Raw genomic sequence first — 142490 nt, 5'->3', positions numbered from 1 at the left:
ACGCTTGTGTGTATGCAGGGTTGTTTTTGTGTTTTGTTTTGTTTTTCCTGCTCTTTTTCAGCCCTGATTCTGCAAATGCAAGTGGATAATTTAGGACTCACTTTTTAGAGCAGGTGACCATCTTGCACCACCGACTGCCACATACACCTGTGTTGCTCTCATATGTGAGTCCACAACTCAGTAAGTGGCCAGGAGAACGCTGGGGCTAGAGGCTAGATATACCTCTGGTTATGTCATCAATATTTAGATAGAATTTAAGGCAATGGTTGTCTAAGAAAAAATAGTCTGGGCCGGAGAGATAGCACAGCAGTAGGGCATTTGCCTTGCACGCGGCCAACCCAGGACCAACAGTGGTTCGATCCCCGGCATCCCATACGGTCTCTTCAGCCTTCCAGGGACAATTTCTAACAGCAGAGCCAGGAGTAACCCCTGAGCATCTCCAGATGTGATCCCAAAACCCAAACCCCCCCCCCAAAAAAAAAGAAAGAAAGAAAAGAAAAGATTATCTGTAGGGAAGGATGCCAAGTCCTAAGCCCCAAGACACTCCACATTTCAAGTTGAGCAGAAGGTGGGAGGCATATAAAAAAGACTGAAAAGGATCAGCCCAAGAAGTAGGAGAGAAACCTGAGGGGCTGCACATAGCTGAGTGTGATTGGGTGAAGAACAGAGGGCTATGTGGGACAAAGAAGGAGCAACTCATTTGGGGTGCCTGGGTTGCAAGGAGAATGGATGTCATCAAAGCATCTTCCAGGACCCTGGAAATGCCTCACAGGACAGATATCACAGACTGGGGCCTTCAACTTGAAGGATGAGAAGGGGCTCACTAAGAATATCCCAGCAGAAGACGCGATATCTTCACATGATGTGCAGGAATTGTACATAGATCATGTAGCAGCAGGTGGATCTGGGCAGGGAGTTTGGAGTGAATCAAATGGAAAATGGAATTGGAATCTGCAATGGCCTGATCTAGGGCATCTCTGAACAAATTTTTCATTCCGGGGTTCTATGCCAGTTACTGCTTCCTTTGTATCAGCTAGACTTCTAGCTTTCCTCGGTGAAATATGCAGTTTTATTTCACCAGGCTCACAGTCATTCCTCTGCTTGTGGGAGCTTTCTTTCAGTCTTTGGTTTTCTCAAGGTGTGGGGTGTGAATGAACTGCATTAATAGTTACTTGGGTTCCTGTTAGAAATGCTAATTTTATGGGGCTGGAGAGATAGCATGGAGGTAAGGCATTTGCCTTGCATGCAGAAGGTTGGTGGTTCCAATCCGTCATCCCATATGGTCCTCTGAGCCTGCCAGGAGCGATTTCTGAGCATAGAGGCAGGAGTAACCCCTGAGCTCTGCCAGGTGTGACCCAAAAACCAAAAAAAAAAAAAAAAAAAAAAAAAAAGCTAATTCTAGGGCTGGAGTGATAGTAGAGTGGTAGGGTGTTTGCCTTGCACGCAGCCAACACAGGATGGATCCCAGTTTGATCCCCAGCATCCCATGTGGTCCCCCAAGCCTGCCAGGAGCAATTTCTGAGTGAAGAAATATAGAAGTAACCCCTGAGTGCTGCTGGGTGTGCCCCCCAAAAAAAACTAATTCTTGAGCCTCAAAAACCAACTGAGATGGCATTCTGGGGGTAGGGTTCAGCAATCTGCATACTCGAAAACCCAGAGCTGTGGACACAAATGCCCAAATGAAAGCCCATTATTCAAGGGAGCCACTTCTTCCCAATCCTCAACCCATGTTCCTTGACATGTAAATGAATGTGACTAAAGGTAACTGTGGACTGTTCATCCACTGCACAGATAGTGCCCTGGTCCGTAAGAAACTAAGGAGAGAACTCTGTGGAAGGTATTGCTAAGAGCTTGTATACTGTTCAGAGGAGCTCTCCAATGCACATTCTAGTGATGGTTTCCTAGATAGCCATCAATCTACCATGGCTTGTATAATGGAACACTCCATTTGGGTGCATGGGCTAAAGAGGTGCCCACCACCTCATCCTATAAAAGTAGTTGTAGAATAGAGATAAAAAATCTTAGAGTGGTGGGGCTGGAGCAACAGCACAGAGAGTATTTGCCTTGCACACAGTTGACTTGGGTTTGATCTCTAGCATCCCATATGGTTCTCTGAGCCTGCCTAGAGTGATTTCTGAGAACAGAGCCAACAGTAACTTCTGAGTGCTGCTGAGTATGGCCTAAACACCAAAAACAAAATAAAAAACCCACCATCAACAACAACAAAAATCTTAGACTGGGGCTGGAGTGATTGATGGCCATAGGGGGCAGGGTGTTTGCCTTTCACATGGCCAACCAGGTTCAATTCCCAGCATTCTATATGGTTGGCCCCTGAGCCTGCCCCATTTTGCAAAGCCAGGAGTAACTCTGAGTGCCGATGGGTGTGTCCCCCCCCAAAAAAAAGAAAAAAACTTAGAAGTGGTGCCAGAGTGATGTACAAGGGTAGGGTGCTTGCCTTGCATACTGCCAACCCAGTTTTGTTCTCTGGCATTTCAGGTGGTCTCCCGAGCCCTTTCAGGAGTCATCATGATCTTTGAGCACAAAGCCAGAAGTAAAACTTGAGCACAGCGGAGTGTGGCCTAAAATCAACAAAAATCATAGGACCTTTTCTCTATTGAAATTACTAAACTTGGGGCCGAAGAGATAGCATGGAGGTAGAGCATTTGCCTTGCATGCAGAAGGACAATGTTTTGAATCCCGGCATCCCATATGGTCTCCCGAGCCTTCCAGGAGCAATTTCTGAGCGTAGAGCCAGGAGTAACCCCTGAGCACCGCTGGGTATGACTCAAAAACCAATAATAAAAAAAATTACTAAACTTGGTGAACTGCAGTCTAGAGCTGCTGAGAACAATGTCTGCCTCCAGAGAGTAGCCAGAGAGGCCACACAGCAATAGGGAAAAAAAGCAGTGGTGCCACAGAAAGATCATTCTTGGCTCCGAGTACTGGATCAAGCTGTTCTGTATTTGGGATATGCTAATAACTCTCCCTCCAAAAGCATGTTAGTTGGTTTTTGACACCCATCAAAAGAATGCTTTCTCACCTTTTCTTTTTGGCCACACCCAGCAGTGCTCAGGCACTACTGCTCAAAGGTTGCTCCTACAGTGGTAGGAGAGCAAATGGTGCCAGGGATGGAACCCATCACTCCCACAACCCCCCCCCCCCATCAAACATGTTCTTCAGCTAGTTGATCTCTCTCTCTCTCTCTCTCCTCTCTCTCTCTCTCTCTCTTCTCTCTCTCTCTCCTCTCTCTCTCCTCTCTCTCTCTCTCTCTCTCTCTCTCTCTCTCTCTCTCTCTCTCTCTCTCTCTCTCTCTCTCTCTCTCTCTCTCTCTCTCGGGGTGGCAAACAAGTTCGACACAAAGAGCCAAAAATTTAAACTGTGAGAGTCAGAGAGCCACACCATGCAGTGACTGCCAAAACAAACACTCACACAAAGTCATATAATTTTAACAATAATATATTAAACACATATTGCATTTTGCCATTTTGAGTGAGGGTCAAAATCCTGCAGTGATGGTGAGGGTGTGCTGCGTCCTCCACACTAAGAACTAATGGCAAGATGTGACCCAACATGTGCCACACGGATCCCCGCCCCTTCGCTGGCCGTACAGTTGTTTTCGAGGGATGGGAGACGGGGAAGACGCAGCCTGGGGGCAGGACTCCGCTATCGGAGATCTCTCCTCAGAGGTCCCTCCTCAGAAGCAGCAGAACAAAATCCAAACTAGGCAAAGAGCCACAGTATACAAAAGAATGAGAAGGCAAAGAGCGACATTCATTTTGGTCGGGAGCCCCGTGTTCGCCACCCCTGCTCTAGCCTAAAAGATGCTTATGAAAAGCAGGAGGCAAACTTTGGAAAAGATGTTTTATTAAGTTCGGAAAATTCTTAGATGTTGAAGCTGTGGGTTGTAGGTCTGCCAGGGAAAGTGGTGGTTTTCTGGAGCTGTCATGCGTTCTTAATGTGAACCATGACAAATTGGACACATTTTGTGAAAAGATTGTGAGAATATGCACTTGGAGTCTGCGTAGTGTACCTAAGTCTTAGTGACAGAGTTCTCTCCTTACGTTCTTATGACCAGTAGAGAAATGGGGGACTAGCTAAATGTGTGAGAAACTAACAGACATTAGTGACTTTAATTTACACGACAATTTTTATAGGGCCCCATATGGTACTGGGTGGGGTGCATGTGGTACTGGGGGTTGAACTCAGGGCCACTTATATTGGGCTTGTCCAGAACTTAAGCCATAACACCATTCCATTCCAAGGAACTTACCTAGTTCAGACAGCTCTGCCCAACATTCTACTCAAGAAGTGTGCTCTGGAGTAGGTGGGAGAATACACTACCACTAAGCTTGATTACCTTAGTATCTTGCCTCTATTATAATATACATTTCTTGGCTTGTTTGGAATCTAGCACACAAATAGGCTTTTTTTTTTTTTTGGTTTTTGGGTCACACCCGGCAGTGCTCAGGGGTTACTCCTGGCTCTTTGCTCAGAAATCGCTCCTGGTAGGCTCGGGGGACAATATGGGACACTGGGATTCCAACCACTGTCCTTCTGCATACAAGACAAACACCCTACCTCCATGCTATCTCTCCGGCCGCGACAAATAGGCATTTTTTCATATATCTCTATATTTATAAAGTTGACTATTTTAGGAGCTAAGTCAAAAGAAAGCAGATTGAATGTTTGTATATATAAAACAAATATGGGAAAGAAGGAGGCAGGGCAATGCATTAAAAGATTTCCATTTTACTTTCTTTAGAATCTGTAGCCAATCGCTTCTCAGCCTTTTGGCTAAGATCAAGTGTAGAATCTGTAGCCAAGTAGGCTTATAGCAATTAAGCAACTAAGTCTACTTGATTGGTTATTTTTCTAATCTGAAATGAATGTCTAGAGGTTCTATTTGATGATGACATAGATATCATAATTGATGCTTTTCAAAGTAGGACATATAACTACAGCATTGCTCAAAGATGAAGTCTTCAAAAGAACATGATAGACTGCAAAGTTGAGACAAAGGGAACACAGAATCTTTCAAGTATAGTCAGAGTTCTGCCTATAATAAAAACATTAACCCTGCAAGTACAGGATTGCAAGGTTGAACCCAACTGCATTTCATATCTATGGTGATTCTCTGTGATTGCTACGCAGACTCAGTCCTGAGTTCAGTACGGTGTATCCCTGGACAAGAATGCTGAGGGACTGTAGATTCAAGCTTTGAAGGAGCAGTGGGTTGGTTTTTTTTTTTTTCTTAGAAGAAAAAAGAGACTTTTATAAAGCCCAATACCTTGAAATAGTCAAAGGACACTTGCATAAAGGAGGGGTTAAATTTATTCAGAATTGTACCAGAGGCTGAAAAATAACCAATATATAGGAGAAGTCAGTGGGAGGAGGGCTTCTCCCAAAATGAGACTACTTTGGTGATTAGAACTGTTCAAATATGGGGGCCGGAATGTTAGCTCAGCAGTAGAGTGTTTGCTTTGCATGTGGCTAACCCAGGACCAACCCTAGTTTGATCCCTAGCATCCCATATGTTCGCCCAAACCTTCCAGGAGTGATTTCTGAGCTCAGAGCCAGGAGTAGCCCGACTGCCACTGGGTGGGGTGTGGGGGAGAGAGAGAGGAGAGGAGAGGAGAGGAGACCAGAGGAGGGAGGAGAGGAGGGGAGGGGAGGGAGGGGAGGGAAATGGAGAGGAGGGGGGATGAGAGGAAGAGGCAGAGGGAGGGAGGGAGAGAGAGAGAGAGAGAAAGAGAGAGAGAGAGAGAGCTGTCTAAATATGGAACATGGGCCTTTTGCAATCCTTAATGCTTTGCAGAAGGATGGTAAGGGGTGGGGTCTCTTTTATAAGACCTTTTCTACTGGATCTTTTCTGTCTGTCCAGACCTTAAGCTTACCTGCCTATCACTATTAAAGTCCCCTTTTGTGAGTTCCTTTGAAGTTCTTTGATCAAATTATTCATCATTCTGAATCAGTTTCTATTAGTTTTGCCTCCCCATATCCCCAATTGATTACAGCAATAAAATGTCTAAAGCCCAATCTTACTTTTTAAAGCCTTGTTAATAATAAGCACATGTATTTCAATGCATAATGTATACTGAACCTCAGTTTGCTTCTGTACAAGAAAATAATAGGGGCCCGGAGAGATAGCACAGCGGTGCTTGCCTTGCAAGCAGCCGATCCAGGACCAAAGGTGGTTGGTTTGAATCCCGGTGTCCCATATGGTCCCCCGTGCCTGCCAGGAGCTATTTCTGAGCAGAGAGCCAGGAGTAACCCCTGAGCAACACAGGGTGTGGCCCAAAAACCAAAAAAAAAAAAAAAAAAAAAAAAAGAAAATAATAGATCTTTTTTGCCTTTGCTGGGTTGTATAAATTTTGGGAATTTATAAATAGGCTTCAGAGACACCAACAGGTTGAGGAACCAAGGACAAAAGACAAAATTAGCCACCCCAGGCTGAAAAAAAATTTCAATCAGAAGTATTCCAACCTCCAATAAATAGAAGGCTTTCAAAGAACAGACAAGGAGGATGATGACTATGTGGTTAACAGAACCAATGTACTTACATTTTACTCAGATCTAAGAAACCTCTGTTATTTCACCTTGTGCTTGTTAGTTTTAAACAACAGCTTATCTCAGGAGACATGCAATTCAGAGGCCCTTGTGTTCATTTTACAAACTGGAAATCAACAGATTTGAATTTGGCAAAAATCTCCCAAGGTCCTTCCAGGGCAAGGCTTTTTTTTTTTTTTGCAAAGCACCAATTGGGGGCCGGCGAGTTGGCGCTAGAGGTAAGGTGTCTACCTTGCAAGCGCTAGCCAAGGAAGGACCAAGGTTTGATCCCCCGGCGTCCCATATGGTCCCCCCAAGCCAGGGGTGATTTCTGAGCCCTTAGCCAGGAGTAACCCCTGAGCATCAAATGGGTGTGGCTCAAAAAAACAAACAAACAAAAATGCAAAGCACCAATTGGTCAGGGCTGATGGGACTCTCCTTCTTTCAGCAGTGAGATGTTAAAACAACCAAGGAATGAATGTATGTATACCAGGAATGAATGGATCGATATGTGTGTGTGTGTGTGTGTGTGTGTGTGTGTGTGTAGGTATTTTGCATCCTGTGTATGGACAAGCTAGACAAGGCCCTGTTATCAGGAATGTGTGCTTTCTGGCAGAATCAAATGTCTGAGGAAGTGCATGTAAACTGAGATCTGAAAGACAGAATGGAACTAGGCATGTGGAGATCTGAGGAAGTGCAGGCAGCACAAAAGTGAAGGTCAGGAAGCCTGAGGAAGCTCATAATCGCACCACTGCTTCTTGCCATTGCAGAGACCAAAGGCATTTAATTTAGTCAAGAGGACAGATTTAAAATCAGATGCCAAAGGTAATTCCAGGCTGCGAGTGGCAGCAAATCCTTCTGCCTGAAGTGCTGCTAAAGCTGCTGAAAGAGGAGGCAGAAGAATTGGCAGGAAGGTGCGGACCTGGCCTCAGAGATCTGAAAAGCAGCATCAGGAGGAGGTCACCACACCCCCACTGTGCAGTCACGTGCCACTAAGAAAGAGAACAACCCCTGTGCCCTAACCAGTTTCTACCTTGCTTCCCCTAGTGGACTGACATGCTAGAATTTTTTTCGTATGTTTTGTGTAGGGTTTTGTTGGTCCTTTCCCAAGTATCAATCAGAACTCCATGCCAACCTCCACTCCTTGGAAAAAATTAAATGAAATGCCGTGCCTGTTGTTGTTGTTCTTTTTCAGCTTTAATGCCCTGTGATTTGCATTTGTTGAAGGAATTTAGATTAAGTCCAGAGGCGGAGCCATCTGAAATGATTTTTTTGCTCTTCTTCTGGTGTGGATGGTACACTATTGAGAAGTGCGAAAATGAACTAAATGCTCATTCTAGGACTTAATCCTTTAAGTAAGCTCCTCTTCTTTTAGGGAAGGGGGGGTTGTCACAGCCAATGGTGCTCAGGGGTCATGCCTGGCATTGCTGGAGAGGGACCATAAGGGATATCAGGAGTTCTAATCCGGGTTGGCTGTTTGCAAGGCAAACGCCCGACCCTCTGGGCTTACCACTCCGCCCCAAACGCCTCTTCTGATACAAATACATTCACTTTCTGTTCATGAATTCCAAGCGAAGGCTCTTTCCTAACAGAAGCCTACTTTATCAGCCAAAGTCTCTTTTCCTTGCCTTGCCTCAACCAATTTTTGGAGGGGGTTGGCCACACCCAGCGATGCTCAGGGGTTACTCCTGGAGGTGCTCAGATTAGATGGGATGCTGGGGGGGAATCAAACCCAGGTTGGCCCGTGCAAGGAGCCAAATGCCCCTACCCACACTGTGCAATCCAGTCCCCACCGCCCAGATTTTGGGGAACAAGTCTTCTGTGGCTTCCGAATACTCCAGAATCGAAATAAAAAAAAAGAAAATCCTTTTCCTCCTGGGGCGAGTGAGGGTTGATCTAAGGCAAATGGCTCCTGCTAGTTGGCAATCAAGTCACACAACTATTGGCTTCTGGACAGATGTGTCCCCGAGATTTCGCGGGCCACTCACTAAAAAACCCTTCTGCAGAGGGGTCCCCCCCCCCCGGAACAGCCCCAGAAGCCTGCGGGGGTGCGGAGGGGGGCTGGTTGCTATTGATGCGCCTTGCAAACAAACTCTGAGGCTGGAGGGCTGAGGGATGCGGTGTTCTCGGAGTGACAGCTGACAGACGGACAGACAGCTGGGGACCCAGGTGGGGAGCCAAGTGCGGAATCGCTCCCCGGGATCCGGAGTGTGTGTGTGTGTGTGTGTGTGTGTGTGTGTGTGTGTGTGTGTGTGTGTGTGTGTGTGTGTGTGTGGCCTCCTAGGAGGGAGCGAGCCAGGGACACGAGCTGGGGCGCGCTCCCTGACGAGAGCCCAGGCGACGCCTTAAAACAAGTCGGGCAGTTCCCTCGGCTCAAGAAGAGCGCCGGGACCCACCGTGAGGGCACTACAATCCTTCACTCCCGAGGTGAGGGTGCAGAACGCAAGAACGCGTCCAGCAAGACGCAAGACGCAAGACGCAAGACGCGCGTGGCCACCCCGTCCAGTCCAGCCTCCTCCCTCCACAGCAGGCCCGAGGGCCCGCCGACGACCCGGCGCGAGCGCGAGCGCATGCGCGGCGTGCACGCGCGCGCGGCTTCCATCCGGGTTCCTGGGGGCGGGGCGCGGAGGGGCGTGGCCTGCGCGTCGGCGTGGGAGGGAGGGAGGGAGGCAGAGAGAAAGGGGGAGTGGGCGCGGCGTGGGCGGGGCCTAGCGATCCTCTCGGCCAATGAGCGGCGTCCACATGCCGCGGCGGCGGCGAGAGGGCAGGCAGCGGCCGATAAATGCTATTCGAGCAGCCGCCGCCGAGCCGTCGCCGTCGCCGTCGCCGTCGCGCCTCCTCCTCCTCCTCCTCCTTCTCCTTCGCTTTCTCCTTCAGCCGTTCGCCGCAGTTCCCTCCGCCGCATCGAGGGGGGCTGCAGCAGCCGCTGAGGGACCCGGGCGAGGGCGAGGGCGAGCGCGCCACGCGCCACCCCGTCGCCTCGGCGTCAGCCTCAGCCTCAGCCTCGGCCCTGATCAGGCGGCCGCGTCCGGGCCCGGGGTCGGTCGGCCGGCCGAGCGCCCCTGTCCTCTCCCTCCGCTCCCCTCCCCTCTTGCCTGCCGACGTCGGGCGGGGCCCGGGAGGCGCGGGGAGGCGGCGGCGGCGGCGGCGGGCTGGGAGGCAGCGAGGCGGCTGAGCTGACGTCAGGGCGGGCCGCGGGTCTTGGGGGGCCCCGAGCGCGGCGGGAGCGCGAGGCGTGAGGAGCCCGCGAGGAGCCGCCGCCGCCGCGAGCCGAGGCGAGGCCACAGGCCAGGCCGGCCCCCCGCCGCCGCCATGGAGAACGCGCACACCAAGACGGTGGAGGAGGTGCTGGGCCACTTCGGCGTCAACGAGAGCACCGGGCTGAGCCTCGAGCAGGTCAAGAAGCTCAAGGAGCGCTGGGGCTCCAACGGTAGGTGGCCGCACGCTCGGCCCTCCGCGGCCCGGGCAGGCTGTCTGGGAGGAAGGAAGGAAGGAAGGAAGATGGCTGACCGGGCTCCACCTCGTGGGCTGCAGGCGGGAGCGAGCCGAGCCGAGCCGAGCCGCGCCGCCTCCTCCCGCGCCGCGAGCTTTGACCTTCCCCGGGCCGAGCGAGCGAGCGAGCGAGCGAGCCAGCCAGCCAGCCAGCTCCCCCCCCCGCCCCGCTCTTGCCCACCCGCACCCGAGCGTGTCCTGCGGGTTCCAACGCCCCGTGTCGGGGTCCCCACGCACCACCCCGGCTCGTGTCGGAGCGCCCCGCGAGTGTCGTCTACACGTCGGGCTGCATCTGGATCTGGATCTGGATCTGTGACAGGACACGAATCGAATCGAGTCCGAGTCGAGGCCCCGCTGTAGAGGGCGCTGGGATTTGTGCTGGCGTTCCCCCGGGGGAAAGAGACACACACACACACACACACACACACACACGCACACACACACACACACACTCTCGAGCTAGCCTGCCAGGGATCGAGTTTCGTGCATGCATGCGATCATACATACGTGCGTGCAGGGCTTCTTGGAGGTCCATTTTCTATTTTTATTAGCACGGTTGCAGCGGGGAAAATGGTTCATGGCCACCCGTCTTAGCTAGCCAGCCAGCCGCCCTTCTTTGCAGAGTCCCCCGAGGTCAGTCGTTTGAAGAATGCTTAGACGGCGTTAACATATATATATATATTTTTTTCTTTTTCTTTCTTTCTTCTTCTCCCTTCTATTCTTGTGACACGTTGCCCGGCGGATTCTACATGCTGCAGAGTTACCGGCTGAAGAAGGTGAGACATTTTTTTAAGTGTTCTCCCCATAAGCACACTCACACATTTTCTTTGTTGTTGTGTTGTTGTGGTTTGATTGACTCCCGTGTGTAAATGTTAAAGAGGACATTTACAACCAATGTGTTTCTGCCTTGTTTTTTTTTTTCCAACAGGGAAAACCTTGCTGGAACTTGTGATCGAGCAGTTTGAAGACTTACTAGTTAGAATTTTATTACTGGCCGCGTGTATATCTTTTGTAAGTACAGAGGAAATTTTTATTATTATTATATTTTTTTTTAGTAAAAATGTACAGGGTATTTATTGCACACGTGAAAACCCCTAAAATGAATGTCTCTGGGAAGAGTTAGATTATAGAGAAGTGAGCTGGGTCACCGTATTTTTTTTTGTTTTAATTTGAGTATCTTAAAATTTATGAGCAGAATAGTCTAAGTTATTCATAGAAAATAAATGGATGCCTAGCTTTCACGCAGTGGTTAGAAATTGTTTCTGAACATGGTAGGGTTTTAGAAATTCTCGGGCCCATATCATTATGAAAAATAATTCTATCTGGAAAGCTTTTTCCGTTACGTGTTCTTCTGTAAGACCATGCTAAGGTGATGATGTGCCCTTTGTAGTCTGTAAATAGAGCTTACAGAAAGAATATTCCAGTTACTCCTCCTGGTAATGGCAAGGTGACAGTTTCTGACAGTGACAAGAATGATGACGGCATTGATGGCACCACTGTTGACCAAATTTGGTCACTGACCTTTAGGGTGGTATATTATCTAGATTGGACCCCTGTCGTGATTATTCCTAGGTTGAGAGAACAAGGTACATTTCGTTCTAGATCTTAAATGGGAAAAAGAAGTATTTTCTCTTGTTCTGTATGTGCTCGCCTGCTGAGTCCTATATGGTTGCTAAGAAACTTGAAATGTGAAGTCACAGCAGAAGAAAGGTGCTGTTAATTAGGCTACTTCTAGGTTATTGACATGTATTTTGATTTGATAATTAATACTGCATTTCTTTTCTTGTGCAGTGGCTTCCATGACTATCAATAAGGTTGCAGTGTTTTTTGTTCTTATGAAAAGCATGAGGGTGAAGTGAAATTCACCCATGGCAATACTTTTTTAGGCTTTGCATATTGACATGATTTTAGTTTTATTATTTGTGTTGTATGGTCTGCAAACCCCTTTGAATACCATATCATGGAGAACTAAATAAATAAAGCAATGGACACTTTTAAAGTTTAATTCAGTGTCTATCCTTATGTTTTAATAGATTAGATTAGTCTTTGTATTGTTGAGCACACTGAAAAAGTCCCTCTCCCTTTGCTCACATAGCTATTTTACCTGTTAAGATTCAGAAGTGGTGGAACTGTTTGATTAACTTAATACATTTTCATAGGAAAATGATGTTTGATCTAGTATATCTAATTTAGCGACATAATTCTGAACTAATCACAGATTTCACTGTTACTACTGTCTGAAAAGGGCATCAGGGAGTTAAAATTAGCCAGTGTATATATACAAGCCTGAGATGAAATACCTTTTTATTGCATTATTTCATATATGTAACTTATGGCAGTGTTACAGCAACAATGGCATTTCTAAGTAAGCTCTTGGTTATTGGAATTGTATAACCCTTCAGTGGCCAGTTTAATGATTTCTATGTTGAATTTTATTATTTTTTCTTTTTGAAGCAAAAAGATTGTTTTTAGGCCTTTTTATTTATTTAATTTTGGCTTCGGGGCTACTCCTACAGTTCTAGTGTTCAGGACTTACTACTGGCTCTATTCTCCAATCACTCCTGGCAGGGCTCAGGAGACCATATGGGAGACCGGGGGTCGAACCCCAGGCTTGCTGGTAAAAGACTAGCGGTTTATCTACTATACTCAATGACCCCTCACCTTTTAAAGTGAGGTTTAAGAGGTTTTAATTTTATTTTTGCTGTAAGGTAGCTTGCTGAATTTTTTGTTTTGGTTTGCATTCATCATGTGTAAGCATTACTTGAGATCACTTCTGTACGCTCAGAGGATCATACAGTGATGTGGAGGTTGAACTCCAGTTGACCATTTGCAAGTTCTTTTTTTGTTTGGTTTTTGGTTTTTGGGATACATTCTGTGGCGCTCAGGGTTAACTCCTGGCTCTCTGCTCAGAAATTGCTCTTGGCAGGCACAGGGGATCGTATGGGATGCCAGGATTTGAACCACCGTCTGTTTGAATCAGCTGCATGCAAGGCAAACACCCTACTGCTGTGCTATATCACCAGCCCCCAAATTATTATGAACTTTAAAACAAAAGTTAATACTCTTGCTTTAGAAAGCTGCTTTACTTGATAAAGATGATCAAGAAAGTCTAGTTATTAAATTTGCTTCATTGATTTTCTTGTAATTTTGGTTCTATGGCTTCATTATGTTTAACTGTTTCATTCCTCTTGTCTTTGCAAAGAGGATGGTATCTTTTTTTGTTTTTAGTATATTCTTACCATTTAAGACAGAAGAACACTAAATGTTATTTCTTTGGAGGGGTGGAATGGCAGTTCTTACATAGATGTTAAAGATATATAAAATTCTGTTCAAGTTAAAAATGCTAGGTCTTGGCCAGAGTAATAGTACAGCAGATAGGACACTTGCTTTGCATCCTGTTCGTATATCGTATGGTTCCCCAGCACTGCCAGGCGTAGTGTCTGAACAGAGTCAAGAGTAGTAAGTTCCCAGTATTGCTACGTGTGATCCAAAAATGGAAAAAAAAAAAAAAGCCAAAAAGCTCAGGATCTAGAGAAATAATAGTTTGAGGCTAAGTGCTTGTCTTGCATGCAGGACACTGTCCCTGCCTGGTTTTGTTAGTAGCATTGCATCTATAGTCTTGATCCCTGCTAGGTGGGATTCCCATACCAAAACTGAAAAAATAACCCTAGGTTTTAGTGATTTATTTCAAATATCAAACTAAGTAGTAAATTGTTAACCATAGTTAATATTTTGCTATGGCAGAAAGTAGTAAACTACATTAATGTTACATACTTGTGACCTGTAGACATAGTTTAATTTACTTGTAATATTCAAAATAGTTTTTAATTTTTTATATCACTTGAATTTGAAAAAGAACTTTATTTCTCCCATTGCATATGAAGTAACATTAAGAATTCCATACTTGGCGGGGGGCCGGAGCGATAGCACAGCAGGTAGAGGACACTTGCTGACCTATACGGTGGATCCAAGTCCACTCTGCGGTCCTCCAAGCCTGGCAGGAGTGATTTCTGAGTGCAGAGCCAGGAATAACCTCTGTGCACTGGTATGGCTCCCAAAACAAAAATTTCATATGTGGATATTCAAGTCTTGTCTTTTAATTTTTGGCCACATGCATCAGTATTCAAGGGATACTCTGGTTCTGCTTTCAGGAGTTACTTCTGGCAGGGTTTGGGGCTATATGGGTTGCTAGTTATTGAATCCAGTTCACTGAAAGCAAGGCAAGCACCTTACTATCACCACTCCTATCTTGTATTTTGAATTTCCCCATTACTCTCATTCTCTTCCTAACCATTTTTTTGGATTTCCATTGTCCCCATATAATTCCCCTAGCCAGGAATAAGCCCCATACCTTCAGGGTATGGCCCCGACTCCCACCAAAACAAACACAAAAAAATGATTGATTGCATTGCTTTTGAATCTATTTTACAGTTAACTTATTTATTTTCTATGAAGGTTTTTGGGCCACACCCAGCGGTGCTCAGGGGTTATTCCTGGCTGTCTGCTCAGAAATAGCTCCTGGCAGGCACGGGGGACCATATGGGACACCGGGATTCGAACCAACCAACTTTGGTCCTGGATCGGCTGCTTGCAAGGCAAACGCCGCTGTGCTATCACTACGGGCCCATTCTCTATGGAGTTTTGGGAAACATTTTCTACCTGTCTTATGTAAACATTTTGTGTAATTTTTATGTAAATCGTAGTTAGAAATACATGTGCATCTTGTATTTTGATATATGCTCATCCCATTGACCTCTCCTTTCTCCTAACTGTCTGTCTTGGAGTCTGTCATTTGGAGCATTACCTTCCCACTTCCACAGAGTTTTCCTTTTTAGTAGGACAAAAGCATAAAGAAATGAGACCAGATCATAACTGAATATATTGTTTTCTTTTCTTTCTTTTTTTTTTTTTTTGGTTTTTGGTTTTTGGTTTTTGGGCCACACCCAGCGGTGCTCAGGGGTTACTCCTGGCTGTCTGCTCAGAAATAGCTCCTGGCAGGCACGGGGGTGGGGTGGGGTGGGGGAACGACACCCATATGGGACACCGGGATTCGAACCAACCACCTTTGGTCCTGGATCGGCTGCTTGCAAGGCAAATGCCGTTGTGCTATCTCTATTGTTTTCTTATTAATGAAATATGGTTGATCTTCATTTTGAGCTTTGTAGCATTTAAAATATTTTTGGGTCATTTGTGGAATTAAAATGAACTTTATAATATCCAGGAAATTGATGTGTGTTGTTCGGAGGTGGGTGTTCTGCGCTTCACCCAGCAATGCTCAGGTGTTAACAACTTCTGACTGTACACTCGGGAATTACTTCTGGTGGTTCTCAGGGAACCATATGTGATGCCAGGGATCAAATCCTATTGGCCGGCCACTTGCAAGGTTAATGCCCTAGCTTAGCTGCTGTACTATTGCTCTGTGGGTGTTGATTTAATAGGTTCAACATTATCTGTCCACTCCTAAACGATAATTTGTCCATGAGTTGTTTGTTTGTTTTGGTTTTGGGGTCACACGCTGCAGTGCTCAGGGGTCACTCCTGACTCCACGCTCAGAAATCATTCCTGGCAGGCTCAGAGGGGACCATATGGGATGCCGGGATGCCGGGATTCGAACTACCGTCCTTCTGCATGAAAGGCAAACGCCCTACTTCCATGCTATCTTTCTGGCCCTGTCCATAAGTTTTTAATTAAAATTTTATAGAAATAACATTGGCTTACAAGAATATAAATGTTTATGCTTTAGGAGTATAGTGTTCACTAGTTTTCCATCAAGCATAATTGGGATATGTGTAGAACATTCAAAGAACTGAATGCCTGTTTCTCTGTGTGTTTGTTTTGGGGCTATACTCTGCAGTGCTCAGTCCTTCATTCTTGCTTTTGCACTCAGGGATTGCTCCTTCAAGGCTTTGGGGGTAATGTAAGAGGTGCTAGGGATTAAACCTAGATTGACTGCAAAGAAGGCAAGCACATTAGCTGCTATACTATCTATCTCTCTGGCCCCATGCTTATGTTTCTTAAACCTAAGCCTGATATGGTGAAAGAAAAGGCTACTATGTTTTATAGATTAAGATTATTATATAATTGAATATCGCAATTTAGTAATTGTGCTGAAGGATCACACATTTCATAAAAAATAGAGGTTTGCTCTAGCAAACAAGTCACTTCTTGCCTTAGTTTTATTCTTTGCTCCTGCTATTACGGACTATCACTGCAGTTGGTTCCTCTGGCCTAGCTGCCAAAAGGGAAATTTCATACCCATTTTAACAAGGTGTGAAGCTTATCTTACAGTTGCTAATGCCTCACTGACCTTTTGGAAAGATCCTAGTTACTCTTCAAGTTGAGCAACTTTTCTCCAAGAGCCAATTAAGTTTCTTATAATCTCTCCTTGGCAAATATTGGGTGGGAAGAGTAGTATCTGAGCAGCTGTGATCCTGCATCTTTGAAATTTTATAACTTCCTCGAGAAGATTTCATTCTGGCATTAGGCCTGGTTTTAACATCCGGAATGCCCTGTTGAAAGCTTGCAGCAACATTTATTTACAGGTTTTCTGCCTGCTCTTACTCTGTAGCTGTTAGTGATGAATGGCATCTTTCAGGCCTGGTTCTGATGTATTTTGTGGTTGATAGGTTTGGTTTTTTTTCTGTTTAAATGGTTATTGCCAGTTCATTGTTACTCACTCTTGTACTTGAAAGTTATACTCACCTTAAGTCAGTTATTTTTGTTGTGGTTTGCTATTTGTGTAAAAGCTCATTTTGGAGGATGCCTCCTTAGTGATGCTGGAGTTGCATACCCCCCCCCAGCCCCCCCAGTAATGCATGTCTGAAGGGGGTTGGCCTTCAGTGGCATTGGTGGCTATCAGAGCCACATCCTAATGTGCTGAGGGGGTAAGCAGGACATGTGCTCAGGGTTAAGATTTCTTTCTTTTCCTGGCTCTGCAGTCAGAGGTTGCATACAAGGCAAACGCTTTACTGCTGTACTATCACTCCGGCCCCAGGGTTAAGATTTCTTAAGCATAACAAGAGCACTGTACCCCTTTGAGGTATCTTACCAGATTTAAAAGTTCCATTAGTTACAAATACAGCCAAATGGCTTTGTTATTGTTATAAGTTTCGGTGTTTATTGGCTATATCTTTTTTTGTTTGTTTCTTTGGGCCACACCCGGCAGTGCTTAAGGGTCACTCCTGCCTCTATGCTCAGAAATCGATTTGCTCCTGGCAGGCTCGGAGGACCAAATGGGATGCTGGGATTTGAACCACTGTCCTTCTGCATGCAAGGCACATGCCTTACCTCCATATCTTTCCGACCCCAGTATTGGCTATATCTTGATTTGAACTTAATTTCTTTATAGGGGTCCCCTCTATATTGTGGATATCATGGTTAAACTAGGTGCTCTGACCCAGTGTTTTGTGCCAGGGACCATGTTGTGCTGGGATGGCGGGAACATAGAGCCAGGCACACAAGGCATTCACTCTTACTTAACTTCTGATCTAGATCCCTGACCCAAAACACACCTTTTAGATTAATTAAAAAAAATTATGAGATGGGGCATAGATAGCATGGAGGTAAGGTATTTGCCTTGCATGCAGAAGGACAGTGGTTCAAATCCCAGCATCCCATATGGTCCCCTGTGCCTGCCAGGGGCGATTTCTGAGCATGGAGCCAGGAGTAACCCCTGAGCGCTGTCGGGTGTGAACCAAAAACCAAAAAATAAAAATAAATAAATTTTGGGGCCGGCGAGGTGGCGCTAGAGGTAAGGTGTCTGTCTTGCAAGCGCTAGCCAAGGAAGGACCACGGTTTGATCCCCTGGGTTTGATCCCCTGCCCTCCCATATGGTCCCCCCAAGCCAGGGGCAATTTCTGAGCGCTTAGCCAGGAGTAACCCCTGAGCATCAGATGGGTGTGGCCCGAAAAACCAAAAGAAAAAAATTTGTGAGGGCCTGGAGAGATAGCATGGAGGTAAGGCGTTTGCCTTGCATGCTGAAGGACGTTGGTTCAAATCCCGGCATTTCTAAGAATAGGGCCAGGAGTAACTCCTGAGTGACCCAAAAACCAAAAACCAAAAAAAAAAAGGATAGTTCTGTTACTCACTGCAAACAAAAAATGTTTAAGCACTTCTAGGGCCCTGAGTGATAATACAGCAGGTAGGATACTTGCCTTAACTCATAGCCCACCGAGTCTGATCCCTTGCATCCCATATTCCCAAGCACTGCCTGGTATAATTCCTGAGTACAGAGTCAGGAGTAACTCCTGAGTATCATTGGGTGTGTCCCCCAAAAAAGACAGCACTTCTTGAAATAGAATTATGGAAGTGGATACTAGTGAAGGGATTGGTGTTGAAACATTTTATGCTTGAAACCTAATTATGAATAACTTTAATTTCATGGTGACTATAGAAAAATTAAATTACTGTATTTTCCGGCGTATAAGACGACTCACTAATTTTGCAGTTAAAACATGGGTTTAGGCCTATATTTGCTGTATTAGACAGAACGTTCTTGTGCTGCATGTGTTCCTGTGCTCATGTACCACTGAGAGCCAATCACAACAAGCAAAGGTTCAAAGGTTATACTACAATAGACTTCCTCTCTGACTCTGGCCAATCTGAGCAGGCTTTTGACAGTGTTGATTCGGGTCCAGAACATTGTCTAATTTGCATGCATTAAAAGCCTGCTTGGATTGGCTGAATTAGAGAGGCGGTCCGAGCAGCCTTGCAGTGATTGGTGCAGGATCGAGTTGGAAGATTCGTTTTGTGGCAATATCCAGACAATTTTCGTTTAGCGGCACATGGAAACATTTTTCGGTATATACTCAGCGTATAAGATGACGCCCGATTTTCGGTTGACTTTTTTTCAAAAGTCGTCTTATATGCCGGAAAATACGGTAAGAAAGGAAAATATTATCTTTCAGATTAAGTCAGTGGATATGTTTACTATCCTGATTGGCAGAAAGGTTTTGAATTTTAATTTAATTATTTCTTTTCTTGGGGGGGGGGTTTGGGTTTTGGGCCACACCCAGCGGTGCTCAGGGGTTACTCCTGGCTGTCTGCTCAGCAATAGCTCCTGGCAGGCATGGGGGACCATATGGGACACCGGGATTTCGAACCAACCACCTTAGGTCCTGGATTGGCTGCTTGCAAGGCAAACGCCGTTGTGCTATCTCTCTGGGCCCTAATTATTTCTTTAATTTTTAATTTAGATGGTTCATTTTTATCCTTTTAAGAAAATTTGGGGGCCGGCGAGGTGGCACTAGAGGTAAGGTGTCTCCCTTGCAAGCGCTAGCCAAGGAATCCCCCGGTGTCCCATATGGTTCCCCAAGCCAGGGGCAATTTCTGAGCACTTAGCCAGGAGTAACCCCTGAGCATCAAACGGGTGTGGCCCGAAAAACCAAAAAAAAAAGGCAGTATTTTCCCAAAAAGGAGGGGGGGGGGCGGAGAGATAGCATGGAGGTAAAGCATTTGCCTTTCATGCAGAAGGTCATTGGTTCAAATCCTGGCATCCCATATGGTTCCCCGTGCCTGCCAGGAGCCATCTCTGAATGTGGAGCCAGGAGTAACCCCTGAGCACTGCTGGGTGTGACCCAAAAACCAAAAACCAAAAAAAATAAAATAAAATTGGGGGGCCAGAGTGATGCTACTATGGGTAGGACATATGCTTTGCACATGGCCAACTTGGGTTGACTTTTAGCATCCCTTATGGTCCCTGAACAACCAGGAGTGATTTCTAAATGCAGAGCATTGTTGGGTGTGGCCCAAAAACCAAAAAGGGGAGGGAAAGAGGATTTGGGCTCAAGGATCACACACTGATCACTCCTAATGGCACTCAGGATGGATGCTAGGGATTAGTTTGTATTGGATTCTCTCTTCCTATCTTATGACTGCTCAGCTGTGACAGGTGGTGAACTTCCTTAACTTGTAGCTTTTAAGTCTTGGGGAAAGGGGTTTATACCTAGTGGTGCTCAGGGGTATTCCTGGCTTAATGCTAAGGAGATCATTTTTGATTTTATGATTTTACTATGGGTTGCAGCTTTTATAGCATTAAGAAATTAGGAGGGAGGCTGGAAAGATCGTTCAGAGAGTAGGGCACCTACTTTGCACACAGCCGACCCAGGTTGTCTGGTATCCCATATCATTTCCTGATGTGGCCCAAAACCATAATAAAATTTTGTAGTTTGATTCTCAAGAATTGTAAACAAGATAAAAGCTGGTTTTTACTACATTTACCACTGTTTTAATTGAAAATTTTTGTATATTTGAATTTTTTCAGTTATAAAGAGTCACTAATCTCGAAAGCATTTAACAGTTCTAACATTATTTTTTTTTTTTTTTTTAGGTTTTGGCTTGGTTTGAAGAAGGTGAAGAAACAATTACAGCCTTTGTAGAACCCTTTGTAATTTTACTTATATTAGTAGCCAATGCAATTGTGGGTGTATGGCAGGTAAGCAACAAGTCCTACTGTGCTAACTTTTATTTATTTAATTGAAGCTCTACATTTCATTAAGTTATGCCTTTCTCTTGGTGTGTTGACTAAAAATACCTGAACATTTGACCAAAACAGCTGAAATGTCTGCTATATGAGTTTTGTCTAGTCATTTTAATTTAGATGTTCTTTTTTTTTGGGGGGGGGGTTACTCTTAAGGTCAGGTGTTACTCCTGGTTCTGCACCTCAGACTCTATTCCTTTTAGTGCTTGGTACCATATGGGATACTAGGGATTGAGCCTGGGTCAGCTGTGTACAAGGCAAGTGCCCTACTCCTTGTACTATCTATGGCCTTTGTCATTTTAGTTAAGGTTTTAGATCTTTATGCAATATACCCTTTCCTTTTAAAATTGTCCTTGAACCAGAGAGAGTACAGAGGTTCAGGTATTTGGTTGGCTCGTAGTTGACAAAGGACTCCAACACACATAAATTCATTTTTTCACTCTCATTCTTGCACTTGCTTTCATGGTTTTGGGCCACATCTGGCAGTGCTCAATGGCTTACTCCTGGCTCTACTCTTAGGGACCACTCTTTTTTTGTTTGCTTGTTTGGTTTTTGGACCACACCTGTTTGACGCTCAGGGGGTTACTCCTGGCTATGCGCTCAGAAATTGCTCCTGGCCTGGGGGGACTATATGGGATGCCAGGGGATCGATCCTACACTAGCGCTTGCAAGGCAGACACCTTACCTCTAGCGCCTCTCTGGCCCCATCTTAGGGACCACTCTTAATGAGGCTTGGGAGGGTCATATCAGGAGCTGGGGATCAAATCTATGCCAGTTGATTGCAAGGCATATGCCTATCTTATCAGTCATACTATCTTCAGCTCTGAAGGAAAAATTTTATTTTTTGCTTATACTTGTTCAGTGAACAGTAAATGAGAAAAGTTTCTTAAAATGGGGCTATAGCGGGCCCGGAGAGATAGCACAGCGGCACTTGCCTTGCAAACAGCCGATCCAGGACCAAAGGTGGTTGGTTCGAATCCCGGTGTCCCATATGGTCCCCTGTGCCTGCCAGGAGCTATTGCTGAGCAGACAGCCAGGAGTAACCCTGGAGCTACTCAGGAGTACTGAGCACCGTTGGGTGTGGCCCAAAAACCAAACCTCCCCCCCCCCCCCAAAAAAAAAAAAAGGTGGGGCTATAGCGATAGCACAGCAAGTAGGGCATTTGCCTTACATGTGGCCAACCTGGGTTCAATTCTCCAGCATTCCATATGGTCCCCAGGCCTGCCAGGAGTAATTTCTGAGTGTCATCAGGTGTGACAAAAAAAAAATGTTTCTTAAAACCAGAAAACTATTTCCTAGCTTCTTCTTATTAAACTTTATTTTTAAATTTAGGATTTTTTAAATTCTCCTTACAGAGTGAGACTCTGTGTTTTAACTATAAAAATTGAGAGACCTCAATTGGGGAGACCTGGATATATGGCTTCACTTGTAAATTTCATGCCCTGTATGCATGAGTTCCTGAAGTTTTTAATCTCTTCACAGTGTTCACTGAAGCTATTTTCCCTCAATTGCCCAAGCATATTTAGCACAGAATGGAAACTAATATACTACAGAAAAATAATGGGATCCCTTTCTTCCCCTTATTTCATATAATAGTGATCCAGGGCCTCACATATAAGGAATGCACTCTTTTTTGTTTGTTTTTACTTTTTGCTTTTGGGTCACACCCAGCAGTGCTCAGGGGTTACTCCTGGCTCTCTACTCAGAAATTGCTCCTGAAAGGCTTGGGGGACCATATGGGATGCTGGGATTCGAACCACCATCCATCCTGCTTTGGCTGCGTGCAAGGCAAACTCCCTACTGTGCTATCACTCCAGCCCCCATGGGCTATACTCTTAATAATAAATATTATCCCCATCCCTACATTCTTTTTAAGTATTTGTTTTAGTTTTAAAAAGAAAGTAACATTCTTACCATCTTAATCCCATTCATATAGCATACAGATTTATGAGCAATGCTGAAGGGTTCTTAACTTTTGGAAATCAGCTACCTTGGAGTTAGCGGTAGTAAGATTCTGGCACTGCATAAGCACCACAGTAATTGACACCTGAGCATTATGGGGTATGGCCCTGAACCAAGGCAAAAACACCCTACCGCTGTGCTATCTACTCCAGCCCCAGAAAAACACTTTTTTAGAACAAAAGGAATACCTAGAAGATGTTCTAAGTCATAATTTTTTGATAGTATATTTGTGTTTTCCCAAGCTGCACTGTTTTTGCTACTTTTAGTTAAAGCAAAATACCAAAAACCAAAAAAAAAAAAAAGGATAGTTCTGTTACTCACTGCAAACAAAAAATGTTTAAGCACTACTAGGGCCCTGAGTTCCTTAACCTTAAATATTCTAGTTAAACTTTGTTAGATCTTTAAGAAGAAATGAGGGGGCCGGGCGGTGGCGCTAAAGGTAAGGTGCCTGCCTTGCCTGCGCTAGCCTTGGACGGACCGCGGTTCGATCCCCCGGTGTCCCATATGGTCCCCCAAGCCAGGAGCAACTTCTGAGCACATAGCCAGGAGTAACCCCTGAGCGTTACCGGGTGTGGCCCAAAAACCCAAAAAAAAAAAAAAAAAGAAGAAGAAATGGGGGCTGGAGCGATAGCATGAAGGTAAGGCATTTGCCTTGCATGCAGAAGGATGGTGGTTCGAATCCTGGCATTCCATATGGTCCCCCGAGCCTGCCAAGAGCAATTTCTGAGCGTAGAGCCAAGAGTAACCCCTGAGGGTTGCCGGACATTACCCAAAAATCAAACACCAAAAAGGAAAAATTAGAAGAAGAAGAAATGGAACTAAAACTATAGTTCATAAATTTAGTGGCACTGCAGAAAATAGGAGTTTCAAATTTGAATTCAGTTAAAGAGCAGTAATAAAAATTTGTTTTTCCTACATTGTCAATAACATTGGGACTTAATTTGAAGGACCTTTTTGAAGCAAAGATTTCATGGAGTGATGGGAATAGCAGATTTGATTTGTGGTAGAAAGTATGCTGTTTTCTTAGTCACTGGGCTCCTCCCTCCCTGATGTGCATACAAATACATACCCAACGTTTATTTTTTTAATAAATGTCACAAAGGTGCTTTATTTGGCGGGGGGGCTCATACCTGACAGCCCTCAGTAGTTACTGCTGGCTCTATGCTCAGAAATCGATCCTGGCTGGCTCTGGGAACCATATGGGATACCGGGATTTGAACCACTGTTCATCCTGAATCAGCTATGTGAAAAGCAAACACCCTACCACTGCTTTGCTATCTCTCTGGCCCCCTGAATGTGCTTCTTTTATGTCTTCTAAGAGTTTGGATTAGAAATTAAAATTTCGATACCTTGGAGTGACAAGTGTGCGTTTATTACCTTTTCTTTCTATTTTCTTTTTTTATATCTAGGAAAGAAATGCTGAAAATGCCATTGAAGCCCTTAAGGAGTATGAGCCAGAAATGGGCAAAGTGTATCGACAGGACAGAAAGAGTGTACAACGAATCAAAGCTAAAGACATAGTTCCTGGTGATATTGTAGAAATCGCTGGTGAGTTGAGCTAGTAGTATTTTTTGTTTGTTTGTTTTGTTTGTTTTTTGGGCCACACCCATTTGATGCTCAGGGGTACTCCTGGCTAAGCGCTCAGAAATTGCCTCTGGCTTGGGGGGACTACGGTCCTTCCTTGGCTAGCACTTGCAAGGTAGACACTGAATCTCTAGCGCCACCTCACCAGCCCCGCTAGTAGTATTTTTTTTAATGCTAGAGTATATATATGAATGCATTTATTTCTCTTTTTTTTTTTTTTTTTGGTTTTTGGGCCACACCCTGTGACGCTCAGGGGTTACTCCTGGCTATGCGCTCAGAAGTTGCTCCTGGCTTCTTAGGGGACCATATGGAACGCCGGGGGATCGAACCGCGATCCGTCCTAGGCTAGCGCAGGCAAGGCAGGCACCTTACCTCCAGCGCCACCGCCCGGCCCCATGAATGCATTTATTTCTCAAGGTTCATAATTATTGTGTTTTAATTTGGGGCCCACACCCATCAGCGCTCAGTGGTCATTTTTGGCTCAGGAGTCACTCTCAAATATTTGGGGGACCAGGCAGTTCTAGGGGATCTAACCTGGGGGTATTTAGGGCTCCAATACATAAAACATGTTCAAGTTCTTTTAGATACTCCTGGTTTTATAATTGTCTTTTTTGTTGTTGTTGTTGTTGTTGTTTTTTGTTTGTTTTTGGGTCACACCCGGCAGCACTCTGGTTACTCCTGGCTCTGCACTCAGAAATCACTCCTGGCAGACACGGGGGATCAATATGGGATGCCGGGATTTGAACCACCATTTGTCCTGGATTGGCTGCTTGCAAGGCAAGCGCCCTACCACTGTGGTATCTCTTATTTATGTAATTTCAGAATTAAAATTCATAAAGGCAACAAGAAATTACCTATTACGGTCTTTACATTTTCCAGATTTTTTTTCAGTCTGTAACTATATATTACACGTTGAATTATTTGAGAGTAAGTTGCACTTCTAATACTTGTTTTTATATAAAATTGAGGATATTCTCTTACAGATCTGGTATAAGCATTCAAGTTAGGAATTGTACTTATAGATTGTACTTAAGATTTTATTTGTCATATAGTTACAAATTTTAAAAATGAGAAGGAATTGTGGGCCAGAGCGGTGGTCTGGAGTGGTAAGGCATCTGTCTTGCCCGTGCTAGCCTAGGACAGGCTGCAGTTCCATCCCCCACAGCGTCCCATCTGGTCCACCAAGCCAGGAGCGATTTCTGAGCTCGTGGCCAGGAGTAACACCCTTGAGCATCATCGGGTGCAGCCTAAAAACAAAAAAAAAAAAAGAGAGAAATTTGTGATGTGATGTAGAAAATTGATCGTATTTGTAAAGGAAGGCTATATAGATAGGTTATTAATTTTTTTCTGGGTTTTGGCGGCACTTCGGTTACTCCCTGGCTCTGTGCTCAAGAAATCACTCCTCAGGGCCTGAGAGATAGCACAATGGCAAGGCCATTTGCCTTGCATGAAGGAGGATTGTGGTTCGAATCGCCTGCCAGAGGCGATATCTGAGAGTAGAGCCAGGAGTAATCCCTAAGCGCAGTCGGGTGTGACCCAAAAAACCAAAAAAGAAGCAAACAACAACAGAAAGAAATTACTCCTAGAAGTCTGGGGGATGGGGACCACAGGGGATGCTAGGGGAGCGAACCCAGGTTGGCTGTTTGCAAGGCATATGCCGTACCCTCTCTGCTATCGCTCTGCCCCAGATAAGCTATTTTATTTATTTGGTTTTGTGGCTCAGGGTTACTCCTAGCTTTACACTCAGAAATTCTGGCAGGCTCAGGGGGACTATATGGGATGCCAGGGATCGAACTGCCACATAAAAGGCAAACATCCTACCTGTTGTGCCCTCCCTATCCAGAGTTATAGCTCTATCCCCCAAACTAGGCTATTTAGTAGTGAAATAAAGTGGTAATGAAGGTGTTTGCCTTTAACATGACCAACCCGGGATGCACCGGGTTCGATTCCTGGCACCCCATAAGGTCTGTCCCTTGAGTCTACCAGGAGAAATTTCTTTTTTTTTTTTTTTTTTTTTTTTTTTGGTTTTTGGGCCACACCCGGTGACGCTCAGGGGTTACTCCTGACTATGCGCTCAGAAGTCGCTCCTGGCTTGGGGGACCATATGGGACGCCGGGGGATCGAACCGCGGTCCGTCTCCTAGGCTAGCGCAGGTAAGGCAGGCACCTTACCTCGAGCGCCACCGCCCGGCCCCTACCAGGAGAAATTTCTGAGTGCAGAGCCAGAAGTAATCCCCGAGTTGTGCTGCCAGTGTGGCCCCCCAGAAAATAATGAAGAGAATATTTGTAAAAAAAAAAATTTGTGTTGGGCTGGAGCAATAGCAGCAGGTAGGGCATTTGCCTTGCACACTGCCCACTGGGTTTGATTCCTGGCATCCCATATGGTCTCCTGAGCCTGCCATAAGTGATTCCTAGATTCAGAGCCAGGTGTAGAGTAGCCCCTGAGCAACTTCCAGAGAAGGCCACAAAACAAAAACAAAGAAAGATACTGGCAGTTTGAGGGCCAGAGTGCAGTGGATGGAACACTTGATTTCACACAGCCAACCCAGTTTCATCCCCCACATTAATACACATGATCTCCTGAATCCTGCCAGGTGAGCCTTGAGGACTACCACCAAGTGTGACACAAAAATAAAACAAAAAAACAGAAACCACAAAAACAGGCAAACCAAATACAGAGGATTTCTCTTTTAGGTGATGGTCAGTTACTGAGAAAAAAAATCAGGAAAACTGCACAACCATCTCTGTAAATTTATTATAGGTGACATTGGTCATCTGAGCCCTTGCAAGAATGATCCCCAAGTGTAGAGCCAGAGTAAGCTCTGAGCACTGCTGGGTGCAATCTCAAAACACACACACTCATATACTACACCACAACACAATACACCTCCAAGGAGATAGATACTTTGTACAGGTGCATAGTAAATGCTTTCAGTAAACTATAGGACTATTTGGAATACACAGGCCAAGTAGAATTGTCTATATAATAGTGCCAAGGAGAAATGGAGCTTGGGAAGGTCTCCTTGTCCATCAGATCTTGATGGACCAGTTGATCTTGAAATCTGACCTAAATTTCCAAGCTGATATTTCCCAATCCTTGAAGTCACCTCCTCCCTACTTTTATGACTCAGTAGGAATCACAGCCTCAGTAGCTTTAGGGAGAATTAGAAGAAATCGTATGATATGGTCATCATGTTTGCTTTTTCTTAAAAATGAATTTATTTAAGCACAATGGATACAAACATGTTTATAATTGAGTTTCAGCAGTGAAATGCACACCCCCTTCACCAGTGCACCTTTCCCACCACCACTGTCCCTCTATTCTCTACCTCCCTGCACCCCTGCCTGTCTTTAAGATAGGCATGCATAATAAAAAAAAAAAAAAAAAAAAAAAGATAGGCATGCATTGTTTTACTTTCTCATCATTGTCATGGTAGCTGTTAATGCAGTTGTTTTTCTAATTGCACTTATTATACTATAAGTGTAATACAAAGATTACAGATGTAATTTGTAAACGTGAAACTTATGTAACTATGTAAATGTGAAACCACTTATCATATAATAAGAACTTGCAACTGTTATTCAGGGTTTTTGATATGATATCTACATGACTTCAGAAACTATAAAAATATAAAAGGTTGTATATAAAATGTAACTAGTTTAAAATGAAATGGAGATGCTATAAAAAAAATAATAAGACTGAAATTGTCTCTAGGGATGGACCCCGGTTTGGTTCCTGGCATCCCATATGGTTCCTCAAGCATACCAGGAATGATTTCTGAGCACAGAGCCAGGAGTAATCCCTGAGTGCCACCTAATGGGGCATAAAACAAAATAAAACAAAACAAAATTAAAATTAAAGAAAACAGAGGGGCCTCTGCTTTTTTATTTGTTTAAAGAAAATGCATTACATAGTTGACATAGTTGATCCTAATACATTTTTATGGCCTCTTCTTCCTAAGAACTGTTCTTTGTAGCTTAAGAACTTTGCTAGCTGAAATGAGTATTTTCCACACATACTGCTCTGTTATTTTCATTTTCTAGCTAGCATATTTTTTTAATCTAAAGGTAAAACTTTAGTAACAATTGCCCATTAAACCTTATTTGGCTCACCCTACTCTGAGATAGCTTTGGATCCTGATCTTCTCGTTCTTTTATCTTTGTGACCTACTTCATCTTGATAATCATAAACCTCTGATTCTTATTAAGGGAAATAATGTGTGCAGGTATTTCACCCATTGGTAAATATTTTATTTGGCACCACTCTTTTAGCTCAGCCTTTAGTGCTAGGAAATCAGCAGTGTTGTCATGGATTTTTTTTGTTCTAGAGGCAAGGACTCAATGAGTATTAGGAAGGAAAAGAATGTTCTCTGTAGTGTCACCATTAAGTTTGAAAGTTAGAAATAGGGCTGGAGGAAGTGATATAGCGCAGTTGGGTCATGGAGAGTGTTTAGCTTTGGTTAAGATACTGAGCCTGGTGAAAGGGGTTGGGAAGAAAATACTAAGTAGGGTGCTTGCCTTGTATACAAGTAAATCTAGGTTCATTCTATCCCTCTGTAGTACCCTGAACCCCCCTAGAAGTAAACCCTGAGTATAGTCAAGTATGATAGCCCCCCAAATCCAAAATGCACCTTTTTTAAGTTCAGTAGAAAGAAGCAATTAAAAGACCTTAGACTGGGCTGGAGAGAGTACAGTGAGGTAGGGTACTTGTTTTAATCCCCAGCACCCCATGTGGTCCTCTGAGCATTGCCAGATGCACTCCACCAAACAAAAACAGAAAGGCTTTAGGGGCCGGGCGGTGGCGCTGGAGGTAAAGGTGCCTGCCTTGCCTGCGCTAGCCTAGGACGGACCGTGGTTCGATCCCCCGGCGTCCCATATGGTCCCCCAAGTAGCCAGGAGCAACTTCTGAGCGCATAGCCAGGAGTAACCCCTGAGCTTCACAGGGAGTGGCCCAAAAAAAAAAAAAAAAAAAAAAAGAAAGGCTTTAACCTAAAGAATGATAATCAACTTGCATCAATAAGAGTCTAATTGGTAGTACTCCATCAAAATCCAATTTGGAAGCAAATAGTATATTTTAGCAGCTCGTGATGTTTGTTCCCCACTTACCTGAGGGTGGGGCAAAGTTATGGGGTTGCTATGTGTTGGCAGGGGTTAAACCTTTGTAGATTCTGGAGCCTTCTTGTTTCCCTAACATTTGTACTATCACTATCTTTATGGCTCCTGGGAGGTGATTTGTTTTGTTTTGTTGTTTGATTTGTTTTTGGGAGATAGGGGGTGTATTTTTTGGGCCACACTTGGTGGTGCTCAGGTTACTCCTGGCTCTGCACTCAGGAATCATTCCTGGCAGTGTTCAGGGACCATATGGGACTCTGGGAATAGAAATCAGGTTGGCTGCATGGAAATAGAGAAGTATGATTTTTCAGGGAACGAAAGGTAATGACTCAAAATTAAAACATAGATGAGAATGTATGAGTCATAGTTTAATATTTAATTTAGTTTAATTCTATTGTGGCTTGCATTTTCCTAGAAAAATACCAAACCATAGTGTTATTTGAGTGGTGATTTTTTTTGTTTTGTTTTGTTTTGTTTTGTTTTTGGGCCACACCCAGTGTTGCTCAGGGGTTACTCCTGGCTGTCTGCTCAGAAATAGCTCCTGGCAGGCACGGGGGACCATATGGGACACCGGGATTCGAACCAACCACCTTTGGTCCTGGATCGGCTGCTTGCAAGGCAAACACCTCTGTGCTATCTCTCCGGGCCCGAGTGGTGATTTTTTTACCCTTTTATATTGTTTCCTTAAAAAGATTTGATCACTTTTTCAGTTTGCCACAATAAATTAAATTTTTTCCTTTGCATACAAGCCATTCACAAAATTTTTTTTCTGAGTAATAGTAATTTAAACTATAATCTTTTTGGACCATACCCTGTGACACTCAGGGGTTACTCCTGGCTGTGCACTCAGAAATTGCCTCTGGCTTGGGACCAGCGGAACGAACTACTGTCTGTCTTCGGTTAGCTCAGGCAAGGCAAAACGTCCTACCGCCTGTGCTACCGTTCCAGCCCCAACTAAAAACAATTTTTATTTACTTGAGACAAATTGTGTCTGAACGATAATACAATAGGTAGGGTGTTTGCATGTGGTTGACCTGGGTTTGACACAATATTTAGAAAATCTAAGGTTTGTTTGGTTTTGTTTTTTGTTGCAGGGAGGTCCTAGGCACACCCAGTAAGTGGGCTACTAGGCTTTGAACCAGGGCTACCTCTTTTTTTTTTTTTTTTTTTTTTTTTTTGTGGTTTTTGGGTCACACCCGGCAGTGCTCAGGGGTCATTCCTGGCTCCATGCTCAGAAATTGCTCCTGGCAGGCACGGGGGACCATATGGGACGCCGGGATTCGAACTGATGACCTCCTGCATGAAAGGCAAACGCCTTACCTCCATGCTATCTCTCCGGCCCCCTTTTTTTTTTTTAAATAGTATCTTTATTAAAAAACTTTAACCTGCAAAACAAAAATATATAAAATAATTTGAGCTGATTTTTTAATCAGAGGTGATGTCTGGATTAATGGCTACAATGAGCACTTTTTGCAATGCATAGCTTTTCGAAGTGGGTTTTTTCTTATTAATATCTTTATTTAAACATCTTGATTACAAATATGATTGTGATTAGGTTTCAGTCATGTAAAAAACACCTCCCTTCACTAGTGCAATGTTCCTACCAATGTCCCAAATCTCCCTCCATTCCACCCCACCCCTACCTGTACTCTAGACAGGCTCTCCAGTTCCCTCATTCATTCACATGGTTATGGCAGTTCTAAGTGTAGTTATTTCTATAACTGCACTCACCACTCTTTGTGGTAAGCTTCTTGAAGTGAGCTGGAAGTTCCAGCCCTCCTTTCATTAAAAATATGGAACGCTTCACGAATTTGCTTGTCATCCTTGCGCAGGGGCCATGCTAATCTTCTCTGTATCGTTCCAATTTTAGTATATGTGCTGCCGAAGCGAGCACTAGGGCTACCTCTTTGATCTGTCTTCCATGACCCTAATTTTTAGGTTTTAAGGTAAAGAGAGCCTGTGTTCGATTCTAAAATGTGGCCATCTTTGAACTGACTTTATTTGCATTCTTGATAACCTAGCCCAAAATAGATAGACATTGGGGATTTTGTTCTGAATAGATGTCTATTCTGATAGCAGGTCAAGTGCTATGGACTTAGGGGCCAGGAGCTGAGGGCTTAGGCAAATTGAAGGTATCTTTTTTTTTTTTTTTTAATAATTTACTGTTTAATGATTAGACCACCTGAACTCAAGTGACATTTAGAAATAATTGAGGGAGGAAAACTATTGCCTAACATCTTTTTGGCAAGAGCAAGAATTTTCCACTACCTCTTGCTTGAGGGCATTGGCGTTCCATATCAAGGAAACATCATAGGAGTTATCGTCAGAACAGTACTGGGTACTTCCCACATGCAAAAAACCTTTCGGTGTGAACTGAATCTTCATCTTCAAGGTGGACATTCTGATTTATGACCTGGAGCCATCACACTAATTTTCTGTTAATTGAGGTTCCTTATGGAAAACTCCTATTTCCTAGCATGAAGGGAGGACATGAATTAGTGGAGATGATGCGAGGGTCTTTCTAGCTTACGTATTAGAATATACCAGGGCTTGTTTTGGATTTGAACCACTAGCAGTGTTCAGGGACTCCTTCTGACTGTCCTTAGGGCTCACTATCAGCAGTGCACATGTGGCTGTGTGCTACCAAGTTAAAGACAGGACTCTTGGGTGTGCATATTAGTTTTTTTGTGAGAATGGCTGTAAAAATAAGGATTTCTTGGCAAGAGAGATAGCTCAAGGGCTGAGGCTTATAGTTTACATGTGGGAAGTTTAGATTAAATCCCTGGCTTTTTTTTTTAAAGGAAAATAAAGTATGGTATTAATATTCAAAGACAATAGAGAGAGATATCATGCCACAAGTAACAAGTTACTTGCCAGTTCAGGTAGGGAAGGGACCACTATGATGATGAGAGCTGGAAATGACCACTGGACAAGAATTGAGTGCCAAAAGGAGATAAAGTGATATGCATGATCCCCTTCAGTAACAATATTACTGCCGGAGGGAAACTGGGGACATAGGTGACAGGAAATATATACTAGTGAAGGGTATTATACATTGTATGAATAAATCTCAATTATGAGCAAAACTGTAACTATCTCATGGTGATTCAATACATTTATTTTTCAATATTTTTTAAAAGAAAAATATGGAATCTTCTTTCTACCCAAATATACTGACCCAATTAAAGTCTTAAAGAGCAAAGAGGTAAGGAGTTTGCTTTGCATGCAACTGGCCCAAATTCTGTCCCTGACACCACACATAATTCTCTGAGTTGTTTCAGGAGTAATCCCTGACTATTACCTAGTATAAACCCCAGAAAGCAAATTAAAAAAGAAGAGTCCCGAGAGTCTCTAGTTTATGTGTTTGGTTGCCTCTCAATTAAAATAGCTGTTGTAAGGTAGACAGCTAGGAGCTTGGCATGATTGTGTGAATGAAATTGCATATTCTTTTTTCCTTTTTGAGTTAGGGGAGCAGGGGACTGAACCCAGAGCTTGTGTTTTAGATTGAGGTACATTCTCAGCACTGATGTTTGTGGGGCTGGCAGGACACTGTACCCTATTTGCTGGGCAATGTGCCCTCACCTCTTGTGTTCACATCTTGCACTCCATCCCTGTTAGCTATTTCCTTGGCCCTGAGGTTTGTGGCGAAGTGTGCGGTGGTGGTTTGAGTCACCTAAGTAGTAGTATCTAAGTATTGCTTAGAACTAATTAGTGCTTATTCCTGGCTGTGTTGTGTATGGACTAGGGATCAAACTAAAGTCAACCAGAGTTTGAGCACTCTTTAAGCCCTATACTGTCTCTGGCCACTTTAAGGTTAATTTTCTGTTGGGGTGGTGGTGGGCCACACTTCTCAGGAATCATACCTGATGGTCTGGGGGACCATTAGCAGTGTTAAGCAGCAAGACAGCATATTACTTGTTGTACTATCTCTGGCCTCACTGAGGTTAATTTTTTATTTTAAAGTCACTCCTGGCAGGGCTTACTGACTGAATGAGCCTGGGTCTATTGGCTACATAGAAGGCGAGTGCCCTATCTGCTGTAATATCCCTCCAGCCTGAATGAAATTAAATTTTGTTTTGTTTTTGTTCTGGTTCATTGGTGTTCAGACTTATTATTCCTGGCTCTACTCAAAAATTTCTCCCAGCTGGGATTTTTTGTTTGTTTGCTTGTTTGTTAGTTTTGGCCACACCTTGTGACGCTTAGGGGTTACTCCTGGCTGTGCACTCAGAAATCACTCCTGGCTTGGGGGACCAGATGGGACACCAGGGGTTTGAACTATAGACTGTCCTAGGTCGGATGTGTGCAAAGCAACTATCCTATCAACTGAACTATCCCTTTGTCCCCTCAGGGTTATTTGTTAAATCTTCCCATTTTGGGGTTCACTCTCAGTGGTGCTTGGGTTACTTGTGGCGCTGTACTAAGATCACCCCTGGAGGGCCCGGAGAGATAGCACAGCGGCATTTGCCTTGCAAGCAGCTGATCCAGGACCTAAGGTGGTTGGTTCGAATCCCAGTGTCCCATATGGTCCCCCGTGCCTACCAGGAGCTATTTCTGAGCAGACAGCCAGGAGTAACCCCTGAGCAACGCCGGGTGTGGCCCAAAAACAAAAAAAAATAAAAAATAAAAATAAGATCACCCTGGAGTGCTGGGAGGCCTTTTGGGTATCAAGGCTCATATTCAGGTTGGCTGCATACAAAGCAAGCACTTTACCCATTGTACTATCGCAGTGGCCTCTTGAGGTTAATTTTTAATAGTTCTCAACTCATGTTTTTTGCTATAGTAGTTATAGTACGAAATTCCTGTATACCACCCTTCCCTCATGTAAATGCATGTGACTTCACCCTTCTCTGTCACCTGATCCAAACTTCCTGCCACTATTTGTTGACAGTTAATGGTTAGTGCATACTGCTTCCTCACTGAGCCACCACTGTATGCTCCACACTGTCCACCTATGTACCCATGTAACTTTCTGTTGACTTCATTGTTATTCCACCCTCACCCCCTTCCTTCCAGCCAGGCACTCAGGTCTTTAATCCAGTGTGCAGGTTTATTACTGATTAATATTGTCCATGCCTTTTGATATGCTTCTCTATATGCCCCAGATAAGTGAGCTCATCCTATATTTGTCCAACTACTGTATTTTCCGGCATATAAGATGACTTTTGAAACAAAAAAAAAGTCAACTGAAAATCGGGGGTCATCTTATACACTGAGTATATCCCGAAAAATGTTTCCATGTGCCGCTAAACGAAAATTGTTTGGATATTGCCACAAAACGAATCTTCCAACTCGATCCTGCACCAATCACTGCAAGGCTGCTCGGACCGCCTCTCTAACTCAGCCAATCCAAGCAGGCTTTTTATGCATGCAAATTAGACAATGTTCTGGACCCAAATCAACACTGTCAAAAGCCTGCTCAGATTGGCCAGAGTCAGAGAGGAAGTCTATTGTAGTATAACCTTTGAACCTTTGTTTGTTGTGATTGGCTCACTGTGGTACATGAGCACAGGAGCACAGGAACACATGCAGCACATGCAGCACAAGAACGTTCTGTCTGATACAGCAAATATAGGCCTAAACATATTTTTTTTTTTTTTTTTTGGTTTTTGGGCCACACCCGATAACGCTCAGGGGTTACTCCTGGCTATGCGCTCAGAAGTTGCTCCTGGCTTGGGGGACCATATGGGACACCGGGGGATCGAACCGCGGTCCGTCCAAGGTTAGCGCAGGCAAGGCAGGCACCTTACCTATAGCGCCACCGCCCGGCCCGGCCTAAACATATTTTAACTGCAAAATTAGTGGGTCGTCTTATATGCCGGCAAATACAGTAACTTATTTTGCTCCCCACAATTTCTCCAAGTTGTTTTAAACTACATGAATTTATTTTTTCTTGTGTCCTTATATATTATTGTGGTCATTTAAATTTCATATGCAACAACTTTATCTGTACATCAATTATTGGATATTTTGAATTGCTTCCCTTAATGGCTATTGTACTAAGCTGCAATGGAAATAGGTGTGTGAATATCTTTTAAGATTACTATTTTGTTTGTAGGGGTAGTCACCTAGAAGCATTATATTAATCATTAGCTTAAGTATATGGTGCAAGGGAAAATAGAGCTTTGGTAAGACACTGTACTTTCAGCAGTTTGATCAAACTAATCAAGCTAATAGTGAACTAAGCTGCCTTCTCTAAATTTGTGAAATTATTTTTTTATGCTCAGTAGTATGTAGAATCAAATTATAAAAAGCATCTATCAGTTCATTTTAAATTTTCATCTTAAAGGGCATTTTAACTACTGTCACTAAAATTTAGAACATGAGGACTTAATTGTGTGACCAATTAAAATGAAACATTCTGGTTTACTCAATTTGAATATTGCTGTTTATTGCATAAGCATTTCCAGTAGGAGTTTCACCTTAAAGTGTCCCTGCAGTCAGAATTAAGGATGATTTTTCGACTCTTGAGATCATATATTGAGAGTCTGTGACACCCAGTGACCACATTTACTGCTTAGCCATAGGATTTTTGTTTGTTTTTTTCATTTTGGAGTCACCCACACTCAGCAGCTTTCAGGGATTACTCCTGTACTGTGCTCAGGGATTACTTCTGGTATTCCTGGGGATTGAACTCGGATCAGCTGCATGCAAGGAAAGTGCCTTACATGATGTACTATCTTTACAACCCTATGAACTGTAATTTAAAGACAATAAAATAGTCTCTGTAAATATTGGGGGAGGGTGAGATAGCTGGGGTTTTTATTGGGGATGGTGCTCTGGGTGCTGCAGAGAGGAACAGGAACAGATAGATGCACACACACTTTACAGATCTTTTAGAGATTATGCAAGAGGTTTATTTCATTATTTGATCATTTAAATTTCACAAGGTTCAAAGGGTAGAAGGTGAAGTCTCCCTCTGCCTTAAGCATCTACCCAATGTTTCCAGTTTATTACATCACCTTTCTGGGAGGAGTGTATTTTGTTATATCAGTGGTAGCTCCATATAGATGATGATTCACATTTGATCTTTTTACTCTTAATATACATTTTGTTTTAAGTTTTCTGTTTAGTATAAAAGACTATGACTTATTTTGTTAAAGAATGTTGTAAGAGCATATTGTGTGCATGTATCTTTCGAATAAATTCCTTGTGGGTCCGGAGAGACCAGCGGCGTTTGCCTTGCAAGCAGCCGATCCAGGACCTAAGGTGGTTGGTTTGAATCCCAGTGTCCCATATGGTCCCCCGTGCCTTCCAGGAGCAACCCCTGAGCAACGCCGGGTGTGGCCCAAAAACAAACAAACAAAAAAAGAATAAATTCCTTGTGTTGGAATTGATAGGGTAAATACCTTGTGATAGAATTTACAGAATAAATGTGTTACCAAATTGTTCTCCAGAGACTTGTAGCAGTTTGGTCTTGACAGTAGCTTATGTGGAATAGTTTCGAAGTTTTGGAAGAATAAAGAAATTAAACACAGACTAGTATATTACCTGGGATACCAGTGGCATGTGTTTATTTGGTTCCTGTTAATGTACTAACAAACAATTCTCATTAACCTCTGCTCATATAACTTAACATTGGAGTCTACTGTTTTGTGCCTGGGTTTCATTTTTATCTTGTACCTATTAAAACCAAAGATTCTATTAGATCCATGGTTACTCCATAAGACATCTTGTTTCTAGGAATTAGAGACTTGTTTCTAGAGCTCAGTGAGCTTGTACCTTTTTTTTTTTTGGTGTGTGTGTGTCACTCTCGGTGATGCTCAGGGATTACTCCTGGCTCTGCACTCAGAAATCGCTCCTGGCTTGGGGTATCATATGGGACGCTGGGGGATTGAAACATGGTCCATCATAGGTCAGCCGCGTGCAAGGCAAATGCCCTACCGCTGCACCACCTCTCCAGCCCTAAGCTTATACATTTTTGATTCCCTATACTGCATATGGTTTTCTGAACAGAATTGATTGTGGCCCCAACACTAGAGTCCTTGTTTCTATACATCCTCGTAAACGTAGTTCATTTTCTAAAACTTGATAGAATTAGAAGTGCCCACTTTAACTGAGGATACATGTTTGATCCTCGCATCACCAAAAATAAAAGTGATATTTTGAAATTTTCTGTGGGAATAAACTTTATCCCCTTACCTAATGTTGTGAGTGTGGGGGTATATGATTCAGATTTTAAACCTAGTAACTGAGTTCTATGAACCTGGTATAAGTTGGTTGTCTTGCAAACTTATTAACTAACTTCCTTCCCAGTCAGGAGTTTCTCTTCCTTTCCCTTCATCGTTCTAGCCTTTCTATTCCTCTCACCCACCCACCCCCCAAAAAGTTGGTTATCTTTATCTTGCATGTTTTTGTATGTCTTATATACATGACACTTTCTTGTTTTGTTTTTTGGGCTACATCCACCAGCGCTCGGGTTATTCCTGTCTCTGTGCTCAGAAATTGCTTCTGGTGGGCTTGGAGGACCCATTGAACCTGGGTTCATCCTGGGTCAGATACATGCAAGGCAAAAGCCTACTTCTGTTGTATCACTCCAGCCCTATGACACTTATTTTCTTTGAGATTGTGTTTTGATTGGAGACAAATTCATCTTTGTGTGATATGATTATCAGTTTCTTACTCTAGCTACCTTTTATCCCCAATTAGTTGGTGACAAAGTTCCTGCTGATATAAGACTAACTTCAATCAAATCTACTACTCTAAGAGTTGACCAGTCAATTCTCACAGGTAAATGGCATCTATTGGAAGGATGCTGATCTGAAACTTAATCCTATATTTTATTGATCTTTCCTTTCGGGGATACGTTCTTGATCCTTTTCCAGATACTTTTTGGTTAGTGGTTTGTCAAGTAGCTTTCTCCCTCCAACCTCCCCAAAATACGGAATTTAAAGATTTGTTGTTGTTCTTGTTGTTTTAAATCACCACCACCACCACCACCACTACAACCAAAAACCTACAAAAAAGGCAAATTAATTAATTTTTATTTTTTGAGTCACACTCATATATTTCCTATTTGGCAGTATTAAAGAAAACTAAGCATCCTAATTAATGATTATCATTCATACAATGATATATATTGTCTACTAAAATATATTTAGAAAGCATACAATAAATATATATGATTACAGTACATAAAATAACAAAAATAAACAGTTTGAATAACTATTTAAGAAATTAAGGTAGTTGGGATTTTTGTGATTAAAATTAAATACCTTTCTTTTGGGGTAACATTGATTTTAGTCCTGGTGTTCTTTGCTCATATTAGATTCTGTTACAAAAGTTAACTATCATCTTGGATGAGTGGTACCATATGAGTGGTAGTAATATGAGGGGATCAGTTTATTTTGTGCTTCTAATCCTTCTGTGTCTGCCTGATTTAGGTGAATCCGTCTCTGTCATCAAGCACACTGACCCTGTCCCTGACCCACGTGCTGTCAACCAGGATAAAAAGAATATGCTCTTCTCTGTAAGAACCTCACTAACTGTAGTTTTATTTGGAGAAGGTCTTAAAGTTTTTCCTATATAATTGGTTCCTTAGTCATTACCTTCAGTGACCAGACTTTAGGGTATGGCCCCCGTAAGATTAGAAAAGAAACACTTATGATCCATATGTAATTGTAGAATGTGCCCGCCCTCCATGTCTGCTTTTGGAATTGAAAGCTTTTTTAGATGGTTTTTTTTTTTTTTTAGAACACAGCTAAGCCATATTTTATGATTCAAAAGTATATGATTTTTTTTACAATATATCACAAGACAACTCTTCACCCCATACTACTTGATGCTTCTCAATGTGGTTTTAATCATGTTGGAATTTGTTGTTCCTGTAAAAAACAATTGGCACATACTACTTTGAAATTTCCCATTTTCCAACTTGGGAATTCAATTCCTTTGTTTTACTTTATGGGGTTCATTTCTGTATGTTCTCACTTCTCTATCATGCTTCCTAAATAAAAACATTTACTTCACTTAAAAAAAGTGAGTCCCAGAGCCCTCGGCCAACCCAGGTTCATTCCATCCTTGATTCTCGGCATCCCATATGGTTCCTCAAACCTGCCAGGAGTGATTTTTTTTTTTTTTGATCAGCATGATTCTTTATTTTTAATTAAACTTGTTTTGTTCAAGGTGATTCTTAATCTATTTGAGCAACTGAAAGTGTAAAAACAGCTTCAGTTACCTTGCTACTAAGTTTCTTTTTTTTTTTTTTTTTCAGGCTGTTATTTCTTTTTTTTTTTTTTAATTTATTTAAACACCTTAATTACATACATGATTGTGTTTGGGTTTCAGTCATGTAAAGAACACCACCCATCACCAGTGCAACATTCCCATCACCAATGTCCCAAGTCTCCCTCCTCCCCACCCGACCCCCGCCTGTACTCTAGACAGGCTCTCCATTTTCCTCATACATTCTCGTTATTAGGACAGTTCAAAATGTAGTTATTTCCCTAACTAAACTCATCACTCTTTGTGGTGAGCTTCCTGAGGTGATAGATGGTTTTGTTACATTTTGGGGCCACACCCTGCGGTGCTCAAGGCATACTCCTGTCTGTTCTGTGCTTTAGAATGTCCCCTGGCAATGTTTGGCAATCATACAAGTCCTGAGGATCAAATATGGGTTACCCTCTGGTCCTGCATTTGTTTTTTTCCATTAAATTTTTTGAAATATTGAGAAATTTCTGGGTTTCGCTTATTTGGAATTAATGTAACTTTGATTTTTGGGCTACAGTCAATGATGCCCAGGGCTCACTCCTGGCACTGCACTCGGAAATTACTCCTGGTGGTGCTCAAAGTATATATGGATTGCTGGGGCTTTCGACTGGTCTGGCACATGAAAGGAAGCACCCTACATGCTGTACTGTATATCACTAGAGCCCCAGGTTTTGGTTTCCTTTGCGGGGGTATACCAGGTGGTGTTCAGGGATCACCTCTGGTGAGACTTGAGGGATCATATGGGTTTCAAACCCAAGTCAGCTGCTGTGCAAGGCAAGCACCCTCTCTATCTGCTGTACTATTGGTCTGGCCCCCTTATTTGGAATTTAATATGTTAATTAATCAGGTATGATTGTGATTTAGTATGAGAACTTAACCTCCTATAGTAATGTAGACAACAAAAGAAGTAGAGGTTGGGAGGGACGGAAAGATAATACAAGTAAGATAGCTTGCCTTGCATGCAGCCAACCTGTGCTTGATTCCCCCAGCATCCCTTATGATCCTCTAAGCACCACCAAGTGTGATGGAGTGCAGAACCAGGAGCTACTTTGGGAGGAGGAAGGGAGAAGGAAGGAAAGAAAAGAAAGAGGCTGGAGATGTGCCTCAGCAGAGCACTTACCTTGCATGGTGGAATCCTGGGTTTGATTTACCAGCATCACCAAGAAAACAAAAAAACAAAAACAAAAATAGTAACCAGAGTAGGCTGGCTAATGCTTATTAGGGTTGAGTGTTCTAAGTAGTTAGAAAAGTTGGGAACACAGCAAGGTTGGAGAGAACTGCTCCAGGTTGAGAGTGTGGTTCTGTCATAAAATGACTTTTTTGTATGCTTGAAACTTGAATTCAGTCCCTGAAATAGGAGAGGAGAGGACACTGCTTCAGCCCAGAGCTAGTCTGACAGGGGAATCAGCAGAGAGAGGGGGTGCTTCATGGAGTGACAATTGAGCTGTACCAGACCACCTCCCTGCGTTGTTACTCCGCATCGGGTTATTTGATTACCTGCCCTAAATCAGTCATAGACATACCCTGTAGAATGCTTTAAAATAACAGTGGTGGGCTGGAGAGATAGTATGGAGGTAAGGCGTTTGCCTTGAAAATCCCAGTATCCCATATGGTCCCCCAAGCCTGCCAGGAGTGATTTCTGAGCATAGAGCCAGGAGAAACCCCTGAGCGCTGCCAGTTGTGACCCCAAATCAAAAAACAAAACAAAAAACCGAACAATGCTTTAATAAAACTGGACAAACTGGAGTTTAATGATTGATATTTGCTGAGTATGGTCTCTCTATATATATTAAAGCCGATTCTTTATTTCAGGGTACAAACATTGCTGCTGGCAAAGCCATGGGAGTGGTGGTGGCAACTGGAGTTAACACTGAAATTGGCAAGATTCGGGATGAAATGGTGGCAACAGAACAGGAGCGAACACCCCTCCAGCAGAAATTAGATGAATTCGGGGAACAACTGTCCAAAGTCATCTCCCTCATTTGCATTGCAGTGTGGATCATAAACATTGGGCACTTCAATGACCCAGTTCATGGTGGCTCCTGGATCAGAGGTGCTATTTACTACTTCAAAATTGCAGTAGCCCTGGCTGTGGCAGCCATTCCGGAAGGATTGCCTGCTGTCATCACCACTTGCCTCGCTCTGGGAACTCGAAGAATGGCAAAGAAAAATGCAATTGTCCGCAGTCTCCCTTCCGTGGAAACTCTTGGTTGTACTTCTGTTATCTGTTCCGACAAGACTGGTACACTTACCACAAATCAGATGTCAGTCTGCAGGGTAAGTGGCAGTAATTGAACTATCATCTCAGTGGTAGCTGTTCATTTTAGCCCATGTTTTCATGCCATTGAAGACTTCTAGGACCAGGTCTGTGGTTCAAATAATAGAGCACATCATCATGTCTTGCAAGCATGAGGGCCTGTCCTGAGTTTTCCCAGCAATACATGATCCCCTGAGAACTTTCAGCATTGGGTTGTGTGATCACAGGACTCACCACTACAGTAAATGACCCAAAAGACAAACAAAAACATTTCTCATTTCATGTGCTATTTGGACAGATTGTATATGGTGATACTGGACTATTCCCAGGCTACTCAAACTAGTTGAGGACCATGCTGTGTCAAGAATCAGAGGGCAGGGTAGTGTACTTAATTAACCCGGGTGGCTAACCTGGGTCTGGTTCCCTAACCCCTTATGGGTTAATCAGGAAGTATCAAACCCAGGCCTCCCACATGAAAAACATATGTAGTGCCCTTTAAATTATCTCCAGCCATTTTTTTTGCAGGGGGAGTTTGGGTCACACCTGGCAGCACTCAGGGGCTACTCCTGGCCCTACGCTCAGAAGTCACTCCTGGCAGGCTCGGGGGATCATATTGGATGCCAGGATTTGAACCACTGATCTTCTGCATGCAAGGCAAACGCCTTACCTTCATGCTATCTCTCCAGCCCCTCATTTTTGTTATTTAAACAAATTGGGGTTATCTAATAAAAAGAAATGTCCTGAGCCCTAGTTATTTTTTCTTTCGTTTTTTTTTTTTTTTTCTTTTAAATGGGCCATACATAGCCAGCACAATGCTCAAGGTTATTCCTGGTGGTGCCATGGGGACTGTGGAATGCTGGGGATAAGACAGGCTGTGTATAAAAAAAAGTACTGTATTATTTTTCCAGGCCCTTTACATTATTTTTATACTTCAAAGGAATTTTTCAATTTTGTTTTGTTTTGTTTTTGGGTCACACCCAGTGACGCTCAGGGGTTACTCCTGGCTATGTGCTTAGAAGTTGCTCCTGGCTTGGGGGACCATATGGGATACTGGGGGATCGAACTGCGGTCCATCCTAGGCTAGTGCTGGCAAGGCAGACACCTTACCTCTAGCGCCACCGTCCCGGCCCCGAATTTTTCAATTCTTGAAACTATATGTGGAAATACAGGCTATCTGTATGACTGATAGATAACACTAGGGGAAATAATTGAAGACCATCTAATGCTTTTCCTACTTTTTGTCTTTAAAATGCGTTGACAAGTAGCAAAATAATTGAGTTCTGAATTTCTTTCTTATAATTTCTCTAGGTTTTAATTAAACAACATTGTGCAGGTCTAACAAGGGAATTGTAAGATGTTGAAAGTGGTTATATAAAAAGCATTTGAAGAATGTATTCATTAGAATTATTAAATATTGGGGCCGGAGAGATAGCATGGAGGTAAGGCGTTTGCCTTTCATGCAGAAGGTCATCGGTTCGAATCCCGGCGTCCCATATGGTCCCCCGTGCCTGCCAGGAGCAATTTCTGAGCCTGGAGCCAGGAGTAACCCCTGAGCACTGCCAGGTGTGACCCAAAAACCACCAAAAAAAAAAAAATTATTAAGTATTAATTACAAAAACTCAGAAGAGGATAACTACTGTCTTTATCAGTGATAGGTTCAAAGATTTAGTGTCCTAGAAAAAGTTAACATTATTTCAGTGTTTTGTTGTTGTTGTTTGCTTTTAGTTTTTGGGCTATACCTGGCAGTGTTCAGACTTCTGGCTCTGCGCTCAGAAATTCCTCCTGGCAGGCTGGGGATGGGGGGACATTTGGGATGCTGGGAATCGAACCCGGGTCTATCCTGTGCTGCTTGTGTGCAAGGTAAATACCCTAATGCTGTGCTATCACTCGATCCCTCAGAGCATTTTTTTGGTGAGTTGTTATGGTTTGAATTGTGTACTATAGAAAATATAGTCTATTATACTCTTGCTAAAGCAGTGCTCAGGGGTTACTCCTGGCTATACATATGGAATCACTCCTGGCAAGTGTTCAGGGGACCATATGGGATTCAAGGCAGGCTCCTTAACCACTGTACTACTGCTCTGTCCCCTAGTCCCCTACTTTTTTAAAAAAATATTTTAGGGGAGACAGAACGGTAGCACAAGCACTCGCTAACCTCGGACGAACCGCCGTTCCATCCCCTGGCGTTCTATATGGTCCCCAAAGCCAGGAGAGATTTCTGAGTGCAAAGCCAGGAGAGATTTCTGAGCGCAAAGCCAGGAGTAATCCCTGAGCGTCACTGGGTGTGGTCCAAAAAATTGGGGGGAGGGGAGCAGTGGCGCAAGCAGAAGGGCATCTGCCTTGCATGCGCTAACCTAGGATGGACTGCAGTTCGATCCCCAGGTGTTCCATATGGTCCCCCAAGCCAGGAGTAATCCCTGAATGTGACCAGATGTGACCCAAAAACCAAAAATAAATTTTTTAAGCCCCTGAGCACCACTGGGTGTGGCTCGAAAACCAACCAATTAATCAATAAAGTTAAAAATAATATTTAAATTACAAGATTATATAATATATATTTTTTTGTTTTTGTTTTGTTTTTGGGCCACACCCAGCAATGCTCAGGGGTTACTCCTGGCTGTCTGCTCAGAAATAGCTCCTGGCAGGCACTGGGGACCATATGGGACACCGGGATTCGAACCAACCACCTTTGGTTCTGGATCGGCTGCTTGCAAGGCAAACGCCGCTGTGCTATCTCTCCAGGCCTGTATATATATTTCAAACTCAAACTAAAATACTTAATACAATTAGTTTTGGAGTAGCAATAGTACAGCAAGATATGGTTCTTGCCTTTTACAGGGCCCATCCTGGTTCAATCCCAGCTCTGTGTATGGTCGGTCCCCTGAACTCTGCTGGGTGAGACCTCACCCAAAACAATGGATTTGTTTCTTTTTTCTTTTAGTTGTTTGATGGGGTGGGAGGCACACCCAGTGGTGCTCAGGTAACCATATGGAATGGCAGGATCGAACCCAGTATGTCTCTTCATACTCTGCCCTGTCATTGACAGAAAGCTGGTGCTAATCAGTATGCTATGGGAGGTTTCTTGCAGTGATATTGCATAACTGCTCTTTTGAAGGGATATTTTCATTGTTCCTTAAGTGATTTACTTGCTGCTATGTAAAAAAGGTCCAAATGAATTTAGAAACAGAATTTAAATTAAAATTTCGAATCATAGAATATTTTGTATATATAGGCCCAGCTTAGGCGTTTTGAGGGGACCTGTTTCTCCAGCCCCCAAATTTCACTTTGTTGATGTAATATACCATATCAATACAAGATAAAACCCATCATTATAGCGTTGAATGGAGTAGAAATAATAATGCTGTTTGATTTGCTACTACTTAGTATAATTCGGGGTTTTTTTTTTTTTTACCTGTGAGTTTATTTGAACCATTGTTATAAATAGGATTTGAGCACTGTAACTGGTCTTAAATGTTCGTTTTTTTTTTTTTTTTTCTTCTTTCTTTTTTTTTTGGTGGGGGGGTTCATACCCGGCAGTGCTCAGGGGTTACTCCTGGCTCTACGCTCAGAAATCGCTTCTGGCAGACCATATGGGATGCCAGGATTCAAACCACCAACCTTCTGCATGAAAGGCAAATGCCCTACCTCTATGCTATCTTCCGGCCCCAAATATCACTTTTTTTTTTGGTTTTTGGGTCATACCAGGCAGCGCTCAGGGGTTACTCCCAGCTTCACGCTCAGAAATCGCTCCTGGCAGGCTTAGGAGACCATATGGGATGTCGGGATTGAACTGATGACCTTTTGCATGAAAGGCAAACACCCTACCTCCGTGCTATCTCTCTGGCCCCTTGTTCATGATTTCTTTTGTTTTTGTTTTGGGTCACACACCAGTGTTTTCTTGACCTCATTCAGGAATTAACTCCTATAGGTGCTTGGGGAATACTGAGAATTGAATTTAGGTCTTGTTGTATGCAAGGCTAGCGCCCTATCTGCTATATACTATTGCTCTGGCCCATGTTTACCTTTAATAAAAGGTTAAGTTAGAATATTGGGGGCCCAGAGAGAGTACAGTAGGGTAGGGCACTTGTGTCACATGCCACCAATCCTTGGGTTTAATCTCTGGTGCTTCATATCATACCCTAGAACCCTGCAGGATTGATTCCTGAGAGAGCAGAGCCAGGAGTAACCCCTGAGCATTGCCCAGTGTTACTTTAAATCTAAGTTTGTATCTTCCAAAGTGATACAAAGAGCTTCTAAATATAACTAGAAAGCAAAATGCCCTCATGTTTAAGAAACTAGCTCCTCACTTTAATATGTGAAATTTAGAATTCTTTGCTGGAATGATAGTACAGCAGTTAAGATGCTTGCCTTGTACATGGCTGATCTGTTCGATACCCGGCATTTCATATAATCCCACAGCACTGCCAGGAGTAAACCCCTGAGCACCGGTGGATGTGACCCAAAACCAAAAAAAGAGACAATTTTCAACCGCTTGAAATTTGAAACTCGCTGAAGTTAGAATTGTCTTGGATCTAACCTGGGATCCTTATATGTTTTATGTCTTTGGTGCCTCTGCTGCTTATTTATTTAGCACCTCAGTTTCTCCCCTCCCCCAACTGTCCATGATTGATGGGTAATATAAAATAGCTGTTAGTAGAAATGGGGCACTTGTGGTCCTGAGAGTCCCTTTGCGATTTTAGTTTTACTGGTTATTTTTTTCCCTAGGATATTTTGTGTGCCTTTTAAACACTTGATGTTTCCCTTCCTCCCCTCCCCCACTGCCCTGTAGATGTTCATTCTGGACAAAGTTGAAGGCGATACCTGTTCCCTTAATGAGTTTACAATAACTGGATCAACATATGCACCTATTGGAGAAGTGTGAGTAATCTCTTCTTACTATTTAATTCCTGTGGGTCTCGTCATTTCTAGACTACTGCTTTGTGTATCTTTAAGGGGAGATGGAGAGCAGCTCCCTGGCCATCTTGGGAGGCCATGTGATCCTAGGGATAAAACCTGGGGCCCAGTGCATTTTGGATGTCACTCCACCCCTCAGTACACTGTTAAAAGAAAAGGCACAAAGCTATAAGCTAATAGTTTCTAACCTGTGCTTTTGTCACAGCTCCCATTTGAAGCAGTTTTTTATTTTAAGATTTTTGAGCCATATCTGGTACCGTGTGGTGGGGAGAGGGATAATGGTCAGGGAACCAGCTGTTCAATTCAAGAGATTAAAGCTGGGGCTCTTGCATGCAAAGCATGTGCTCCAGATCTTTGAGCCAGCTCTTTGAAACAGATATTCAGGTGGGGTTTCTGTTATAATTTGGTATATCCCACAACCATAAACACCCCTATTTGTTTCTGGATTTTACCCATTGGTTCCTAGTATCAAACATACATTCTGTTATCTTTATTGGGTTTCTAAGAGACATTCACTTACTAATTCTTTTCAATCTGCTGTCCTCAGTATCCTATTACAAAATAATTATATAGTTAAAATTAGATGATTAGAAATATGCATTATAGGCATGTTAAGTAATTATGTAAAAATTAATAGAGATAACCACATGTGCTCCAAAGTTATCTTATTTTTTGACAGGTATAAAGATGATAAACCAGTGAAATGTCATCAATATGATGGTCTTGTAGAATTGGCAACAATTTGTGCGCTTTGTAATGACTCTGCCCTGGATTATAATGAGGTAAGATTCTTTTTAGAAGAGAAATTGAACAAGGTCTGGGAGCCAGAGCAATATCACAGCAGGTAGGGCACTTTCCTTGCATACAGCTGACCTAGATTCTATCCCTGGTATCTCATATAGTCTCCCGAGCCTGCCAGGAGTGACTGCTAAGAGCCAGGAATAACCCGAGTGCTGCCAGGTGTAATCCCCTCCCCCCCCCCAAAAAAAAAAGTTCAAAGTGAGGTATCTGGTTTTATTTCCAAACTTTTCCAAGAACCTATCTTGGAGCAAGTGTGACTTAAAAAGAAAAAAACACAACAACCCAAGAGCCTTTCATCTTTCCTATATCCTACGAGCTACAGTGTATATGATGTCTTTGTCTAAGACAGTGGTTCTCAAATAGTGGGGCGCACCCCCCAGGCTCTGTAAAAGGGGGCACATTTGACCTCAGCAAACAATGTCACAACAAGCTAAGCCCCGTGTTTATGTCTCTGTATGTCTCTGGAACTGAGAGTTGCTGTGTCCTGCTTCAAACCCCACTTCGAAGAGCTATGCATTGCAAAACGTGCTCATTGTAGCCATTAATCCAGACATCACCTCTGATTAAAAAAACCAGCTCAAATTATTTTATATATTTTTGTTTTGCAGGTTAAAGTTTTTTTTTAATAAAGATACTACTTACAGTTGTACGGGGGGGCATGAAAAATGTTTTCTTCTTCCTAGGGGGGGCATGACAAAATAGTTGAGAAGTACTGGTCTGAGACAAGTAAATTATTAGAACCCATGATAAAATATATGGGACTGGAAAGAGAGGTATTTGCATGCAGGTACTTGCATGCTGCTAAGCTGGATTCAATTACCCAACATTCCATATGGTCCTTGAGCCTACCAGAATAATTATGACCATAAAGCCAGGAGTGTAACCCCTAATCATCACCAAGTGTGGCCTGAAAAAAAAAAAAATTCCCCCCCATGGGGCCGGAGAGATAGCATGGAAGTACGGCATTTGCCTTGCACGCAGAAGGACGGTGATTCGACCCTGGTATCCCATATAGTTCCCTGTTTTGCGAGAAGCAGTTTCTGAGTATAGAGCCAGGAGCAACCCCTGAGCGCTGCCGGGTATGACCCAAAAAAACAAACAAAAATTTTCCCCTAATTTTAGGAATACCGCTTTTGCTGCTTTGGTCCTCCACCCATAATCCCCCCTTTTTAGGTAAGCCTCACAGCAATAATTGCCGTTGGTGGTTTGGTCCTCCGGCCTGCTATATATTTGGGCCCATCAAGGCTATATCCAGTAGTAATCAGGGGATTAAACTCAGGGCCTTCGCATTTGCAAGCCATGTACACTGTATTTCCCTTGGCTCCTGCTCTTTTTGGGGGAGGGTCACTAGAAACGATACTGTGTTAAGGGCTGAACAGGAATCAGTTGTGTGCGAGTCATGTACAATCTCCAGCTCTTTCATTGCTTGTAAAGATGGATAGTAAATTTTTTGAGACAGACTACAACTTTTACGGGTATGCTGGCAGTTTTATTTTCATATATACTAATATATATATATATATATATATATATATATATATATATATATATATATAGGCAAAGCCAATCAGAACACTTTTATACTCCCATTCTTTTTAGGAATAGAGTATGATCTTTGAAAGCTATGTTTAAATTAATACTGTGAACTTTATGGTTAAGGAAAATAAAAGTATGCATCACTATGTTTTGATTTTTTTGAATCTTGTCCTTCAGAGTAAGATAAAAATGGCCGATTTAATAATAAAACAATGGAGGGGCTGGAGTGATGGTGCAAGCGGTAGGGCATTTGCCTTGCACGTGGCTAACCTAGGACGGAACACGGTTCAATCCCTGGAGTCCCATATGGTTCTCCAAGCCAGGAGTGATTTCTGAGGGTATAGCCAGGAGTAACCCCTGAGTGTCACCGGGTGTTACCCAAAAAAACGAAAATAATAATGATAATAATAATATAAAACAATGGAGTACAAGTTGTCCTTCTAAGAAAAAAAAAAGTCTCTTAATGAAGAATGTACTTATTTGTTACTTCCCTCATTTGGACTTTACTCTGTACTTTAATCTACAGGCAAAAGGTGTGTATGAAAAAGTTGGAGAAGCTACAGAGACTGCCCTCACTTGCCTGGTAGAGAAAATGAATGTATTTGATACTGAACTGAAGGGTCTTTCTAAAATAGAACGAGCAAACGCCTGCAACTCGGTCAGTATATGTATTTGGTAATAATTATTCATGCTGCCTAATGCTTAAACTATATATCCTTGGCTTGTATATCCTAAGACAAGTAAATTATTAGAACCCATGATAAGATATATGTGTCTTTTCTTCAGATTTGCAGTGTCTCCTTCCCATATTACCCTTAGGTAAAATGACCTGGTTATTTGACCGTCAGTGTCCCTACGGTCTACTTTCTTCTGTGATGCTGTGAATAAGCTGTATTTTCTCCTAGCATCTCCACTGTCTATTCATCAGCATAGGAGAAATGATTTTTTTAAATTTTATTTTTATCTTAAGTATTCCACTTAAGTATTCCACTTTTTCTGTAGTATCAAACATTTTAAAAGAGCTCTTTTAATGGATTGCTCTACTCTTCCTGGATTTTTTATTTTGGTTTTTGGGCCACACCCGTTTGACGCTCAGGGGTTACTCCTGGCTATGCACTCAGAAATTGCCCCTGGCTTGGGGGGGCTATATGGGATACCGGGGGATCGAATCGCTGTCCGTCCGCTTGCAAGGCAGACACCTTAGCTCTAGCGCCACCTTCCAGGCCCCTTCCTGTTTTTTTGAGTCCACTCTTAGCAAAGTTGTCATGATTTTGTGCTCTGAATAATTTTTCATTTATGTGTATGTACTTAATAGCATATTTATCTCTGACTTTTTACAAGAGTTGGGAGTTGTCTGGGTCATACTTGGCTACTTGTTCATTGAGGGTTACTTGGTGGTGCTTGGAGGGGATTGTGTAGTTCTAGGGAAGTACCTTAACCCCCAGTAGTATCTCTTTGGCCCTCTAAACATATTTAAAGCATCTAAAGTAATCTGGAGAGAACACTTAACAGACTGTAGAGTGTGCTTTGTTGCAGGAGACCTGAGACAACTGTAGTCTTTAAATACTCAGTAATAGATAGAACAAGCAGATTAAAACATTAAGGACATGTGAAATCTGAGCAGCCTGATCCTTTATGTTTATTGTGTTGCTTCTAACGGACTTTTCAGTGTCTATGACTGGTCCTCAAACTTTTAAGCAGGGGCCCAGTTCACTGTCCCTCAGACTGTTGGAAGGCCTTACTATAATAAAAACAAAGTCCTATGCACACTGCATATATCTTAATTTGAAGTGAAGAAACAAAATGGGAACAAATACAATATGTGGCCTGCGAGCCGAAGTATGAGGACCATTCACCATAAGATGGTATTGCTCCATCACAGAGTAATCAAGAGTTGGCAAATTCATGAGGCCAGAGAGATTGCACAGTGGGTGGAACATTTGCCTTGGCAGATCTGGGTTTGATCCCTGGCATCCCATATGGTCCCCTCAAGCATACCAAGAGTGATTTCTGAGCACAGGAGCATCACCAGCATTATCTGTGTGGCCCCTGCTAGAAAAAAGGAGTTGGCAAATTCAAAAGCAGTTGAAATATAATTGAGCCACAAAATTAAACTAAGAATCAGAAACAAAGATTTTCAAATTACACTAAAATATACTAATCTGGGGCAGGAGAGATAGCACAGCGGCATTTGCCTTGCAAGCAGCCGACCCAGGACCTAAGGTGGTTGGTTTGAATCCCAGCGTTCCAAATGATCCCCAGTGCCTGCCAGGAGCGATTTCTGAGCAGATAGCCAGGAGTAGTAACCCCTGAGTACCGCCGGGTGTGCCCCCACCCCCCCAAATACTAATCTGTGGGTAAAAGAAGACACCATTGTGATAGTATTCTATATTATATAGCATTATTATAGAAAGTAATTTTGAGGGGCTGCAGCGATAACACAGTGGTAGGGTGTTTGTTTGCCTTGCACGCAGTTCCATCCCCAGCATCCCATATGGTCCCCCAAGCCAGGAGTGATTTCTGAGCATGTAGCCAGGAGTAGCCCCTGAGCATCAGCTAGTGTGGCCCAAAAAACAAAAAAGAAAAAAGAAAGTAATTTTGAGGGGACAGAGCCACAGTACAACAGGTAAGGCACCTCACCTGAGTCCCACCAGAAGTGATCTCTACTCAGACAGGTGCATACTCTGAGCACCACTGGTGTGGCACCAAAACGAAAAAATCTTTTCTGTGTTGCTTATTATATAGTAAACTTTGAATTCTAGTTTCGTTACCAGACTAAAGAACAGGTGGTTGTATGAGGGCAATAGCTTGTACAGTTGTTTGTCCTGTGCTCGTGACATTATATAGCTGTTTAATAAATAGCTGAACAGATGAAAATTCTACAGAAATTGTTTAAAAGTATTCTAAATTGTTTCACTCATCATGATATAAAGAAACATAAGGGAATAATAAAAGCCCCAAAACAATAGAAATGAAGAGCAGAATGACTGGTCCTTAGAAGGAAGCCTACAGAAGGAGAGGTCAGGGAAGGGACCAAGAGGACAGTGATAGAGGGAGTGGTCATCCAGAATGAGGACTGTGTGCTTAAAGGAGGTAAAGTGAAATACCAGTAACAATATGGTAATCCACGATGCCTAACAGGCAGAGGGGGAGGGAAAAGTGCCTGCCAAAGAGGCAGCAGGAAAACCTTGGATAGTAGTGGACACTGATGGAGAGATTGGTCTTAGAATATTGCATGCCTGAAAATTGTGAATTACTCTGTAATTCAGTTATTCAATTAAAATTTTTTTAACATATTAAAAAATACCTGAATCAGAACTTTAAAATGTATTCTATATGTGTTCTATTTATAGGTCATTAAACAGTTGATGAAAAAGGAATTTACCCTGGAGTTTTCAAGAGACAGGAAATCAATGTCTGTTTACTGTACGCCAAACAAACCAAGCCGGACATCAATGAGCAAAATGTTTGTGAAGGTAAGTGAAAGACTGCAGCTGTTAAAAGGATTAAGTTCTGGGCTAGTCCATAAATAATAATTGTTGGTCTTAATCTGTAACATTTTCAGGGTGCTCCTGAAGGTGTTATTGATAGGTGCACCCACATTCGAGTTGGAAGTACGAAAGTCCCTTTGACCCCTGGGGTCAAACAGAAGATCATGTCTGTTATCCGGGAGTGGGGGAGTGGCAGCGATACACTGAGGTGCCTGGCACTGGCCACTCATGACAGTCCACTGAGAAGAGAAGAAATGAACCTTGAGGATTCTGCCAACTTCATTAAATACGAGGTTAGCTAATGTAAAATTCACTCATCCATACCCTGCACACTCACGTTTAAGCAGTAAGGTTAAGTCTTGTTGCCCCAAAAGAGGTGCATTATTTTCTCTAGACCAGCTGCATCCCCATTATAATTTTTATTTAGTTTTTTTTTGCTGCAAGTCTTACAAAGTAGAATATTAATTATTTGAGCTAAATAAGAATTTATGCAATCTATTTTGTTATTCCTACAAGTTGTGTTTATAACGTCAGAATATTTAAAACTTTAATTAGCTATTATGAAGACCACTTCATAAGGAAATAGCCTTGCTGCTGTATAATATAGCCAGTGTCAAACACTTTTTTTTTGGTTTTTGGGCCACACCCAGTGTTGCTCAGGGGTTACTCCTGGCTGTCTGCTCAGAAATCGCTCCTGGCAGGCACGGGAGACCATATGGGACACGGGATTCTAACCAACCACCTTTGGTCCTGGATCGGCTGCTTGCAAGGCAAACGCCACTGTGCTATCTCTCCAGGCCTGTCAAACACTTTTTTACCTGTTCATTTTCCCTATTTCATATTACTAAAAATGTAATGGATTTATAGTAATGTAAATGTTACTTGTAGGTAAGAGTCAAAGGAAGGAAAGGTACAGAGTTTTGCATAAGAAAATGGGAACCTTTTCTTTTCATTTACAACATTGCCCTTGCCCATCCAGGGAGAACAGAATTTTCCTGTTTTAATGTACAGTGATTGTTTTGCTGTAGACCAATCTGACTTTCGTTGGCTGCGTGGGCATGCTGGATCCTCCAAGAACTGAAGTGGCTTCTTCTGTAAAGCTGTGTCGACAAGCAGGGATCCGCGTTATTATGATCACAGGGGACAATAAGGGCACTGCAGTAGCCATTTGTCGCCGCATTGGCATCTTTGGGCAAGAAGAGGATGTGACATCAAAGGCTTTTACAGGACGAGAGTTTGATGAGCTCAATCCTTCGGCACAGAGAGATGCCTGCCTGAATGCTCGTTGTTTTGCTCGTGTAGAACCATCTCACAAATCTAAAATTGTAGAATTTCTTCAATCTTTTGATGAGATAACAGCTATGGTGAGTATACCTTGTGTAAGTGACTCGTAATATATAAACCTAACTGTGATTTTTACCATTAAAATGACACTTCCAAATTTATCATTCCTCCATTTTTGTGACATTATGGACTTGTGGAAACAGTAAGGGAGGGTATTTCGGGTGGGAGGGATTTGGGAGTTTTTGCCCTTTATTTTGGCCATACTCAGTGGTGATCCAGGCTTACTCCTGGTGATGCTCAAGAGTTGGGGTTCCCTGAGCTTGGGTCAAACTTGGTTCAGCAGTGTGTAAGGCAAGAGCCTTACTTGCTTTGCTATTGACCTGACCCCTCGTGTGGATTACTTCTCTAATAAATGCTAGGTGGCAGTTGTGAGTATACCAATCATTGGATTTCCTTTCAGACTGGGGATGGTGTTAATGATGCTCCAGCACTGAAGAAATCTGAAATTGGCATTGCCATGGGCTCTGGCACTGCAGTGGCCAAAACTGCCTCAGAGATGGTCCTTGCTGATGACAACTTCTCTACCATAGTGGCTGCTGTTGAAGAGGGGCGGGCAATCTATAACAACATGAAGCAGTTCATCCGCTACCTCATCTCTTCAAATGTGGGAGAAGTTGTCTGGTGCGTTCTGATAATGGGTCACTCATTCCTTATTGAAAATTGGGGTTTAGGGTGATCACTTCTCCAAATTTGTTCTTCCTATGCCCAGCAGCATTGAAGTTTGTATGTAAGTCAGGAGGGCCTGCCAAGCAATACAAAGGGGAATCCCTTATGAAGTTAGAGATATATCTGGCTCTCAGGGGACTGTCTGCAATTGCCAAGTGTACATAACAATATGTTAATTGATGGGTAATCTAAACCCAGACCAAGTAACAGAGCTCTTGATCTAAATGTTTATTGATTGGGGGGGGGTGGTAGTGATATTATTTAAATATTGTGGTGATCAAAATAATTTAGTGTCTTTCTTTCTTCCATTGAATGGAAACAGTATTTTCCTGACAGCAGCCCTTGGATTTCCTGAGGCTTTAATTCCTGTCCAGCTGCTTTGGGTCAATCTGGTCACAGATGGCCTGCCTGCTACTGCATTGGGATTCAACCCTCCCGATCTAGATATCATGAATAAACCACCCCGGAATCCAAAGGAACCACTGATCAGCGGTTGGCTCTTCTTCCGTTACCTGGCTATTGGCTGTGAGTATAGTTTTCTATAATGGGGGTGTAAGTAAACTGTGAGTCCAAACTGAGTTTCCCCACAGTTGCATATTTTTCTTTTATCCCCTTGTTCAAGTAACAAAAAATGGGTTCACTCTTGGAGTTGAGTGAATGGCTTATAATAAAATCTTTTGTTGTAGTATCCTTGTTCTTTCATAGACTTGTTTTCAGACCTACTATATAGGCCAAGGAATATAGAAACAACAGGCCAGGGTCCTACCCTGAGATAGCAGATAACTTTCATCTAAGATATAAAATTCCCCCCAACCCCTTTCCATAAGAGAAAGGACTCATGCCTTCATTACAACTAACTAGTAAAACTCAAGCCAGTTTTCCGATAGATGTCATCTCTCTAGTTCTCCTCTTTTTAGTGTTTGGTTTTTGGGTTACACCCAGCAGCACTCAGGGATTCCTCCTGGTTCTATGCTCAGAAATCGCTCCTGGCAGGCTCAAGGGACCATATGGGATGCCGGGATTTGAACCACCGACCTTCTGCATGCAAGGCAAATACTTTACCTTCATGCTATTTCTCCTGCCCCTTTAGTTCTTTTAACCTAGGGTTTGGATCTGGGGTTGGAAAATAGTGCAGTGAGAAGGGAACATATCAGTTCAATCTCTATTACCACACATGGTCTTCTAAACCCTGACAGTAGCAAGCAAAGGGCCAGGAGTAAGCCCTGTTTGTGAACCAGAAACAAAAAGAAGGGATGGAGATGGAGCAATAATACAGTGGGTGGGACACTTACCTTGCATATAGCCAATTCCCAGCATACCACATAGTGCCCCAAGGACTCCTAGGAGTAATTCCTAAGTGCAGATCCAAAAGTAACCTCTGAGCATCATTGGGTGTGGCTCATGAACCAAAAGAAGATACATGCTCCTAGGGCCCAGGAACATAGCCTCTACATGCACGTTCCTTGCATCTTGCCTTTTTGGTTTGATTTTGTTTTGGGGCTATACCCAACAGTGGCAGTAAGAAATGACTCTTGGCAGTGCTTAGTACTTAGTGCATATAAATGCTAGGAATCCAACCCAGGTCAAATGCATGCAAGGCAAATACCCTACCCGCTGTGTTACTCCTACCCCTCTTGAGCTGTGAATTTTCCTTTCATGCTGGGTTGTGTGCTGGGTCTCTATCCACCTTTGGAGAAGCCTGTGTTCTCTCTTTTCTTTTTTTGTTTGTTCTTGGGCCACACCTACTGGGTGCTCGGGTTACTCCTGGCAGGCTTGGGGGACCATATGGGATGCCATCATTTGAACCATCATCTGTTCTTGGTGGTCAGCAGCGTGCAAGCAAACGTCGTACTGCTATGCTATCTCTCCAGCTCCTCTCTCCCTCTCTCCCATATCCTCTTTCCCCGTACTCAGAATTTTCAAATTAGAACTGCTTTTACTTAAAAATATATTTATAAAAGAAGAGAGGGGCCCAAAGCAATTAAAAAAAAAAAAGCACCAGAAGATGGTTCAGTAATTTAAAAAATCACACAAAGGTAGGTATGAGACTGACAACCCCTGCCATTTCTGCACGCACCAGGTAGTAAGGAAGGTTCTGCCTCACTGTATTGATTTCTGATGGTGGAAAGGCAGCAGGGAGAAGAAAGTTGGGTCTTTAATGTTAGCGATTTCTCATGCAGATGTGTAAAAGTATACATCTATTTTCTTGTTCTAATGACCATCTGTATTCTGAACACTCAATTCCTCCAAATACCCGTACCTACATCCCTGTACCTTTATAGTTGCTGGACTAATGGGTTATTGCACCTTTTGTTTAGTGATATCACACAGACATTCTTTCCCCTTTTTTTTTTTTTTTTTTTTTTTGGTTTTTGGGCCACACCTGGCAGTGCTCAGGGGTACTCCTGGCTGTCTGCTCAGAAATAGCTCCTGGCAGGCTCGGGGAACCATATGGGGCACCGGGATTCGAACCAACCACCTTTGGTCCTGGATCGGCTGCTTGCAAGGCAAACGCCACTGTGCTATCTCTCCGGGCCCCATTCTTTCCCTTTTGTGTGTGTGTGTGGGGTGGGGGATGCTCATGCCTGGTGTTTCTCAAAGGTTTCTGGCAGGTTGGGAGGGCCATATGGGATGCCAGGGATCAAATACTAGTTAGTTTTGTGCAAGGCAAACACCCTCCCTGCTGCATTATGGGTCTGGCCTCCATTCTCCTATACTTAACTGTTCTCTGTGACCTGCGTACTCTTTTGTAATAATCGTTCTGAATTCAAAAGTAACTGGTGGAGATAGTACAGAATTGATTTGGGATATTACCATGTTGTTCAGAGTTCTGCATTAACAGCATTTTATTTAGTTTCTGCCAGGACTTCTGTAGTTGGCTGTCAGGGTGGAACAAACAAATTGGAGTAGAATTGGTAACTTCAGGGACTAGGGCAATAAATAGTACATGAGTAAGGTGTTTACTTTGCATGAAGCCAACCCGGGTGTCCTTGAGCAGCACCCAGTATGGCCCCCAAATCAAAACAACTAGTAGCTTGAGTATACCTAAAAATTAAAAACTCAAGAGATTAGGCTTCCAACATGTGTGCCTGCAATCTTAATGTATCATTATTGGCTGCTTATTAGAGGTGGTGGATACGACTCACATAGCCTCCTTTTTCTTGACGATTCTAGGTGCCTGATTCTTGTAAAGATAAGCCACTCTGCCCAGAAATACTTATGTCTAGATGCTTTGGCTGACATAACTTTTACCAGGTGCTACTATAGGCCTTTTCCTTTCTGTTCTCTCAGAAACAGTTCCGTGAGGCAGCACCTACAGTGAGCACTGAATACTGTTTATTTGTCCTGTGTGTTTCAGTGTCCTGTTTTTTGTTTTCAGGTTACGTTGGCGCTGCCACTGTCGGTGCTGCTGCTTGGTGGTTCATTGCTGCCGATGGAGGTCCAAGAGTGTCTTTCTACCAGCTGGTATGTACTTTTTCACATTTACTAATGTACATTTGTGTGCAGAGAGCATTTAATCTCACAATCAAGTTTATCTTGAACTTTTTCTGTAGCTTGGGTGTCTGGTCAAATAATTTTACATTGCCTTGCCTGCAGCTGACCCAGTTTTGATCCCCATACCCCAAACTCCTTCAGAAATGATCCAAGCCATAGCCATGTGGGCCCAAAACCAAAATAAATAACTAGATAGCTCTAGCAATGAGCACTTGTATCTAAGAGTATTCTGAAGAAACAGCTTCTCTGGGAAAAGGGTTGCAATTTCATACGGCCCTACTTTTTGGAATTGTTGAATGGACTTTGGAAATCTACCTGGCTGATCAGGAAATTGATTGGTCTTTTGTTGCAGAGTCATTTCCTACAGTGTAAAGAGGACAATCCGGACTTTGAAGGAGTGGATTGTGCAATCTTTGAATCTCCATACCCAATGACAATGGCACTCTCTGTTCTAGTAACCATAGAGATGTGTAATGCCCTCAACAGGTCAGTGAGTCTTCTCAGCAAACTGGGGCAAGAACTCTGGCAACCAGAGCTGTGTGTGTGTGTGTGTGTGTGTGTGTGTGTGTGTGTCTGTGTGTGTGTCTGTGTGTGTGTCTGTGTGTCTGTGTCTGTCTGTCTGTCTGTCAACCAGAGCACTGTGTGTGTGTGTGTGTGTGTGTGTGTGTGTGTGTGTGTGTGTGTGTGTGTGTGTGTGTGAACTCTGGCAACCAGAGCACTGGGTGTGTGTCTGTCTGTCAGTCAACCAGAGCACTCTCTGTGTGTGTGTGTGTGTGTGTGTGTGTGTGTGTGTGTGTGTGTGTGTGTGTGTGTGTGAACTCTGGCAACCAGAACACTGGGTGTGGGTGTGTGTGCGTGCATGGGTGTGTGTGCGTGCATGCGTGTGCGCGCTGGGTGTGTGTGTGAGAGAGAGTCATGGTTGATTGAAGGAAAATTCTCCTTTTCCTAATATAAATGAGAACAGGCAATACCGGTTTTTTAAAAGCTTAATTCGTCATCTTCTCCAGGAAGTAATGTTCTTTCAGAGGCCAGAAATAAGGGACTTGTATGTCAGTACCCATAGGGAAGAGAGCATTTGCCCTCTGCAGCACGGAGACAAATTATATTGTCCAATTAATTCAGTGACAAAAATGGAAATATCTAAATAGCCTGTCAAGGGCAATTGAGAAAAAAGCTTCCAGCGCACTAAAATGGAATCTGTTGTGCCAAAGCCTAGATTTTTTTTTAATTGGGTTTGTCCTACATCTGAACAGTCTTCCTTAACTTTGCCATAGATAGGAATTTAAATTAGTAGAATTAGGTTAATGGACAACACGAGTGTAAGGTGTTAATGTATGGTCAAGAGCAGCAGCAGTTGGGTGCCTTGGTTCTTGGCAGATTTCTTCATGAGCCTTTTCTTGTTTGCAGCTTGTCTGAAAACCAGTCCCTACTTAGGATGCCTCCTTGGGAGAATATCTGGCTTGTGGGCTCCATTTGCTTGTCCATGTCACTCCACTTCCTGATCCTGTATGTGGAGCCCTTGCCTGTAAGTGGTGTTGGGACTGAGTGGGATTTTCACAATTGAGCCTCTTCAGTGAGCTTTAAGAAACTTGACGAGCTTTTGTATTGTTGCAGCTTATCTTCCAGATCACACCACTGAATTTGACCCAGTGGCTGATGGTGCTGAAAATCTCCTTGCCTGTGATTCTAATGGATGAGACACTCAAATTTGTGGCCCGCAACTATCTGGAACAACCTGGTAAAGAGTGTGTGCAGCCTGCCACCAAATCCTGCTCGTTCTCGGCATGCACCGATGGGATTTCCTGGCCGTTTGTGCTGCTCATAATGCCCCTGGTGATCTGGGTCTATAGCACAGACACTAACTTTAGTGATATGTTCTGGTCTTGACTGACAGTAAAAGAAGATGTTTAACTTAATCAATTAATTTTTTTTTATTGTTTAAAGCAACTGTCTATTTCTGCTGAATTTTCACATGAACATATTGGCTGGTGAAGGAGGTTTCATACTCTAGATTTTTGTTTTGCTTTTTCTGACTCCAGTGGGGCAATATTTTTCTTTTTTTATACACATAATTAAAGTGGCCATTGACATGTACAGAGAACTAACACTATTTTATGCAAATATTTTTTTGTAGATGAAAAAGCATGTACAGTGTTCTGTTTAATACTCATCCTTGTATAAAAAATAGTGTGAGCCAGCAGACATTGTCAGCAAATTAATTGGCAGCAGATTTTAGGAAATGAATGTGTGTGGTTTTTTCTAAAACTAAATAGCATGTATTTTGTCTTTTGCATGATCATCTGGATTTAATCTAAGATCACAGTCTAATTTTATTCATAAGCCAATTTTTCTGCACTGAGCAGAGAGTACTGCTACCTCAGTCAGTATTTTTTTTGATTTGCCGCTCCTCTCACCCCTTTTCACCCTGTTCACCTCCACCCACACCCCAGTTCTGCTCAACTGCTTTCTCCTGTAGGGTTTCCATGGTTCTGTTTACATCAGTCTTAACAAGAGGTATGCCTGTTCTCGCTTGTGCAGAAAACATTGTTCCAGATCAGTCAACCGAGTTCATGTCCCTTCACATAGTTTTTAAAGTTATTTATTTAAATGTCTAATGTATTTTTATTGTAATAGACATTTGTTTTGCCAACATTGCCTATTTCAGTGGCACTTCACGATCTAGTTTAACACAGAAAAATAAAACATTTTAAATGGACAGAGAAAAATAACGGTCTTGTTCTTAACTCTTGAAGTGGTTTAGCTTCATTTACAATAGATGTGTCCAACTTTATCTTAATTTCTTAGAACTTCAGTCTTGTTTTCAAGGGGAAAGAGGGTCCTATTCTGCTGCATTGGTAGCTGTAGGAATTTATTTTTTATGTATAGGCACTAATTGTCATCTGTACATTTTATTGCAAGTTTCTGCTGGCCTGTTTTAGCCTGGTGTAAGAACATAAGGGCAAGTGTGTGTATGTGCGTGTATGTGTTTTGTAAAATCTGTAAATAACACATGACCAAATGAACATATTGTATAGAACTATTTTTATTTGAATGTGGACTAACCACCACTATCCTATTACGATAAATGTTTGCGCATGTTCAAGACCAGTCTTACCAACAGTGTATAAGTCATTAACAGTCCTAACTGTGGTGTTTTTCTCCAATGCCTTCCAACAACCATCAACTAACGTGAGTATTCTCCCTAGAATTTGGATACTTTAGCCTAAAGTGACTGCCACCAACCAAACTAGCTCTTGGCAAGAAGTGGTAGACTTAAGATAGGTGGTACCTGTGCACGCCCAATCTTAGCTGACCATGGTGTGATGCAACTGTCTTCTTAGGGCCTTTCCAGGCAGGAGCCTGAGGGGAGAGAAGTATGTTTTAGTCAGACTGACTGAGCTTGACTTTTACTATTGCTGAGATGGATTCACAAAATCTTGCCAATGACTATTTGTCTTTGTTTGTTAGCTGCAAGGACTCAGAATCCAATTCATTTTTTAAAAGCAAGTAATTACAAATATACATGGTTAAATTAAATCTGTGTAAAAAAAGACAAACCATATCTTGTTTTTTGTTTTTTTTTTTTGTTTGTTTGTTTGTTTTTGGGGGCCACACCCATTTGATGCTCAGAGGGTTACTCCTGGCTAAGCGCTCAGAAATTGCCCCTGGCTTGGAGGGACCATATGGGACGCCGGGGGATCGAACCTCGGTCCTTCCTTGGCTAGCGCTTGCAAGGCAGACACCTTCCCTCTAGCACCACCTCACCGATCCCAGACAAACCATATCTTAATTAAATCACCTTTTTGTGGTACAGTGGGTAGGGGGCTTGTCTTGCATGTGGCCAATCTAGGTTCAGTCCCCAGCATCTCATGGTTCCCTAGGCATCGTCAGGAATGCTACCTGAACAGAGCCAGTAGCACCACTGTGACCCAAAAAAAGCACTCTCCACTTTCTGGGTCAATATCCTTTGCAGCTGAGACTTCACAGTAGTTGGTGGGGCTTGCCATTTAGCCAAGGATGAAGTAGGTAGGCAGTGGGCTGGCAGCTGCTTTTAAGGCTCCCTGGTCTTCCCTTGAACATGATTGAGCCAGTCAGACGATATGAATGGGACTGTGTAATCAAGCTAGGGATGGAATATTAGTGATCTCCCCAGCCAAAGTTGTGATTTAAATGGATGCTACATGGTCAGCTCTGTTCCCTTCACTGAAACCTGAAGTTTCTATAAATGTAACCGAGTGGGGCCCTTGGATGTAGCTGACCCAGGCTGACTCCAGAATGCAGTCAGAATTAACCCCAAGCACTGCTCAGTGTGGCTCCTAAACAAAGGTTTAACCAATCTTAGCAAGAACTCATGAGTAAAAGGATGTCTGAGCTTGCTCCGTGGGATGTTCAATCCAAGGAAAACTAGCTAATAAACAGATGAAAATGTTTTTTCCAAATTGATTGTCTGCTTGATTAGGCAACCTTCAGTTGAATGGTAAGAGACACGCATAGTCTTAGATGGCCCTGAACCAGTGATTGCCTCTAGTTTCTGCCAGCTGCAAACCTGGCCTACCCTGACAGTCTGGCCATTGTCATCTGAGACTCCCTGTGCTCATGCTCTGAGCGGGGACTAGATGTCAAAGGCCCATCCCACCAGAGGGTTCTGCTCTTTACCAGAATGGCAGTCTCGTACCTCTCCTTACCCTTGAGTTCACCCTAGCAATTCATTCAGCATCTGTATAACATAGGTGAGACAGACCATCCCATAGGATGATAGTCTGAGAAGTCAGACTATCAGAGAAGGGCAACATTACCCTCAAACTAGCCTCTCCCTTGAGTGAATGTGTGGGCATACTTCAAATACCAGCAGAAACATTAGCTCATTGTCTGCCTCTGCAGTACACAGGACTAAAAACATGTTGGGAGACATGCCATACCTGGCATGGGGCCCATATAGCCAGGATTGAACTGGTCCTATCTTGCAAAAGCATGTGCTCCAAGTCCTTTGAACTATCTTAAATACCCAATTCTGTCAAAACCAGTACCCTGCAATATATGAGACTGCAGCTGCCTTTAAAAAGGGAATCTGATTAGCAGCCAGGCTCCCTTCCCCTTCTAGGACCTAGCACTGGGCTGGGCATCAGGAAAAGAAGCGGGAGAGAACAAGCCTGCTTGAATGCCACACTGCTCACTTCTTTCTTCTTTACCCTCTGCACTGCTAATCCCTCCCTCCCTTCTGCTGCTGAAATCGTGTTTGCCTGGTGGGAGTCTCCCAGGAGTCAGTGGTGACCTTTGGACTGTAGCCCAGACTACATGAGAAGGGTTTGATGTTACTAGAGCACCCAGATAATGCAATTCCATCTGGACAGTGCCTCAGGGACTGGATTAATCAAAAATGCTGACCTTAAAATCTTAAAACGATCAAATTGAATATTCCTTTAACCTGTCTCTTCATCTTAAATAGTTAATTCTGACTTTTCCACCCCATATTTCATAAAGCTGATTTCCTCTCTCTTTCCTTTTCAGCAATACTGGAGTAACCGCTTCCTAAACCATTTTGCAGAAATATAAGGGTATTCGGTTGCGTGCATGTGCGTTTTTAGCAACACATCTACCAGCCCTCTGCATGATTGAGGTTGGGGGAAAAAGGAAAGTAGAAAATTAAGTCCCCAATCCACTGTGTGTTATGTGGAGGAAACGTGTATTACCAGTGGGGTTTTTAGTTTTTAAAATAATTACAATTTAACGTATCAGAACGTTTCTCCAGAGAATCTTGGTTTCTTTGCTACAAGAAGGTTCTGAAACCTTAGAAGCCATCAGCCAAGTCTCCATATTTTTCTGTGCAAAATGTCATTGCTTATATATAAATGTTCAATATTCAATTGTAATGCATGCCTTCAGTTGTAAGTAGCCAGATTTCTCTACACTGTTAATGAAATGCTACTTTTTAATTGGCCCTGTACAGTTTGCTTATTTATAAATTTATTGGAAACACTACAGGTGTTGAATGGTTAAAATGTAGGCCTCCAGTTAAACTTCAGTTATTTTTTGAGTGTGCAAACAGCTATTTTGCACTGTATCAAATGTAACTTATTTAATGAAATCAGAAGCAGTAGACAGATGTTGGTGCAATACAAGTATTGTGATGCATTTATCTTAATAAAATGCTAAATGTCAATTTATCACAATGCATGTTTGACTTTAGACTGTAAATAGAGATCAGTTATTTCTGTGCTGGCAACAAGCATCGCACAGATATGGTTTCAGGTAAATAAATCTATTCTACGATAAGCTGCAGTGTGGTGTTGGCTGTTCTGAGGGGTGGGGAACTTGCACTGATGGTGGGTCTTAACCAACCTGACCTTGCCTGGTTTTGCTTTTCTGCAGATAAAAGGAATGGGTGTTCTTAGGCTTGACTTTCTGGGTTGGAGAGCAATGTGTTAGGTAACTTCTGGCTCCACTTGGTCCATATCCCGCGGTCCTCGGGTTACTCCTGGATCTATGCTCAGAAATTGTTCCTGGCAGGCTCGGGGGACCATATGGGATGCTGGGGATCAAACCTGGGTTGGCCACATGCAAGGCAAGCACCCTACCTGCTGTGCTATCACTCTGGTCCCTGGGTTTCCTTTCTAAGTAAAGTCTAAAGTCTCTAGGAGAGATGTGGTAGGTTACTCTGGCTCCACTTGGTGAGAGAGAATTACCCAGGGGGTTTTGAGAGATAATCATGATAGGAACAAATTAGACTCAAGTAGCAGTGAGATTATTTCAATAGAGTCAAATATAAATAAAACTGCATTCCTTGGCCAGAGCGATAGCACAGTAGGTAGAGCATTTGAATCTGCAGATCCAGGTCCAATTTTGGCATCCTGTAGAGTCTGAGCCCACCAGGAGTGATTCCTGAGTGCATGGCCAGGCGTAACCCGTAAACAAACACCCAAAACCTTGCACTGATTCCCTACTGGTAGCATAGGAAAGAAGATGAAATACAACTAAAGCTAGCACTCAAGTTGATTGTCAGGGAAGGGTATTTAGAGTGTGACTTTTGTTTCTTTTTTTTTTGGTTTTTGGGCCATACCCGTTTGACGCTCAGGGGTCTGGCTATGAGCTCAGAAATCGCTCCTGGCTTGGGGGGAACATATGGGACAGGGGATCGAACCATGGTCCGTCCTATGCTAGCGCTTGCAAGGCAGACACCTTACCTCTACTGCCACCTTCCTGGCCTTGGGACTTTTGTTTCTATGATGTTCTTTCATCTCTTTTTTTTTTTTTTTTTGGTTTTTGTTTTTTGGGCCACACCTGGCGGTGCTCAGGGGTTACTCCTGGCTGTCTGCTCAGAAATAGCTCCTGGCAGGCACAGGGGACCATATGGGACACTGGGATTCGAACCAACCACCTTTGGTCCTGGATCGGCTGCTTGCAAGGCAAACACCGCTGTGCTATCTCTCCGGGCCCTGTTCTTTCATCTCTTAAATCAGGGATGCAAACATAGCTAAATGTCTATGAAATGATACTGCAAACGTCATGAAAATACAAGTCCCAGCAAATCTGCAGATACCCAATATTTGCTAACATAATGAATCCCTACGTTGGTACTCACCATTACTGCCCACTTGTCTAGCCACTATCAGTCATTGCAATTAGTCAAGAGAAGAGAATTTGCCTAGAAGTGAACAAAAAGCACCAAAGTTATTAATAGGAACATCTTATCCATAGTTGAGGTTTTTTGTTGTTGTTGTTTGGTTTTTGGGCCACACCAGTGACACTCGGGTTACTCCTGGCTCTGAGCTTAGAAATCGCTCCTGTCAGGCTCAGGGGACCACATGGGATGCTGGGGATCAAACTCTTGTTTCCAGGTTGTATGTGCAAGGCAAATGCCCTACTGCTGTGCTATCAGATACTCTGGCCCCTGTGGACATGTTTTTTAGGGAGGAATTAAGCAACATGATAAAGTAGTATTAGATAGGAAACAGGTGGTAGGATGGGTTTAACTTGTATGTACAGAGCCTTCCTGGCAGTCATATAGTTCCCTGAGTGCAGAGCCAGGTGTAGCCCAAAGTCCCTGTCCCCAAGGATACTGGATTATACATAATATACAGTATGATGTATTCATAATTCTACATTGATACAAATGGGACAGACAAGCCAGCTCTGCACAACATTCTAAAATACAGCTACTTTGCCCTCATGGGGTTGGGGGCATGCATTAATAGCCTAAAGTGTGAGAGGTGTGTGTGTGTGTGTGTGTGATACAGCTACTTGGGGGCATGCATTAATAGCCTACAGTGTGAGGGGTGTGTGTGTGTGTGTGTGTGTGTGTGTGTGTGAGAGAGAGAGAGAGAGAGAGAGAGAGAGAGAGAGAGAGAGAGAGAGAGAGAGAGCGCGAGATACAGCTACTTGGAGGCAAGCATTAATAGCCTAAAGTGTGAGGTGTGTGTGTGTGTGAGATACAGCTACTTGGGGGCATGCATTAATAGCCTAAAGTGTGAGGTGTGTGTGTGTGTGTGTGATACAGCTACTCTGCCCTCATGGGGTTGGGGGCATGCATTAATAGCCTAAAGTGTGAGGTGTGTGTGTGTGTGTGGTTGGGGGCATGCATTAATAGCCTAAAGTGTGAGAGGGGTGTGTGTGTGTGTGTGTGGTTGGTTGGTTGGTTGGTTTTTGGGTCACACCGGCAGTGCTCATATGTTATTCCTGGTTCCACGCTCAGAAGTTGCTCCTGGCAGGCACGGGGGACCATATGGGACGCCGGGATTCGAACTGATTACTTTCTGCATGAAAGGCAAACGCCTTACTACCATGTGAGGTACAGTTCAGGTGTGAGCAGTGAAAACTACCGTCTGAAATCTCAGACATGACTTCATCAACACACACCCTTGATAGGTGATGAGAAAGGAATTGTCTGTGGTCTTGTGTCCGCAAACGGCCAAACCAGGGGGAAATATTTGACAATCTCCAAGAGACACTGGGAAAAACAACTAACGAGTTTTGTTTCGGACACACCCCCACAGTACTAGGAGGCTATTATTGGTGCACTGCTCTGGAGGCCAGGTAGTACAAGGCTTCCACATTAAGCATGCTTGCCATGGACCAGAGATAGCACAGTGGTAGAGCATTTGTCTCGCACGCAGCCTGAATAGGACGGACGATGGCTTAAATCCGGCATCCGATATGTCCCCTGAGCCTTCCAGGAGCGATTTCTGAGCACCAAGTCAGGAGTAACCCCTGAGCGCCGCTGCATGTGACCCCAAAAGGGAGAAAAAAAAGCATGCCAGCAAACCAGTCCCTCAAGTCCTGAAAATCAAAGTGAAAGGGGTCAGAGAGCAAGAAGAGCTTCTAAAAGTTGCTTGACATCAACAGGGGTAAGCTCTTGAGACAATAGTTGATGAATGTCACAGGTGCTAATGATAGAGGAAACTAGGGTTAGGCCCTGTATGCTGCTAGTGTTTTTCTGTAACCCTAAAACCATTCTTATTTGGTTTGGTTTTTGGGCCACACCTTGTGGTGGTGCTCAGCACTCAGGGGGATATTCCTGGCTCTGTACTCAGAAATAGCTTCTGGAAAGCTCAGGGAGTCAGTCATTTGGGATGCCAGAGATCAAACCCGGGTCAGCCACATGCAAGGCAAATGCTTTACCTGTAAAAACTTGTCCTTTTGTCACGCAGGAATGACTCTGATCAGACAGGTTTTTCTCAGAATAGGTTTAATAGAGAAAACAGGCAGAAAAGAGACCAGGATCCAGCCAGCTCCCAACCACCAACACAACTGCCAATATCAACCACAACCACCCTCTCAGTCCTCCAGCTTGGGTACACACACACACACACACCCCTTCTAAATTAGAAAAGTCTAATTGAAAGGTTACACACACACACACACACACACACACACACACACACACACACACACACACCCTACACACACACACACCACCTTCTAAATTAGAAGAATTGAAAGGTTTCTTTGCTCTTAAGAGGACATGCCTGGGGCCGGCGCGGTGACACTAGAGGTAAGGTGTCTGTGTGCCTTGCCAGCACTAGCCTAGGATGGGCCGTGGTTCGATCCCCCGGCGTCCCACATGGTCCCTGAGCCTGCCAGAGCGACTTCTGAGCGCATAGCCAGGAGTAACCCCTGAGTGTTACCGGGTGTGGCACAAAAACAAAAACAAAAAAAAAAGGACAAGCCTGGGGCCGGAGAGAGCACGGAGAATCCCAGCATCCTATATGGTCCCCTGAGCCTGCCAGGAGCTATATCTGAGCATAGAGCCAGGAGTAACCCCTGAGTGCTGCTGGGTGTGACACCCCCCCCAAAAAAAAGGACAAGCCCCTTTTAGGGGGGTGATACCCAAGACTACTCGCTGTATTACTGCTCCAGCTCCCCACTGCTAACAGCAATAATGGAGATGGGAAATCTGACAGCAAATTCCAGTTTAGGAATCCTAAACCTGGAGAAAATATTAAGTATTCAAAATTCAAGTCAGAGTAAAGGCTTTCTCAGATAAAAATGTCTTTCATCAGCTGGGTTGTGCCAAGAGAAATTAAGCTGAGGACAGAAGTTGACAGCCAGGTGAGAGGAGGATACAAAGGCAGGTGGTCAGTTTAGATGGAATACACAGCAAAGTATGATGCTCTTAGGAGCTGTGTTTGCGTAACAGGTGTCGAATTATTTTCCTGTCAAGAGCCACATGGATATTTGTAACATAATCATGGACCATACCTTAGAGGCAAATGGGCTATAAGAAGCTGGCGAGAAGCATGCATGTCCATTCCAGTATGTACCAGGGCCATGCATGATTTTGTGGGCCGGATGGCCCCCATTCCTATGCTAAAAGATAAAAAGGTAAAAGTAGCTGGAGCAATAGTACAACAGGTAGGGCACATGCCTCACATGTGGCAGACCCAGGTTCCATTCCCAGCACCCAACATGGTTTCCTGAGCCATAAGTGTGAGCACAGAGCCAGGAGTAAAATCTGGGTACTGTCAGGTGTGGCTCCCCTAAATGAAACAAAACAAAAAAACATTAAACATTACAATAACAGGCTGGAGAGATAGAACAGCAGGTAGAGTACTTGCATGCAACCTTGGCGTGATTCCCAGTCCCACCAAAAGTGATTCCTGAGCACTGACAGGTATGGCCCCCCACAATCCAAAAGAAAATAAATTTATAAAAACTAAAACAAAAACTGAAGGAGCCAGGGGCGTAGAGGCAATACAATAGTACAAGTGTTCTAGTGCTTGCACTGCACATGGCCAATCTTGGTTCAATCCCCAGCACCACAGGGGGCCCTCTGAATACTGTCAGAAGTGACCCGTAGGCTGCCTTCCTGGTCAGCACTGGGCTGGAATGAGCATTTGCCCAGAAAAAGGTCCAGAAAGGCTGTTCCTCTCTCCTCCACACAGATCAGGCTCAGAGCAGCCCGCGGAACAGGAGGGGAAAAGCCAGGACTTGCCGTGTGCTGAGTTCAGGCAATGAGTCTGAGAACTGAGGGCAGCGGCCTCTCAGGACAGATCATTCCTCCCTGCCACTTCCTCTCAATTCCTGGACGAAATTCCCACTGCCCAGGAAATAGCGAACTATGGTCAAAAGTGAACGATTCCAAAACTAAATTTTCCTGAGCCAAGTCTGTGAATTTGACATAGAGGCAAACTTTGCAAAGCTAATATCCACGGGATACCTGGGCCCCCAAAGCCAAGGTTCATCTCTGCGAGGCTGCACCCCTCCCAAATGGTGTGCACAGCCAAAAGGCCCCCAAGAGCCTTAACATTAAGTGCTATTTTATTCAAATCTCCACCCGTCATAATGAGGGTACCTGATTTTTCCCCCATCAATGTTCAGGGGTTATTCCTTACTCTGCACCTCAGGAATTACTGCTGGCGGTTCTCAGAGGACCATATAGGATGCCAGGGATAGATCCCAGGTCAACAGTGTGCAACATGACCTCCTCACAGTATCTGATAGTAAAGGTGTTTTCCAAAGAACCTGGGAGCCGAAGGTTGGCAAAGGACAGCCCAGCCGCATACAGTGATGTGATGTGCCAAGTCACCAACTTCCACTTGGTAAAGAAGCCCTTGTAGAGAGATTCAGGGAGTTCCCCAGTGGAGGTCCCAGACTCCCAAATCTTACCTAGTACCACAGCCAGAAAACATGAGTTTCGGTTACAGTCCAGAGAACTTCCATAACCCGACAAGCAAGAGCTGTCAGTGGTGAAGGGAGCCAAAAGGCCCAAGAAGTAAAGGCCCCTAGCTCTGGGGGGGAAGTGAGGTAGGAAGGCCACATTAGCAGAAAACAGGGAGGGAGAGAGATGGGGCTGCAGAGCACCGGCCCTAAGGTGGTCCAGAAAACTCACCAGGCTCTTTGGCTCTAAAATCTCCCCCCTGGGATTTTGCCCAAAGAAGGAAAAGGCTGTGCGGCAGGCAGGTTCATGAGCCAGCCCTAGGAGATGACCAGCGAGCCCTGTGGTGCCAGAACTGCCATTCTCAGTGTCACCATTTGCTCTTCCAGCAATCAGGTGTGTTGAGATCACAGCTGGGATGACACTAAAGCCCCAAGGCAGGAATCCCTGCAGGGCTGAAGCACAAACAACTGATCTGGGCACCAGAGACTCATCTGCGAAACAGGCTGACCTGGGAGGCACCTGCTTCCTGGCTCAAGCCAAGCAGCACCCAAGAAACAGCAGTGACACCAATAAACATGAAGTAAATATGCCTTGCAGGCTGTGGGAACCAACATACCCATCTCAGCTTTAAGAGGGCTGGGGAGGAGGCTCCAGGGGGAATGCAGGTCTGCATGTGACAAGCCTGGGTCTGATCCCTAGCACTAGGGGTAAGGGGGGGGGGGGGAGTCTTACAGCTTTACACTTTACCCCAAAATTTCACAAAATCTCAATCTGTGTATCTATAATATGCCAAACTGTTTGTGGGAATGGAAGTTCCCATTATGATTATGAACAGAACTGAAATAATAGTTCAAAATGCTGAGCACATGTTCTGCATGCAAGAACACTGGGTTTGATTCCATTCATTCCTCAACACCGCCAGGAGTAAGCACCAAGTACTGAGCTGGGGCTAGGCCTGGCCCCAAAACAAAACCAGGCATTGGTGATATTACAGAGGTTAAGGATCTTGCCTCACAAACAGCCAACTCTGGTTCAAACCCCAACACTAATACGGTGCCCCAACATCAGGAATGACCGACCCCGAGTAGAGCCAAAGTAGCCCAACTACTGCAGAGTATGGTCCTCCCAAAACAAAAACCATTAAAACGGGGAGTACCCTTCAATGGACAGGTTAAAGAAGCAACCAGATTGGCCCAAAGGGATATAGTGCAGTGGGTAATGGGCTGCCTTGCTTGCAGAGGACCTGAGGTCAACGCCCAGCACTACATATGGTCCCTTGGAGCTACAGCAGGAGTCATCCCAGTGGTAGGACATTTGCCTTGCGTGCAGCCAATTCAGGACCGATGGTGGTTCGATTCCTCGTGTCCCATATGGTCCCGAGGTAGTTTGTTACCTTGCATCCTATATGGTCCCCTGAGCCTGCCAGGGGCGACTTATGAGCACAGTGCCAGGAGCAACCTCTAGTGTCCCGGATGTGACCCCAAAACCAAAAAAAAAAAATCTGTGAAGACAGGTATGATCCCCAAACCAATCAAACCAGGGGCCGGAGCCATAGCACAGCGGTAGGGCATTTGCTTTGCACATTGCCAAACCGGGACAGACCCAGGTTCAATCCCCAGCATCCCATATGATTCCCAAGCCTGCCAAGAGCTATTTCTGAGCGCAGTCAGGAATAACCTGAGTGCCGCCAGGTGTGGCCCCCAACCAAACCAAACCAAATCTATGAAAATGAAAACACTGCAGAAATTTCTGTAGAACTGTTTTAGTGCAAATTCTTATGTCTCAAGTGAAAAAATAGAACTTGGGGTGTGGGAGATGGATAAATGGGCTGGAGCACATGCCTTGCAAGCAGGAGTCCATGGTTCAGTCCCCACACTGAGTCCCCTAAGCACTGAGGCAGGAATAGTTCCTGAACACCATTGAGTGTGCCTCCCTCCACACACCCCAAAAAGTCAGAAAATTTTCTAAAAACAGATACGTATTTTATGGGGAAATTTTGAGGTTCCATGGAGAAACTATGTATGCTTCAGTATAGCACATATAGATACTTTTGGATTTTACGTGTTAGCTGAATGGCAAGATTACAATCAGTTCTTCCTTTTTTTTGATTTTTACATATAACAAAATTTACCATCTGAGAGCTGAAGCCCTGCGCGCAGCCAACCCATGATGGACGACATTCAATCTCAGCATCTCATATGGTCCCGAGTCTGCCAGGAGTGATTTCTGAGCACAGAGCCAGGAGTAACCCCTTAGCGCTGAGTGTGGTCCAAAAAAACCAACAAACAAAAGACCCAACAAATGTACCATCTTTGCCTTTTTATCGGGGAGTGTGCCTGGGGTGCTCAGGGACCATATTATGTGGGGGGAGTGAACCCAAGCCTTCTGCATGTAAAGCGTGTATCCAGTCCTGCCCGCTCTAGCCCCATCTTAAACACTTTAAAGTGCATAGGTTAGTTTCATTAAGTACAATCATACTGTGCAACCATAACCACCATCCCTCACCACAAAATGGTCAACATTCCAAATAAACTTGTGGGACTGCAGAGCAGGTAGTTTGCCTTACCTGGGCCAACTGGGTTTGATCATCAGCATCCCATACAGTCTCCCGAGCCCTCCAGAGTGTGCAGAGCCAGGAGCAACTCGAGCACCACTATGTGTAGCCCAAAATTCAAAAAAACAAAAAACCAAACCAAACACTCAACAGGAACTTGTGCCTGTTAAGCACAAAGTCCCCACTCTTCTTGCCATTTTACTTTGACTTGGAATTTGCCCCAACTAGGGCCTCAGAAAGAAGAAATCTCACACAGAGATAGCTTGTGACTGGTTTATTTCATGAATAGACGCTCTCCAAAGTCTGCGTCTGCACATGCAGAGGATTTCCTTCTTTTTAAAACCAGAAGAATGAGCATTGTATGGGTGTGGGGCATTTTGTTTATCTGTCATATACCGGTGGGCACAGGAGCAGGTTGGTCCCTAGGGAATAATGTTGCTAAGCCTGTTGGCGTGCACGCAACTGCTCCAGACCCAGCTTGGGTTTTTACGGGTGAGTCCCCAGAGTGGGACTGTTGGGTCATATGGTAACAGTTTACATTGTTGAGTCACTGCCAGTCTGTTTCCCACAGAGAATGGTGTTCCACATTCCCGCCATCAGTGCCCAAGGGCACAGGGTTATTTTTAAATAGTTTCATTTGAGTTGCTGCTAAAAAACCAACTCAGACTCCTAACTTATTTCTGGTCGTGTTCTATTGTGTAGTTTTCAGATTCAATGACAAAAGCCCTCTACTGTCAACAACTGCTCACTTCCATGTGAACTGCCCCCCACAGTCCCATGGGCCTGGCTGGTGGTGGCCAGTGTGCCAGAAGGGAAGCCCCCAGCGCTGTCCCACAGAAAGCCTTTGGAAGGCACTTACCGCAACAGGCCTGCCCAGTGCCAGGTTTTCTGGCAGGCCTGGCTGTCGATGCTAGCCTCGAAGGCTTGGTGAGGTGCAGGTTTTGAGGCCTCAGTCATCAGCAGGGAAAGCAGCTGCTGTGTACCTCACGGTTTCCAGCCAATAGAGCAGGCCTCAGCCTAGGCTAATGAGGTACTTACTAAGGGGAACTCAGGAGAAATAGGTAGATTTGCAGAAACACCCCACTCCCACCCCCAGCAGCCTTCAAAACCAAGCTGCTGAGTCCAAGCCTGTGCTTAGAGAAAGCTGATGGGAATCAAATCCCACCCCCACAACCATTGTGTGAAACTTGACCCCAGAAAGGCCCTGTGGTGACAGCCAGTTCCCAAGGTCATCCTGTCCCATGGCTGGCCCTAGTAGGTAGCTTGATGCTGCAACAGTCAGAGCTGGGCACCCTCATTCTACCCACTTCCTTGAGCTCCCCTCTCTGAGAAGTTGTTTCATTTTGTGTGTGTGTGTGTGTGTGTGCGTGCAATTGCAGTGTCCGAGGTTATCTTCAGCATCATCCAACTCCAACTCTTCTATTCTCTGATGTGACCCAAGGGTGCTTGCTTTCTGTGATTGTCAGATGATCCAGAAACAGCGTCAGCCATCTCTTCTAATCCAGTTGTTGCCTGAAACTGGTCAGGATGGAAATGCCAGAGCTGGAGGTAGGAGGGGGCTGGAAGAATCAGCCTAGGTACCGCTGGAATGGACAAGGCAGTCTGACCAGGAGGAGCCTTAACCCTACCCCCAAGTACAGAGAGGGCCAGCCAAGGAAAGGGGATGATGTGAGGGTGACAGATGACACATACGGCCTGCTGCTCTTTCCCCTGTGGGCATCTCTGGGTCATGGTTAAGAGCCTGATATACAGGAGATGAATATAGTGTGGTCAGGCTTCCTCCTAACTTCAGAATGGTAGAGGTTGTGCTTTTCTCCCACTGGACAGAGATAAGCCGAGCAAGTGAGCCAGCAAACTCCAGCCAGCGGCAGCAGCAGCATCTGCAGGGGCACGACTACCCTGTGATCAGTGGCTGCTGCCAAGTGATGCTGCCTAGACTCTGATCTCATACTGAAAGACACCTACAACAGTAACTTTCTGCCCATTTTAAGTTACCAGATTGTTCTGAGCTCCTAAAACTATTGTATATGTACATGCTTTTGCTTGCTTTTGCTTTCTTTTGCTTGGTGGGGGTGGGGGGAGGGCTCACACCCGGCAGTGCTCAGGGGTTACTCCTGGCTCTGTGCTTAGAAATTACTCTGGCTGTGCTGGGGAACCACATGGGATGCCGGGGATCAAACAAGGATCGGCTGCGTGCAAGGCAAATGCCCTACCCGCTATGATATCGTTCTGGCCCCTATTTTCAGTTTCTATATTTTGTTTTTTCCATTCCCACTAAATAACATTTCATACCATCTTTGGAATTAATCAGATATGGGTTCCTGCTCTGCTATCCTCCCAACTGTCACCTCAAAGTTAACATCAAAGGCAGCAATCACATGGTAAAAAAAAGAGAAGTAGATGAAGTCCAGCCCAAAGCCCAGGGAATGTGAGCCCAGGTTGACCCCTGGATAGAATTCTGAAGCCAGATTTCCAACTTCAGAATCAGGCAGAATTAACCTAAAATCTGGTGCAAAATTCTCCAGGGAAATTTAGCAACCAAAAATGTAAACGGATAAAATAGCGCATGTGCTCATTACCTGAGGTTCCCAATCCTGGCACTAGACACTCTGGGAAGAAAGGGAGTGTATTTAGCACAAATGATCTGTAGCTGAATCCATGCATTGTGAATAAGATTTTAAAAAACCCACAATGGGCTTCATTCTGATTAACCCAACACCACTTTACTGTACAAAAACGTTTTATTGGTTAATTAACCCCAGGTGCACCTGTGTTCATGCTCTAGGTCACATCCGTTCCTCATATCCAAGACTAGGCTCATAGGCAAGTTACCAGATTAGCAAACAGGAAAATCGTTCTGCAAAATAGCAACCGTCAACTTAAGGCATTACTAACACTGCAGAAGGAAGCAAGGTTACCAGGGACATTTGGGCAGCCTGGTGCAATGACTACTGGGAACAAGAACTCTCACAGAAAGGACCTGCCTGAGCTGTCTGACTCTAGAGACGACTGAGTGACAGGTTGCTCCTTTGTACCCACCCACAAGATCACAGACAACACTGTCTCTTCCTCAAGCTTTCAGATTTATAAATCAGTAATATCGAAAAAGCACGGTCCCAGAAGGCCCAGCATCTCATCAGGCCTACCAGAGTGCTTACTCAGTTGTCCCTGGCTGAGCAGGAGGCTGGTCGGGCTGTTTGGAAAAATGAAGTCAGTACTAGAAACACGGAGCGAGAGGCAGAAACCCCTGCTGCCGCCAATCACATGCTGAATCCTCGTCCTCCCAGGGATCAGGCTCCTAGGTTCCTTCAGTCCACAGGAAGTGCTCGGAGCAGGGCAGGGCAGTTGGCCAGGCGCCGGCCTCACTGCATGCCGAACCACTGCTCCTGGTCAGCCCACTGGGCTGCCTCACTGTCGCTGCCCTCCAGGTCCCCTTCTTCCCCACTCCCTTCCATGTCGTCCACATCCTCCTCCTGAGTGGCATCCGTGGGACTCTCCTCCTTCTCCATCTTCTGCATCCCCTCTAGAGACTTCTGGTCATTGGGGTCCAAACTGAGGGATAACAAAACAAAGGAGAGGCCTGAATCTCTGCCCTGCTTCTTGCTGGATGATGCGTCATTTGGCTGGCATGGCAGTGAAATGACCACCCAGTCACAGAGACACTGTTAACGCAGGGCCTCTCCAACCACTTCAGGTCCACAGGCTAGCAAGTCAACTGCTAAAGGTAGAAAAAAGGGGACTCTTCCTGACTTTTAGAAGCAATCACTAGATGACACAAATGAAAATAAAGATGGCAAACAACCATTAACAGAAAAAAAAATCTGTTATCTTAAAAGTTACAGGACTACCAAAACAAAAACACTTATTTTTGTGAATAAAACTGTCCCATGTCCTTAAGAAATTACTAAACATTTTGGTATTTCCCTAATAAACCAAAACTATTACACAATTCCATGGAGCAGATATCATCGACTAGGTTAGGCCCCAGGACCTACAGTTACTCCTACTCAGGCCGTCAGAAGCTAATCATTATATGAGCTGACCCCACAATTGAGGGACTCCAGGATATTGATTAATTTGGCTCCAAAGAAACCTTGCCTCTTTGCCTTTGTGACCATTATCTAATTTGGCAGGTGTCTAATCTCTAGGAAATTTCACCTCTAATCAAAATATGATATTTTATCATTTGATAAAATGATAAACCAATAAAAATGCAGATTAACCCATGTTGGAATCCTGTTTCTACTTTCCTAATATGTAGCATCTCTTCTGACACCTTCATACACTTTCTCTCTCTCTCTTTTTTTTTTTTTGGTTTTTGGGTCATACCCGGCAGCGCTCAGGGGTTACTCCTGGCTCCATACTCAGAAATCGCTTCTGGCAGGCTCGGGGGACCATATGGAGTCGACCAGTGGAGTCGAACCACTGACCTTCTGCATGCAAGGCAAATAAATGCCTTACCTCCATGCTATCTCTCCAGCCCCACCTTCATACACTTTCACTCGACCCAGTCTCCTACCCTCTACACTCTTACCTGCCTTCAGGAGATAGCTATGGAAGCATTGAACACACATGCACACAGACATTGTTCTGGCAGCCTGCATGTCTGAGACTGATAATTCGACATGGCAATATCCTGTGTTCACTGAGATGCCAGGTACAAAAGTGGTGCTCACCTCTGAACAAGTGGATGCGATCAAGACTTGTATCAAAATAGGTCTTTGACATAATCCTAGTTAATCCTCCAAAGGAATCACTTCCAAGGCCAGAGATAGTAAAAGAGTCATGGCATTTGCCATTCACACAGCGAACCCCTGGTTCTATCCCTGCAGCATATATGGTTCCCCCAATACCATCAGGAGTGATCTCTGAACACCAGGTTAGGAATAAGTCCTGAGCACCAGCAAGTATGGCCCAAAAACAAAAACAAAAAGAAATCACTTCTGTACTAAGCAGTAAGAATACCACTATTTATTTCGTAATTACCATGTATCAGGCACAGTGCTAAGAGCTTTACATGGAATAATCATTAAATCCTCAGTTAATACCTAATAAGGTAGGTAGATCTAGACAAGAAAATGTGTTAGTGACTTGCCCAAGATAACACATGAAGCTAGTATTCGAACTTCAAAACTCAAGTTCTTAACTACTACAGTAGTAGAAATATGGGGAACTAATGACAATACTTTGATTTGAAAAAGCAGAATATAAAATATAGACTACGTATAACTCTATAAAAATATGCTTGTGTGTGGGCAAGGCCATGAAGAGGATCTATACAAATGAAAACACTATCTACTGTGTGGGTTGAAACAGTTCTTCAGGGCCGGGCGGTGGCGCTAAAGGTAAGGTGCCTGCCTTGCCTGCGCTAGCCTTGGACGGACAGCGGTTCGATCCCCCGGCGTGCCATATGGTCCCCCAAGCCAGGAGCAACTTCTGAGCACATAGCCAGGAGTAACCCCTGAGCGTTACTGGGTGTGGCCCAAAAACCAAAAACCAAAAAAAAAAAAAAAAAAAAAGAAACAGTTCTTCAATGGTAATATTCTTTTACGAAAAAATTTTAGAAGTCACCAATCTGTATCCACAAACACAAAGTGTGTCCTCCGGAAGCCCTGTTCCATCCTTCCCTGCCTCCTCTACCCACTAGGGACCTTCCCCCCAGAGGCTAAGTGCCTACCTTAGTGCTATACTATACTGGTCCATTGCTTCCTGATACTCATTGACAGCTACAAGGAAATCGCCTAGGATCCGATGCAGGACACAGTCACTCTGATTAGCGAGCGCGTTCCTCAGCAAAGCAATTCCATCTTCATATTTCTGTTCTCTGCCTGAGGAGAGAAATGTACTCACTTTCCTATTTATTCAACAACTGAAAATGTATTAACATCTCATCATATTAATAAAATCATAACCTAACTATGATTCATCTGATATGCAAAAATAAGAACAAGCTCATCTGAATTTTTATTATTTAGAGTAAGTTCTATTTGTATGTGTAATTTGCGGGGTGGTGGTGGTGGTGGTGGTGGTGGTGGTAATGGTGCATACCCAGTGGTAGCTCAATGCTGGCTCCAGGCAGGGGTAGGGTGCTATAGGCCAAAAAGGACTCCCACATATAAGCATGCACTTCAGCCATTGAACTTTCTCATAGGTTCCTTAAACATGTAATCCTGAGGGGCTGGAGAGATTGCACTTCGGTGGGGCATTTGCCTTGCATACAGCCGATTCAGGACTACAGTCGGTGGCCCAAACCTCCCCAAAATGGTGGTTTGAATCCCAGCATCCTATATGCTACCCCAAGCCTGCCAGGAGTGATTTCTGAGTGCAGAGCCAGGAGTAACCCCTAAGTGCTGCCGGGTGTGATCCAAAAACCAAAATGGAAAAAAAAAATGTAGGGGACAGAGCAAAAGCACAGTGGTAGGGCATTTGCCTTGCATATGACCAACACAGGACAGACTCTGGTTCAAATCTTGGCATCCCATATGGTCCCCTGAGCCTGCCAAGAGTGACTTCAGAGCACAGAGCCAGGAGTAACTCCTGAGCACGGCCGGTGTGACCAAAAAAAAAAAAAAAAAGTACTCTTGGGGGACCAGAGTGATAGCAGAGGGTAGGATGTTTGCCTGGCACATGGATGACCCAGGTTTGATCCCCAGCATCCCATATAGTTTTCTGAGCTTTCCAGAAGTAATTTCTGAATGCAGAGCCAGGAGTAAACCCTAACCGCCACCAAGTATGGCCCAAACCTCCCCAAAAGTATTTTTGGGGCCAAAGAGATTAATATATAGTGGGTAGAGTACTTGCCTTGCAAGCAGATGACCAAGGGTTCAGCCACCAGCATCCTATATGGTCCCCTGAGAACTGCCAGGAGTAACTCAAATACAGAGCCAGCAAAAATTCCTGAGCACAGGGACTGAGCAGTTGCACAAACCGTAAGGTGTCTGCCTTGCGTGCGCCTGTCTAGGATGGACCACGGTTTGATCCCCCAAGCCAGGATAAATAAAATCAAATAAATAAAATCAAAAAGGTACTTTCAAAAAAAAAAGGTACTTTCAGGGCTAGAGCGATAGCACAGCAGCAGGGTGTTTGCCTTGCACATGGCCAACCCCAGACCAACTCTAGTTCGATTCCTTGCATCCGATATGGACCCAATGCCTGCCAAAAATGACTTCTGAGCGCAGTGCCAGGAGTAACTCCTGAGTGCCTCCGGGTGTGACACAAAACAAAAACAAAAAAAATGGGGGTCGAAGAGATAGCATGGAGGTAAGGCATTTGCCTTGCATGCAGAAGGATTGTGGTTCGAATCCCAGCATCCCATATGGTCCCCTGAGCCTGCCAAGAGTGATTTCTGAGCGTAGAGAAGGAGTAAACCCTGAGCACTGCAGGGTGTGACCCCCAAAACAAAAACAAAGCATAAAAGCATAAAAGTACTTTATTCTTTTTTTTTTTTTTATAAAAAGTACTTTCAACTTCAAAGTCAAGAAGCAATTTATTTGGGGCCGGAGTGGTGGCACAGAACAAAACTAACTTAAACCTTGAACTTTATCATAAATCAAGACATTTTTGTTTTGTTTTTGTTTTTGGGCCACCTAGCGGTGCTCAGGGGTTACTCCTGGCTTTCTGCTCAGAAATAGCTCCTAGCAGGCATGGGGGACCATATGGGACACCGGGGTATCGAAACAACCACCTTAGGTCCTGGGTCGGCTGCTTGCAAGGCAATGCCGCTGTGCTATCTCTCCGGCCCCATAAGTCAAGACTTTATTTTTTTATTTTTATTTATTTATTTATTTTGGTTTTTGGGTCATACCCGGCAGCACTCAGGGGTTACTCCTGGCTCTCTGCTCAGAAATTGCTCCTGGCAGGCACGGGGGACCATATGAGATGCCGGGATTTGAACCACCGTCCTTCTGCATGCAAGGCAAATGCCTTTACCTCCATGCTATCTCTCTGGCCCCATAAATCAAGACTTTTTTTTTTTTTTTTTATAAATCAAGACTAATGGAAAAAAAAAAGAAAGGTAAGAGAATCTTTATAGTCAACTCAAGATGACTAAAACTATTTTAGAACTAAAACCAGATCAACATTAGCTGAACATATATACACATAATGCTTGCTGTGGGCCAGAGAGATAGCATAAAGGTAGGGCATTTGCCTTGCATGCAGAAGGACGGTGGTTCGAATCCCGGCATCCCATATGGTCCCTTGAGCCTGCCAGGAGCGATTTCTGAGCACAGAGCCAGGAGTAACCCGAGCTCTGCCGGGTCTGATCCAAAATCAAAACAAAACAAACAAAATGCTTGCCGTGGCTGGGGCTGACTGGGGTTCTATATTGTTCCTGGAGCCCACCAGGAATGACTCCTGAGCACTGCCAGGTGTGGGTTCAAAAAGAAACAAAGAAAATTAAACGTACAAATTAAATTTAGTTCAGCTGATCTGAGCTGGTCACTGCCAGTTCGACAATAAACTAACTACATTGGTTATGTTAAATATAAATTAATTCCTATGGGCTCACACCTCCTACATACCTATTGGGCGAAAGGCCCAAGGAAATACAACTGAGGTCACTTTTATACAATTAACAATAAACAAGGAAACAAGTTAGATATACTTACTAAGTAGCTCTGCTTTCTTCACCACAGCCTTAATGTAATCCGGCCTTTGAGTCAGGGCTTTATCTAATAACGTCTTAGCTTTCTCTTGTGTCACTGGATCTTCGAGACAAACAGTGGCTAAAAGAGTAAGGGTCTGTGCATTTGCTCCTAAAGTCTTGTAAACGTTATTAGCCATTACCATTGCTTCACGAATACTGTTGGAAGTCAAATAGCATTCTATTAAACCTGAGAAAATAAAACACAAAAGGAGAACTGAGAAAATAAAACATAAAAGGTTTAACTACATTCTACTCCGAGCTATCTTTCTACCTTGACAGCCTTCACAATTGCAAACCTTTAGAATTTCAGACAGGGGGCCTGATAGTACAGTGGAAAGGGCATCTGCCTTGAACTTGCCAGGGTTCAATCCCTGGCACCATATATGATTCCCCCCAGCACACCAGGACTAATTCTGAGTGAAGAGTCAGTGCTAAGCTCTGAGCACACCACTAGGTGTAGGCCTTCCACAGAAGAAAAAAAATTTTTTCAGACAGACAGAAATTGGAGGTGGTAGAGCTTGCTCGAACTGGGTTCAATTCCCTTGCATCCCATATGGTTCCCTCAGTTTACCAGGAATAATTCCTGAGTGTAAGGCAGAAGTAATCCCTGAGCATTGCTGGCTGTGGTCAAGAAAATCCAAATTAAAAAACATATTAAAAATACAGGCCCAGGGGCCGGAGAGATAGCATGGAGGTAAGGCATTTGCCTTTCATGCAGGAGGTCATCGGTTCGAATCCCGGCGCCCCATATGGTCCCCCGTGCCTGCCAGGAGCAATTTCTGAGCCTGGAGCCAGGAATAACCCCTGAGCACTGCCGGGTGTGACCCAAAAACCACAAAAAAAAAAAAAAAAAAAAAAAAAAAAAAAAAAAAAAAACAGGCCCGGAGAGCCTGTTTGCCTTGCAAGCAGCTGATCCAGGACCTAAGGTGGTTGGTTCGAATCCCGGTGTCCCATATGGTCCCCCGTGCCTGCCAGGAGCTATTGCTGAGCAGACAGCCAAGAGTAACCCCTGAGCACCACTGGGTGTGGCCCAAAAAAACCCAAAAAACAATAAATAAAATTTCAGAGGCTGGAGTAATAGCATGGAGGCTGGGTGTTTGCCTTGCATGCAGGACAGTGGTTCGAACCCCGGCATCCCATATGGTCCCCCGAGCCTGCCAGGAGTGATTTCTGAGTGTAGAGCAGGAGTAACCCCTGAGCACTGCTGGGTGTGACCCAAAAAACAAACAAACAAACAAAAAAAATGAGTTAACTTAAAAGGATTTCCTGGGGCCAGAGAGATGTACAGTGGGCAGGACACTTGCCATACAAAGCAGATCATCCAGGCTTAATGCCCAGCACTCCATGTGGTCCTGAGCCCCACCAGAAGTGATTCTGATCCCTAAGTACAGGGAGTAAGCCCTGAGCAACACGAAGTATGGCCCCAAAACCTTAAAAATGTATTTATATAAGGCCCGAGCGGTGGCGCAAGCCAGTAGGGCGTATGCCTTGCATACACTCACCTAGGATGCACCGTGGTTTGATTTCCCGGTGTCCCATATGGTCCCCCAAGCCACGAGCGATTTCTTTCGTTTTTTCTTTTTTTTGGTTTTTGGGTCACACCCGGCAGCTCTCGGGTTACTCCTGGATCCACGCTTAGAAATCGCTCCTGGCAGACTCAGGGGACCATATGGGATGCCAGGATTCAAATCAATGACCTTCTGCATGAAAGGCAAACACCTTACCTCCATGCTCTCTCTCCGGCCCCACCACGAGCGATTTCTGAGTGCATAGCTAGGAGTAACCTCTGAGTGTTACTGGGTGTGGCCCCAACCTCCCCCCAAATGTATTTATATAACCTGATTTGAATATTCTTCTGCCTTTTCATACTCAAAACAAGATGCTCTGAGGAGACATTTCAAGGAGTCAACTCTCAATTCTTTAAGAAATTGAGAACAGTACAGTGATTTTGGCACAAAGTACTTATCCAAACGGAGAAACAGCTTAAATCCCAAACCCACACAATTCCTGGCAGATACTCCTCCATAAGAGCAGCATTTATAACATTTGTGCAATATCTACCACACACTATGGTTAACCAAAAATTACTTAACTCTTAAGAGCAATGTGCTGAGGGCTGGAGCAATAGCACAGCAGTAAGGCCTCTGTTTGTCTTGCATGCGGCCAACCCAGACGGATCTTGGTTCAAACCCTGGCATATCATCCCATATGGTCCCCTGAGCCTGCCAGGAATAACCCCTGAGCACCGCACGGTGTGACCCAAAAACCAAAAACCAAAAAAAAAAAAAAAAAAAAAAAAAAAAAGAGCTGCATTAGGATTAGGATTGTATGTAACCACTTCTGAGCTGTTTTACTTTTCTTTTCTTTTCTTTTCTTTGGTTTTTGGGCCACATCCGGCGGTTCTCAGGGGTTACTCCTGGCTGTCTGCTCAGAAATAGCTCCTGGCAGGCACGGGGGACCATATGGGACACCGGGATTCGAACCAACCACCTTTGGTCCTGGATCGGCTGCTTGCAAGGCAAACGCCGCTGTGCTATCTCTCCGGGCCCTGTTTTACTTTTCTGCTTAGAACTTCACTTGAACTTCAAAAAAGTTTAAGGAAAACGAAGACTGAGCAATCTAGAATTTTCACCAGTAAAGGAAATTTTACTAGAGGTTGCAAAAAAAGTACCAGAGAACAGGGTTGGAACTACAGTACAGCAGGCAGGGCACTTGTCTTACAAGCACACAGCTGACTCAGGTTTGGCACCCTATATGTCCCCTGAGCACCACTAGAGTTTTCCCTGAGTGCAGAACACTGAACACTGCTGGATGTGGCTCAAGAACCAAACGAAAGTACCAGAGAGCATAACCAACCATTCTGATCCAAATCTCCAGAGAGTAGTTGCAGGGAAAACAACCTATGACAGTGAGTGAGTGAGTCATCTGAGAAACACTCCCCCAAGCCCCAATAATTCTAACCAATGTTGTGTCCAAAAACTGTATGAGATTAGCATAGCATTAGCCAGCAACCAGCACACTGGAATCAGCGTGATAAAAGTTTAGGATCTTGGGGCCGGGCGGTGGCGCTCGAGGTAAGGTGCCTGCCTTACTTGCGCTAGCCTAGGAGACGGACCGCGGTTCGATCCCCCGGCGTCCCATATGGTCCCCCAAGCCAGGAGCGACTTCTGAGCGCATAGCCAGGAGTAACCCCTGAGCGTCACCGGGTGTGGCCCAAAAACCAAAAAAAAAAAAAAAAAAAAAAAAGTTTAGGATCTTAACAGTTTTAGGATTAAGACTTTAATAAGGAATAGTAGTCCTTAGATGCCATAAAGGGACTCTACATTCAGTCAAGCACTGCATGATCCCCTGAGCACCACTAGCAGTGTCCCCTACTTTGGTAAACAACGAAACAAAACAAAGAACTTAATCAAAAACCAAAAGTTGGGTTTGATGCAATCTTTATTTTTTTGTTTTTTATTTTTGTTAGTTTGCGGAGAGTAGTTAGAGGAAGTTCTTCCAAACAATGCTTAGGAGGCTTAAGAACCCCTCCTGACAATTCTCAGTTACCCAACTGGTTTAATTGCAAGGGCCCCAAAATGTGGTGCTACTGGGGCCCTGCAGTGCCAGGAATTATCCTGGCCATTCCTGTGATATTGCTGGGGAGCCTGCACACTGGGGTCATACCCAGAGAAGCTTAGGGCACAAATGGTGCCAAAATTCAAAACAGAGTTGGCCTGAAGTTTCATTAGGAACAAACCAGGAGCAGAAGCAACAAGCAGGTTCGATCCCCGGCACCCCATCTGGTTTCTCAAGCCTGCTCAGAGATCGCAGAAGCCCTGAGCACTGTTGGATGGGGGGAGAGAGAGGGCGAGATGACGACACACATACAATAACACACACGGACGCACACACACAGAATAGTCACAGCTCTCTGCATATACAGGCAGATTTATCCTTTATTCCAACATCTATTTTCTCAAATATGAACTCCTCTTCCTGTTAAGTGCAAATGACTCCTAAACTGCTGGGTTTATACTTACATTCTTACTGAGTCACAAACCATTGCGGATGTAGTCAAGAGTTAGAACTCCTAAGGTCAGTCACACAACTTAGAACACAATAAAACAAAACCAAGTATGGCTCTGCCCATGCCCACTGTGGAGGTCACAAGGAACCGACAATTCCTATAATCAATACTGTCATATGGATATAGTATTATTTTATGCGTAACTCAGGGCTTGGGGGACCATGAGCTGCCAGGGATCAAACCTGAGTGGCAGCATGCAAGGCAGAAGCTCACCCACTGCACTATCTATCATGTCAGCTTCAGATTCTCTTTTATGGTTTACTTTTTGATAATTCCACTTGTTTGATTGTAATACGCAATATGAATTCAATTTGTGTCTGTTAAGGGTGCAGGTTTGGGGAATGAGTGAGAATTGAGGACAGTGGTGAAAGGAGAGTCATATTGGTGGTGTTGGAATACTAAGTGTCTGAAACAACTATATTATGAATCATGTAAATCAAAATATTTAAGTTTATAAAAAAAAAAAGACGCCTATCTCCCAACATCAATTAGTTGGGATTTATTCTGATCTAAATCAAGACTAAAGTAATAATCTGACATAAAGATTTGGGATTTGGGGCCAGAGCAATATTGCAGTGGTAGGGCGTTTGCCTTGCACATGGCTGACCCAGGATGGACCTGGGTTTGATGCTCAGCAACACATATGGTTTCCCGAGCCTGCCAGAAATGATTTCTGAGTTGCAGAGCCAGGAGTAACCCTGAGTGTCACCGGGTGTGGCCCAAACACACACACACATACACACAAAAATTTGGGATGTGCTTTTTGGAACAGCTTGGTTTGGGGGCCATTCCTGGCTCTGTACTCCGGGCTTACTTGTGGCAGGGCTCAGGGGACCATATGTAGTGCCAGGAATCAAACCTAGGACAACTACCTGCAAGGAAAATGCACTACCTTTTGTACTATCTCTCTGGCCCCAGAATCCAAAAAATTTTAACCCTCCTCAGAAAATTCTCATGTACAATGAAGTTTGGAAACCACTGACAAAACCTTCTATCTGCATGCTGTTGCCACATGACTCACTGGTATTTTTATTTAAATCTTACCTTCGTAACAATCTAAGCGACAAGGTGCAAGCCGTATAGCCTCCCGAAAGTGGATTATTGCTTCTTGGACTCTGCCCATATTCCTCAGAGCTGCTCCCTTAAGCAGCAAAGCTTGAACACTGTTACTATTTAGTTGAATGGCTTTGGCTCCTAAATAGAGTGCCCGAGAATAACGCTTGCTGTAGAAACTATGACACCTGGGAAAAGACAAGTTATGAGACTATAAAGAAACAACACAAAAACCCAATGCCCACTACAGGATCCTTAATATAAGCCACACCAATAGCGTTAAAGTCAGTAAAACAAAAACAACCTACTAAATCTTTTTTTGAAGGGGGGAAGTTGGGGCCGGGAAGGTGGCGCCAGAGGTAAGGTGTCTGCCTTACAAGTGCTAGCCAAGGAACGGACTGCGGTTCGATCCCCCGGCGTCCCATATGGTCCCCCCAAGCCAGGGGCGATTTCTGAGCACATAGCCAGAAGTAACCCCTGAGCGTCAAACGGGTGTGGCCCAAAAACCAAAAAAAAAAAAAAAAAGAAGGGGGGAAGTTTATGGTGGGGCCCACATGACTATCTCTTTGATCCTATAATTTTTTTTTTTTTAAATATGGAATGCTTCACGAATTTGCATGTCATCCTTGTGCAGGGGCCATGCTAATCTTCTCTGTATCGTTCCAATTTTAGTATATGTGCTGTCGAAGCGAGCACTGATCCTATAATTTTTAAGGTAGGAATCTTTGGGTTTTTTTTTTTTTTTTTGGTTTTTGGGTCACACCCAGCAGTGCTCAGGGGTTACTCCTGACTCTACGTAGGCTCAGAAATCACTCCTAGCAGGCTCAGGGGACCATATGGGATGCCGGGATTCGAACCACCGTCTTTCTGCATGCAAGGCAAATGTCTTACCTCCATGCTCTCTCCGGCCCTAAGGTAGGAATCTTGATATGGGGGGGGATATAGTCTAGAATCTACTGACTAGGTTTATTATCTGATGAGACTTTCAAATAATTTGGTTTTATATTTACTTTTGATTTGGGAGCCATACCCCAAAACTCAGAGACCACTCCTAATAGAACTATATAGGATGCCAGGCATGGAATCCAGGCTGGCCATGTGCCAACACATACAAGACAAACACTTAACCAGTCCCTATCTCTTCAGTCCTGACATTCAGATAATACAGAGCCAGGTCAATATCAAAATAGCAATAACTCTTGGCCTGTTCAACCCTGGCTTTCCAAAAGCAGACTCAATTTTGAGCACCATCTATTTACTACATCAGTTGATACCTACCCACAAAACATGAGTAATATCTTCAATTTCCCAATTAAAAAAAAAGCAACAAACAGAACTAGAGAAGTAAGTGATGCTGCTGAAGTCAGACGCAAGACCATGATTTGAATTCAGGTCTCGTTACCTTTTAGAACTGTGGTGCTTGCTTTATAAGTAGGCAATATAGGTTTTTCTTTTTCTTTTTTGGGGGGGGCCACACCCGGTGACGCTCAGGGGTTACTCCTGGGTCTGTGCTCAGAAATCGCCCCTGGCTTGGGAGACCATATGAGACACCGGGATTGAATCAAGGTATGTCCTGGATCAGCCATGTGCAAGGCAAACACCCTACTGCTATGGCTCCAGCCCTGGCAATGTAGATTTGAACCCTGGTACTATATATGGTCCCAAGACTCATGACTAGTGATCCTTGAGTACAGAATCAGGATGAAAACCCAAAGCACAGTCAAGTACTGGCCCAAGAAACAAAGCAAAAAACAAACAAACAAAAATTACATGCAGAGGTTAAATTCCCAGAAATGCATGGTTTTCTTTTTTTGTTTTGTTTTGTTTTTTGGGCCACACCCGTTTGATGCTCAGGGGTTACTCCTGGCCCCTGGCTTGGGGGGACCATATGGGACGCCGGGGGGATCAAACCGAGGTCCTTCCTTGGCTAGGTTTGCAAGGCAGATACCTTACCTCTAGCACCACCTTGCCAGCCCCATGGACTGCATGGTTTTCTAAGCATATGGCCTCAAAACCCCATTATGTTCTCTTCAGGAGAAACCATTTTTCTTTTTTTTTTTTTTGGATGACACCTGGCGTAGCTCAGGGTTTACTCCTGGCTCTGTGCTCAGAAATCACTCCTGGCAGGCTTGGGGGACCATATGGAATGCAGTTCTGGGTTGGCTGCATGCAAGGCAAATGCCCTACCACTGTGCTATCTCTCGGCCCCCAAAACTATAATTTCTTAAAGAAGCTATACTGAATACTGGTGAGAAAAGGGATTACATAAACATACCCAGAGACTACCCAGGGTTCGGCATGCTGGTCAGAAATATTGAAAAGGCGGCAGCCGAGGTTCTCCACATCTTCCAGTCTCCCTTCTCTTGCCAGGAGGTAGCCATATACATCCATTCCTAGAAAGAAGAAAGGCTCTTTAAATAAAACAACTGATCTCTTTTAGAAAGGATGCAACTGTGCCTCAAGAGACCAGTTAGCTTCCAGAATCTGCAGGGCTTGGTTTTTTTTTTGACCACACCCAGTGGCGCTCAGGGGTTACTCCTGGCTCCAGCCCCCAAGGGCTTCTGTCTTTTTGACCAGCAAGAGTTCCTTCTACCAGTATTACTAGCCCCTAAAAGTGACTAATGAAAAAAAAATATATTAAAAAGTTAAAAAAAAATTTACTTTGCAACTTGAAAAGCTACTATTTTCAGAATGTTTGTTTCTATATCCTGTGATCTGGTATTTAACTATTGTAACCCATAAGCAAAAAAGGAATCAAGTAAGTTCTAAGAGGTCTAAGCACAGTCAGGAGTACACATTTAATAAGTCAGTTAGTTTCAGTAAAAGCTGGCCAACTCTATGCCCTGGGTCTGGTTTTCTTATTTATAAGTTTAAGAAAGCCCCTCTGCTCTGTCTTTTTTTTTTTTTTTTTGGTTTTTGGGCCACACCCTGTGACGCTCAGGGGTTACTCCTGGCTATGCGCTCAGAAGTTGCTCCTGGCTTCTTGGGGGACCATATGGGACGCCGGGGGATCGAACCGCGGTCCGTCCTAGGCTAGCGCAGGCAAGGCAGGCACCTTACCTCCAGCACCACCGCCCGGCCCCTGCTCTGTCTTGTAGTAGTTTCCAAGGGGTCACAACAATGCTCATACAGCAGGCAGGTACAGGTTGGCCTGCACAGGCGTGCAAAATAAAAAGTTTCCAACATGTGAGTTTAAAAAACCTATTTTTCAGAAAAGGACTCTGGCTTCTTTACAAGCAGAAATCAGTCTTCCTATCTGACCTCTTTCCCACTATTCCAGAGCACACACCCAGCTGCTATCCTTTTGAAGTCTCTAGGCTTTAATCTTTGTTCACGATTCTTTTTTTTTTTTTTTTTTTGCTGCTTTCTTCTAATTACTCCAGTTGGAAGGGGGAGCACCAAGCAGTGCACAAGAGGCTGGAGCCCCTTCCCATCAATTCTCAGCCAATTGCTCTGGCAGTTCAATGCAAAGACCTAAGGATTCAGGGTTGCTGAGGTCCTACAGTGCTGTAAATACTCAAACCATCCCAACAGTGCATGGGGACCTCCTGAGCCACACCCAGCAATATTCAGGGTCTTCCAGGACTATACCCAGAAATAACTGAGTGACCATGTGGCATCAGGAGTTGAACCAGAATTGGTCATATGCAAGGTATGAACATTAAGCCCTGTATTATCTATCTGGTCCCTAGTTAACTCTGTTTATCCTCTTCTTTAAATGTACTATTTTTGTTTTATTTTGGGTCACACCTGGTGACGCTCAGGGGTTACTCCTGGCTATATGCTCAGAAATTGCTCCTGACTTGGGGGACCATACGGGATGTTGGGGGAATCAAACCGTGGTCTGTCCTAGGTCAGCCACGTGCAAGGCAAACACCCTACCGCTGCTCCAGCCCCATCTTTAAAATGTTTTAATATTGAAAATATTTTAGGATGTAATTATATATATATATTATATATATGTACAGATAGATAGATAGATAGATAGGTAAATAGATTTGCCTCATGTACTACACACTCAGGTCTGATTCCAGGCATCCCATTAGTCTCCCAGAGTCCCCAGAGTCAGAAATGATCCTTGAACACAGAGCCATGAGTAGGTCTTGACCACATCAAGATATAGCTTAATCCTTATCTCTCTATCCAGTATGTTTGTTGTTGTGGTTGTTTTGTTTTTTGGACCACACCCAGTGACACTCAGGGTTTACTCCTGGCTATGTACTCAGAAATCGCCCCTGGCTTTGGGGATGCGGGATCGAACCGAGGTCCATCCTAGGTCAGCCACGTGCAAGGTAAAACACTCTACCACTGTGCTATCACTCCGGCTCCCCTAGCCCAGTATTTTAATTCTTTTTATTTTCTTTGGTGGGGGGGGCACACCCAGTGGTACTCAGGGGTTACTATTCTGGCTAGGCATGGGAGATCATATGGGATGCTGGGAATCGAACCCAGGTTGGCTGTGTGTAAGACAAATACCCTACCCGCTGTGCTATTTATTGCTCCAGCCCCCAAATCTTAATATTTTTTACTTACTTCAACTATACCAAAAACAGTACAAAACTAAATTCCCTAAGAAGACATTTGATTCTATAACCCAAACACCTCACAAATGCAAAAATATGAGAAATCTATGATCCATTTCAAAATAAAAAAAAGCTGATGATCTACAGAGATCACACTTGAAATTAAGCAATTTTTAAAAGTATTTTAAAATACTTTTAAAAAGTTTATGGAACATGGGGCAGGGAAGGTGGCGCTAGAGGTAAGGTGTCTGTCTTACAAGCGCTAGCCAAGGAACGGACCGCGGTTCCATCCCCCGGCATCCCATATGGTCCCCCCAAGCCAGGGGCGATTTCTGAGCACATAGCCAGGAGTAACCCCTGAGCGTCAAACGGGTGTGGCCCAAAAACCAAAAAAAAAAAAAAAAGTTTATGGAACAGTGCTGCAGAGATATAATACAGCAGGCAGGCATTTGCCTTGCACACGGCTGATCCAGGTCCCATCCCCAAAATCCTTTATGGTCCCCGAGCCAGCCAGAAGTGATTCCGAAGTGCAGAGCCAGGAATAAGCCCTGAGCACCTTGAGTGACACCCCCCCCCCCCAAATGTCATGCTGTGGGGAAAACATAGGAGCTTAATTAAAGGACTTGTTTGAGGTGGACACTGCATGCCAGAGGCCCGGGTTAATTTCAAGCAATGGATGGATGGTCTCATACCACTGAAAGCAATCTCTAAACACAAAGCCAATAGCAATCTCTGAGAACCACCATCTATGACCAAAAAAATAAAGCTGTCAAGCATTCTACAAAGAATTATCAGCTGACCATGCTACATTGTTTTCCTTGTCTTCTCTGATATTCCCCTCTATAGCCATCACAGCTCTTATTCTAAGATTTGATTACCTTCAGGGTCAAAGAGATAGCATATGGGTGTTTATCTTGCAAGTGATTGGCCTGGGTTTGATCCCCAGCATCCCACACTGTTCATCCCCCCAAGCCTGCCAGTAGTAATTTCTGACCACAAAACCAGGAGTAATCTCTGAGTACAGTCGGGAGTGGCCCAAAACTTCCCCCCTCAAAAATAAATTGCTTACCTTTTATCAGATATGGATCCAACATCTGTGCTTGTTCAAATTTCAGTACTGCATTCTTATTGTCTCCTGCTCTGAAGTACAGATCTGCTAAGCTTCCCAGGAGGTCCACATTATCTCGCAATAAGGACTTTTTCTCTAGTGAACTTTAAAATATCAGACACTGAAATTTAGTATCTATCATAAATTCTTTTTTTAAACCTTATTTATTTATTGATTGATTGATTGCTTTTTGGGCCACACCCAGCGGTGCTCAGGGGTTACCCTGGCTTTGCACTCAGAAATAGCTCCTGGCAGACGCAGGGGACCATATGAGATGCTGGAAATGGAACCAGGTCCCTCCAAGGCCGGCCACAAGCAAGGCAAATGCCCCACTGCTGTGCTATCTCTCCAGCCCCTCTATCATAAATTCTTAGTTACTGAAAGAACTTGCTGGTTGCCATTTTCTGAGGGCAGCACACACTGGCTGATGTTAAAGGGACTGTCATTCACCAAAGACAGCTACAGTCCTTGAAATTTACCAAACTAGGAAGATCCCAGGTCAAATGCTGCTATAAACTATGCTTCTAAAGTATGCTGGTCCATAAAGACGTTCATCCTGGTCCAAGCACAAAACACTAAAACAATCTGCTTTGCAAGGGTGACTCCTTCGTTCTTTTTTCTCTCTTTTCTCCCTCTTTTGGTTTTTGGGTCACACACAGCAAAGCTCAAAAGATCAGATGTGGTGCCAGATTCAGACCTGGGTCCATGGGGTGCATCTTACCCCTCTCTGATCTATGGGTTATTACTTTATACATACAAAGTTAAAAATTCAGCCCAAATATATATTTAATGGATCCTCAAAATATATAATCACATTTGGGGTTTTTGATACATAAAAACAACAACAGAAGTCCAGGGAAAACTGGCTATCACATCAAAAGATAAGCAAATCCTTTTTTGACATGGTTAAGTTAAACCTCTATCCAAGGAAAGGCCCTCAAAAACACAGAATTCACTTTGTGGCCTCACCAGATAGTATTGATTGCTCTTGAATTATCACCAGTGTGCACAAAAGCATATGCTTTGATCCACACAGAAAGCCAATCCAGGTTAGGCACAGTCTGGATCACATTCATCGTCATTGATGCTACCTCAGCACCTTTCACAGACAGGGAGAGCAGTCCTAAAGCAAACAAAGCAGGGGCAAGACAGTGAGGAGAGCATTCTTCTTCAAGTCAAGAAAAGTTTGCCCTTTCTCTACAACACGAGGCAACCCTTTCTTCTAAGCAAGACTCATAAACAGGGGGTCACACCTGGTAGGGCTCAGGGGTTATTCCTGGCTCTGTGCTCAGAAATTGCTCCTGGCAGGCACGGGGGACCATACGGGGATGCCAGGATTCGAACCACTATCCGTCCTGGGTAGGCTGTGTGCAAGGCAAACGTCCTACTGCTGTGCTATCTCTCCAGCCCATCCTACTGATATTTTTATATCTTGTTTTTGGGCCACACCCGGTGGTACTCAGGGGTTATTCCTGGCTCTGCACTCAGAAATCGTTCCTGGAAGGCTTGGGAGACCGTATGGGATGCTGGGAATGGAGTCTGGGCCCGTCCTAGGTTACCCGCATGCAGGGCAAAACACCCTACCATTGTGCTATCTCTCTGGACCCTACTGATATTTTTATTTTTATAAGCAAGTTCTTTAATTGATACACCATGAGATAAAGTTAATGTTGTTCATGATTGAGGTACAGTACAATGTACAATACCCGTCACCAGTGCACATTTCCCACCACCAAGGTCTTCAGTTTCCTTCCCCCTATACCCTGCCTGCCTGAGTGGCAGACATTTGTTTTCTTCTTTTTCCTTCCCCCCCTCCACTCCCTTCCCCTTCCCTTCCTCTAACTTTCTCCCTCTCCTTCCCTCTGTCCCCGTGGTTCGCAATATTCAGAACCACGACAATTTATTAATTTTTTGTTTTTGTTTGTTTGTTTTGGGGCCACACCCAGCAGCACTCAGGGGTTACTCCTGATTCTGCATTCAGAAATTGCTCCTGGCAGGCTCAGGGGATCATATGGGATGCCAGGAATTGAACCCAGGTTTGTCCTGGGTCAGCCGCATGTAAGGCTTGCATGCAGAAGGATGGTGGCTCAATTCCCGGCATCCTATATGGTCCCCTGAGCCTGCCAGGAGCAATTTCTGTGTCTAGAGCCAGGAGTAACTCCTGAGCGCTGCTGGGTGTGACCCAAAAACCAAAAACGAAACCGAAACAAAACAAACCCCATTAAAAGAGTAAGCATCTTAAGAAAGTCGACAGAGTCTGTACCAAGAATGGCATCCAGGGCTAACGGGCACTGCCTCAGCACTTCCTTATAGCTGGTGACTGAAGGGCGCTCTTGTCCAGCTTTCTTGTACAAGTGTGCTAGCATCATGTTAATCTGTAATAGCAAAAATAAAGGGTGATAAACCTATGTTACAAAGAAAAGAGCTCATAAATAAGCCTTAAATTTTTATTTCTGGCTGATTTACATTTTCCCCTGGATAATCCAACTTAGTCCTAATGAGAACCACACTCATTCTGTAAAAAAAATTATATTGCTGACCTGGTTTTCCTTATATGCTCTTATTCTTTTTTTTTTTTTTTTTTCCCTGGGTCACACCTGGCAGCGCTCAGGGGTTCCTCCTGGCTCTAGACTCAGAAATCGTTCCTGGCAGGCTCGGGGGACCATATGTGATGGCAGAATTCGAACCACCGTCCTTCTGCATGAAAGGCAAACACCTTACCTCCATGCTATCTCGCCGGTCCCACATGCTCTTACTCTAAGAGAAAAGTCATATTAGCCTTTTACCTAACCAAAAAGTCCAATAATATCTGAACTAGAGGCCAGAATGACAGCACAGCAGTAGGGTGTTCGCCTTGCATGACCAGGACAGATCTGAGCTCATCCCCAGCATCCCATATGGTTCCCGATCCTGCCAGGAGTGATTTCTTAGTAGAGAGCCAGGAGTAACTCCTGAGTGCCACTGCCTCTGGGAAGAGAATATCCTTCATTTGAGAAATGTTACAGAGTGCCAATTACCTGACTCTTGATCTTAAAAAATATGACCGGGGGGGGGGGGGGGCGCTGAAGAGATAGTACAGTGGGTAGGATGTTTGTCTTGTACTCAGCCCACCCAAGTTTAATTCCCAATGCCCCATATGGTACCCCAAGTACTCCAAGGAGTGACCTTGGAGCTCAGAGTTTGGAGTAAGCCCTGAGCATCAGTGAGTGTAGCCCAAAAACCAAACAAAAGAAACATGGAAACTATTCTAGTAGTACAGTTTATAGATTTTAGATGCAATAAATATCAAGATGTCAGATGGTGAAAAATTCCTCTTTTTTTTTTTTTGAGTCACACCCAATAATTCTCAGGGGTTACTCCTGACTCTGCACTCAGGAATAATTTCTGACAGTATTAGGGACTTTACAGGGTAAGGGAATGTATATATTTAGATATTTATGTATATATTTATGCATACACATTATGATATCAATCCACATTAATTCAAGCAATGAAATAATCTCAATATAAAATTTCTTTACTGACTTCAACTTTACTTTTTTGTTTATTTGTTTGTTTTTTGTTTTTTTTTGGGCCACATTCGTTTGATGCTCAGGGGTTACTCCAGGCTAAGCGCACAGAAATTGCCCCTGGCTTGGGGGGATCATATTGGATGCTGGGGGATCGAACCGTGGTCCTTTCCTTGGCTAGCGCTTGCAAGGCAGACACCTTACCTCTAGCGCCACCTCGCCGGCCCCTCAACTTTACTATTTTAATGAGCTCATATTTCCCATTCTGGGTTATATTGAAATTGTAAAAGGCATTTAAAAGGAAAACTCCAGGGGCCAGTGAGGTGGCGCTAGAGGTAAGGTGTCTTCCTCGCAAGCGCTAGCCAAGGAAGGACCGTGGTTCAATCCCCCGGCGTCCCATATGGTCCCCACAAGCCAGGGGTGATTTCTGAGCACTTAGCCAGGAGTAACCCCTGAGCATCAAATGGGTGTGGCCCAAATAACCAGGACTGGTATCAACACTTGAATAAGTTTCTACCAAACTATGACTGACACTATCTATAACACCAAACATCAAAATTTCCACTAAAACATCACTTTGAAAGAAAGAATTCTGAGGCAGAAGCAACAGTACACTGGGTGGGGTGTTTGCCTTGCACATGACAAACCAGGTTTGATTCCAGGCATCTCATACAATCTCCCAAGCACCTCCAGGTGTGATTTTTTTTTGTTGTTTTTTTTTTGTTTGTTTTTTTGGGTCACATCCGGCAGTGCTCAGGGGCTACTCCTGGCTCTACGCTCAGATATTGTCCCCGGCAGACTTGGGGGACCATATGGGATGCCGGATTCAAACCATTGACCTTCTGCATGCAAGGCAAACACCTTACCTCTATGCTATTTCTCCAGCCACCAGGTGTGATTCTTTTTCTTGTTTTTTGGGTCACACCCGGCACCACTCAGGGGTTACTCATGGCTCTATGCTCAGAAATCGCCCCTGGCAGGCACAGTGGACCATATGGGATGCCGGGATTCAAACCACTGACCTTCTGCATGCAAGGCAAATGCCTTACCTCCATGCTATCTCTCCGGCCCCCCCAGGTGTGATTCTTTTTTGTTTTTGTTTTTGTTTTTGGGTCACACCCGGCGGTGCTCAGGGGTTACTCCTGGCTGTCTGCTCAGAAATAGCTCCTGGCAGGCACGGGGGACCATATGGGACACCGGGATTCGAACCAACCACCTTTGGTCCTGGATTGGCTGTTTGCAAGGCAAACACCGCTGTGCTATCTCTTCGGGCCCTGTTTTTTTTTTTTTCAGGTGTGATTCTTTTTTTTTTTTTTTTAGTTTTTCGGCCACACCCGTTTGATGCTCAGGGGTTACTCCTGGCTAAGTGCTCAGAAATTGCCCCTGGCTTGGGGGGACCATATGGGATGCCGGGGGATCGAACCGCGGTCCTGATCCTTGGCTAGCGCTTGCAAGGCAGACACCTTACCTCTAGCGCCACCTCGCCGGCCCCTCAGGTGTGATTCTTAAGTGCAGAGTCAGGAGTAACCTCTGAACATTGCCAGGTGTGGCCCAAAATTTTGTTAAAAATGTTTAACAATGAATTCTGGGTATATTATCTAGTAAGTAATTTTTACAACAGTTCTCTCTTAGAGCCAGATCAATAGTACTAGCCAATTTGGGCTCAGTCTCTGGCATACCTATGGTCCCTTGTGCCTGCCAGGAGTGATCCATGAGCAAAGCCAGGAGTAAGCCCTGGGAAAGACCAGGTGTTACCCCCTATTCCTAAAAAAAGGATGAAATATTTATGAAGATATAGAACAATAATCGTATACTAGAATTTTCCTTTAAATTACAAGAATTGGGGCCCGGAGAGATAGCACAGCGGCGTTTGCCTCGCAAGCAGCCAATCCAGGACCTAAGGTGGTTGGTTCGAATCCCGGTGTCCCATATGGTCCCCCGTGCCTGCCAGGGGTGATTTCTGAGCAGACAGCCAGGAGAAACCCCTGAGCACCGCTGGGTGTGGCCCAAAAACCAAAATCCAAAAACCAAAAAAAAAATAAGAATTGTGTGGTGTTATTTACCACAAATTAACATTCATTTAGATGCATTTTGACTCACTTCATTGTTCTTTATACAGGCTAAGAAGTAAGTTAACAGACAAGAAAGAAAAACCACACAGACTATAGGTTTCTGCTTGAGGCACAAACACAACTTTGTTTATTCCTGGCTACAAGAGCACTACAAAATGTAGGAACTCTTACTTATCTCCAAATACCAAAGTGATGATTATCATAGAACTGAGAAGCTTATTCTCACCAAATTCCCACCAGTCATTAAGTAAGAAATTAAGGCACATTTTCACTGAGACACCTAACAGACATCACTCAAATTTAAATTTAAATTTAAATTCAGGGCTGAAAAGATAGTATAGTGCAGTGGTAGGCAAGCCACAGCTCACGAGCCACATGCGGCTCTTTACACTTTTTAATGTGGCTCTTCTGTGTGCCGGGAAGGCCGCTCCAGGAGTCAGGACTCTGCTCCTAGCTTCTATCAGTGTGCACTCTGTGTGGCTCTCAAAATAAATTTCAATCGTGGTTTTGGCGAGATTTGGCTCAGTTGAAAAAAAAGGTTGCCCACCACTGGTATAGTGTGCTGTGTATGCCTCCAAAAGATCCCAGAGTAAGTCCTGAATATAGCAACCTGTGGGTTCTCCTCCAAAAATGTAAGGGACTCTCTCCATACCAAAAGAAATTAAGCTCTAGAAAAGTTATGATGCCACCTGGAAATGTTTTCTACAGCAAGGAATAACCACTTGTAATAATAATCTCCAGCTACTATTGTCATTAGCTGAATTTTCAGGGCATCATAAACCCAAGTGAGCACAAGTACACTATGCAAGCACAAAGTCAGGAATGTTTGCAACTTGAAAGGAAGAAAGAGGAGGTAGGGAAAAAGGGGAAGAAAAAAGAAAAGGAAGCTCCTTTTCCACCTCTCTGAACCTTCACTCTATTAATAAAGTGAGAGTCAAACTACCATATTCAGATGGAATCTCAAGAGAAAACATAAAGAGTCTAAAAAGGATGAAAGAAAAAAATTGTTAATTGAACTTACTTTGGGAGTTCTTTGTCTTGAAGGAATTCCATCAAGTATAGCAATGGCATCTTTATCTTGTTTTAGCATTGTGTAACATTCTGCCATTTTGTATTTCACTTCAATTTCGGATGGAAGACACTAGAAGACAGTGAAAACATTGAAAACATCTTCAAACGTTATTCAATAGTATAGCAGTTCAAAGTTAAACAGAGTTGCCAATATGAGAAAGTAATTTGCTTCAAAGTATATAGCAAAAGAGAACTGAAAATAATGTTCTGTTCTAGTGAGCAGAACACAGTGTTCTCTTCCTAATAAAAGGCAGAAAGTAGAAACCACCAAAGGTCTCCAACTGATGAATGTATTTTTTTATCCATATATTACTCTAAAATGTAAAAGAAAAAAGACTTAGTATTATTAAATCGATCAACTTTCTTTGATTTTGTTTTGTTGAGGGAGCTACACCCAAAGGTACTCGGGTTAATCCTGGCTCTATGCTCTATGCTTGGAGTCATTCCTGGCCATACTTCAGAGACCAGGCGGACTGCCAGGGATAGTACCCTAATGAGCCACATGCAAGACAAATGCCCTACCCAGTTTGCTATCACTCCAACCCAATATATTGATAAACAAGGCGAAACTAGGCTCAATCTCCAGCATCATATATGGTCCCCAGAACCTGCCAGGAGCGATTTCTGAACACAGAGCTAGGAGTAACCCCTGAGCGCTGCTGGATATGGCCTAAAACAAACAAAAAAACTAAAAACGAAAAAGAAACAAAGCAGGACTTTGATAAGAAACCAGATAGGGGCCGGGCGGTGGCGCTGGAGGTAAGGTGCCTGCCTTATCTGCGCTAGCCTAGGAGACGGACCGCGGTTCGATCCCCCGGCGTCCCATATGGTCCCCCAAGCCAGGAGCGACTTCTGAGCGCATAGCCAGGAGTAACCCCTGAGCGTTACCGGGTGTGGCCCAAAAACCAAAAAAAAAAAAAAAAAGAAACCAGATAATTCTTGTTTAATACTACTTTAACCAGGGTCTTGTTAAGTTTTCGTGTTCTTTCCTGTCGTCTCTTAGGCTATACTCCCCTCCCACACACACACAATTTTTTTCTATTTCCGAGGTACCTGACTTTGTGGAGTAGATGCAGAATTTCCAGTTGAAGGTCTCACTTTAGAAGTTTTACTGAGAGCTTTCTTCTGCTGTAAAGCCATGGTATACTTACTCACAGCATTCCGATACTCCTTATCATGAAAGAGAGAATCTGCATGATACACCAAAAGCTGGTATTTTTGAGATGGGGAGAATAATTCACTAAAAAATAAAGAAAATATCTCTTATGTGGATTATGTTAGAGCATCCTCCTCTTTAGTATCCACATACACCTAGCATAGACCTTAGACAGTTGATTGGCCAAAGATGTAGCTCAGTGGTAGAGCACTGCCTTACATATCTCAATACATCAATACAAAGCACCACAAACAAAACATAACAAAACAAAACAAAAAAGTCAAGATCCTTTTGAACTAGTTCCTAAAAAGAGGCACTAAGTCATACTCTGTACTAACATGGTCAAATTTAGGAAACTGATGTAAATGGTTGCTTTAATGTTTCATATCCTAAATATAAAAGCAAAGATATCACTAATACATAAGTATTGAGAGAAATCTAATATATTCTTTTTTTCCCTTCCATTCTTAAAGCCAAATACTCTTATTTTTTTTTTTTTTGGTTTTTCGGGCGACACCCGTTTGATGCTCAGGGGTTACTCCTGGCTAAGCGTTCAGAAGTCGCCCTTGGCTTGGAGGGACCATATGGGACGCCGGGGATCAAACCACAGTCCTTCCTTGGCTAGTGCTTGCAAGGCAGACACCTTACCTCTAGTGCCACCTCGCCGACCTCCTCTTAATTTTTTAATTATATATTCATCCATATAGTTCCATTAACACAAATTTAGAATCATATGGAAAAGGAGAGCAATTCATATCTACTTATTATATTATCAAATGATTAAGGGCCCTGGAAATAAACCTGTTTATTTAGAAAAGGATTAAACAAAGAGATTTGGAGAAAACTGAAACTATAAATATACTTAAAAAAATAAGTGAAGACTAGGCCAGAGTAATATACACAGAGCAGTGATAGCACAGAGTGTGGGGCATTTACCTTCCAAGCAGCGATCAGGATTTAATCCCTGACATCCCATTTGGTCCCCCAGCACAGCCAGGAATGACCCCTGAATGCAGAGCCAGAAGTTATTAAGCTGAAGGGGAGGGGAGAAGAGAGGAGGGGAGGGAGGGGAGGAAAGGGAAGGAAAGGAAATAAAGAGAAAAAGAGAGAAGGAAGGAAGGAAGGAAGGAAGGAAGGAAGGAAGGAAGGAAGGAAGAAAAGAGGAGGAAAGAAAAGAAAAGAAAGAAAAAGTGAAGACCTTAAAAAAAACTCGTTTGGTGGGCCCAGAGAGATAGTAGAGCGGCGTTTGCCTTGCAAGCAGCCGATCCAGGACCAAAGGTGGTTGGTTCGAATCCCAGTGTCCCATATGGTCCCCTGTGCCTGCCAGGAGCTATTTCTGAGCAGACAGCCAGGAGTAACCGGAGCATCGCTGGGTGTGGCCCAAAAAACAAAAAAAAAAAACTCGTTTGGTTTTAGGGCCACACAAGGCAGTGCCTATGGGGCTACTCCAGACACAATTCCAGGAATTGTGGTACGAAAGAGTCAACCCAGGATTCTCACATGAAACAATGTGCTTAGTCCACTAAGTTATACCCCTAGTCCCTAAAACGGAACCTGGATCTCTGTACTCCCTCTCAAGCCCCAGAACTTTTTATTATTGGGCCAACCTGGGTAGTACAGTTTATAACTGGCTCTACAATCAAGGATAATTCCTGGCAGAATTTGGGGCATAAGTGGTGCCAGGAACTGAACCTGGGCTGTGTGCAAAGCAAGCACCCTCTTGCTATACTATCACTCTGGCCCACCCAGCACCAAAAAGTAACTTGAACCTGGTATAAGAACATTGCTGCCAAGGAAACTGGCCTGTGGATTCATCTTTCTGTATTCATTCACAAGATTTCTTTCTTTCAGGGTGTGTGTGAAGGGATTGGGTCACATGTACTGGTGCACAGAGGTCATTTCTGGCAGTGCTAAGAGGTCCATATAAGATGCCAGGGAGATCAAACTGGGGGTACATTGCATGTAAAGCATAACCCTAGTACACCCTTGCAGCTCGAGGAACTGCCAGTTATAAGGCAAAAACACTTCATGTTAGCATGTATCAGTTCTTTCTGGAATGACACATGAGAAATTAACTATTACCTCTGGAAAAGGAAAATCGTGGGACCAATTTAAGACTAGGAAGGATACTCAGATACCCCTTTGTACTGTTTGGAGTTTGCTTGTACCCTCTGTTTTGTTCTTTACTAGACTGTCAATTCACCGAGCAATTTCACAATTATAAAGGACAGAACTCAAGAGACACCTGCCTAAGTAAGAAAAACTTTCAGTTTAACCTAACATATTAGAAGGAAGGGGTCAGAGCGATAGCATAGCGGTAGGGCATTTGCTTTGCATGCGGCTGATCCAAGATGGTCCTAGGTTTGATCCCCAGCATCCCATATGGTCCCCAGAGCTAGGAGTAACTTCTGAGCACAGAACCAAGAGTAATTCCTGAGTGTCACTGGGTGTGCCCCCCCCCCCAAATAAAATTAGAAGACCCAAAGTCTACTAATTCTAGGCAGAGGATCAAAATGCTTCTAGACCATAACGTCTCCATGAACCAAGAGCGAGGGACTAATGGGTGCGTACACCCAGGCTCAAGAAATAAATCACTGAGCAGCAACAGGGAAGGCTCTAGAATAAATAGAGAATGGCAGACAGAGACCAGGACTCCTTGCTGTCCTCATCGCTAAGTGGATGGGAAGCAAAGGGCGAGTCTAGCCGGTCCAAGAGTGCAGTCTGGTGGGACTCATAGGAACCAAATGGGGAGCAGCGCCTGCCTCGGGCACTTGAGTCCTTCTAAATTAGGTTGAAACTGGGCCAGCAGCTTCTTCTTTCCGGCCAGTCCCCGGGACAGGTCGAGGCAGGGGAGGAGAGGCCCGTCCCAAGAGATGCTTGGATGCTACTTGGCGTGTACAAGATGGATCAGGACCTGGGCCTCCGGATCAAGGACTATGCATGATTAGGAAATGTGCCTGACGAATGAATCAGTACTGTGCATGATCAGGAATGTGCCTAAAAGATCGATCGATCCGGACTGTGCATGATGGATCAGGACCCGGGTCTCAGGATCAGGAGTGTGCATGATCAGGAATGTGCCTAAAGGATCGATCGATCCCCGACTGTGCATGATCAGGAATGTACCAACGGATCGATCAGGACTGTGCATGATGGATCAGGAACTGGGTCTCCGGATCAGGACTGTGCCTAACGGATCGATCGATCCGGACTGTGCATGATGGATCAGGAACCGGTTCTCCGGATCAGGACTGTGCATAATCAGAACTGAGCCTAAAGGATCGATCGATCCAGACTGTGCATGATCAGGACTGTGCCGAAAGGATCGATGGATCCCGACTGTACCTAACGGAACGATCGATCCGGACTGTGCAGGATCAGGCATGTGCCTAACGGATCGATCAGGATTGTGCATGATGGATCAGGACTGTGCATGATAGCTCAGGACCCGGGTCTCCCCGCTTCCTCCGTGCGGTGGGGCCGACGACGGGGACCGAGCTGCGACCCACCCGGGGACACCGAGGCGAGGCGAGGCGACGGGGCAGCAGACAGCGCCCGGGGAAGGGAGGGCGCCTCGCCCCGCAGCCCTCGAGCCTCGCCCGGCGGCGCCTCCGCCTCCTCCTCCGCCCCGCGCGGTTCCCGCCGCCGCCGCCACTCACGGGTTGTTATTACTCATGGTGAGCAGCAAGCTGCTGAGGAGCCGCACGTTGGAGTGCAGCCCCGCGGCCGCCATGTCCCGCACGTGGTCGATCACATTCATCTTGCCCCGCAAGGCCACGGCGGGCGGCGGCGGCGGCGGCGACGCGAAAAGCCGGCCGGGCGCTCCCGAGGAACCCGCCAAGATGGCGGCCGCGCCGGGGTCCTTCGGCGTCAAGGCGCCCACCAGGAGACGGGCGGCTATGCAAGTGCCTGACTAAAAATGAATAAAAAGCAGTTCCTGCTGCCAGGTGCTTCATCCAGAAGCGGAATAATTCCGTCCGGGGTGTTTCCTCTGCTTTGGTTTGCTTTTATGGGCAGGCCCAACAATACTGAGTGTTTTCTACAGGTAGGGCACAAAGGTAACTTGGATTAAGTAAAAGCTTGAATGGGTTCTATGCGTCTCATAGAATCATAAAGATGTGTGAGCGTTCGTCATTCCTGCAAACATGGAGTAGGGTAGAGGTAAAAGTTTTCAATGGCCCAATAGGCACGACATATTTTTTTTTTAATCAGGCGCGCCCAGGGCAGGCCTGAGCGCTTTGACACAGTCGCGCTTGCGCAACAGCAGAGAGGACACGCCCCCTCCGTGGGTGTCAGTTGTCAATCATCTCTTGGACCTGCTAGGACGCGAATCGGATAATTTTGCCTGTGAGTGTCTTAGCTGGATTAGATTTAATAGGGGTTAAATTCGAATGTCTCCCTCTATTAAGTTTCTCCCCAAAAGGGAGGTCCTTTTCCTTTCTACATTTTCTCCTTTTTCTCTTCTACTTTCCAAAAATAATAATTTTTTTCTCCTTTTCTTTTTATCTACTTTCCAAAAAAATAAAAAAAAAAAAAACAACAAACTAGTTAAATTGGGGTTTAGCCAACTATCTGTATCCTATAATAGTTATATTTTAACGGGTGGTTTTCTATTTACTATGATGAGCATCTTTTATGCCTGCTGCATGTCTTTGGTGGTGTCTGTTCAGATATATTAAAGCTGATATTTCACTTTCTTTAAGGTTTTGTTGTTGTTTTGAAGCCAGCAGCACTCAGGGGCTACTCATGGCTCTGCACTCAGAAATTACTCCTGGCAGATTTAGGGGACCATTTCAGATGCTGGAGATTGAACCCAGGTCAGCCACGTGAAAGGCAAACATCCCACCAGCTGTGCTATCCTCCAGCCCCTAGAGTTCTTTTTTTTTTTTTTTTTTTTTTTTTTTTTTGGTTTTTGGGCCACACCCTGTGACGCTCAGGGGTTACTCCTGGCTATGAGCTCAGAAGTTGCTCCTGGCTTCTTGGGGGACCATATGGGACACCGGGGGATTGAACCGCGGTCCGTCCTAGGCTAGCGCAGGCAAGGTAGGCACCTTACCTCCAGCGCCACCGCCCGGCCCCGAGAGTTCTTTTTATAGTTAGAATAACAATCCTTTATCAGATCCGTTTTGCAAATATTTTCTTCTAGTCTGACTTGTCAACGATATTGATTGTGATGAAGTGTCCAATAATGGCCAGAAAAGAAACGGTGAGAATATAATTTTATTAAATTTCATCTGAACTAAAAATAAAACCAATATTACAGCACCAACAAGTAGTGGATTCAAATTTGTTTTCCTCTGAACTAAAAATAAAACCAATATTACAGCACCAACAAGTAGTGGATTCAAATTTGTTTTCCTCTTCCCTCCCCCTTTTTTTTTATCTTTTTCCCTTTGTTGCTGTTAAACACACACGCACGCGCAGTTGTGATGCTCACACAGTTATGTTGCTGGGAATTGCAGTCAGGTCACAGTTGCTTGCACATTTGTCTATAGTCTGCACTTCTTTTAGTTGTGCTCTCTTGAATCAAAGTTCTGACCATACTGCCCCATTTTGTGACCAGAGGATCAAACTAATGGTCTTGGGGCTACAAAGCAGCCCTTTTAGTTCCAGACTTCCCAGAGGTCCCTGAGTTACTAATTTTTAATTACATTTATTATTTTGTAGTTTTTGGTTTGGGGGACCACTCCAAGTGGTGCTCAGGGGCTACACTGAACTCAGTGGGCAGGACTGGTGGTGCTCAGGACCATATATATACGCTGGGCTATCTCTTTGAGCTATCTCTCAGTCCCTTATTTTTATGTTTGTTTATAGGGAAATAGAGCTTAACTTTTATTCTAACTTTTTTTACTTTGGGAATTGATTTTTGTTTTTTTGTGGGGAGGGTCACATCCAGTCGCACTCAGAGGTTACTCCTGGATCTATGTTCAGAATTTGCTCCTGCCAGGCTTGGGGGACATTTTGGGATGCCAGGATTTGAACTATCATCCATCCTGGATCAGCTGCTTGCAAAGCAAACACCCTACCTCTGTGCTATCTCTCCGGACCTGGGAGTTGATTTTTAAAACATCATAAAGCTTATAGAAGAGAAACGTTCCATTTCCAAGTATCTCTCTGGGAATTCTAAATATGTCACATGAAAAGTCATAGTTTTTTTCCTTTTGTTATTGTTTTTGGGCCACACCTAGCGGCACTCAGGGGTTATTCTACCTCCACACTTAGAAGTTACTCCATGGGGCTGTAGCAGTAGCACAGAGGGTAGGGTGTTTGCTTTGCACGGCCTAACCAAGTTCAATCCCCAGCATCCCATATAGTACCCAAACCTTCCAGGAGTGACCCCTGAGTGCTGGGGTGCTGCTGGGTTTGACTCAAAAACAAACAAAAAAGTTACTCTTGGCAGGCACAAGGGTCTATATGGGATGTTGGGGATCAAACCTAATGTTGTGCCATCACTCAGTCCCCCCCACTAAGTTATTTCTTAGGTATTAAAAAATTGGATTATAACAACTTTCATGATATTATGTGTTTACAATTTATTTGACATATTGTATTAAATGAAAATAATAAAGTTTCTGGTGGAATCTTTGGAGGGAGGTCACACCCAGTGGTGTTCATCAAAACTTTAAAAGAAATTTGGGCAGGGGTCAGAAAAATAGTAGAGTGAGTGCTTACCTTGAACGTGGCTGAATGGGGTTTGAGCTCCAACACCCCATATGATTCCCTGAGCACCACCAGAAGTAATTCCTGAGTGTAGAACCAGGAGTAACCCCTGGACAAGTTAGGGCAGAAAAGTTGATTATTTCTTTCTTTCTTTTTTTTTTTTTTTTTTGGTTTTTGGGTCATACCCGGCAGTGCTCAGGGGTTATTCCTGGCTCCAGGCTCAGAAATTGCTCCTGGCAGGCACAGGGGACCATATGGGGTGCCAGGATTCGAACCGATGACCTCCTGCATGAAAGGCAAATGCCTTACTTCCATGCTATCTCTCCGGCCCCAAAAGTTGATTATTTCTACAAATAATGCTAGCAATACATGTGTGCAACCACCCCAAAAGAGGCAGAATACATAGAACAAATAGAAAGGGAAAGGGAAATTCATTCTGGAAATTTTTTTCTGTTGTTTTTGGTTTGGGGGCTATACTTGGTGGTGCTCTGGAGAATTCTCCTGACTCTGTGCTCAGGACTGTTTCACGGGACAATATAGTGTCAGAGATCAAACTGTTGCAAGGTAAGTGCCTTTTATTTGTTTAGGGGCAATACCCCATGATGCTCAGGGGTAACTCCTGGCTCTGCACTCAGGAATTACTCTGGCTGGCGCTTGGAAGACCATATGTAATACTGAAGATGGAACCCAGGTTGGTTGTGTATAAGGCAAGTGCCCTACCTGCTGTACTCTGTCTCCAGCCCAGAAAAACAAGTGCTTTACTCCCTGTGCTGTTCTGTCTTTCTGGTTCACATTTCATTTTTCTTTTCCTTTTTTTTTTTTTTTTTGAGGGGGGCAACACCTGGTGACGCTCAGGGGTTACTCCTGGCTCTACGCTCAGAAATCGCCCCTGGCTTGGGGGGACCATATGGGACGCCGGGGGATCGAACCACTGTCCGTCCTACGCTAGCGCTTGCAAGGCAGACACCTTACCTCTAGCGCCACCTTCCTGGCCCCCATTCTTCATTTTCTGAGAAAGGAGACTGAAGTGCTGAGATGAAGGTGACCTGAGTAGACAACAGCTGTGAAGCTTTAGGTGAGTCACAGAGTAGAGAATAACATGGAGTGTGGAACCGGCGTGGTGGAACAGTTTGTACACGTAAAAGTTCTGTTCCACTTAGCTCCTTTCTAAAGGTCCTGCATTTAGAAAACCCTTTGCAGCTGCATTAGACATGTTTTGTACATCTGTCTTATGTACAAAGGGAAAAACACTTTTCTGCTCAGAGGGAAACATTACTTAACATCCTCTAAGTGTCTCCTGGCAATAATAGCCAACCCTTATGTGGAAAAGGGAACCTGAGGACAAATAATTTTCCCTGAACAGCTGGACAGAATGAATATAGTCCTCTTTCCAAATGATTTTCCTTTTTTCCCCATAAAAGTAGCTAGCATTGGGGCCAGAGCGATGGCGCAGCAGCAGGGCATTTGCCTTGCACACGGCTGACCCAGGATGGACCAAGGTTCGATTCCCCAGGTGTCCCATATGATCTCCCAAGCCAGGAGTCATTTCTTGAAGGGAGGGAAAAGAAAAAGGGGAGAGGGAGAAGAGGGGAAAGGATGGGAAAGGAATAAGGAAATGGGTGAAGGAAAGGGAAAGGGGAGAGGAGGGAAAGAAGAGAGGTTAGGAAAGGGAGGTGGAAGGTAGAAAGGGGAGAAGGGGAGGAAGGGGAGTGAAGGGTGGTGGAAGGGAGGGGAGGTTAGAAAAGGGAGAGAAGGAAGGGAAGGGAAAGGAAGTAAGGTGGAGGTGAGGAAGGGGAGGGGAGGAGAGGGTGTGAAGGGATGGGGAGGGAAAGAGAAAGGAGGGGAGGGAGGAAAGGGAAGGTGAAAGGTAGGAAGAGGGGGAGAGAAGGAAGGGGAGGGAAGAGAAGGGAAGGGGAGGGAAAGGAAAGGAAGTGAGGTGGAGGATAGGATAGTGGTGGGCAACCTTTTTTTTCAACTGAGCCAAATCTCGCCAAAACCACGATGGAAATTTATTTTGAGAGCCACACAGGGCGTGCACTGACAGAGGCTAGGAGCAGTCCTGACTCCTGGAGCAGCCACCTGGCACACAGAAGAGCCGCATTAAAAAAAATGTAAAGAGCTGCATGTGGCTCGTGAGCCGTGGCTTGCCGACCACTGGGATAGGAAGAGGGGAGGAAAGGGAGAGGGGATAGGAGGGAAGGGGAAAAGATAGGAAGGTGGAAGACAGGAAAGGGAGGGGGGAAGGGAAGGGGTGGGAAAGAAAGGGAAAGGAAGGGAGGGAAGGGAAGGGTTTACTCTCAGAGATCACTCCTGTGTTCAGGGATCAGTCCTGATGGTAACAGCCTACCGTAGCCCTGACCTTGTACAGGCATGTTAGTCTGCTGGTACTAATGGGTTTTTGCTTTACATGTCTCTCAACAGATGCTGAAGCATTGGGTAACAGAGTTGAAATTTTTCTTTAGGACATCCTTTCAATGCATAGTACAAAACACAGAGCAGTTCCCAATCTGTGGACCTAAAACAATGACTGCAAATTCCAGTGTGCTGTAAAAAGCAAATGTGTGTTTGCTTCTTTTGGGGTTCACATCTGGTGGTGCTGAGGGACTTCTAGAGGCTCTGTGCTCAGTTTCTCCTGGAGGTGCTCAGGAGAGCACACGTAAAGCACTTGTCCTGCCTACTGAGAAATCTCTGACCCAATCAAACATTCCATAGTGGCTGAGAGGGCAATGCTGGATGCAGAGACAGGTTTCCTCACCACTTCTGCCAGCCTCGAGTGTGTTTGGAAAATCATCTCACTTCTTGTACAAGCCTCAGCTTCTACAACTGGAAGAGGACAGCAATTTGTCTCTGCCATAAAGTTCCGATGAGAGTTAAACAGGATTTACAAGTGCAGTGTCCAACTTACTGCCAAATTACCTATAAATTGGAGACTCGATGCCAAAGCCAAGTGGAAAACCATGATTGATGATTTCTCTCAAAAGCAACACAGAACAGCTGTGACCATCTCCTAATGGAATGGTCTTCTAAACATCTCTAAATAAAGACGAGGGGAGATGAACCAAATGGCTTTTGGGATATTAGTATGACATCTCTTTCTGGACATAGTTCCAAACTTTTTATTCAGGCATTCGCTGTACTAATAATTTTGGAGAAATGGAAAATGGAGAACAAAGTAATCCTCATAAATCTTGTTCATTTCCACGTATTACTAACCTTCTGCAGACAGAAATTAGCAGGCTAGCAAAATGATAAATGTAAACAGATGCTTAAGAAAAGCAAGGTATGGGACTGGAGACATAGTACAGTGGATAGTGCTTGCCTTGATAGGTTTGATCCCTAGCACCCTAAAAGGTTTCCTGAGCCTACCAGAAGCAATCCCTGAGCACATCCAGGTGTGACCCAAAAACAAAACAAAACAAAAAAAGGTCGGGCAGGAGAGAGAGCACAGTGGTAGAGCGTTTGTCTTGCATGCAGCTGATCCAGGACCAACAATGATTCAAATCCCGATACCCCATATGGTCCCGAGCCTACCAGGGGCAATTTCTGAGCTCAGAACCAGAAGTAACCCCTGAGCATCGCCAGGTATGACCTCCCCCACACCAAAAAACAACAAAAAACCCCCACAAAAACAAGAAAACCACTCTGGGTCAATATAATCTTTCCCCTAATATTTGTTTTTGCTGTGGGTATGCCAGAGATTAAACTCCTGTTGGCCTCAAGTATGTAGATTATGTGTTCTACCACTAAGTTCTCTCCTAGGCCACTGAGAATCTTTGATTTTTTTATTTTATTCTTTTTTTCTTTTTAGCCACATTCCGTGACACTCAGGGGTTACTTCTGGCTATGCACTCAGAAATTGCTCCTGGCTTGGGGAACCATTTGGGATACTGGGGGATTGAACCCAGTCCATCCTAGGCAAGCGCGGGCAAGGCTGATACCTTACCCCTTGTGCCAACGCTCCGGCCACAATTCTTGCTCTACCCCTTTCCCTTCATTGCTGTGGATGCTGCTGTGGGAATCACCTTTGGAGCTGGAGCAGTAATACAAAGGGGAGGGCTTTTGCCTTGCATGTGGTCAACCCAGCACTCCATATGGTCCCCTGAACCTGCCAGAAATGATTCCTGAGTGCAGAGCAGAGTCAACACCAAGCATTTCCTGATGTGCTCTCTGACCCAAAAATCAGATATACAAAAAAAAAAAAAACCCATATAAAATCAAATATGTGTACACACATACATACGTTATTGAATTGTTCATGTTGGTGTTTTTTTTTTTTTGTTGTTGTTGTTTAGGTCACATCCAGTGGTGCTCAGGCAGTGCTCAGGCAGGCTCAGGGGAGCATATGCAGAATCTGTCCAGGGTTGGCTATGTTTAAGGCAAATGCCCTACTTCTAAGCTATCGCTCCAGCCCCTTATTTTAATTTATGATATTTGTTTTGAGCCACACCTGGCAGTGCTAAGGGGTTACTCCTAGTTCTGCACTCAGGGCTCACTTCTGGCAGTGCTCAGGGGATTGAACCTGGGACAGGTACTATTGTTCTGGACTCTTGTAGATTTTTGGGGGGTTTGTTTCGGATCACACTTAGCAGCAGTACTGGAAGATGCCCCAGACTTTGTGGCTTAGGGAAACTGTGGTACCAGGGATGAAACTAGGGTTGGCCACATATAAAGCAAGTGCCTTAACCCTTGCATTATCTCTGGAGCTGTACAGCCCGAGGGGGGGCTCATTAGTGGGGAACCTGTGCAGGCAAGAGGCCGAGAGTGCACTGTCCTCCATGCTCAGTACAATCTGGACAGGACCATCATTTGGGACCTCTGGAGCCCAAGGAAGCATCTGCTCTCCAGTGAACAGCACCAGACATGTGAGCGGCCACGTGTGCAAAAGCCAGTCATACAATAAACGACAAGAGGGAAATGAAGGGGGAGCATAATAATCACTAATGAAAAATGAGTATTAATCACAAAACTTTTCAGTGTCAAAGACAAGCAACAAATTCTTTTTTTGACATGGAATGTTAGAAATTTCTTTATTACCCTTTATTAAGCACCAGCTTAATAATGCAGAAAATGTCAAAATCAATCTTTGACAATCTATTCCCCCTCCCCAATTCTGAATAAAGAGATTTTTTTTTCAAGTAAAGACATGCTCTCTTCTGTATAAAACTTGGCGAGATAAAGGCAAAGAACTGTGTCCATCTTGCTGTAAAATGCTGTTCAGACTATGGAGACGGTGCCTGCCATGTTCCCTTTACTGACCAGGTCCTGAAAGACTCTTGTTCATGAACTGTCTCTTCACAAAGCAAGTCCACCACTGACAAGAGGAAGCAAAACAGAATGAACAGTGCTGGTCAAATCACAGTGTAGGTTCAACAAGAGCCAGAAAGTGACTTTGCTAAAACAAAACTATTGCTAGAACAATAGTACAGCAGGGAGGGCATTTGTCTTGCACAAGGCCTACCTGGGTTTGTTCCCCAGCATTTCCCAGGGTCCTTGGAGCCCCACAAGGAGGGATCTCTGAGTGCAGAGCCAAGAGTAAGCTCCCCAAACTGCTGGGCATGCCCACCCACAATTGCTAATTAATAAACTTTTCTATCAGGCTGGGAACTATTACATTATTAGAGACTTAAAAAATACGTAAAGTTGTCTTTCCTGAGTCTTACCTTACTTGGTTTATCATTCTGAGGGTCAAAAACTTTCTCACAAAGTCGCAGTCCTGTTTCTTGCCTTAGCTGCTGTAGGTAGGCCCTCATCACTTCTAAAAAAAAAAATTAAATTAAAAAAATGAAGCTCACTGAAAACCACACCAAAATTTGTACATAAAACTGTATCCCAAATGAGGTGGTTACTGATATGCACAATAACCTGGGAAATATATTTCTATACACTTTTTCTTTTTTGTTTTTTTTGGGTCACAAATGGCGGCATTGAGGAGTTACTTCTGGCTCTGTGCTCAGAAGTTGTCCCTGGCAGGCTTGGGGGACCATATGGGATGCTGGGATGCGAACTGGGGTCCATCCTGTGTTGGCCAGGTGCAAGGCAAAACACCTAACCACGTGCTATTGTTCCGGCCCCCACATTTATCCATCTAAGAAATAGGAAAATTCAAAATGTCTTAGTAATTAGATTCATACGGGGACCAAAGAGTCTCTAGATGTGACCCCTGTGGGCAGGAATCATTTGTGAGAATGAGAATTGAATAATGTGTATGATTCCACTCTCAGTGTGTACGCCAATCACGGCAAGAAAAAGGGATGAGGGGGGAAACAGCACATGAAGAAAATTCTGGGCTGTAGAGAGACAGGGAGATGCCACCCTTACCATCTTCTTGTTTGTTCGCTGGTTTGGCATAAATTGCATTCAGTGGGAAGCCGGGCTCTCCAGGAATGGGGAAATTAGTTATTCCCAAGGTGTACATTTCTTTCTCGCCTTGGCTTTTGGAATTGCACTAAACAAACAAACAAAAAACACATCCCTGTTTTACAAGGAAAATGGTACTAATACCCAATTTGAAATTTGTTAGTTAACACAGCTTTCACTGGAGTTTTTCGTGTGTGGTGTGTGTATGTGTGTGTGTGTGTTTTCTTTTTTTTTTTTTTGGGCCACACCCAGCGGTGCTCAGGGGTTACTCCTGGCTATCTGCTCAGAAATAGCTCCTGGCAGGCACGGGGGACCATATGGGACACCGGGATTCGAACCAACCACCTTTGGTCCTGGATCGGCTGCTTGCAAGGCAAATGCCACTGTGCTATCTCTCCGGGCCCGTGTGTGTGTTTTCTAACACAGCTTTCACTGAAGTTTTTCTAGAGAGAAAGAGTGTGTGAGGGGCCGGGCGGTGGCGCTGGAGGTAAGGTGCCTGCCTTGCCTGTGCTAGCCTAGGACGGACCTCGGTTCGATCCCCCGGCGTCCCATATGGTCCCCCAAGAAGCCAGGAGCAACTTCTGAGCGCATAGCCAGGAGTAACCCTGAGCGTCACAGGGTGTGGCCCAAAAACCAAAAAAAAAAAAAAGAGTGTGTGTGTGTGTGTGTGTGTGTGTGTGTGTGTGTGTGTCACACCTGGCGATGCTCAGGGGTTACTCCTGGCTCTGTGCTCAAATATCGCTCCTGGTAGGCTCGGGTACCATATGGGATGCCGAGATTCGAACCACTGTCCATCCTGGATCGGATGCATACATGGCGAACATCCACCGCTGTGCTACTTTTCTAACCCCATGTTTTTCTAATCTTTCTGCCATTGCCATCTGAAACCTATGAACCACTTTTGTAAGATGCTTTTAGATCAGGGGTCCTCAAACTTTTTAAACAGGGTGCCAGTTCACTGTCCCTCAGACCATTGGAGGGTCTGACTATAGTAAAAACAAAACTTATGAACGAATTCTTATGCACACTGCATATATCTTATTTTGCAATGAAGAAACAAAACAGATACAAATACAATATGTGGCCCGCGGGCCATAGTTTGAGGACCACTGCTTTAGATGAATATAACAAAATAAGACACTATTATTAAATAATTCAGTTTTAGTAAACATAATAGAATAGTACAGTACCAACTGTACGATATGCACATATTACTAAATTATATTATAAAATCCAGGGGCCGGAGTGATAACTCAGTCGGCGTGCCTTGCACATGACTGACACAGGACGAACCTGAGTTCATTCGCTGGCATCCCATATGGTCCCCTCAAGCCTGCCAGGAGGAATTTCTGAGCAAAGAGCCACAAGTAACCTGAGTGATGTGGGGTGTGCCCCCTCCCCAAATAGCAAAAAAATAAAAAAAAGTATCAGCAAGTACAAATAGTTAAAAGATTAGGCCAGAGGAATAGTTCATAGGATAGGGTGCTTGCCTTTTTTGCAGGCAATCTAGATTCAATTAAGCACCCCATATGGTACCCTGCTCTCTGCCAGGAGTGATCCCTGAGAGTGGAGCAGAATAAGGCCTGAGCACAGCTTGGTGTGACCCCAAAACAAAACCAAAAATAGAACAAAAAGATAGATACTTATCAGCAAGGTGTTTTACTGACTCTTGCCCACTCCCCAAGCTTATTACCTTCTGAAGTTTCTTCAGGCACTCAGAAATGTAGAGAGTAATATATATTAAGGTTCTATCAGCTTCGTTCTGTGGGAGAGAAACAAAAATTTCTGGGTGTAATCCAAAAACCACAAAACACCCCCTCCCAAAAAAAACCCCACTCATTCCTGAACAAAATAACAATTATGTGCATAATCAAATTCGGACTTTGTTTTCTGATGATCAGGGAAAACTATGGCAATATGGTGATTGTAGACCCCAAATTCCCATTCTTGGGAATGGGAAGACAGGGAGGACAGCTCAAAGGGCTGGTGTGCCTGCTTTGTATGAGGGAGTCCAGGCTCAATACCCAGTGCCACTGCTAGCTACCCTAGCATTCTGGACTGCTTGAAGCATCCCCAGCACTGCTGTGTGTGGCTCAAAATTAAAAAAAAAGTTCCTTCTCCAAATGAGCAGTTTTCTTAAGCCTTCTGTTCCTTGAGGGGGAGCCACCGGAGCTGTGTGCTGTTCTCTCCTCTGTGACCCGAAACCCCACTCTCCTCGGTGCTGTGCCAGTCCCCTCGATCTGTGTGGGCTGGAGAGTGAAAGAACAGCCTGGAGAACCTGAGATGCACCATCTGTCTGGCTCGACTGAGGACACGCTGTGCAGGAGGAAGCGCTGAGGCCGCATGTGACCTGCTCTGAGGAGCTCCAGAAGCCCTGCCCTTCCCCGGGCAGGAAGAAGCCAGGGTGAAGACACACGGCTGGTGGGCAAATGGGGCCGGGGCCCATCTTCCAGTTCCCACTGCACAGATTTACTGTTCTTTTTTTTTTTTTTTTTTTTTCCCTTTCTGTTTTGGTTTTTGGGCCACACCCGGTGGTGCTCAGAGGTTACTCCTGGCTGTCTGCTCAGAAATAGCTCCTGGCAGGCACGGGGGACCATATGAGATACTGGGATTCGAACCAACCACCTTTGGTCCTTGATCGGCTGCTTGCAAGGCAAACGCCGCTGTGCTATCTCTCCGGGCCCCAGATTTACTGTTCTTAATTCACACCTTTCTCTATGTTTGAGATCTGAAGACATTTATTTTATTTGTTTGTATTATTGGGTCATACCCAATGGCACTCAGAAGTTACTCCTAGCTCTGTACTTAGAAATTGCTCCTGGCAGGCATAGGGGACCATATGGGATGCTGAGAATTGAATCACCATCTGTCCTGGATCGGCTGTGTGCAAGGCAAACACCCTACTGCTGCGCTATCTCTCCAGCCCCCCGAAGACACTTAAATGAAAATGAAATGTAGCAAAATTTATTTATTTGTGCCTATCACAAATACGATACTTAGACTATGCATTAGATACAGAAAATATTCTTTGTTTTTAGGCCATACCCAGAGGCACTCAGGGATTATTCCTAGCTCTACACTCAGGAATCATTCATGTTGGGCTTGGGGGGACCACATGGGATGCCAACCCGGGTTGGCCATGTGCAAGGCAAATAACCTACATACATACTCTGCTATCACTCCAGCCAAAAAAAAAATATATATATATATATATATATTTTTTTTTTGATGGAGGTACTGGGATCAAACCCAGGGGCTCATGCACAGGGCCCCGAAAAAATATTCTTAATAGGATAGCATGTTTAAACTATACTATAGTTTTCAAGCTGAATCTAATTTTTCACATTTTTTAATTTCAAAAGATCAAAGTTTGAGAAGGAGAGATTGAAGTTCCATATTCTTTCTTTTTTTTTTTTTGGTGGGGGGGTCACACCTGGCAGTGCTCAGGGGTTACTCCTGGCTCCATGCTCAGAAATCGCTCGTGGCAGGCTCGGAGGACCATATGGGATGCCGGGTTTTGAACCAATGACCTTCTGCATGAAAGGCAAACGCCTTACCTCCATAGTCTTGGAGCCAGAGTCAAAGCATAGTGAGGAGGGTGTTTGCTTTGCACACCTGATGCAATTTTGATCCCTGGTACCTCATATGGTCCCTCATATGGCCAGGAGTTATTCCTGAGCACAGAGCCAAAAGCACTGCCAAGTTGGGCTCAAAAATAAAACATATTTTGGAATATTACTGAAAGCTTATTGACACTCCTTTATAATTTTCACAAAGTAGAAGTTTAGACAACATTTTTCTGGGGCCGGAGTGAATGGTGGTAGTGCATTTGCATGCTGCTGATTTGGGATAAACCCGGGTTAAAAATCCCAGCATCCTGGGCCCAGAGAGATAGCACAGCGGTGTTTGCCTTGCAAGCAGCCGATCCAGGACCAAAGGTGGTTGGTTCGAATTCCGGTGTCCCATATGGTCCCCCGTGCCTGCCAGGAGCTATTTCTGAGCAGACAGCCAGGAGTAATCCCTGAGCAACAACGGGTGTGCCCCCCTCCCAAAAAAAAAATCCCAGCATCCTATATAGTACCCTGAGCTTATCAAGACCAATTTCTGAGTACAGAGCCAGGAGTAACCTCTGAGTATCACCGGGTGTGACTCAAACCCCTCCCCACCCCCATAAAAGGGAAGGAAGAACAACTGAAGAAATGATCAGGGTCAAGGCAGTTACTTTACTTCTTCATCTCAGAACACAGAAGTACGTATACAAATAACATGTGCAGGGCCGAAGAGATAGCACAACAGTAGGGCATTTGCCTTGTACGCAGCCGAGTTGAACAGATGGTGGTTCTGGTTCGAATCCTGGCATCCCATATGGTCCCCCATACCTGCCAGAAGCGATTTCTGAGAGCAGAGTCAGGAATACTCCTGAGTGCTGCCGGGTGTGGTCCAAAAAATCAAAAACAAACTCAAAAAACCCAAACGTGTGCATGGGGCTGGTGCGGTATTACAAGCAGTAGAGGGGGTGCTTGCCTTGCACGCAGCTAACCTAGGAAGGACCGAGGTTCGATCCCCCAACGTCCCATATGGTCCCCCAAGCCAGGAGTGATTTCTGAGCCCATAGCCAGGAGTGACCCCTGAGTGTCATTGGGTATGGCCCCAAAATAAACAAACAAAAATAACATGTGCAGGAGGCTGGACCTATAGTGCAGAAAGTTTATATTATAAGCTATGGGGCCGGTAAAACAGTACCATTGGTATGGTGTGTGCCTTGCATGCAACCTACTTGCATTTGGTTGGCAGTCCCCGATATGAGCCTCAAAGCCCCAGCAGGAGTCATCCCTCCTTGAGCAGAGCGAAGAGTAAGTCTTGAGCACCATTGACTGTGGCCCTTTCAAATTCATGTGTAAAATATAAACACATCTATAAGCTCTAGGCCTTACCTTGATTTCATAGTTTTTAAAGAAGACATTGGCCTTGAAGTAATAGATGGCTTCATCGACGATATCTGTATCTTTTGCTAAGCAAGACAGAGGAAAGGAAAACAGACCACTGTCAAGTTTAAAACACAACATCCAAGCACAAAGGTCAAGCATTTTAGAGGTTATTTGGGAATTTTTCAAAATATTTTGGTTTTGAGGGCTACACGCAGGGTTCACTCCTGGCTCTGTACTCAAGGATCACTCGTGGCAATACTCAGGTGATCATATGGGGTGCCAGGGATCACCCAAGTCAGCTGTGTGCAAGGCAAGCACCCTACCCTCTGCACTATCTCTCCAATCCACAGTTTTGGAGCTTAATAAAATGAGGCTACATTTTAAAACAGAGTCTTAAGAAATAATTTATATAAAAGTATTTTAGGGGCCAGAGAGATAGCATGGAGGCAAGGCATTTATATGCAGAAGGACAGTGGTTCAAATCCCGGCATCCCATGTGGTCCCCTAAGCCTGCCAGGAGCGATTTCTGAGCATAGAGCTAGGAGTAACCCCTGAGCGCTGCTGGGTGTGACCGAAACACCAAAAAATAAAAATAATAAAATAAAAAAATAAGTATTTTATAGGTACAGGAAATTATTCAAGGGCTGGAGCACATTTTTTTCTGGAGGAGGCTTTTCCCTGGGTTTGATCTCTGGTACCATGTGGTCTTCCCAACCTCTACTAGAAGACACCCACACACACTGTGCCAACCCCTGCATACTATCTGGTGTGACACACAAGCCAAATTATATTTATTTGTTGTTTTTATTCATTTTTATATTGTGGGGGATTTGTGTGGGGCACAGGGGAGGGGGGTTGTTTCAGCCACACCCAGTGGCGCTCAGTAGTTACTCCTGGCTCTGCACTCAAATCACTCTTGGAGGGCTTGGGGGACCATATGGGATTGCCAGGAATTGAACCTAGGTCAGCTACATGCAAGGCAAATGCCCTACCGAGAGCTACTGCTCTGGCCCTATATCTATGGTCTTGTTTTGTTTTGTGCCACTCCCAGTGATGCTCAGGGGTTACTCCTGGCTATGCGCTCAGAAATCGTCCCTGGCTTGGAGACCATAAGGGATGCCCGGGAATCGAACCGCAGTCCATTCTAGGTTAGCGGGTGCAAGGCAAATGCCCTACCACTTGTGCCACCACTCTGGCCCCATATCTTTTTTTTTTTTCCCAAATCAAAGCATTTTTATTGGGTGGGGGTGTGTGGGAGAATCTTCAGGGGAGGATAAGCCGATGTCGCGAGCAGAGATCTCCGCAGAGCAGAGATCTCCGTGGCCGCAGAAAGAACCATATCTTTGGGGTTTTTTTGTTTGGTTTTTGGTTTTTGGGTCACACCCGGCAGCGCTCAGGGGTTACTCCTGGTTTTAGGCTCAGAAATCGCTCCTGGCAGGCTTAGGGGATTCGAACCACAGTCCTTCTGCATGCAAGGCAAACACACTACCTCCATGCTATCTCTCCAGCCTCATATCTTTGTTTTTTTTTTTTTTTTTTTTGGTTTTTGGGCCACACCCGGTGACGCTCAGGGGTTACTCCTGGCTATGCGCTCAGAAGTCACTCCTGGCTTGGGGGACCATATGGGATGCCGGGGGATCGAACCGCGGTCCGTCCTAGGCTAGCGCAGGCAAGGCAGGCACCTTACCTCCAGCGCCACCGCCCGGCCCCATATCTTTGTTTTTTAAGACCATTACATACCCATTAGAAAAAATTAGTCAATACAGAGAAAAACATGGTGGTTATTCCACATTTTACTTCCCAGAAATAAGTAACATTTGGTGAACATCTTTTCAGACATGTTTCTCTAAAAAATAAACTAGGATATAAAAGTAACTTCAATAAAAAATTTTTGGCAAGGTGTTACACCCAATGATGCTCAGGGCGACATCTAGTGGTGTTTGGGGGAATAATATGTCAGGACTCAAACCAGGTTTGTGGTCATAGATCCATGCAATTCAAGTTTTATAATTTTTGTACTTTCTCCAGGGCCTCAATAAAACTTTACGAAACTTTGGGGCTGGAAAGTTAATATAGCAGGTAAGATGACTGCCTTGTCTATGGCTGACCTGAGTTCAATCCCCGTAATACTATGTAGCCCCCCTAAGTACTAGGAGTTGTTCCTGAATGCAGAGCAAGGAGTAATCCCTGAGTACTGCCAGCTGAGGTTCCCAAACAAAAACAAACTTTATAAAAACAAGGTGGGCTGGAGCACTAGTACAGTGGGTAGAGAATCTGCCTTGTACATGGCCAACCTGAGCTAGATCCCAGGACCCATATAGTACCCAAAATCCTGAACCAGGAATGATCCCTGAGTACAGAACCAGGAGTAAGTCCTGAGCACTGACCAAAAAAAACAAACAAAGTAAGAATGGGCAGAGAAAGCACAGGGGTTGCTAACCCCAGTTTGATCCTAGGTACCAAATATCATATCCCAAGTACAGCCAGGAAAAGCCCCTGAATACCAGCAGATATGGCCCCCATATAGAGAAACATTCAATACAATTTTGTTTGAGTTAACATACTGTTATTTGAGAGGAAAAACCTCTCAATAGTCTTTTAGGAACACATTGGGGCTCACATAGGTCTTTTTTTTTTTTTAATGAAAACTGAGACTTAAAATAAAACAACTTGTACAAGTTGTCCTAGGCAGCTAGAGACTGAGAAAAGCCAGAAATACTGTTATGACAAAGACAGATCTCATTACACAAATTTTTGTTCCTTTTTTTATTTTAAAAAGGTCAAAATCCCAGGGTCTTGATATCCGGCAGCTGGCTGCAGCAATATGGAGACAGTTATTTATATTTTTTGTCCATGAACGCTGTTCCTCACACACAACAGAAATGCACAGTAATTCCAAAGACTTAGTACTCTGTAATTCAGCTGGTTCTGCTCATTCCTCCACTGAATAACATTTTAAAAGAATTCTTGTGGTGGGCCTGGAGAGACAGCACAGCGGTGTTTGCCTTGCAAGCAGCCGATTCAGGACCAAAGGTTGGTTCGAATCCTGGTGTCCCATATGGTCCCCCGTGCCTGCCAGGAGCGATTTCTGAGCAGACAGCCAGGAGTAACCCCTGAGCACCGCCGGGTGTGGCCCAAAAACCAAAAACAAAACAAAAAAAAAAAAAAAGAATTTTTGTGGGGGCCAGTGAGGTGGCGCTAGAGGTAAGGTGTCTGCCTTGCAAGCACTAGCCAAGGAAGGACCGTGATTCGATCCCCCAGCGTCCCATATGGTCCCCCCAAGCTAGGGGCGATTTCTGAGCGCTTAGCCAGGAGTAACCCCTGAGCATCAAACGGGTGTGGCCCCCCCAAAAAACAAAAACAAACAAAAAAAAGAATTCTTGCACAAAACTTGTATTCTATGCAGTTTCTTTTTTATTCTTTTTAGTTTTTTTTTTTTTTTTGGACCGCACACGGCAGCACTCAGGGGTTACTCCTGGCTCTGTGCTCAGAAATTGCTTCTGGCAGGCTTGGCAGACCATATGGGATGCCAAGGGATTGAATCTGGGTCAGCCTCATGCAAGGAAAACACCCTATCTGCTGTGCTACCACTTAGGACCCATGTAATTTCTTTCTAAAATTTTTAAAAATTTTTTTTAATTTTTGGGCCACACTTGGTGACACTTAGGGGTTACTATGAGCTCAGAAATCGCTCCTGGCTTGAGGGACCATGTGGGATGCTGGGGGAATCAAACCGCTGTCTGTCCTGGGTCAGTTGCATGCAAAGCAAATGCCCTACCACTGCACCATCACAATTTCTTTTTTTAACCCAAAAACAGGGAAAAACCTCTTCAAAAGATTTTTGTTTTTGGGCCACACCCGGTAACACTCAGGAGTTACTCCTGGCTATGTGTTCAGAAATTGCTCCTGACTTGGGGGATCATATGGGACACCAGGGGATTGAACCGCAGTCTGTCCTCGGTTAGCACGTACAAGGCAGATGCCCTACCGCTTGTGCCACCACTCCGGCCCTTCTTCAAAAGATTCTATACCAACTAGCTCTGAAAGTGAGGAAGGGAAGGGAAGTTGGAAGGAGAGGAAACAGAACAGTGATAAGAGTTGAGTTGGGGGGCCGGGCGGTGGCGCTAAAGGTAAGGTGCCTGCCTTGCCTGCGCTAATCTTGGACGGACCGCGGTTCGATCCCCCGGTGTCCCATATGGTCCCCCAAGCCAGGAGCAACTTCTGAGCACATAGCCAGGAGTAACCCCTGAGCATTCCCGGGTGTGGCCCAAAAACCAAAAAAAAAAAAAAAAAAAAAAGAGTTGAGTTGGGGCATGAGAGATGGTACAGTAGGTAGGGCACTTTACTTGCATGTGGCTGACAAAGGTTTAATCCCTGGCAACCTAGCCCTACCAGGAGGAGTCCCTGAGCAGTCATGTGTGACCTCCAAATTAAAAAATTAAATTAAATTGGGGCTGGAGAGATAGCATGAATGTAGGGCATTTGTCTTGCATGCAAAAGGATGGTGGTTCAAATCCCGGCATCCCATATGGTCCCCCGAGCCTGCCAGGAGCGATTTCTGAGCATAGAGCCAGGAGCAACACCTGGATGTGACCAATTCCCCACCCCCATTAAATTAAGTTAAAAAATATGAATAAAATCAAAGTACTGGGCTGAAGAAATGGGTCAAAGGCCAGTGACTGTTGTCACGCAGGAGGAAAGTTACCTGACACCACATGATTCTTCTGACTACTGTGGGTAGCAACCCCCAAATAATAAGCAGGGCATAGATCCTGAGCACCCAAAAACATAATATAAACTGAAGTACTGTTAAAAATGAAGATGCTGGGGCCGGAGTGATAGCACAGTGGTAAGGCATTTGCCTTGTATGCGGCCAGCCCAGGACAGACGGTAGTTCGATCCTGGCATCCCATATGGTCCCCGAGCCTGGCAGCAGCGATTTCTGAATGCAGAGCCAGGAGGAACCCGAGCGCTGAAGTTTAGCCCAAAAACAAAACAAAAAAAGATGCTTGGGATGGCTAAGTCAACACAAAGCAATAAAGTATATTTAGGGGCAGAGGAAAAAGTACATTAGGTTCTATCCCCAGTACCACAGATGGTCCTAAACTCCACCAGGAGTGATCCCTAAGCACCAAGTAAGGAATGATCCAGAACACAGAGCCAAGAGGAAGCCCTGAGCACTGCCAAGTATGGCCCTAAAACAAAAATGGGGTGGGGGGGAGATTTAGGTAGTGTACTTGTTTGACAAGAGTAAAGCCCTGAGTTTAGACTTAGTTGGGGTTGGAAGGGGAGAGGAAAAAAGGGGGGAAGTAGAAATAGATGGAGAAGAGGTTATAAAACAGTTTCATCCCAGAAAGGCATTTTATACCAAAAGCAGCTCTCAACTAACTTGAAAGAATTGACAGCATAAGGAAGTAACAGAGAACTAACTGCACTGACCACATGGCTTCCCTCCCAACCACGGACGCCGGAGAAATGAGCAGCAATAATTGTTTCCAATCTTTGTGGGGTTTTTTTTGGAGGGGCCCACACTCGGTGATGCTCAGGTGTTACTCCTGGCTATGCGCTCAGAAATTGCTCCTGGCTCAGGGGACCATATGGGACGCTGGGGGATTGAACCATGGTCTGTCCTAGGCTAGTGGGAACAAGGCAAACGCCCTACCACTTGAGCCACTGCTTCAGCCCCAAGGGTGTTTTTTCTTTTTCTTTCTCTTTTTCTTTCTCCTTCCTTCCTTCCTTCCTTCCTTCCTTCCTTCCTTCCTTCCTTCCTTCCTTCCTTCCTTCCTTCCTTCCTTCCTCCTCCTTCCTTCTTCCTTCCTCTTCCTTCCTTCCTTCCTTCCTTCCTTCCTTCCTTCCTTCCTTCCTTCCTTCCTTCCTTCCTTCCTTCCTCTCTCTCTCTCTTTTTTTTTTTTTTTTTTGGTTTTTGGGTCACACCCGGCAGTGCTCAGGGGTTATTCCTGGCTGTCTGCTCAGAAATAGCTCCTGGCAGGCACCGGGGACCATATGGGACATCGGGATTCGAACCAACCACCTTTGGTCCTGGATCGGCTGCTTGCAAGGCAAACGCCGCTGTGCTATCTCTCCGGGCCTCTCTCTCTCTTTCCTCCTCTTTCTCTTTCTCCTCTTCCTTTTTTCCTTCCTTCCCTTCTTTCCTCTCCTTCCTTCTTTTCTTCCTCTCTTTCCTTCCTTCCCTCTTCCCTCCTTCCTTCCTTTCTTCCTTTCCTTCCTTTCTTCCTCCTTCCTCCTTTCCTCTCTCCTCCTTTCTTTCCTTCCTTTCTCTTCTCTTCTCTCTTTCTCTCTCTCTTCTTCTCTTTCTTTCTTCTCTTTCTTTCTTTCTTTCTTCTCTTTCTCTTTTTTCCTTTCCTTCCTTTCTTTCCTTTTCTTTCCTCCTTCCTTCTCTCCTTTCTTCTCTTTCCTCTCTTTCCTTCCTTCCTTCCTTCCTTCTTCCTTCCTTCCTCACTTCCTCCCTTCCTCCCTTCCTCTCTTCCTTCTTTCTTTCTCTTTCTTTTTCTCTTTCTTTCATTCATTATTTCTTTCTTTCTTTATCTTCTTTCTTTCTTTCTTTCTTTCTCACTCTCTCTCTTTCCTTCCTTCCTTCCTCTTTCCTTCTTCCTTCCTTCCTTCTTCCTTCCTTCCTTCTTCCTTCCTTCCTTCCTCCTTCCTTCCTTCCTTCCTTCCTTCCTTCCTTCCTTCCCTCCCTTCTCTCTCTCTCTCTCTTTCTTTTCTTTCTTTTTTTTTGTTTTTTTTTTTGGGGGGGCCACACCCAGCGGTGCTCAGGGGTTACTCCTGGCTGTCTGCTCAGAAATAGCTCCTGGCAGGCACGGGGGACCATATGGGACACCGGGATTCGAACCAACCACCTTTGGTCCTGGATCGGCTGCTTGCAAGGCAAACGCCGCTGTGCTATCTCTCCGGGCCCTTGTTTTTGTTTTTCAACCTTACCCAGCAGTGTTCTGGGGCTAATATCAGCATAGTGCTCGGGGAACCAGTGGTGTCAAGGTTCCTGCATAGAAAACTAACACTGGCCCTTTGAATCATCTTCCTGGCTTCAAGTTTCCTACTAGATGCAAAATAACCCTGATCTTGACAGTCCTAACAGCATCCACTGAGCAAACAGAAAATACAAGAGTAAGCTACAAATATCCCTGATTTGAAAAAATCAGGAAGTTGAGCAATTATATATGTCAGAAAAAGCCAAGGGTTTTCCACTTACTCTCTCTTGGGGCGGGTCCTTTGAACTGACTCCTGATGGGCAGCAGAGCCATGTTCCCAATGAGTTTGGTGTCAGGGTCCATAAGAGAAGAGTGGTAGGCCTATATGAACATAGCAACACAGAGACCAAAGGTCAGCAGGGCAGACGTGTCCATTCCCAGAGGAAAGCAAGAGAAACCAGGTTAACTGGGGGGATGGCAGCAGGATGATGACAGTGATGTTCTAGAACTGGCTCTCTGGACTCATGAAAATTGAGGGTTAAATGTTGAGAACTGGGGCCTAGAAGACAGTGAAAAGGGCTACAATCCATGCCTTGCACAAGTAGGGCCAGAGCCTGATCCCCCGCACCAGAGGGTTACCCTAATTTTTCACAGTGTGGCCGGATGTGACCCAATAATCCTTAATATTGATTCTTCAAGCCACATGGTCAGGCCAAATATCATGAAGAGTTGTCCCTAGTTTCCCTAAATATTATTTTGTTCAGTTCCCTAGAGAACTGCTTATTTGGTTATAACAATTAAAATTTTTTTAAACCAATTAAAAAAAAATAAAAATGGGCCAGAGTAATAACACAGCTTTAAGGCGTTTGCCTCGTATGTGGCCAACACAGGACAGACCCAGCATCCCATATAGTTCCCTGAGCCTGCCAGGATCGACTTCTGAACTCAGAGCCAGGAGTAACCCCTGAGCGCCGCCAGGTGTGACCCAAAAACCAGGGTTAAAAAAAAAAAAAAAAAGATAAAAAAAAATACAATAGGCTTGGAGAAAGAGCTTCAATGAGCTGAGTACATGTTTTGCAAGAGGAAGGACTAGTTAGTTCCATTCCCATCTCTGGTACTGACTGCATGATTCTCTGAATGCCACAGAGGAAACTCCAAGCACAAAGCCAACGGCAGTTCCTGAGCACCCTAGTGTGGCCCAAAACCAAAAAAAAAAAAAAAATCAATATTGAGAAAATGCAAGGTAAGCTAGTTATCAAGAGATGTTATTAAAATGTATTAAAAACTGGGGTAGAAGTGATAGCACAGCAGCAGGGCATTTGTCTTGCACCCTGCTATATGGATCCCTGGCATCCCATAGTCTCCCGAACCTGCCAGGAGTAATCTCTGAGCATCACTAGGTATGCCTTCCCCAAAACACAACAACAACAAAACCTGAAATTAAGGACTGGGATACAGCTCAGTGTTAAGGTGCTTTCCTTGCACATGACCCACCCAATTCCATCCCCAGCATCCAAACTGCCTCTCCTACCAGGAGTGACCCGTGTGCAGAGCCAGGGGTATGCCCTGAGCACAGGCCAAATAACCACTGAAATTAAATGACTTTTAAACAAAGGTAATAAATATTCTAAAATATTCTTTTGTTTGTTTGGTTGGTTTTTGGGCCACACCCTGTGATGCTTAGGGGTTATTTCTGGCTATGTGCTCAGAAATTGCTCCTAGAGGGGCCAGAGAGATGGCGCTAGAGGTAAAGCATCTGCCTTGCAAGCACTAGCCTGGGACAGACCTCGGTTCGATCCCCCGGAATCCCATATGGTCTCCCCAAGCCAGGGGCATAGGAATAGCCAGGAATAACCCCTGTGTGTCAAATGGGTGTGACCTCAAAAAACAAAAAACAAAAAAAGAAATTGCTCCTGGTTGGGGGGACCATATGGGATGCCGGGGATAAAATCACAGTCCATCCTAGGTTACAGGGCCGGAGAAATAGCATGGAGGTTAAGGCATTTGCCTTGCATGCTGAAGGATGGTGGTTCAAATCCCGGCATCCCATATGGTCCCCTGAGCCTGCCAGGGGCAATTTCTGAGCGTAGAGCCAGGAGTAGCACCCCTGCTCGGGTACGATCCAAAAACCAAAAATAAATAAATAAATAAATAAATAAAAATAAGCATCCTAGGTTAGCTGTGTGCAAGGCAAATGCCTTACCACTTGTGTCACTGTTCCGGTCCCCTAAATTATTCTAAATTAATGACTCCCCATTTAAAAAGCCATTTTAGGGCTACCGCGATAGTACAGCAGGGAGGGCACTTTCCTTGCACACAAGGACTCAGGCTCTACCCCAGCACCCCATATGATCCTCCAGGGCACTGCCAGTACCAATTCCTGAGAGCAGAACCCTGAATTCTGGATATGTTCCCCAAACCAAACCAAAAGAAAAACTATTAAACTATTGACAATTTGGGGAGAAGGGGACACATGCAAGGCAAAGAAAACAATGGCTAAGCAATTGGCTGAAATTCCCCCAGACAATTGGGGGGGGGGAATACACGGATATGCTGAGGACTTGGTTCTGTGCTCAGATGGGATTCACACTCAGGCAGTCCTGGGGTGGGGGGTGTCAAAGCACAGTTAGCTGCATGCAAGATTAAAACCTGAACCCCTCCCTGTACAACCTCTCTAGGTGTGCTCCTGCTTATAGACAGCAACTTCCACCCTCCATTTCCCTTTTCTGTGTCCTGTTTCCCTCTCTTGCCTGGTGGCACTTGCAAGGCAGTAAATGAATGTTTGCTGCAGAAACCACTACGTATCACTGACACCTGCATGGCCAATCTGCATGATGGGGACCATGGTGGGGACCGTGAAGGGGACCGATCTACCCAAGAGAGTGCCAGTCAGGAGGGCAGACAACCGGCCCTCCGTCCGTGTTCTTCCCCTCCCGAGACCCACGAGGCCCAGCAGCATTTGGCAGCCAAACTCGGGGCAGGCAGCTTGCAGCTCGTCCAGGAAGTGGGGCCTGGCAGGTAGGTGACAGGCGGTGAAGGGACCCACCCAGGGCCCGGAGGCGGAAGTGGGCCTTCCCCCAGGCAGAAGGAAGCAGGAACAAACCCGCAGTGGGTTTTCACAGGGTTAAAAGACTAAAAACTGGGGGGTTTAGTCTAAAATCTGTCTCCTGGGAGTCTGCACAGCGGCCTAGGTGGTCGCTTGCAAGCGATCGAGCGGGGTCCCATCTCCAGCACCCCAGAAGGGCCCCGTCTATCACCCCCCCAGGAGTGATCTCGGAGCTCCAAGCCAGGGGAGCCCCGACTCCCGAGCCGGTGAAACCCCAAAACCCGAAAAATAAAATCATCCGTATTTTCTTAAGTCGGGCAGCAGGTTCTGCAGGTTCTGCAGCTTCTGTGAGGCTTGGGGGGAAAGAGGGGCCCTAGCACAGGGGCACGAGCAGAATCGGAGGTGGGCAGAGAAGGGGGAGCAGAGAAGGGCCTGGGGGGGAAACTAAGGGGGACCCTCGGCCGCCCCGATCTCCACCTCGCGCCTCCGCTCCGGGGTCGCCACCCATTAGGCCACCCGACCAGCCCCCCTAAGGCCGCCCCTCCCCCACCCGGACCCTCGTTTCCGCCGCGCCTGTCCTCTCGGCCCTTGCTCTCGGGGCTCCTCGCTGCTCTCCCCGACCCGTCCCCCTACTCACCGGCATCTTGGCTGCACCCGGGTTCCAACTCGAACGATCCGGGTCGGGCGCGGCGCTTCCGGTCTGGCGGGCCGGGCTGGGCAGGCGGAAGTGAACCGGAAGGGGCGGGGCTTCTGGCGGCGGCCACGGCGGCTGCGCGAGACTACAGAGACGCCAGGGGGCGCCAGAGCGGAGCAGAGCGTCCCGGAGGGCTCCGCTCTAGGCCCGGGTCTCAGGAGAGCCAACTCTTTTTCCTCGAAGACTTGACTGTTTCCCATTTCTCCTTTTCCAGTCTTTGGTTTCCTCCCCGTCTCCCCAAAATAAACGCCTGAGGCTCCCGGCCTTCATTCCCTGGCCCTTCAAAGACCACCCTCATCTGGTTTCGTTTTTGGGGGGTCACAAGGCAGTACTCAGGGCTTACTCTCGGTTATGTGCTCTGGGATCACTCCTGGGTGCTCAGGGAGGGTGTTTGTAGTGCTGACGGCCCAGCCCGGGTTGGCCACGAGCAAGTCTAGAGCCCTACCGTCACTTCTACTGTCCCAATTCATTGAAAGGCCACTATTTGAATTCAGTCACCTTAGGAGGGCTGGGAGCACTCCAAGAGGTGCTCAGGGTCTATGAGCAGACCATCAAACCCTAGGCTCCTGATCCAACTTCTTTTGTGCCATCTCCTTCCTGGGTCACTTGTAAATTCAACCCTACACCCCGACACAGAAAAGTTTTTTACGGGTCCGGGCGGTGGTGCTAAAGGTAAGGTGCCTGCCTTGCCTGCGCTAGCCTTGGACGGACCGCGGTTCGATCCCCCGGCATCCCATATGTTCCCCCAAGCCAGGAGCAACTTCTGAGCACATAGCCAGGAGTAACCCCTGTGCATTACCGGGTGTGGCCCAAAAACCAAAAAAAAAAAAGTTTGTTACTTTTATATTTGCACTCCAGTCCTCTGCATTAAACATGGGTTGATTCGTGCAAGGCAAGGGCCCTACCCACTGTACTGTCCCTTAAGCCCCCAACCATATAAAAGCTTCATTTATTTGTTTTGGGGCCACACCTGGTGACACTCAGAAATCGCTCCTGGCAGGCTGGGGGGACCATATGGGATGCCAGGAATAGAATCCAGGTCAGTCCCGGGCCGGCCCTGTGCTATTGCTCCAGCCACAAGGGCTTCATTTCTATCAGCTTGAAGATAAAGCATCAAATGACAAATAGTATGTGAACATGTTATGATTTAATGAGGTCATTCTTATTTTTTTATTTATTTTTTTATTTTTTTGTGGTTTTTGGGTCACACCCGGCAGTGCTCAGGGGTTATTCCTGGCTCCAGGCTCAGAAATTGCTCCTGGCAGGCACCGGGGACCATATGGGGCGCCGGGATTCGAACCGATGACCTCCTGCATGAAAGGCAAATGCCTTACCTCCATGCTATCTCTCCGGCCCCTAATGAGGTCATTCTTAACACCACACCTATATAGAAAAATAGAAAATGAGGGCCCGGAGAGATAGCACAGCGGTGTTTGCCTTGCAAGCAGCTGATCCAGGACCAAAGGTGGTTGGTTCGAATCCCGGTGTCCCATACCTTTCCTGTTAGCTCAAAAGCTTACAGCAAAGTCAGCAGATGGGCAGCCTTAGGTAAAGGCTGCATAAAAGACAGAAGATAGAAAAATTGATCCTTTGACAGGACACTGTCTCCAACACAGAGGTCCCCCAATTCCTCTAGGAGTGATTCCTGAATGCAGAGCATGAATAACCCTTGAGCACCACTGATGAGTATCTCTAACCCCAAAAGAAATTTTAATGTTGTTTCCCTTATATCCACATTCATTTTTAAAACAAAGTTACTTTTAATCATCTAATTATACAAATAAGTTCAATATAGGAAAACCAGAAGATACAGGTAAGAGAATATTATTTATTTGTACCAAGTTGTATTCCTTTGGAAAAAATGTAATTTTTACAGTAATTTTTGCCCCTCCAAAACAATAAAATCATCCAATAGTAAAGTTAAACTGGTCTTAAGTGACCATAACTGTTACTTTGCTGTGTACAAAAGTATTCACCTTCATTGAAATTTTAACTTTAAAATCTTTTTTCTAGTTGTGCTTAGAGATCCCTGATCATGGGGCTCTGGGAACTATATACATTACTGGCGATTGAACCTAGGGTGGCTGCATGCAAGGCAAGTACCTTATTAAAATCTAAATTGATGCGATTTTGGACCACACAGAGTGGTACCCAGAGGTTATTTCTTTTTTTTTGGTTTTTGAGCCACACTCGGCAATGCTCGGGGGTTACTCTTGGCTATGCATTCAGAGATTGCTCCTGGCTCAGAGGACCATATGGGATGCCAGGGATAGAACCCAGGTTCATTCTGGGCCAGTCATTTGCAAGGCAAATGCCCTACCACTGTGCTATCACTCCTGGAGGTTATTTCTATTTCTGATTTTGGGGGTCACTCCTGATAGCACATAAGGAACCGGGCATTGCCAGGGATGGAACCTGGGGATCATATGGGATGCCAGGAATCGATCCCAGGTCCCTCCTGGATCAGCCTCATGCAAGACAAATGCCCTACTGCTGTGCTATCTCTCTGGTGCCTGAACACATATTTCTTTCTTTCTCCTACCTCTCTACTTCAAATTATTTTCAATAAACTATTTTGCTTCACTTAAAAAAAAAGGGGGAGGAAATAAATAGTTTTCTAGCAGCATATTCTTTTAAGTGAAAAAAATTCTGTTGATTCAACAATTGTTGAATCAACAATTCTGTTGATTCGCACATGTACAGTCCCATTTTAACAAATTCTTCATTTATTCTGGCATTCTTGAAAATATTCATCAAACATAGAAGACGATTCATCTTCATGTTCCTGATAATAAAACACAAAATAGAAAATACATTGATTTCTCCTAAGACCAGGCCTAGTACACATTTACCTATTCTTTTTTTTTAAATGGATTTTGGGTCACACCCGGCAGTGCTCAGGGGTTATTCCTTTCTCCAGGCTCAGAAATTGCTCCTGGCAGGCACGGGGGACCATATGGGATGCCGGGATTCGAACTGATGACCTCCTGCATGAAAGGCAAACGCCTTACCTCCATGCTATCTCTCCGGCCCCACATTTACCTATTCTTCAGACAATTCTCTATAGTATCCAGTTAGCATTTTCCAAGTATTACTAATAAGTAATCATTAAGTATTATGAAGGGAGGGGCCATCAAGATAACACTGCAGGTCAGGAGGCACTTATCTTTCATGAACCCAAAGTCAAACCCAAACTGAACCCCCATATGGTCCCCAAAGCACCACCTGGAGTGATCCCTGAATGAAGCAGAGCCAGGGGTATGCCCTAAGCACAGCAAAATGGTTCCAAAAGTTCCCTCGTGATAGGTTTTGGCCACTCTTTTTTTTTTTGGTGGGGGGGGGGGGGTCACACCAAGTGACTCTCAGGGATTTACTCCTGGCTTGGGGACCATATGGAATGCCTGGGGATCAAACCGTGGTCTGTCCTAGGTTAGCATGTGCAAGGCAGACGCCCTACTGCTTACACCATCGCTCTGGCCCCTGGTCACTCTTTTTATTTGTTTCTTTGGTTTTTGAGTCATACCTAGTGATGCTCAGGGAACCATATGGTGCTGGAATTTGAACCAGAGTCTAGGCCACCACAGCCACATGCAAGAAAAGATCATTATCTTCTGATTGTCCCAGCCCTTTCTTCCTTTTTATTTTTTTAAATTAATGGGCCACACCCAGTAAAACTCAGGAATCACTCCTGGTAGTGCTGGGGGACAATATGGGACATGTAGATTGAACCTTACCTGGATTAGCCTCCTCCAAGGCAAACACCCTACCTACTGTACTATCGTTCCAGCCCCCAACCCTTTGTTTTTTTTCAGTTGTTTTTTTCAGGTTTTGTACATAAAGTGGAAGTGTCCCGCCATTTTAATCATATTCCTGAAACTAAAGCCACTTACTTGAGCTTAGTCAAGTTGCTTCTCAACTTCTTTCTTGTCTTCTCTCTCTACTGACAACTATTAGACTCAACACTGCTCTAGGAGAGGGCATTCCCAGTTCTCCTACATTTTTTTTTTTTTTTTTTTTTTTTGGTTTTTGGGTCACACCCGGCAGTGCTCAGGGGTTATTCCTGGCTGCAGGCTCAGAAATTGCTCCTGGCAGGCACGGGGGACCATATGGGACGCCGGGATTCGAACCGATGACCTCCTGCATGAAAGGCAAGCGCTTTACCTCCATGCTATCTCTCCGGCCCCAGTTCTCCTACATTTGACCTTCTGTTTTCACCTACTCCCAAAGAAACAGAATTTAATACTACCTTAGTAAAAGGCAGTAGAAAGCTAGTCTACATGTTGAGCATGGGCATCAACTTCAGAGATCAGCCAGAAAGGCCTAAGTTACTATTGCTCCCAAGATATTAATCGAAGGAGCTGCTGAGATCTCATGCTGAGATTATAGGTCAGACATGTCCTTCTGGGATCTCCTCGTTGGTGCTCAAGGCTTACTCCTGGCTCTGTAGACAGGAGGCCAGATGTGGGGAACTGACACCGGGTAAGCCACATGAAAGATTAGAGGATTACACACTCTATTACTTACTGTCTTTGGCCCCTGGCAAATCTAATAGTCAGAAATTACCTTTGGTTCTTTGAATTCCAAGTCTTCTCCATACTGAATGGCAAAATCAATATGCTGTAATACAATGTTCATGCTTTCTTCATCTGACTGATCATAAGGCAAAAACCGAACCATGCTGTAATCATCAATCTACAAATTGGAGATATCAGAAAGGTCATTCTAAAGTTGCAGAATACTTACTTTCCAACTTATACTTGAATTTGTGACCATTTATGCTTCTCTGTTTTGTTCTTGGGCTACACCTGCAATGCTGATGGGTTACTGCACTGCTGGCTCTACATTCAAAAATCATTCCTAGGGAACCAAATGGGATGCTGGCAATGGAGCTTGGGTGACAGGATCCAAGGCAAGCATCCTACCTGCTTTAGCCCCCCAAATTCTAATTAAAACTATTTGTGTACATGATGTGCAGTAAGAAACAGATAGTACAATGGCAATCCACCATTAATCTTTTATGACCTCTGATTTACTAGAACACAGATTAATTTATTACTTAATGAGAGACTTATTTCCTAGGTATTTATATGAATTCAACAGCCACTGAAAATTTCAAAAGGGCACTGGCAATTTGTAAGCTAAATGGCCAGGAATAAGAGACATTTCAGGGTTTTTCTGCTACCACCAATTGCTCCCCTATGAAATGAAAGGGTATTGGACTGTGCTGTCCAAAATGGTGGCCAGTGACTGTGAGTGCGTAATTATGTGACCAGTCTGTTAAAGAGGAGTGGGCAGAGCTTGGAAAGACTACAGGGGTTAAAGTGTTTCCTTAAATCCTGCACACTTCAGTTTGAATACCAGTACCACATATGATTTACCAAGCACAAGTGGACTACCAGAGTCCACTCCTGAACATAGAGTCAGGAATAGCTTCTGAACCACTCTAGGTATTGCCCCAAAACCAAAAAAAAAAAAAAAAAAAAAAAAAAAAAAAATCAGCCCAGAGCCTGGAGCAATAGTAGAGGGGGTAAGGTATTTGCCTTGACCCATCCAAACTAGATTCAATCTCCAGCACCCATGAGGACCCCCCAAGAATAAGCTGAGCATAGATGGGTATGGTACAAAAACTAAAACAAATGAAAACACCCAAAAACTCATCAGCTCAGGGATTTAGTACAGGATTTAATTCAAATTCTTGGCAAAACATAGTCTTCTAGGTACAGCTGGGTAGAGCCAGGAAGCAAACACTGCTGATGTAATTCTGGTGGACCCAAGCAGCAATACAGCACTGCATCATCACTGCACTGACCACTGGCCTGGTTGCTGAAGAATTACAGAGTGGCTCCCTGGCTTTCCAGCACTGCCTTAAACAACTTACCAGCCCACAGATGGCATTAGTCAATTTTTTGAACTTTTTGCTTCTGAAGTCACTTGTAGAATCATCTAATAAAGTATACATGTCTGGATCTAGAAACCTTTAAAAATAAGGAGAATGGTGAATGAAAGAAAAAAAAAAAAAATCATCCCAAAACTAACTTAACCTGTCTGCACTACAAAGGAGATCTGATTATTATAGTTAACTTACTTCTCAATTTCCTTTTTAGCTTTTTTACTCAGCAAATCCATTTTTGTCATGATGTTAACTTGTGGAATTTCAAGAGATACCATAGCACTCAAGGCTGCCAAGATGCCAGAAATAAACTTGAATGACTCCACCATGAACTGAGAATCAACAAGGAAAACTCCGCAGACTCGGAACTCCCACTGTTCCAGCTGCTGAACCAGCTGTTTCATCACAGGCAGGTGAGTATATAACTCAATCTGACCTGGACAGTCAAAAAGGATGTAGTCATCCTCTACATGACCAAGACAGTTCTCGAGCCAGTCGAAGTTGTTGGCAAAGTACTCCATGCAAAATACCAATCCTCCATTGGGACCAAACCGCAGAGAATCATCCTCCATCACATCGTCCACCTCGATCAGTTCTCGGATGTCTGAAAAGGATAGGCAGGACCCAGAATATGAGTGTCTGTTCCAAAATGGTTATACTCTCTAGTAATAGTAACAGTGATAGTATACACAAAAATTAAATAGACGCCATTAAGAAAAAAAAAAGCTAAAGAGGGCCAGAGAGATAGTACAGTAGATAAGGTGCTTGCCTGACATGTGGACAATCCAGGCTTAATTTTGGTACCCATGTAGTTCCGAGCCTTGCCAGGAGAAGTCCCTGAGCAGAGACACAAGTACACAGATGGGTGTAACCTACTCCCTACCTGTGGGTATCACCTCCACCAACTTATTTATCCCGCCTGAATGATAGAACTGCCTACACCTGGGGTAGGCGGGTAGTGGAGACTGCATGGCAGGAGAGAGGGATTAAGGAGAGTTTGAGAAGCAAGGGGCAGATGCGAGAATCAACAGCAAGATTCATCAGAGAGATTCAGCATCAGATTCAGTATCAGCAATTCAGCAGCAGCAAAGAGAGTTAGTCAGCAAGGAAGCCTGGAAAAGCAGCTGAAAGGGAGACAGAAGCAGAGAGAGCCAGAGAAGTAGCTGCTAGGAAAAAATTTAGCATAGAAGCCATGTGAAGAAATGATATGAGAGGAAATGTATAGGACTGTGATATAAAGCTGGCTCACTCCTAAAACTTCATCTGACTGCTTTGTGAATCTCTCTGCACTCATCCTGCAACCTTCACACCTGCCAGCCCATAGGGGCAGCAGGAGTCAGGCCGAGCCGAGAAAGCCTCACCATCCACAAACCAACTCTAGGACTCTTTAATTTATATCTATATTAAGACAACAAATGGTGCCCAAACTTTGGAATGACTTGAACCCTGGGCCCAAGAAGAAGACCTCAGTGATGGTGAATTGTAATTGTGACTTGACCCTTTGGTGGATTATCACCATGACAGCTCCCCAGAGCTGAACTGAATTTGTTCTGCCTTTCACTGGAACATTGGTGAATATGGTTCCTGTTCTGAATGGCAGCATGTTGCTCTGGTGTATCTACCTGCATTTCCTACTCTGAATGTATGTGCCAGACTCTCTAGAGATTCTCTTGCACACATGCCACAAGAGGGGAAGAGTGCTTCCCCAGTGGTGATGAGTTCTCGATCTAAAGGCCTTTTCCAGAACTGATAATTTGTCATTTACTACTGGCACTAAAACAGAGACCGCCATCTCAAAACAAAAACAAAATAAATGAAATGATCATGAACACCTCAATGCATGAATGTTACTGCATGATATTTTACTTCATGCTGTTGATCACAAAACTGGTATCAGGGGCCAGAGCAATAGCACAGCAGTAGGGCATTTGCTTTGCATGTGGTGGAACTCGGACCCCGCAAGGTCCTTGGAACAATTCCCAGCATCCCATATGGTCCTCAGAGTCTGCCTGGAGCCGATTTCTGAGCTCAGTCAGGAGTAATCCTCAAGCACCACAGGGTGTAGCCCAAACAACAACAACAACAAAAATCTGGAATCAGATTGGAATAACGTTCAGCTTCTATGGAACCAGCACTCACTTTTTCCTCTCATTTTCCCAAAAAGAGAGAGAAGGCTCTGTTCAGGACTCACCTGCCATCACCGAGTAATTGAAGTGTTCAGCGGCTGGATCTAAGTTTACCACTTGGACAGATCGGTTGAGCGCTTCACAATGCTGGACCATGGTGGCACAGTAGGTGCTCTGTGGATCACAAGGCAGGAAGGAACAGAACTCTGGCAGGGTAGTGACCTAGGCCACTATGAATTCCCATAGCCACTAAGCAGTGTCTGCTAGGGCTCAAACTAGGCCTTAATCAGGAAATATGGAAACAAGGGGGTTGGAGTAGGGCATTTGCCTTGCACGCAGACGACGTGGGTTTGGTCCCCAGCATTCCATATTGTCCACCAAGCATGCCAGAAGTGATTTCTGATCGCAGAGCCAAGAGTAACCCCTAAGCACAGCGGGGGGGGGGGGGACGGGGTGGAGGAAGAAAGGAATAGAGGTAGGGAGGACCAGATTGATAGCACAGCAAGCAGTAGGGTATTTGCTTTGCTCGCGGCCAACCTGGGACCCACCTCAGTTCAATCCCCAGCATCCCATATGGTCCCCAGAGCTTGCCAGAAGCGACTTCTGAGCACAGAGCCAGGAATAACCCCTGAGAACCGCCGGTGTGTCCCCAAAAAATAAATAAATAAATAAATATGCAAACAAGAGAAAAGACCTCCAAAGTGGGAGCAAGAGAAATGGGAGTGCAGGCACACGAACCCTGGGGAGGCAGCTCCATCCCTGTCAATGTTCTTAGCTCTGAACTCTCAGCGCCCTCATTATTGCACTAAGTAGCAGTAAAAATTAGGATTTAAAGAGAAGATCCTTTTTTCTCTCTTTCTTTCTCAGTTTTTGAGTCACACCCGGCTCAGGATTCACTCTGGCTCTGGGCTCAGGGGTCGATTCCTCCTGGTGGGACTCTGGGGTCCATCCTGGGTTCCAGGGAAGAAGAATCCAGGCTGGGGCCCGGGCCAGGCACGCGCCCTGCCTTCTTCCAACCGCCTTTCAATCTGAACCTTTTAAACATCTTTCCCATCTCCTTTTGAAACGAGAATAGCGGGACTTGGTTGCAGAACACAACAGGCCGGAGGAGGGGCTGGGTGGCGGGTTCGATCCCGGGCACCCCACCTGGTCCCTGGAAGTCATCCCTGAGCACTGAGCCAGGAGCAAGCCCGGAGCACTTTGGGGCCGAGCGTGGCCCCAAACCGCCAACAACCTGGGAGGGGATCTAAGTCCCCAGTCAGCCATCGCCCTCCCGTTCTTCCTTCCCTCGGGCCGCCCCCCAGCTCCGACTTTCCCTCCGTCCCCACCAAGTCTCCCTTCACCTTCCCGCTGCCGGCGGGGCCCATGACCAGCTGCGCGTAGCGAGGCATGGCGGCTCCCGGGACCCGGTTGCTCCGCGAGTCCCGCGCAGCGCCGCCACACTCCGCTTCCGCCACACTCCCGCGCCCGAACTTCCGGGAACCTGCCGCGAGAGCCAATCAAAACGCCTGTTGAAGCTTCGTGAGGCCACGCCCCCGGCTACGGAGCGTCCCACGAGTCAAACCTGGTGTGAAAAGGCGCACAGAGGAAACGCGGAAAAGGTGGGAATAGGGTTGCGCATGCGCAGACGTAGCTCCCGGAAGTCAGTCGCGGGCTGGCGGCGCCGCGAGGTCCATGGCGTCCCTGGTTACCTGAAGGAGGACGCTTCCGAGGATCCATCTCTGCGTGGCTCCCGGGGGCTCCGAGAGTCGCGGGTTTGCCGGGGACCTGTCTGCTTCCTTCCCTGCTCTCCGCCCGGAATGCAGGATGGCCCGGCTGCAACTGCGTCTGTCCCCTGCGTTGCGCCTTCTGGCCTCGCGAGGGCGCTGCGACACCCGCTGGAGGTTCCCAGAGTGAGACCCTCAAGGTCAAGAGCCTCTTTATCACCACTGATCCTGGGATGACATTCACCGGTCCCCAAGCTGTTAAAACTGTTAAAATTATTAAATTATTATTTATTAAAATATTATATCATAATTATTTATTAGTATATATTATGTCATAATTATATATTGCATTACGTATTATATAATTATTAATATATCAGCATATTATTGTATATAATATATAATAATATTATAATATTTTATTAAAATTGCCACACACACAAGGGCCGGAGAGATAAGAGCCAAGATACATGCCAGCCGACCCAGGTTCAATGCCCAACATCCCCTTCTCCTAGCCCGCCAGAAGTGATTTCTAATCACGAACCAGGAGTAACCCCTGAGCACCACCAGGAGTGATTCTTGACACTGAGAGGTGTGGCTCCAAGCCACAATAATGATCACATACTTTCGTGGACTCTCAATTTGTTGAGAGGATACTGTACGTTGTAGCTTCAGTCTAGTAGACTCCTTTCTAAACAGGAGTGTTGAAACGATTTTGTTCGGATCCAGAGCGATAGTGGCCCACTTGCACAAGGCTGACCCAGGTTCTATCTGTTGTACCTACATATGTGCCCCAAGACCGCCGGCAGTGATCCCTGAGCATTGAGTAAGCACTGAGCACCACCAAGTGTTTAAACAAGTTTTTGCTTTGACCTAAATTAAGAATAAGACTGCATCAAACTAAGAAGTTTCTGTATGGCAAAAGAAACGGGCTAAAACTAAGACAGCTAATTGAGTGGGAGAAAATATTTGCACTCAACACGTGAGATAAAGGTTGATATCTACCATATACACAGTATTCACAAAGATTAATCCCACCAAAATCTAAAACCCCCATCAAAAAACACGGAGCGGATACCTCTCTGAGGAAAACCAAAAGATGCCCAACAGACATATGAAAAAATGCTCATCATGGGCCGGAGAGATAGCATGGAGGTAAGGCATTGCCTTGCATGCAGAAGGACGGTGGTTCGAATCCCAGCATCCCATATGGTCCCCTGAGCCTGCCAGGGGCGATTTCAGGAATGACCTCTGAGTGTTGCTGGGTCTGACCCCCCCCCCCCCAAATGCTCATCATCACTTATTATCAGGGAAATCCAAGAGCTGTCTTGCTATCTCTGAAACTGCAGCCAAGCATGTATGACACCCCATCCCTCCCTGGCCATAGCGACAAAAAGGGAAGGGAGAAAATAAAAATTTGTGAAAATGATAATTAAAAAAATCCAGGAGCCTGAGTGATAGCACAGTGGTAGGGTGTTTGCCTTGCTTGTGGCTGACCCAGAACAGGCCTGAGTTCAATGCCAGGCATCCCATATGGTCCCCCAAACATGCCAGGAGAGATTTCTGAGCACAGAGCAGGAGTAACCCCTGAGCGCGACTGGGTGTGGCCCCAAAACAAACAAACAAACACATACACACCCCAAAACCAAAGTCTAAACCAAAACTCAGGGCAAGAGAGATAGTACAGGGTTTTACGAAAATACCTATACTGTACTTGGCTAACCATGATTTTAATCCTCAACATCACATAAGTTACCCTGAACCCTATCTAGAGTGATCCTTGAGCACAGAGCCAGGTGTGTCCCAAAAAGCAAAAATAAGAAACACAAGAAGACGGTATCCGTTTGCACAATCTGCAATGATGGGAAGAAAAGGGACTTTAAAAGGTTGTCAGTGATTCCAGCACAGTGCCACACATTTCAGACTCTTCATTTGTCCCTTTTCCCTTTCAGACCTTGGCCATTGGTAGCAACAGTTTCTTGAATACAAAAAAGATTTCCCACCTGTTTCCCAGCAGGGTGCTGTACATAGCACTGTACAATCCCCAGATTCTCAGCATTTGCCCAACAGCTATTCCAGGTAACTGAGACGCTGTCCCCTTGTGTGATACGTGGGTGATTTTTAGGGTTTGGGCTGTGACAGCCACGGTGGCCATCTTTTCTAATCACAAACTGAGAGCATGGGGCCAGAGTGATAGCACAGCAGTCAGGTGTTTGCCTTACATGCAGATGACCTGGGACAGAAACTGGGTTCGATCCCTGGCATCCCATATGGTTCCCTGAGTCTGCCAGGAGCAATTTCTGGGTGCAGAGACCTGCAGAAGTAACCCCTGAGCACCGCTGGGTGTGGCCCCAAAACAAACAAATAAAAAAAAAACAAAACTGGGGGGCCGGGCGGTGGCGCTGGAGGTAAGGTGCCTGCCTTGCTTGCGCTAGCCTAGGACGGACCGCGGTTCGATCCCCCGGTGCCCCATATGGTCCCCCAAGAAGCCAGGAGCAACTTCTGAGCGCATAGCCAGGAGTAACCCCTGAGCGTCACAGGGTGTGGCCCAAAAACCAAAAAAAAAAAAAACAAAAAAAAACTGGGAACATTCGGTTACTGATGCCTTTTCCTGAGGGTCTAGGCAGGCTGGGAATGAGACTCTGGTCTTGATGGTGACTCTGCAACTCCTGTGACACCAACAGTGGTTCCTGAGTCTCGTTTTTGTTTGTTTGTTTTTGGGTCTTATCCTGCTTTGCTCAGGGGTTACTCCTAGCTCTGCACTCCTGGCAGGCACGAGGGACCATATGGGATGCCGGGATTCGAACTACTGTCCTTCTGCATGGAAGGCAAATGCCTTACCTTCAGGCTATCTCTCCGGCCCCGAGTCTCGGTTTTTTTTTTTTTTTTTGTGTGTGTGGTTTTTGGGTCACACCCGGCAGTGCTCAGGGGTTATTCCTGGCTCCAGGTTCAGAAATTGCTCCTGGCAGGCACGGGGAACCATATGGGACGCCGGGATTCGAACCAATGACCTCCTGCATGAAAGGCAAACGCCTTACCTCCATGCTATCTCTCCGGCCCCCCCGAGTCTCGGTTTTTATGTTTGTTGTTGATTGTTTGTTTGCTTTCCAGAATACAGGATAGGAACCTAATATGTGGGGTATGTAAGTGCTGCTTTTTGGAGGGAGAACCACACCAGGTTATCTTCGTACATTTCCAAACTGTAAATTTTCTCTCAGGGATAAATCATCAGATTAGTCATCAGTGGGGTTTCTCAGTAAAAAAATTTAAATTAATATAATTTAAAAAAATAAGCCTAAAAATAAATAAGTGAATGGAGGCTGCATAATGTGCAATTGACCTGGGTTCATTCTCTGGCATCCCATATGTTTCCCTGAGCACCACCAGGAGCAATTCCTGAGTGCAGAGCCAGGAGTAAGCCCTGAGTATTGCTGGGTGTGATCCTAAGAAAACAAAAATAAATAAATGTATGGGGACAGATGGATAGTATAGTGGGTAGGGAGCTTATCTTGCATTTGGCTGGCTCAGATTTGAGCCTCAGCTCCATATATGGTCCCCTGACCCCCACCAAGAATGATCCCTAGCACGGAGCCAAGAGTAACTAGTGAGTACAACCAGGTATGGCCCAAACAGAAAAAGGGAAAAAATGGGGCCAGAGAGATAGCATGGAGGTAAGGCGTTTGCCTTTCATGCAGAAGGTCATCGGTTCGAATCCTGGCATTCCATATGGACCCCTGTGCTTGCCAGGAGCAATTTCTGAGCATGGAGCCAGGAATAACTCCTGAGCACTGCCGGGTGTGACCCAAAAACCACAAAAAAAAAAAAGAAGGAAGGAAGGAAGGAAGGAAGGAAGGAAGGAAGGAAGGAAGGAAGGGAGGGAGGGAGGGAGGGAGGGAGGGAGGGAGGGAGGGAGGGAGGGAGAGAGAGACAGAAAGAAAGAAAGAAAGAAAGAAAGAAAGAAAGAAAGAAAGAAAGAAAGAAAGAAAGAAAGAAAGAAAGAAAGAAAGAAAGAAAGAAAGAGAAAGAAAAAGAAAGAAAGAAAGGAAAAGGGAAAATACCATAAAAACTCCCTCAGGGGGCTGGAGTGGTGGCACAGGACAGGTGAAGGGTGTTTGCCCTGCATGTGTTAACCTAGGATGGATCTCGGTTTGATCCCCAGCATCCTATATGGTCCCCCAAGCCAGGGGCAATTTCTGAGTGCATAGCCAGGAGTAACCCCTAGGTGTGGCCCAAAAAACAAACAAAAAAACCCCAAAAAACAAAAAACAAACAAACAAAACATCACTCAGGTGCCTGTTAGGATGAGACTGAAGGAGAATCACCACCACAGACTTAGAGAGGGCATCAGGGGCAGGTTTTAGTTCCTTTCTCAGAGCCAGGTGATATAATATAGGGCCGAGGGTACATGCTTTG

The 142490-nt window shown here is 44.8% G+C and overlaps 4 protein-coding genes and 3 non-coding genes across 9 annotated transcripts; 2 read left to right on the top strand and 5 right to left on the bottom strand.

Annotated features, from left to right (window-relative positions):
* Positions 1-4774: 4774 nt before the first annotated feature.
* On the top strand, positions 4775-4956 carry LOC126031499 (U2 spliceosomal RNA). The gene has a single exon (XR_007503351.1). It is a non-coding gene; the product is annotated as a U2 spliceosomal RNA (small nuclear RNA).
* A 4894-nt stretch (positions 4957-9850) lies between these two features.
* On the top strand, positions 9851-64155 carry ATP2A2 (ATPase sarcoplasmic/endoplasmic reticulum Ca2+ transporting 2). Its single transcript, XM_049788769.1, has 21 exons — positions 9851-9976; positions 10797-10814; positions 10967-11049; positions 20366-20470; positions 23887-24025; positions 37819-37899; positions 38553-38638; positions 41191-41655; positions 46425-46513; positions 47229-47331; positions 49413-49544; positions 52240-52362; positions 52452-52670; positions 53406-53741; positions 54122-54342; positions 54710-54912; positions 57767-57852; positions 58235-58368; positions 59290-59407; positions 59497-61071; positions 63391-64155. The coding sequence occupies exons 1-20, from the start codon at positions 9859-9861 to the stop codon at positions 59767-59769; spliced, it is 3132 nt and encodes a 1043-aa protein (XP_049644726.1). The 5' UTR covers positions 9851-9858; the 3' UTR covers positions 59770-61071; positions 63391-64155.
* On the bottom strand, positions 30960-31066 carry LOC126031548 (U6 spliceosomal RNA). The gene has a single exon (XR_007503381.1). It is a non-coding gene; the product is annotated as a U6 spliceosomal RNA (small nuclear RNA).
* An 11097-nt stretch (positions 64156-75252) lies between the features above and the next one.
* On the bottom strand, positions 75253-103585 carry ANAPC7 (anaphase promoting complex subunit 7). 3 transcript variants are annotated; one of them, XM_049788815.1, is made up of 11 exons: positions 103398-103585; positions 99636-99822; positions 98533-98652; positions 94194-94305; positions 92900-93053; positions 91892-92034; positions 88575-88692; positions 86291-86487; positions 81140-81364; positions 78208-78358; positions 75253-76082 (listed from the first exon to the last, which is right to left on the bottom strand). In XM_049788815.1, the coding sequence occupies exons 1-11, from the start codon at positions 103496-103498 to the stop codon at positions 75893-75895; spliced, it is 1698 nt and encodes a 565-aa protein (XP_049644772.1). In that variant the 5' UTR covers positions 103499-103585; the 3' UTR covers positions 75253-75892. The 3 variants fall into 3 exon arrangements, with proteins under 3 accessions (XP_049644772.1, XP_049644773.1, XP_049644774.1); XM_049788816.1 differs by lacking the exon at positions 98533-98652; XM_049788817.1 differs by lacking the exon at positions 103398-103585 and having other exon boundaries at positions 99734-99772.
* On the bottom strand, positions 86889-86995 carry LOC126031571 (U6 spliceosomal RNA). Its single transcript, XR_007503403.1, has one exon. It is a non-coding gene; the product is annotated as a U6 spliceosomal RNA (small nuclear RNA).
* Positions 103586-111411: 7826 nt separating the features above from the next.
* Positions 111412-128369, bottom strand: LOC126030661 (actin-related protein 2/3 complex subunit 3). The gene is made up of 7 exons (XM_049788881.1): positions 128299-128369; positions 124897-124996; positions 117690-117766; positions 114449-114517; positions 112717-112843; positions 112059-112153; positions 111412-111709 (listed from the first exon to the last, which is right to left on the bottom strand). Exons 1-7 carry the CDS (start codon positions 128302-128304, stop codon positions 111647-111649), a joined length of 537 nt encoding a protein of 178 aa, XP_049644838.1. The 5' UTR covers positions 128305-128369; the 3' UTR covers positions 111412-111646.
* Positions 128370-131061: 2692 nt separating this feature from the next.
* On the bottom strand, positions 131062-137812 carry GPN3 (GPN-loop GTPase 3). The gene is made up of 6 exons (XM_049788861.1): positions 137715-137812; positions 136437-136545; positions 134441-134849; positions 134234-134330; positions 132919-133047; positions 131062-131140 (listed from the first exon to the last, which is right to left on the bottom strand). Exons 1-6 carry the CDS (start codon positions 137760-137762, stop codon positions 131078-131080), a joined length of 855 nt encoding a protein of 284 aa, XP_049644818.1. The 5' UTR covers positions 137763-137812; the 3' UTR covers positions 131062-131077.
* Positions 137813-142490: the final 4678 nt, after the last annotated feature.

Source organism: Suncus etruscus, chromosome 15, assembly GCF_024139225.1.
Source record: "Suncus etruscus isolate mSunEtr1 chromosome 15, mSunEtr1.pri.cur, whole genome shotgun sequence".
Classification (NCBI taxonomy): domain Eukaryota; kingdom Metazoa; phylum Chordata; class Mammalia; order Eulipotyphla; family Soricidae; genus Suncus; species Suncus etruscus.
This window is presented reverse-complemented; position numbering and strand designations above follow the sequence as displayed.

Excerpts from the sequence above, each read along its gene's own strand:
- ANAPC7 (XM_049788815.1), bottom strand. The coding sequence starts at position 103,498 with ATGAATGTGATCGACCACGTGCGGGACATGGCGGCCGCGGGGCTGCAC. Across the intron at positions 93,054-94,193 it reads AGCCCTGGATGCCATTCTTG|GACTGCTCTCCCTGTCTGTG; the intron begins GTACAGACTCTG and ends TGTTTGCTTTAG. Across the intron at positions 92,035-92,899 it reads AGAGCAATCAATACTATCTG|TTCACTAGAGAAAAAGTCCT; the intron begins GTGAGGCCACAA and ends GATATTTTAAAG.
- GPN3 (XM_049788861.1), bottom strand. The coding sequence starts at position 137,762 with ATGCCTCGCTACGCGCAGCTGGTCATGGGCCCCGCCGGCAGCGGGAAG. Across the intron at positions 136,546-137,714 it reads GCCCCGCCGGCAGCGGGAAG|AGCACCTACTGTGCCACCAT; the intron begins GTGAAGGGAGAC and ends TGTGATCCACAG. Across the intron at positions 134,850-136,436 it reads CAATTACTCGGTGATGGCAG|ACATCCGAGAACTGATCGAG; the intron begins GTGAGTCCTGAA and ends TATCCTTTTCAG.
- LOC126030661 (XM_049788881.1), bottom strand. Across the intron at positions 114,518-117,689 it reads TTAAAAACTATGAAATCAAG|AACGAAGCTGATAGAACCTT; the intron begins GTAAGGCCTAGA and ends TCTCTCCCACAG. Across the intron at positions 112,154-112,716 it reads AGCGAACAAACAAGAAGATG|AAGTGATGAGGGCCTACCTA; the intron begins GTAAGGGTGGCA and ends TTTTTTTTTTAG.
- ATP2A2 (XM_049788769.1), top strand. The coding sequence starts at position 9,859 with ATGGAGAACGCGCACACCAAGACGGTGGAGGAGGTGCTGGGCCACTTC. Across the intron at positions 47,332-49,412 it reads CTGCCCTGGATTATAATGAG|GCAAAAGGTGTGTATGAAAA; the intron begins GTAAGATTCTTT and ends TTTAATCTACAG. Across the intron at positions 54,343-54,709 it reads AATGTGGGAGAAGTTGTCTG|TATTTTCCTGACAGCAGCCC; the intron begins GTGCGTTCTGAT and ends GAATGGAAACAG.